The sequence below is a fragment of the Microtus pennsylvanicus genome, chromosome 9 (assembly GCF_037038515.1).
Source record: "Microtus pennsylvanicus isolate mMicPen1 chromosome 9, mMicPen1.hap1, whole genome shotgun sequence".
NCBI classification, from domain to species: Eukaryota; Metazoa; Chordata; class Mammalia; order Rodentia; family Cricetidae; genus Microtus; species Microtus pennsylvanicus.
The window spans coordinates 60298650-60413188 of NC_134587.1; the positions used below are offsets into that span (position 1 = coordinate 60298650).

At 52.2% G+C, this 114539-nt stretch overlaps 1 protein-coding gene across 20 annotated transcripts; it reads left to right on the plus strand.

The window, feature by feature from the left end:
• Positions 1 to 12125: 12125 nt before the first annotated feature.
• Mcf2l (MCF.2 cell line derived transforming sequence like) lies at positions 12126 to 114163 on the plus strand. Of its 20 annotated transcripts, none has more exons than XM_075986183.1 (32): positions 12126 to 12378; positions 60964 to 61047; positions 64618 to 64732; positions 76453 to 76543; positions 86037 to 86156; positions 88923 to 89039; positions 89571 to 89720; positions 90634 to 90758; positions 92163 to 92277; positions 92465 to 92584; positions 92969 to 93160; positions 93594 to 93785; positions 94436 to 94595; positions 95503 to 95576; positions 95740 to 95816; positions 97342 to 97408; positions 98667 to 98782; positions 99633 to 99702; positions 102382 to 102474; positions 102570 to 102662; positions 103336 to 103461; positions 104295 to 104516; positions 104754 to 104846; positions 105887 to 105965; positions 106095 to 106161; positions 106633 to 106748; positions 106986 to 107078; positions 107907 to 107981; positions 110561 to 110682; positions 111269 to 111381; positions 112458 to 112561; positions 112700 to 114163. In XM_075986183.1, exons 1-32 carry the CDS (start codon positions 12312 to 12314, stop codon positions 112783 to 112785), a joined length of 3534 nt encoding a protein of 1177 aa, XP_075842298.1. In that variant the 5' UTR covers positions 12126 to 12311; the 3' UTR covers positions 112786 to 114163. The 20 variants fall into 20 exon arrangements, with proteins under 20 accessions (XP_075842298.1, XP_075842303.1, XP_075842299.1 ...); XM_075986184.1 differs by lacking the exon at positions 12126 to 12378 and adding an exon at positions 12433 to 12961; XM_075986182.1 differs by lacking the exon at positions 12126 to 12378 and adding an exon at positions 12593 to 12961 and having other exon boundaries at positions 106986 to 107069.
• The last annotated feature ends 376 nt before the right edge of the window (positions 114164 to 114539 follow it).

Genomic DNA, 114539 nt, shown 5'->3' on the forward strand with positions numbered 1-114539 from the left:
GCAGGTGGTTCCGGGTAACTGGGTGCAGTGCCCAGCTGCACTCCTGCTGGGCAGGTGCCGGGTGACTGGGTGCAGTGCCCAGCTGTACTCCTGCTGGGCAGGTGCTGGGTGGCTGGGTGCAGTGCCCAGCTGCACTCCTGCTGGCAGGTGCCCAGTGGCTATCCTGTGTAACTGTATCTGTGGCTGTGCTGCCCTGTGCCACTATTTCTGGAGACTCTATGTGATCCTGATTATGTGATTCCGTCTCCTCTGCTGCTGACCCTTCCACGTAGGGGGAAAGAGAAGTTTCAGGCTAGATGAAATGCACAGGTCACGCACACCAGGCCTCCACTGCCTTTTAGGCTCTGAGTAACTTCTCCTGGCCTTTTGTGGTTTTGTGTGTGTGTGTTGTTTTAGGGACACATATTTTGGTGGAATCAAAAACAAGCTGTGAGAAAAAATGTGTTCTACTGTTGCACTTCCGAACAGAGCTTGCTGCTAGCTGTGTGTTTTCCAGACTTACTGCAGGTAGAGTGATGCGATGTCTCTCTGTGTCACTGTAACCAGAATGGAGCTAAGCCCTCAGGCTGTGCTGCTGGAATGCGACCCGTGTCTCTCCTCTGTTGCCTGTGCTTGTCCTCATCTTCCCTCCTCCAAACACCACCAATGAATCCTATCAATTTGCTTTCGTGAGGAAGCACAGCCTTAGCAGGTCATTGGTGCAGGCTCACAGAACCCTCTAGAAGGGCTTTGCTCTGTCCTCTCCTAGGGGAGTGTATTCGCTTTAGGAGGTAAACCATCTTGACTCTTTTAACCCCAGTCTTATTTTGGACTCAGCATTACTTTTGTGAATTTGAAAGGATGTTTCCTGGTGACTTTCTATCAGAATCTGGGGGAGGATCAATAGTCTGACCGCTGAAGTCCAGAAAGGTCATGCCCTGGGCGTCCACAGCCTGCAGGCTCTATGACAGAGGTAGATGGGTCACCACTCACTCAGGGAGCTCACCACAGGGGAGAGCAGTTCCTTGTTGGCCTTGTCATCAAGTGTCCTGACTGGACACTGGTATAGGCTCTCCCCTCAGTAAAACTGAGGACCTGCCCCGAACCAAGAGCCCATGAAAGGTGGGGAAAGTCACAGAAATAGGTGCCCAAGTGACCTCAGAAACAAAAGTTAGTGGCTGGAAAGAGAGGAAAGACTCACTCCTTTAGAATGGCCATCCAGTTAGAAGACTGGCCATCCAGTTAGATTGACTGACCAGTAGACTAGCCACCCAGTAGAATGGCCATCTAGTAGACTAACGATCCAGTTAGACTAACCATCCAGTAGACTAGACACCCATTAGACTGGCCATCCAATAGACTGGCCATCCAGTTCTACTGGCAATTCTGGAACCTGGGCCTTGCTGGTTTCCAGCTTCCCTGGGGCAACAGCTGCCCCCACTTCTGAACCACAGATGTGCAGCTCGGGGCCTTCCCCCCACTTCTGTATCACAGACGCATCACTCAGGGCCTTCCTGTCAGAAAAACCAGATCTGGAGCCTTCCAGACTGTCAGACCCACACTTGGCCTCCTGCCTGCAGCTTCCCCTGGGGGGCTGGGACAACAGGCAGAATGGCGAGAGGAACAGGTACTGCGACCTGAATCATCTTCCACTCCAGGTCCTGAGTGTGAGTGTGTAAGTTCCCAGGCTTCTGTGCATCAGGCTTTCCCGTAAGTACTAGGTCTGCCATGAGACCAGCCCTGCTTGGAATGAGATCACCTGCCAGTTTTGCCTTATCTGAGCTGTGAGTTGGTACCACAGGCTCAACATGTTGGATTTTTGATACATCTGTCCCATCACCAGGGAGACTGGACACGCAGTGCTGGGCTCCTGTCTACCTGGAAACGCCTTCCTCACAGGACAGCAGGATGCACGGAGCCTCCCTTTGGGAGGGACGATGTTCTCCTCGGGCTCCTTCTGTCCCCTTCGGGTCCTACAGCTTGTCACCTGGAGCTGCAAACAGCAGGCAGTCCTGCTTGCTGTTTTACACACGGAGGAGAGCTAGCCTGAATGTCCAGAGCTGGCTGTATTGCAGCATCCACAGGAGTCCGTCTGCAGAGCCGTCAGGTCACTGTGAGAACTGCTTCCCTAGGCTGTTCCAGAGCCATGGAGACTCAGCGCCATCAGGGTAAGTCAGCTATGGTGACATGCAGGATCTTTCGCTGTGTACTGCCGGGCCTCTGTTCGTCTGGCCTGTGACAGATACCGTACAGGACTTGATGACCCCTCCCACCCCCAAGGTGGCCCAGGAGACTCAGGTGGGATGGAAAGAGGAAAAGTATGTGTCTGGGGTAGGGGGTGCAGAGTGTGGCCTTCCTCACGGGTAGACTTTGTCCATTCACTCAGCGCTGTCTCCATATGTCATCTCTGACAGTCAGAGCTCATGCGCATCGGAGAACCCAATCGGCAAGAGCAGAGCCATGACTCCTAAACCTCAGCCGTGTCCTGCTAGGCAGGAGCCGAGGGTCCCACATAGCCCTGTAGAATGTGGCTGGGAGGTCAGAACCAGAAAAGCAGTCCACAGATGGTATTTCTGTGGCCATGTACTGGTGACACTGGCTGGCAGTGACTGGATACTCATACTGTTTGGTTTGTTATGGTGTGGAACTGAGTTCCCCGAGACTTGTGTGCTGGAGGCTTGGCCCCAGTGCAGTGCTGTCCAGGTGTGTCTGTAGGAAGTGACTGGATCACGAAGGCTCTGGCCTCGTCCCTGCCTTACTCTTTGGATGGTGTCAGGTTCTGACAGGCTGCAGGAAGTGACAGAAACTTAAGTGTGGGATCTGGTTGAGGGGGGTGGGTTCTTGGGGGCTGTATCTTGCTTCCTGGCTATTGCAAGGTGATGTTTGGCCAGCTAAGTAACAGATCTAAGTGACTATGGCTTGAACCCTCCCAAATTGTGAATCCAGACAAACCTTTCCTCCCTTAAACTGCTTTGCACAGGGGTTTCGTCACAGAAACAAATGACTTGATTCAGATTTCTTTAGTCCTCAAAAGAGCCCAATAAGGCAGGTATTTCGTGACCCCCTTTACACAGGGTAGGCGCTGAGGCAGAGAGAGGCTCCATAAGGTTTCTCTTCCCCCAAAGAGGCTGAACTGGGATTCAAACTCAGACTCAGCCACCGCTGAGTAAGGAAGTCTCTAGAGCAGTGGTTCTCAACCTAGGGGGCCACTATGCCTCTAGGGGTCATATGGTCCTTTCCCGGGGTCCCAGATCAGATATTTACATTCCAATTCCTAGCAGTAGTAACACTTTAGCAATGAAAATAATTTTATGTTTGGAGACCACCACAACATGAGGAACGGCATTAAAATGTCACAGCATTAGGAAGGCTGGGAAACACTGGTCTTCCAGTGTTCCAGAGAACAGCTCAGAGCTGTCGGCATCACGTGTGGAGGTCAGGAGACAACTCTGTGAGTCAGTTCTCTCCGTCCACCACGTGGATCCCATCCCGGGGATCGAACTTGGATTGTCAGGCTTAGCAGAAGAACCCCTAACTGCTGAGCCATCTTGCTGGTGCGCATAACTCATTTTAAAGATGTCAGTCAGCCGGGTGATGGTGGCGCACGCCTTTAATCCCAGCACTCAGGAGGCAGAGGCAGGCGGATCTCTGTGAGTTCGAGACCAGCCTGGTCTACAAGAGCTAGTTCCAGGACAGGCTCCAAAACCAGAGAAACCCTGTCTCGAAAAAACCAAAAAAAAAAAAATATATATATATATATATAAATAAAGATGTCAGTCGTTGGTCTGCTATTGCACCACTGTACAAACTTAGAACGTTCATGGCCAACACCACACAGCATCGTGGGGCCTTGGGGCCCTGTGGCCATAAGCAGGTGGTATCTGGAGAGGTGATTCTGAGGGGGAGTGAGTAGCTCCCTGCAGGGGTGCTGGCTCTGGCCTGCTGGGAGGTGTGGCCTGAGAAACACCTGCCTGCATTTTATCTGGGTGTTGTCTCCTCTTCTACTGGACTCCGGCTGTGGCTTCTTGAGACAGGTGGATATACAAGGGTCGCTGTACCCAGCTGGGTCTGGCTTCTGTAGCTCCAGTGGCATGCACATCCTATCAAGTCTAGGAAGCTGCAGCTGCATCTAAAACCTCACCGTCTTTTTTTCAGACCAAGGGTATAGATCAGTTAAAATAGGTCACACTGGGCATGCTCCCTATAATGTCAACTTTGTCTGCTGCACTGTGGAACATGGCACCACCCCACTCAACACCTCAGGAGTGAGTGGGAGATCTTTGTGCTTACAGCCCGAGTGATTCTTGCTGTGTGGGCCTGCTTGCACTCTGCCCCATGGGAAGTAACTGACAGATACATCTCCCCACACCCCTGCTGGACAGTGCCTCAGATGCCTGTGCCCGAGGCCCCTCTGCAGGTCACCCTCCCAGCATTTCATCCAGACATGCTCTGGAGAGTTCTTTCTAATCATAGAGATGGAAGTGCCCTGGCCCTTGCTTGCAGCTCAGACAGGAAGCTAAAGAACAATGAGTATTTCACGATCTGGCTTGGTATTTGTGCTATGAGGGAGTAGAAGCCAGACGCCTGCACTGTGGGATCCCAGGGGAGCAGAGCAATTTGGTGCTAGCTTCATCTGCTTGTTTTCAGACTGGACAGATGTGGCAGGGTCGCTTCAAGTCATTTCTGTCCACGGAGTGGAATACACCACATGAGTTATGTACCACACGTCTTTTAATCAGGAGTGTTGCCCTGCCTGCAGGTGTGTGGTTTTCTTACCGATGTAGCAACCACCGAGAATTCTGTGACTTCTGTGATGTCAGTCACACACGTCCACATAGGCGAATGTTAGGAGAAACTCAGAGTGGTTTAGTCTCTTCTGATTACTTATTTTTTATCTTACACTCAGCAAGCCTTATTTGACATTATCATCACATGTTCATAAAGGATAAACATAAACGAGATGACTGTTAGTCTTTCCTCAAATTCCTTCCCACTCACCGTCCATGGCTTCTAAATCCCTCCACTATGATGTCCACCATCTTCCTGAAATCTCACCTCCTCAGCATTTCTCTCTTGCTGTGATATCGCTTGCCAGCCAATTAAGACCTGTATCTGCGTGGCCTCTGCCCAGGCCTGTACCAGCCAGCATTTTTTCCAGAGACTGGGAGGCGATGCCTGCGCGGGACCCCTGCATCCATCTGCTTGTTTTCTTGCACTGACTTGTGCACTTTGACACCCAGAAAATCGGGAAACTGAGGTAGGGATTCTGTGTGGCACTTGGAGGCAGAACTCTCTCTCTCTCTCTCTCTCTCTCTCTCTCGGGGACTCCAGTCTTTTTCTCTGACCTCCAAGGGGCTTGGTGAGGACCACCACACCCTGGGAAGGTCATCTGCTTTCCCCCAAGCTCTGAGCCAGGAAGTGCTCTCAGCCACACTACAGGCTATCTGTGCAGCACCCTAGCCAGCACCTCCATGGCCCCTCCACAGCCTACTCAGGCTCACACACAGCTTACACCATGACCCCCCCGCTTTTCTCTCCTGTACTCCTGTTCTGAGCTGCACTGATCTTCTGCACCCTACATCTCACCACCCCTGGGAAGAAGCTCATGCGATAACACTCCCATTTTGTGGACACTGCGCCTGCTCTATAGCCCATTCATGAGACAGCTCCAATGGCACAGGTTCATTGTGCCCATGCACACACCTCCCTGCCAGGGCTTACGGTTCAGGTTAGTGCAAAGATCTTTATGAAGATTTTATGAAGTCAGTCTAGTTGAATAGGCAGAAGCTCCGTTTCATGGGTTCTGTGTTGGGTTGTTACTCGTGTATTTTCTCTCCTGCACGAACAGAGCTTGAACCGTCCAGCTCACATTCCCTCCTTCTATGTGGCTTCCCCCGTCCTCTGTGCCTGGGAAGTCAGTGCATCAGTTAAATATATACACTACCATCTGGATCCCTCATCAGAGTTTCTTGGGTACGGTGTGACATCAGCACGTTCTTTGTTAAGACAGCACATTCTCCCCACTCTCCTGGCACCACCTCAAGTGCTGGGGGGCTTCCTCTCCCCTGGGCTGTCCCTTCTTGAGAACAGAGTGTCCTTTGTTCTGCAGTGAGGTGAGCAAGTCATCCTGGCTGGGCAGGAGGGATGGTTGTTTTCCAAGGCGCGCATCCAGGACAACAGAATACGCGGAAGCTGGCCATTGTTCCCCGGCTCCTCGCTGTTACAAGGCCTCTTCAGCCTTGGGCCGGTTTATCTCCTTGGTTCTGTTTTCCCACCATTTAAGTGGATATTCCATCTCCTTCTTGGACAAAGGCAAAATATCTGTTGGTAGGTCCTGCCAACTGTTCCTCATAGCCAGTAGCCACTCACTCATACAATGTTCCACAATTAGTCAAGGCCCGTGTTACTTGTCAGAGCACGGAGCTATGGCCCAGCCCTCTTACTCCCTGGTGAGTACTGGAAGCCAGCTCCAGGATATTAGATGCGACACACAGGCTCCTGTCCTTTGTCTGGCATGAGTGCACTCTGGATGACCGTGTGGTTTTATTTGGGGAGTCCTTCAAATGCCTTGGCTCTCTTGTGGGTATAGGGAGAACCACTTCCTGATCTAGGACTAGCGCTAAAAGCCCAAGCCTTCCTTAAAGGTGTCTTTTGTAACCCTGCCAAGGGCCCTCTTAATCCTGTGTCCTACCTCCCCTCCTCCATTACGCCATTCTGTTAGATTTGTTGGGCTTTGGGTGGTCCCGTTCTCCTGGGGAGAGGGGGACAGGTGATTGCTTCTACAGGACAGTCTTCAGTGTCTGCCTCCATGGTGGTGACATCTACTCCCACTGTTCCAACAAAGCATGGTGATACAGTAGCCACAAAAACACAAGCTTGCCACCTGGCCACTGGCGGCTCCAGAAGTCCCAAGCCCAGAGGTGGGCAGGGTTAGTCCCTTATGGGGGACTCAGGAAACCCAGACCTACTTTGTCCAGCTTTTCTTTTGACTTGGAAGCCCACTGTTGACCTCCACCATGTCCTCCTATCCCCGCAATGATAGAGACGTTGGTCTCTAGATAATCCACAGCAGTCTCCCACTGAGAGACCCCTGACTGAATCCCATCTGTGGCAGCTCACCAGGTCTAAGTGGACACCTCCAGGCCTTCATTAATGGTCCTACTGGTCCTCCATCAACCGCAGGTCTTACCACAGCTGCTACTGGCCAGCCTGTTGAGCCCTAGTACAGGGGACCCCATGGACTGCAAGGCTTGGGCTGCAGAGATGGGGATGGTGTGTGGACTTCAGACTTTCAAGGACACAAAAGTCCTCTTCACCCCCTATCCTTCCCTACCCTGGAGCATCTGGACCCAGTGTCCCTGCTGGTCCTTGGCTGTGACTTCACAAAGACACCTGCATGGAACTCCCAAGGAACTTTCTAAAGGCACACAAGACCTGTTAGTCAGTGCACAAAAAGCAGAGCCTTAAATAACAGATGCAGAATAAAGTAGGAAGTCCATCGGGACTCCTGCTGGATGGAGCTAGATGCACAGCACCGGTTCTAAAGCACATGGCAGCCTGGCATCCACTGCTCTGTGCTGGAGCAAGCGCCTGGTCTCCCCAGGACAAACTCCCTGACTGGCATCAGGCTGGCAGGAAGAGCCACTTGAGGATGGGATAGGTACCCTGCCTGCTTGAACACGAGGGACCCCCCCTTCTCAGAGCACACAGTACCCAGGGCACTATTGAGTGTGACTCCAAGACTGGACCTAGCTTTTCCAGCTGTCCTGGTTCACACAAGGAGACCAACATTGTTCTCACCTGCTCCCCTCTTTGGCGATCCCACAGGCTGGGGCTAAGCTAGAGGCCCCCCTTTCTGTGGCAGCACCCCTTCTCATTCCTGCATACTGTGCTGCTTGTCTCTAGTTCTGGGTGCTAAATCTTGTGATGCAATCTTATCCAAGCCAGTTGAGGTCACAGATGACCTGGTAGGTGACCTTGTGACAGTCCTTAAGAACAATAACCATTGCACTCTAGCCTGGCTTCATGGAATTCATGCCAGGACTGGAGCAAGGACACTCGCCTTCCTCTCAGGATTCAAAAGAACTTGGCCCACCCCACAGCACTGCTCAGGGAATTGGGCTGTTTCCAGAATTCCATAACGGATTCTTTTGTTGTTGCTGTGGTAGTTCTTTTTGGAGACAGGGTTTCTCTCTCTAGACCAGGTTGGCCTCAACTCACAGAGATCCACTTGCCTCTGCCTCCTAAGTGCTAGGATTAAAGGCGTGCAGCACCACAGACCGGCATCCCTAATGGATTCTTTAAAAACAGGTGTTTCTAGTCTAGCCAGTCGGGTGAGGAGCGCATCCGTACCTCCTTGCTGTCAGGTAAGCCAGTGTCTCTACCCCACATTCCTGTGATGCTGAGGCACTGAGCTTCTAGTCTTCATTGCTAGCTGCCGTGGGGTCTGGGATAGAATGTGTTACGGTTCCATAGTTTACATGCTATTTGAGATCATGAATTGCCTTTAATTTAGTTCATAAAGCTCCAGCCTGTTCATTTCAAAACCTCAGACCCTAGCATAGGCTCAGAAGGCAGAGGGACAGGGTGGAAACAGAAGTCCATGTTCCTTTTCTCCTCCCAGCTTTTCTGTGGTGCAGCACGAACTCACCAGGAAAGCAGGTACACACATCCACCCATGATGCATTCATAGGCACACAAAACACACATATGCACAAGCATGTGCATTTTTCATCTAGTAAGGTGGTGGTGTCTCTCTGAAGGTCTGCATAGTCTGCCCAGGGCAGACATCTGTAGGGTCCCTAAATCAGTCACCTCTGTGAGGGGCTTGGATGGGTGACTGCATTGCAGTTCCCAGACCTGACGTCCAGCCAGCCCAGCAGTTAAGCTTGACACATGAACAGATACCCTGCCCAGAGCTGGTCACGCCTTCCTGCTGGCTTGTGGGCTGGTGCGTGTCCACCTGGGCAGAGAGCAGACTACTTCCCTGGAGGCTTGCGTTCTGTCACACTTAGGAGCGCTCTGGAGTGGGTGAACAGCGAAGGACTCTGAGTCCCCATCCTGCTTGCCACCCTCAACACAGAGCCGTTTTCTGAACTTGGAATTTGGACCTGTCTCCAGCTTGGCTGTGAAATTAAATCCTAGAGGGTAGGAAGAATCCAGCCGTGCCCTCGCCCCTGGACCTGGCCATCACGGTGCACAGGCTACTTTCGTCCTCCCTCCTAAGGTGCCCACGGATGCTTGAGGGATATTTGGTGGGCGATGTTTGCCCTGGAGTACCTGAGGGCAGGGCGGGAACAGAGCACCGTGACTGCTTCTGGGGGGGCCTTGGTCTCTTCAGAAGGCTAACACTGACATGAGTATAGGCTGAGGCCCCCCAGGCTGATTGCCTGTCCACAAGTCACTGACCTCAGCAAACCAGATGTGGCCATCTATCCTCAGTAAGCTAATTAAAGAACCAGATTATTCTATGTGGTCATGCTGGGAAGAGGAACCAAGAGACTCAGTAGCCACCCCATCCCAATTCCATCTTCCCAGTGTGGTCGCAATGAATCCGTCCCCTTTGAGAAGACGACTCCTGTGCACTGCTCCCTGGCACCAACGAAATGTGTTCCAATCTGGGTTCTACTTGCATTCTGTATATTATTGGTAGTTTTCAGATACCGCGTATATCTGTGTATTTCAGATATTGAATATCCACCTCAGCACCGAGGTGCTAAAACAGAAATTAAAAACACTGTAACTGGCCTGACAGATATTCTAAAGACATGTGCGTCCCTCAATCTATCAGACTACTGAAGCAATGGGCCCCAAAGAAATGGACTTTTCCCCAGGAATCTCATGCTGGGAAAAGGAAAGACACCAGCCAGAGGGAGTAATTGTCTCCAAAAGAAATTCACAGCTTGTCAGACCTTTACAGGATGTGCCTGAAGCCCAGACAACAGTGGGTCAGTGGTGGTCAGGAGAACATACCTGCGCCGGACTACTTAATCATGCATATCCATTGCTTTCTATTTAAACCTTACACTCATTTCAGGACCCAAAGATGCACATAAGTAATATTCCAGAAACTTTAATAATAGCCATAACCTTGATCTGTAACTAGTGGGTGTGGGGGTGCTTGTATATGTATTTGTGCGTGCGTGCGTGAGTGTGTGTGTGTGTGTGTGTGTGTGTGTAGTCTAGCTGGCCAATGGGAGCTCCAGGGATCTGCCTGTCTCTGCCCCAGCTGTGATGTTCCTGGGTTCATTTGGGGAGTCCGTGCAGGGCAGGAATACTTGTTGCCTCTCTGCCCCAGCCCTGCCCCTCCCACAGCCCCACCTCAGAAGGGGTGGCTCCTTCAGGCCTGCCCTACTCCATCCAGATCTGCTCTCCTCCCTCCCCTGTGGCTGAGCTTCCGGATCCGTTGTTAGGGAAAGGCTGGTATCCAGGTGTAGCCTTACAGCATCAGCCTCCCTCCTGGGGCCTGGCCCCGGGGTTGAGCTGCTCCTGTGGGCCCCTTTGTCCTACAAGCCAGGCAGTGAGAAGGAAAGAGACTGGACCCTGGGTCACCTATACTTCTTGGAGCTGTTGGGGATGGGGCTTACCCTGTGACCTGGGCAACTGCTAGAGCTGCCTGAGACTATTCCAACCCGGATTCCTTGGCGAGGTCCTAGAAACAAATACTTGATCAGAATCTGGATCCTGCTCCAGTGGGGGACACAGATGTGTGTTATTCCAGGGAGGTTTTAGAGCAAAAGCCAGGACTTAAGGCTCTGGGGTTAAGAGCACTGGCTGCTCTCACAGACAACCTGGGTTTGATTCCCAGAACCCACATGACAGCATACAACTTCTTTATTTCTAGTCCTAGGGGACCTGACACCCTCTCCTGGCCTCTGTGGGCATCAGGCACAGACATGGTGAACAGACATACAGACCAAACACCCATACCCATAAAATAAATAGACTGTTAAAAGGAGGGGGGGGAGGCTCTTGTATCCCAACAAGCTAGGCTCAGCCACACATCGCAAAATGCCAGTTAATGAGCTGGATAATAGTGGCCATATTGGGAAGAGAGCAGATGAGGGGCTAGTGACGCTCCATCTGTCTTTGGGGTACTGGGCGTGAGCTGTAGGTTTAAACAGTAAGGGCTGGGAGGGGACAAGAGGTATGCATGACTAAGTAGTCCTGATCTTGCAGTCTGGTGAGTGCTTGGGTTCAAAAGGTGGTCTTCAGGAGTCCATGTTTGAGGGGACAGAGGTTCTCTCGACTGCCACTGCCTCTGTTGTGTCCTGATCACATCCCACATTGCACGCTGGGTCTGACCTGTGAGCTGATGTTATTCTGAATTCAAGTTACAGAATTACTTTTTCATAGATGTAACAAATGACCAAGTGGACCCTACAAAATCAACTTAAGGAGGGAAGGGTTTATCTGAGCTCACAGTTGGGGAAGTCACTGGCAGGGACTGGAGGGGGAGATGGGTACTGTTACTGAAGGCCTTTCTCCTTTTCATTTAGGGAGTAGTGCTGCCTACAGTTAAGGTGGAACTTTCTACCTTAATTAGTGCAATCTAGAAACTCCCTCAGAGGTTTATCACCCAGAACCTGCCAAGTTTGTAATCAACATTAACCATCATACAAGATGATGCAAGAGGAAAGGTTAAGGGCTTTAAGGTTGACGACTTACTTCTGTGCCTTCAGTCAAGGGAGGCAGAAGAGACAACATGGAGGTAGTGACATTAGACTTTCATCCTGCCTCCACACGTGGTGCTGATGTACGTATTTTTGGATACTGGTCTTGGTGCACATGTGTTACTGCACACGGGTTGCTGGTCACCATGGTGCTGGTGCATGTACATGTTGTTGCACACCATGGTGCTGATACACACGTGTCACTGGATTCCACGGTCCCGGTGTACACATGTGTTACTGAGAACCACAGTGCTGGGGCACTCATCCTGTGGACATGAACTACGGTGGGAACCCCAGCTCTCATTATTGAGCTTCCCTGGCCCTGAATGAGGTGCCCATTTGTTCTAAAATACTCTTTTTCTTAAGGAAGCATGTTACCTGTCCTGCCAAACAACAAAATGACGGCCAGCAGCTATAGAGGTTGGCCAGCCACTACCCTGTGCATCGCAACAGTACCCTGTATACCAGCAGCCCAGAATCTGTGTGGAGCTGGTGGTGTCAGATGCCCAGTGTGGCCCTCTGCCAAACATGGCGAGGTTAGAGAGCCCTGCGCCTGCAGCTGAGCTCCCTTCCTGCAGACCTATGTCTTAGGACTGCCAACACCCTTGCGGGGAGAGTCAAGCCCTCCCCCGCCACCCACCGACTCTCTCTTACCTGGGCATGAGGCCTCGTGGAGAGAGCGCTCTGGGCTGCTGTGGCCTCTGCACCTGCCCTACAGCGGCAGGAGGTAAAGGGGGCCTGGGGCAGGAAATAAAGGGAGCACTGGGCTCAGGCTCTCAGCGTTCTCTGGGTGGTATGGGATTGGATCCCTGCAGCAGCTATTTCCAGTCCCGAGGGTTCAAGCCCTAGGACGCGCGGGGTGGGGGGGGGGGTGAGGGCGGGTGAGGGCGGACCTGTGCGCCTGCAGAGCGGGGCTGCCAGATGCCCCCTTGATGCGTATTAGCTTCCCAGGTGCTCAGGTGGTGCACACGCATGACTCCCAGGTGCGGGGTGGTGACACGCCCGGCGGGCTCAGTGCTTCCGCTTCCGCCTAGCGCCCCCCGCCCCCCCATCAACGCAAAGCGCGCCCCCCTCCCTGTGGCACGGAGACCAATCCTGGGAAGCCAAGGAGAGAGCCACAGCCCCCTCCTCGCTCCAGCCGCGCCCCCTCCCCACCGTTCAGCCCCACCCGACAGCACCTCTGGTGCAGCCGAGGACGATCTTCTGGGGATCGGTTTTGTTGAATCGGAGGATGAGGTTTTGGCTGAGAAACGAAGAGATGGCCCTAGAAGAAATGGTGCAGAGATTAAACGCGGTTTCCAAGAACACTGGTAGGAGGAGCCGCTGGCCTTGATTATATATTCTTAAGCTTGACATCATTTGTCGAATAGTAGAGAATTGCATCTAATGGCTGTAGAATCCCCCTCCTTCGCTTTCTCTGAGCACTGGTAACAGGAAAGGCAGATGTGGTGGGCATTTTCTGGTAACTGATAGGTTTGTGTGGATTGACAATGTGATTTTATTCTGCTTGATGACGTTCAGAGAATTACAGATCCGTGACACTGGCTTTCTAGGAGATGAGGGTTTGTATGCAGAGCCATTTGCCTGTGGGGGAGCCTGCAGTCTGCTTGGGAACCTCACCTCATCTGCGGCACTGGTCATGGACCTATGATCCCGGAATAGCCTGTGGGCCAAGCCCAGGCCCTTCAGACACTGGGATGGGAATGGAGGCAACAGGAACTCATTTATGGGAAAATCCCCACCTGCACTGTCCATCCTTAAGGCCAATGTTTGCAAATATAGTTTGTAAGAGGGGAGACTAGTGTAATTAGACATTCAGTTTCAGGATTAATTAATTGATAAAGTGAGCCGTGAGGCACGGCTTTGGGATCCTGTAGATTTGGGCCCCTTGGAGCTGGCAGCATGCATCTTGCTGCTGACTTCCATGCGTTGTGCTGAGGGTTCCTGCCACGCTGCAGAGCCAGGTACCACTGACCAGCTTTCCCTGACATGGAGAGGAAATAGTGGTGTGCGATTAAAAGTAAGTCTCTGGCTTTGCCATGTGTTGTGTGGTATGTGTCCTTATCTTGTTTTCCAAACAATACTTTCCTGAGGGATTAGGATTGCATTTGTTGTCTGGCTGGGTGTGGCACCCCCTCGGTGTATTGAATGACTAGATCAGCGTAAACATTAAGCAGGATAGTCCCCCCTACACTGGTGTAGACCTTCACCTTACAATGCTGGTTTTGCAATAGAAACTGCTGTTTGTTATAAATGGGTGAAAAGAAAAAAAACCGTTTATGTCATCTGTCCCCTTCCTCTTGGAGACACAGCTCGTTTTTTCTGGGTGTTGCTTGAACAAGGTCTGGATGAGTACAGAGCCCTGTGGAACTGCCTGCATTCCTGGGGGGCTGAGAAAGGAGTGGAACTTGCTCTTCTTCCCACCTGTGTTTGGCTGGTGTGGGGGTCACAGTGGGAACTGCTCTACCAGTGACGTCATCCCTGGGTTTTAGATACTGAGGCTTCCTCTTGGTCTCTGGAGGACACAACATGAGTATTTTAAGTTGTGATAAGGATCCCAGAGGAGAAGAACCTGGGCTGGATACTCTTTCTGTCACTGAATGTGCTTGTCCAGGCATCCTAGGATGGGCCCTAATGGCCACTATTGTCTCATCAGAAGCAGCAGCTTGCAGACCGTGCCCTCCAACGCTTCTGCAGTACTGAAGCTGCAGACTTCACCCAGACCCGAAGACATGGTTGGCAAGAGCTGTTATGAGCATTGCTCGATGTTGTAGAGAACGGTGTCCCCACATCTGCACCCTCTGGCCTCTCGTGTACACTGAGCATGCTTACCCGATCTTTATTCCTGCTATTGCGCTGGGGAGCTGGGCTACTAGGGTTAGAGGCTGTATGCCAGGCCCTGGGGCCAAGAATTGTGCATGCCCAATGCAGGTGCTTGCTTCCACCCCTGCGGGGAAGTGATAAAGGTCTACTGGTCATTATCGCCCAGGGTTCACATCCTGAGCACGTCCTCCAGAGCCCCTTCTAACAGAAGGTAGCTCAAGGTCATAGGGTTGTTCATGCTCCAGGGGCATGTTAAGGTCTTGGCCAGAGTAGCTAGACAGTTTTAGGAGCTTGATCTGGAGACTGGTGAAGCTGCTCGAGTGAAGGCTTACAACTGAGGACTTGGGCATAGTGACTGTCCTTAGAGCTGTGCGTCACCTGGCTTTAGAGCTGCGAGTCACCTGACCTTCTGTGCCTCTACCCTGAGCTTGCACACAAGCAGGAAGCCTGTGCTGTTCAGGACATGCTGCTGTGTTCTCACTTCAGATTCCAATGTTATATCCCATGACCCAGAACTTTCTTACCTGGGCTGTTCTGCACACAGGGCATGATGCATGCTCTCTGGGATCTGTAGCCTTTGACCTTGAGCATTTAGCTTTTGTGTGGACTCCTGAACCTGACCTTTGTACCAATGCTGGACACTTCCCAGCAGCAAAAGCCTTCTGGGTACTTGGGTTCCTCTCCAGTGTTTTCCTGTCTTTTTTCTCTTTAGATTTGCAGTATTTGGTGAAAAACAAGAACATTTAAGGGAGAAATGGTAAGGGCTTAGTTGATGTGCCTAGATGTTTGAGCTAGAGGTGTTCCCACGTCACTTGAAGGACTGGTTAAAACACAAATGCAAGACAGCCTAGGGAAGTCATCACAGCAATGCCTGAGAATTGCCACCTTAAAATTCCCTGATGATGAAGATGGTGCGGGACCAGGAATCAAAGCTGGCAAACCACTGTAGCAGGGGAGCCTTAAATCCAGCCCACCTTCTTTATCAGTAGGAAGTGAAAGTGTCTTCATGAGCAAATGACTAAGGGGGTGGGTGGACAGACAGAAGGAATGAAGATAAATAGATGTATGAATGAGTGGGCTGGCAAACAAGAGAATGAGCGTCTAGGTGGATGTGTAGATACCTGTGTGGATAGATTGTGAACGGACAGTGGATCGGTGGATTGCAGAAGGAGACAGATGATAGATAGATAGACAGACAGACAGACAGACAGACAGACAGACAGACAGGTGATATGTTAGTGAATAGATGTGTGAGTGCCATGATAAGACAATGGGTAGGTAGCTGGGTATGTAGATGCACGTGTGGATGACAGTGAGGGAAGGAATGCATAGATCTGTGAACGGATGATTGTGTAGAAGGATAGGTGGATGGATGGATGATGAACATATGGAAGGGTGGATCAGAGGACAGATTGCTGCATAAGTGGATAGTTGGGTAGGTAAGTGGATGGATGGATATCAAGGCTAACTGGGTAGATGAAATTACAAGCAAAACAGCACAATGGAAGCCATGTAACGTTTTAATACAATCCAAGTTTCAATGCCAGAAACAGAACATCCAGCTACTTATGTGTTGAAGAGACAATTTGTTGGCTTACCTCAGAACATGGACGATGAGGGGATGTTGATGAGCCTTTCTGACTCCACTGCTCAGAGGTTGCCTGTGGTGTCCACTGTAAAAGAAGTTTCTGTCCTATCTGGTCCCACAGTCGTTCAGTTCCAAAGAAACACACAAAGACTTATATTAATTATAAACTGTTTGGCTTATTAGTTCAGGTTTCTTACTAACTAGCTCTTACAACTTAAATTAACCCATAATTCTTGTCTGTATTTAGCCACGTGGCTTGGTACCTTTTCTCAGTTAGGCATTCTCATCTTGCTTCTTCTATCTCTGCCTTTTCGCAGAGTTCTCTTAGTCTGGTTGCCCGCCTATACTTCCTTCCTGGCTGCTGGCCAATCAGTGTTTTATTAAACTAATACGAGTGACAAATCTTTACAGTGTACAAGAGCACTATCCCATAGCAGTCCTCTGGACCCAGACATTTGATTTCCCTCCTCCTCTGTACTGTTATCTATATCAAACTCATCACAGTCTAAGACCTGATGCTCAGCTTCCAGCTGCCAATTCAACTATTTTGAAGTGTTTGTTTGACCCAGTGCCATCAACATAATGGTTTCCAAGGTGTGTATATCTGTCTGTCTGTGTGTGTGTGTCTGGTCTGCTTGTTTGCCTGCCTGCCTGCCTGCCTGCGTGTTTTGCTCCTCTGGAGAACCCCACATCCATGACGGTGTTTTCTGACTAGATGCTGGGGAAGTGAGACTTAACGGCCATTTCTGTTGCTCCTCTTTGGTGAAGGCTGAAGTGGGAGGCGTTGTGTGACTGACCTAATAGTAGATATTTCTTGGCAGATGTTGGATCAGGCTGCGCACCCAGATATGAGCAGAGTGGCGTGTGAAGAAGATGGCAGGCCACATGTTCCTCTGTAGTATGTGGTACCTACTCTTGCGGCAGTCTCTGTAGCGGGTATTTACCTCCCTCTGTTCTTACTAGAGAAACTTCTCAGTTATACAGCTGTCAATTGTGATCAGCTTGATGGGGCTCCTTAGCCTGATTCTGCCTCTATGGACAGTTGGGCCCTAGCTGTGTTAATGTCTTGGTCTGCCCTTGTCTCTCTGCCTCTGTTCTAGTCTGCTTGCCCAGTGTCTTTTCTCCCCTGGCACTTGTCTTCTTCCTTAAGAACTCCCTTTCTTATTCTGGCAGTCCAGGCCCGAGCCCTCTCCCCCTGTGGCAAGTCTTTCCCTGGCTGTTCTGTGTGTAACCATGTGTTGTCACTTATCGCTCTTCCGGGTCACGTGACCAATGCCTGCAATTTTCCCTTGGCATTGTCAGAGCTGAAGCCAGCATGGCTGGCCATTGCCTGAGTCCCACCGTCCTCAGAGGAGGCCTAGCCAACTCTCAGGAAGGGCTTCTTTCTTTCCAGTTATCGGGGATGCCTGTTGCTCCGTGCTCTACCTCAAGAAGAGCTGTATTCCCCAGAGCTGTAGCATGTGCAGGGATGCCTGGAGGAGGGTGCTCACATGCTCACGTTCCTGCCAAGACGCTGCCTGCCCACTTGCTGAAGGGGCAACGTTACAGGGCTGTAGTACAGAGAGACACAGCTCTGCTGGTGACATCAGCACCTCTGCAGAGTCACCCCAGCTACAGCAGCTGTGTCATGTTAGCGCAGTGTGACAGACTTCTGCTGAGCTCCATTCTGCTCCCAAGGGGTCCCAGATGTCTGCAGTCTAGGGAGGGAGACAGCAGCACCCACACAGGCGCACGTGTGGAGTGCGAGTTACTTACTGGGCTTTTCAGGGAGTTGGTGTGTTGGGCTCTGCAGATGGAACACACGGGGAAGCAAAATGCACCATCTCCTTGGGTTGTCTTAGATCCCAAGGGTGAGCATTGTATTCCCAAGAGATCAATGTCTTCCCAGATCTATGAATTAGAAAGCCAAGACCAGAGTCCAGATCTGGTTTCCTGATAGTTCAGAGGTTTAGGCTGTGCCGCTGTGTGAGGTGGGTGAGCAAGCCTTCAGCTAGGGTACCAGGAAACTCTTACATGAACTTTTCTTGGGAGATGCAAATAAATACGTACTACACTCAGATAAAACACCAACAACAGACCAAAGTACCATTCCATCCAAGTCCAACCCGTGATTATGTTAAAGAGCATGAGAGGGAATTACAGGAGCGTGTGTGACCCCACAGCAGCCACATCACTGGAAAGTTCCATTCCAGAATGGCCAGCTTCCCTCATAGTTGTGTCGATGGAGTACTCCCTTGTGTTTACCTCCATCCTCTGACGGCACGGCCACATTCAGTTAGGGCAGAATCACAGGTGGCTGAGAGCCGCAAGGGAGAGTTGCATTCTCAGATGAGGACTCATAGACCTTCTCCATACCCTGCTTCTGTGAGGGAAGCTATCACCAGGCCTGGTCTGGGGGGTGTCTCGTGCACAGCACAGCTGTGGATGACCATCACCAGGCCTAGTGTGGAGGGTGTCTCGTGCACAGCACAGCTGTGGATGACCATCACCAGGCCTAGTGTGGAGGGTGTCTCGTGCACAGCACAGCTGTTAATGATCATCACCAGGCCTAGTGTGGAGGGTGTCTCGTGCACAGCACAGCTGTTAATGATCATCACATGGCCTAGTGTGGAGGGTGTCTCGTGCACAGCACAGCTGTTAATGATCATCACCAGGCCTAGTGTGGAGGGTGTCTCGTGCACAGCACAGCTGTGGATGACCATCACCAGGCCTAGTGTGGAGAGTGTCTCGTGCACAGCACAGCTGGGATGAAGATGATTATTTTGCTAAGAGGATAGTACTCTGTAACATGCGGCTGTTTCTAACCCTGACCATCCTGGAATTCCTGGCAGTCGTAGGGCCTGAGTAGAATTTCTGGAAAACCAAGGGTATTTTATTAGCATTGCCTGTGCGCTCTCTCTCTCTCTCTCTCTCTCTCTCTCTCTCTCTCTCTCTCTCTCTCTCTCTCTCTCTCTCTCTCTCTTTCTCTGGGCACCACTTACCTTGTTTTTTATTGTCCTAGGGGACTTGACTAGGCTGGCTGGACAGTGAGCCCCAGGGACCCACCTACTTCTGCTACGTTTGCTCTACTGCATCAGCTTTGTCCTGTGGGTTTGGGGTATGAATTCAAGTCTTCATGCTTGCACAGCAAGCTCTTTACCAACTGAGCCGTGGTCCCATCCTCGGTGTTGGCTGTTTGTCCTTAGGGTTCGGGATAGTTTCAGGTAGAATGGTCTTTCCAACTGTCTGAATGATTACTCTACGACCCAGAAGAGCCATCATGCTTGGCTTGAGGTGACTCTGAATGCCACAGGCCCAGCAATGTAAAAGGATTCCTTGTCTAGCTCTCTTCTTGAGGGTTGTGGTTTTCCTGGCCCACTTTAGAGAACAGACCCAAACCTGAAAGGGAAACACAGGTCACAGGGAGGTGTTCTGGTTGGCCAAGGCAGCTCCGTCTCTGCTCCATGGAACAATGTTTTCTACAACATCTGTCCATCTGTCTGTCCACCCATCCCTAGAAACCACTTGCTTGTTATGCACTGATGTAAGTCAGGCCACTCTACCTGCAGGTCATGTAAAAAATACATGGCCTGTGGGGCTGGGGAGATGCTTCAGTGGGAAACAGCACTTACTGTGGAGCAAGGGGGCCTGGGTTCAAATCCTCAGCACCTACATAAAAGCCAGATGTGTCCGTGAGTTCTTTTAACTGCTGCACCACAAGGTGGAGACTCGACCATCCCAGGAGCTCACTGGTCATCCAGTCTAGCTGAAGCGGTGACCTGCAGGTTCAGGAGACCCTTGCAGAGCAGTAAGGTAGAGGATGACAGAGGACATCCTCCTCTCGCCTCACATGGCGACAAGAAAACACACCAAGTGTAATAGATAAAGACAACCCACACTAACTGCTGCTATTGTTGCGTCACAGACCAGAAGTGTGAGGACGTAGGTAGCAACATTTCAGGGCAGAAGACAAAGACTGAAATATCTTTTAAAATTCTTATTTTACAATGGGTGTTTTTGCCCGTGTGTGTGTGTGTGTGTGTGTGTGTGTGTGTGTGTGTGTATGCATATGCGCGCGTGTGCCTGAGGAGGACAGGAAAAGGTGTGCATGATCTCCTGGCACTGGAGTCACTTACAGTTGTGTGCTGTCACATGTGAGCTGTGATTCGAACCCAGAGCTTGACCACTGAGCCATCTCTCCAGCCCTAGCCTGAAATATCTTAAATGTAATATCTTGTAATGGAGAATGTGAAAAGTAAATACGAAAGTAATGAAATCCTTAAGCTGCCCTCTTAATTCACAAAGAATAAGGGTATGTGTAAAGACCCCCAGTGACTAGTGTTGCCACAGCCACACCAATTCCTGTATGTACTGTCCTTCTAACCTATGGCGGTGACATGAGGCCGACCTCCTAACTGGGAGCATGAGATCACGTGGCTGCAGCTGTTTGTTAGGTGGATCGTCGGGCTCTTGGTGGCTGACGCCGTGCTGAGGCCTCAAGGGCCAAATGGACACTGGGTATCCATATAGGAAGCCTTCCTTCATGTTAAAAATGGATTCTAAATGTTCCCTGACTGTTGTTGTAGAAGGGCTACCTCCCTGAAGCAGGACTATGCACCTTGAGCTCTGGGGTCTTCTGGAGATAAAGGAACGCATCTTCCTGTCCCACATATAGAAGCAGTGAAGGTGGGAATTGGGGAGCGGATGTTGATGTGGGAGAGGTGAGGCTAATATGTAACCTAGAGGTGAATCCAGCTACAAGGGACGACACAGGATTCTATGCAAACATGATGTCACCGTAAGGTACATAAGTAAGCATCATAGGCTTTGGCATCTTTGGGGTCCTTAAGTCCCGTTTCTTGGGATACCCAGGGATGGTTGTGTACTATGTCACAGATACTTCAAAGGGGAGACTAACAGATGCTCTAGGCATTGCAGACAGGATGATCCATGTTTGGGTTTGAAGAAATCCTGCACACCTTGCCTGGGATGGCTAATTGCTCTTTCCTTTCTACGAGCAGAGCAGCCAAATGCTGGCCCTACTGCACCCCACGGCTGTGGACCATCTGGGCTGCCGTGGCCCCCAGAGGATGATAGCTTTATGGTGATCTCACCAGGGGCACCCTATGGTAGGAGTTTCCAGGGCCTCTGGCACAGAGGACTTGGCCTGGAGTTCTACACACAACTCTCTAAAGAGAGCGTAAAGTAAGGGCTTCTGTTCTCCTCAAAGGGGCCTCTGTCCTCACCCAAACCCTGAGAGATTCACAAATGTTAGAAGGAAATCAAATATCTGGGAGGAGTCGTTCAAGGTTTGAAGCAGTCAGTTGGGAGCACAAACCCGCCAATTGTTTTTTGTAAGTCACAGAGATTTGATGGCTCTTGTGTATCTAAATTGGCTTTTCAGCAAATGCCCTGGGTTTTCCTTCACCCCCTGTTAAAGAAATAAGGTCGCTTCCCAAAGCATAAAATCCAGTTTCTCAACTTCAGAGGCAAGCCACAGAGTGTACTGTTTAACACGCTGAGGGAGAGAAGCAGTGTTAAATTTCATTAATATTATTGTTGACAGGATATTATTCTAGGTGGGAACCAGTGCCCCAGATAGGACTTCATCCTGTAAGGATGCTTGATCTTCCAAGATCCGTCTGTTTTGCTGTGCTGGTCATTGGACCTGACTTCACACACCGTAGGCAAGCACTGAACCCATAGCTGCACCCAGCCCCTCTGTGTGTGTGTGTGTGTGTGTGTGTGTGTGTGTGTGTGTGTGTGTGTGTGTAGAGGTTAGAGGGCAACCTCAAGGGGTCCACTGTTTCTGTTGTTTTTTTGTGACAGGGTCTCTCACTGGGACCTAATTGGCTGATGCTGGCTGGCAATGGGCCCAGGCCCCACTTGTCGCCACCTCCTAGCCCTGTCTTTCTTAGTGCTGTGGTTACAAGCTGTACTCCAGTGTCCCAGTGTCACTGGCCATGTCATGCAAGAGAAGAAGAAATGAGGGAATGAGCAGGTTGTGGACAAAGACCATAGCCCAGCCCAGGTTCTTCTTTTGAGATCTAGTTTCTCTGTGTAGGCCTGGCTGTCCTGGAACTCGGAACTCCCTCTGTAGACCAGGCTAGTCTGTAGACCAGGCTAATCTGTAGACCAGCCTAGTTTCACACTCTAGAACTCTGCCAAGTGCTGGTATTAAAGGTGCACACCACCACACTCAGCTCAAGACAAGCTCTTGAAAACGGGATTAGTGGCATTTTAAAAACATGTGTGAAGACAGACTTGAGCCAGCCACACTTGACGGGAAACTGCAGGCTGTAGCCTACTCAGCCGTCAGAGCCTCAGGTACAAAGTGTGCTCCGTATGGCTCTCAACACTTGCCTCAGCGAAGGAGGCAGAGAAGTATCAGGGCTGGTCCCAGGCCTGCAATCACATCAAACCACTGTTGGTGGTTTCTTTGGGATCAGAAATGCCTTCCTCACTGTGGGGATTCTGGGTGAGGACCAGTGTCTGCCTGGACGAGGGCAGATGTGAGGCCCAGGCCCAGGGAGGCTGGCTGAGCCTTTCTTCCTGGTTAGGTAGTGCTTTTCTTGGCTTCTGTGTGTCTTAAGTCACGTCTTAAGTTTCGCTGTGGCCTGTGATGCAGCAGGTGGCCTCGTCTGTGGGATACAAAGGCAGCCTTGGGGTTGGGCACACAAGCTCCTTGGCTGCGCTCATCTGTCATACTCAGAAGTGTAGTCCAGCAAGAGACCTCTCCGGATAGAAGCACCACCATACTGACAGTGAGCACTTCAGTGATCTTCTCACAGGTTACTGCCCCTTCTCCCCTGGATCCCATAGGGAGGATGGGTAATGAGCAGGTCATTGTGCATCCAACCCTGAATGTGCTCTCAAAAAACAGAGACCAAATAAGCACCACCCCACCACAGATGTGGCAGTGTCCCTCAAGTGGGCTTTTGGGGGCCAGAGGGGCATGGCGCAGGTCTCTTGGACACTCACCTGACTCAAACCCTTTCCACTTTCTCCTAAGCTTAGATGGATAATGATATCAAAGATGACAATGAACACAATCGTTTGGCATGCTTGTGTTATCATGGTTAAAACAGGGCCCAAATGAAGTGCCTGGCATATCAGACATGAGAATCTGAAGCCCCAGGATGTGTAGGGCACATGGAGCCAGAGGGTGGCCCCCAATTTAAGAGTCCCTGGAAAACCCTGGTATTGTCCCCTCACTTTCCCTCAGAAGCATTTGTGGGCACTAGGGCAGAGGTCAATAGCCGCTGGCTTGGGAGGCTCCGTGTGTCTCATGGAAAGTGTCCCTGCCAAGCTAGGCGCCTCACCGTTTCCTCTGCTGAGGGCTGGACAGCAGACTGGGAAACTTCCCGATTTATTTCAGAACTCCAGTAGCCAGTCCCTCCCTTCCTCCTGGTTTGTAGTTGTTTGTTTGAACTTGAGACTTCCTGCAGCCTGGAAGGTGCTTCTGGCCTGAGTAGCTCCCTGGCATTTGCAGCTCTGTCCAGACAGCCCCTGTGTGAGGAAGGAAGCCACCAGACCTCACGCACAGATGGGCGGGCTCAGCCTTTCCCACTGGGTCTCCAGCAGCAGCGGCAGCGGCATCGTGGCATTCTCCTGCACCGTCTGAAAGAAGAGCGGCAGGTGCGCAGCCTCTGGCCACTGCAAGAGGACATTCTGGGGCTTGGGGCTGAGGGGGAGCCCGGGAGCCCAGGAGACCATTTGACCCCATTCTTTCTCATGACTTGGTGAAGCCCAAGGTCACCTGGGACGTCAGCACCTAGGTGTGCACTGCAGGTCGCTGGTCCCTCCACAGTTTCTGACTGTCCTAGAGAAGACCTGTCGGCGTTGGGAACCTCAGGGCTCTTTAGGGCGGACGCGTGACCTGGTCCTGAAGATCACTGGACCTCTGCTTCACAGAGATTCAACCTCAGGAGGGCAACTCAATGGCAGAAAAGGGTGCATCTCGGGGGGCTTCACGGCGGTTCTGGTCACTGCTAAGGAAGCGTCGGGGAGCACCAGGGCGCTATAAGCCAGGTGAGTCAGGAGAAATGAATGGTACCTCTGTGAGGACTCAGGACAAGGTCCCTCTAGGCAGGTGCTTTCTTGTGGTGGTTCAACATTTCAAAATATTGAGAACCGTGTTAAGGACCCTTAAAAACATCTGATGGCTTAACATGAAGGCAGTCTGGGTGCATTTGTTGCATTTCTGATCTTTTCTCTTCATATCTGAGGACCTGGCTCAGAAGTTGTCGTGGTGGTGTATTCCACCACACCCCACCCCCAGTCAGTTTCTCTTTAGAGCAGAACACTTGTTCAGCCAATTTAAATTCTCAGAGTAATGGTTTACAAATTAGCATCCTGAAAAGTGGGGAAGTTCCAGTCACTGGAGCTAGAGAAGTGCCTTGGGGCTAATTTCTGGTCCTGGCAGAGAACACAGCACTCTCTGCCTCCAGGAGCCTGGGAATTGGGAGTGGCAGTGGCTTCTGACCTCAGGCTAATGTAGCATCTTTAGGGTATGGGGTAGACAGGTAGTCGGACCAGCGCCTCCTTGTGTCCACCTTAGGTTTGCCTCCTCAAGGTGGTTTGAAGGTATTTAAGTCTCACAAGCTTGGAGAAGAAACTGACCCCCTAGTACCTCTGACTGCAACGGGGGCAACCATTTGGGGATTCATGAACTAAAGCTCCCCTCCTCCACTCCAGGATGCAGATGCTGGGGGTGCCTGATGACCAAGCATGAGCACAACAGGGCAGAAGGGGGCCCTCTCCCTGTGTGGCTCTGGAAAGTATCTCTAACATGGTGGGGCAGGTCACGCCCTGTTGGATTAGCACAGATAACCCTAGATGATGTACCAAATCCCTGTGCCCTTTATCAAACCCTCTGACATCCGCCTAGTACAATGCCGGGGAAGAACAGGACTGGGCATGACCGAGGCTGAGCAGATCCTGGCTTCTGCTCAATGCCCATTACCAGCCTTCCAAACTCCTCCTCCTTCCTCTAACACGAATGTGGGGAGAGTCTCCAAGATGGAGACTACAAAGTACTCCCCCACATAATGGGGTACTCTGGACCAGGTTTGAGTAATCTCATGCCGCTGTCTCTGAGCCACGTCTGCTTTGACTGCTGAGGGTATTGAGATCCGTTTTTGTGGTACCCTGCTGACTCTGTCTCCCCATCTCTGTCTCAGTAGAGTTTGTCTGGTGAGCTCCCTCCTGGTGCCAGTGCATCTTAGACAGGTGCAGGCTGGGCAGGTGCCACTCAGTGCAGTAAAATAGCCCCAGCAGGTGCAGCTGGAGCAGGTACAGCTTACTGTATTCAGCTCGGGTCTGGAGCAGTTCAGGCAGCCAGTTGCTTGCCTGTGCAAACTGAGCACCCGGGAAGGCAATAAGCCCTGGAGTCCATTTCTCCGTGTGATTTCTTTTTTAACATGGAACCTTTCTGGGGGCTTGTTGATATCAACTTATGTCTCAACGGAAGTGAAGTCGGGATTAGGGTTGTTGACACATAGTTGGACAGAGGACAGGTGACAGTCATGGATGAACAAAGGGAAGGTGGCATCTGAGGGGTGGGTTGTCCAGCCTGGGCATAGCTGTGTTCTTGTCACACAAGTCTCTGTGGGAGCTGTGTGCTGGAGATAGGGAAAGCATCTCACTTGCTTTGGGAGTCCTGGACCATGGTAGCAGCCCAGATGTGATTCTGACCAGCAGGGAAGCCGTGGAAGAGGGCCAGAGACATGGGTGACCTCGGCAGCATGTGGTCCACCAGCCACCCCCTTAGAAGCACTGGAGGGTCCTCTCTAGTTGATACTTAACCACCATCCACTGGAGATAGTGCAGTGGCAGTGTGTGCCCTGGCCCCTAGCGTCACAATTTTGGTTCAGGGAAGTCTCACTCGCCTTTTGCTGTCTAACAGATGGCTTCCCCTGGGTCTGTCCTGTCTGCACAAGCCAGGGGTTGCTGATCCGAGCTCGGTAAAGCCCGAACCAGGCCCCAGGTACACACTCCATTCCCTGGAGCCTATGCTGGGCTACAGCTGAGCTCGGAAGCCTCTACCCAGGGCACACAACCAGAGAGCATGGCCTCTTGACAGTTGACATCGCCCGTCACCTGAGTGGTGATCAGGGCACAGTGATGCTTGGCTTCTTATGACGCCTCATGGTCCTGGGAGAGTATGGTCCCTATCTGGCCTCTACTCCCCTCCCCTGCACCCCTGCCCACTCAGCTGTGCTGGTGTCTACACTGTCATGGCCTCTACTCCCCTCCCCTGCACCCCTGCCCACTCAGCTGTGCTGGTGTCTACACCATCATGGCCTCTACTCCCCTCCCCTGCACACCTGCCCTCTCAGATGGTGCTGGTCTCTACACCGTCTTGCACAGGCACCGCCCCTGTTTTCACTGGGCTGAGCGGTGACAAAATTCAGTTCCAGGTAAAACCCTGAGTCAGAGTCGCCACACCTCTTCCCTGTGGTAAACGGTAGTGTGGGAGAAAGTGTGGCTGAAGGTTATAATTTTCTGATAAACAGAAGCGGAGTGTCATCAGTTTACGCAAGAGAAGTTTGGGCTGGTCTCCTGCATCTTCTGCTTCTTCTCCTGCACCAAGCCAAGTCTCTCTGTGGAGGGTGTCCCCTCTGCTCTGCTGGGTTCAGGCTATTTCAGTTAAGCCAAGGAAAGCTGTCTTATTAAGAATCCAGACAGTCTCTCCATAAATACATGCGTGAGGTCGGCACAGACAGTTTTAAACTGATTTAGAGCTAATTAAAGGAGCAGGTAAGGGGCTAAGGAGATGGTTCAGCTACACAAGCACGAAGACCAGAACTTGGATTTCCAGAAACAACGTAAAAGTCAGACAGGCTTAGCAGACGCCTGTAATCTTGGCACCTGGGTTCCCCACCTAAAGCCTCCTAGCTAGACTGGATGGCCTTGGTGAGCTTTGGGGGCAGAGCCATCAGATCAGTGGCCCTGCCTCACAAAGACTAAGTGGAGAACGGTTGCAGAAGATGCTCTGTGTCCACTCTGACCTCTGTGTGCATTCGCGAGCACATGACAGCACATGTGCACACCACACGTGCAAAAATGCCAAGCTTTGTGAGGCACTTAGTGATGTTGATCACGCTGATATTTACTTTTGAGCTTCCTGGTAGCTGAAATGAAAGGGTGGGAGGAGGGGAATGGGTATTAGGTCAGGTGCAAAGAAAAACTCTCCTGTAAAGTGTTTTGGGAGAAAATCGTTCTTCCGCAGTCTACACAGATTTGTAAGAACTCTGTGAATACCCTGTTTGCAAGTTTTTCTTTCTTTAGAAAATTAGTGCTCCTATGTGGATGCTTCACAGCAGCCAGCTAGACACATTAAAACCTGTGTGTTGAGCGGGATTCCTTCCAGAGTCACACCGTGGTTCCAGCATTGCTGGCCTGGAGAGCCCCCACTGCAGCTAGGATCACTTATGTCCCAGCTGGTTGTTGTGTGACAGGTGTGATCCCACACCAGACGTACAGGTCGCTGAGCTGAGGTTCCTTGGTTACCTCCTGGCTCAGGCCAGGAGTTGCCATGTTTGTAGAAGACAGACATATTATTCACAGTGGGAACATACAGCGTGAGGCTGGACCACTGGCATTACGGTCCTGCCCGTGCACATGTTTGTATCCACACTCCTGGTTTCCATGCTTCTGAAGTTACTGCCAGCAGAAGGGAGTGGCCATCCTGCCCTGTCTCTAAATCTAAAGCAAGCTTGCAGAGAGCTGGGAGGTGGCTGAGGTGGGAGGGGCTACCATGTGATTTATGGGGCCTTTGTTCACAGGGGAAACACCGGTGAGAGACATTTCCTTCAGGGTGCTCCTGGAGCTTGTTTGTAAGAAGACATTTCCTGGTCTGAGGAAATTGGGGGATTGTTATCATTTTTAAAATTTCAGGCAGATTGGTTGAGGCAGTAATTTTGTGATAACGAGATCTGGATGCTAGCCATTCAGCATGCTGTGGTTCCTACAGGCTCTCTTTGGGTTCTCTGGATCTATGTTATGTTGGGTCCCTATGTATTATCTTTGGGGTGCCTGTGGAGACTCTGCTATTGCAGAAGGTTGAATGGCCCACACCTATCCGGGTCCTGACCTGCCCACAGTGTGATTTGCTGACCGTGGGGAAATGATATCCCTGACATTTGGGTGGTGGGGGCTGCCAGTCACTAGATTTGAAGTTTCTAAACAACGGGACCTCACTGTGAATTGCTGGGTGGGTTCAAGAATCCAGCCTTGCCTGGATTGCTGGGCAGAAAGGTCAGTTTTCCACCTGCCCCTTCCTCCCTCTGAAGCTTCGTCTACCTGTACCTTTCAGGTCCTGACTGTGGGAGTAACTGACGGTGTGAGCCTGTGCCAGTCTAGCCTGTCTGTGCTCTGGATAGGAGTGTTCTTTGTAATCCAGGCCTCTAATAATGAAGGAAATGCTGGTGTCAGGTAGACCACACACACACACACACACACACACACACACACACACACACACACACACACACACCCCACCATCTGTTCCTTTCCTATAAGGAACAAGACTCTACCTGCTGCTGCGGCCTCTCCAGTTGGACCACAAAGGACTCCTCTAACTTCTTGCTGGTGTGCTCTGTTGACCTCTCTTGCTTCCCTGCCCCTCTGAATGGTAACTCTTCCTGTGCATCACTGTAGATGGAAGTTATCCAGATGAGATCCAGTGCTTCAAGTCAGCAAGAATGGCTCACTTGTTCCTTTTACCGAAGCCGCTTGCAGGCTGCCTCAGCCCGGAGTCCCTGTGTAAATACGCAGGGTGGGGCGAGGAGGGGATGTTAGTCCTGGGAGAGCAATTACTGTACAGTGTTCCATCCTGGTTAATGATAAAATGAAAGTGAGAGGCTGGGCATTCTCCCCACGCCTGGCGAGTGCAGTCAGGTGCTAGAGTGTCGGGGAGGACGTGCACGTGCAGGGTGGCCATGGCACACAGACGTCCTGTCTGGATTTCTGTGGCGGAAATGAAACTCTACTACATCTACTCTGAGTGGTGTTCCTGGCTACACTCTCAGGCTGAGGGTGAGTCCTGGGGTCCTCCGAGGGAGTGGGCGCACTGTGCAGCTTGGTGCTCTGTGGCTGGTGTTCTGTTGATGAGGGAAGTGGTCTCCCTAGTCCCTGTGGTCCCCCCTTGGATCTGAGGCCACTAGGCTAGGATCTGGGGTGCATGGGTTTTCACCCCATAGTTGTCATCTGACTAGTTTGTGACATTGTAGGCTGGCAAACGTAGGACTCCCTCCATGTCACCAAGCTGCTTTCCTGACCAGCTCTTGGGGAGCTACAATACCATGCAGCTTCCCGGGATTCAGTCACATTGCCCCTGGCCTGGCATTTGACAAGTTCACCTGCGTGTACATATGAGACAGTGGAAGAGGTAATCACCAGAGATGCTGCTCGGGGCCTGAGCGTGTGGGCAGTGTCTCTGTGGGTAGTAAGAGAGAAGCTTCTGCTCAGCAGAGGTAGCCGCTGCTAATCCAGCTCACACCCAGGTCCCCTGAGTTCTTCTCTCTGCATTTTGTGGCTTCAGCCACCTCTCCTAAGAAGGACACAAGCGGTGTTCAAAATAGTGGCACTTGCAGGAGAGACTTGGGGGTAGCGCATATCCCTCTGCCACAGAACACCTTGCTCATGAGTACAAGTGAGGCCATAGAGAGCCATCGGCGATGTGGGGAAGAGAGTAGGGGACCAGCCAGGACCACTGACTCTGCTGAAGGAGGGTTTGGAGAGGTGGTGGGGGTGAGGTGTTTACACTCTGAAAGGACATCCGTGTCAGGCAAGGCTCTGTGGATGGGGCCCATATGTCAACCAGCTCAGCTGTGAAGTTTCATCTGTTTGTAAAATAGGAGCACTCTTTCCTTACCGAGGCTGAACCTGGGGAACTCTAGGTGGTTGTTGGGTGAACAAGCCCATGTTTAGACACAGAAATCATAGGTACTTAACAGGGACCATCATGGGTCCATGCTGTGAGATTGAGGTTACCCTGGCAAAGGGGACTATAGCTTTTCTGTTGATAAGGCCTGAGGAAAGTCCCTGGGTGTGATGGGACACCAGAGGTCTAGGGTGTCAAAGCAGAGATTGCGCTATGGACACGATGCCTACCCATCATGCCCAGAGCACAGTGTGCAAACTCCTTCATGGAGCTCTCCTGCTGCTGTGGGACACTCACAGAGGGGCGTGGCTCCCCCAGGGTTCCCGAAGCTTGGAATTTCCTACAGAGCCATGCCTAAGCCAGTGGTTCCCAACCTTCCTAATGCTGCAACCCTTTACTGTGGTTCCTCATGCTGTGGTGACCCCCATCCATACAATTATTTTTGTTGCTACTTCATAGCCGTAATTTTGCTACTATTATTAACCATAATGTAAATATCTGTGTTTTCTTTTCATAGGGTTCAGGGTAGTCACCCCTAGGCTGAGAACGATTGGTCTAAGCTGACCAGATGGAGAGAGGGCACAGGTGGTGGCAACAGGGGCTTTGGAACATGGCCGAGTTCCCTTCTATCTGCATCTGTCACCAGAACGACCCCAGGAATGTTAGCGAGCATAGGGCACTTTCTACTTGAGCCTGTCTTCTCTGTTTTCCTGTAAGGTCTCCCCGGGGCTCACGTGGTAGTAAAGTCCATACAGTGCTGCCTCAGAGCAGAGGCAAAGGCTGCTCACCTGCCCCGTTACCAGGCTTCCTGGAGTGAAGCCTAAGTCAAAAGCAGAACGGGAACCGAAGTTGTCTTCTTGCAACCTGGTAGAGCCCTCCCAAACCATAGAAACTTGGCTCTTCCTCCCAGAGATTTCAAGGAAGGACTGAGGAAGGGACCCTACAGCCTGTAGACATTGCCAGCCCACCTGTGGGGCCATCAGCACCTACCCTGCCCCTGCATAGTGCCTGTGGTATTCTCTCTTTGATGTAGCTGAGGAGAGGTAAGGCCTTTAAAGTAGCGTATTCACCATGGCCTAATGAGTGGGTCAGGAGAGGGCTCCTAATCCCACTCCGGGCTAGGAGGGGGTAGTCGGATGTGTGTATAAATGTGTCGGGCCACCCCATTACTACAGAAACAGTCTCTGGACCACCTTAATTGCCCTAATCGAAACAAAGCCAGCGTGCAGCAAGGGTCCCCAACTATTACATGAGCCTTTTGTGCATCTGGTGAAGTTCAGATAGCAAGGCAGAGGAAATCACTTTGAGGGTTCAGTGTCTGCAGAGCAGGTAGGGGATGCGAGGGACAGAGCTTCCTCTACCACCGAGGATATGGCCATGACTCTGTAGCATGGGTGGCTGTCCTTGGCTCTGAGAAGTTCACCGTGACTCAGAGCATATGCAACCGGGTTCGATAACAGACGTTTGCTGTTTGCCATGTGGGCGCAGCAGCTCTGGGCTCTGTTTGCTTTCTTCATCTACTTTGTTTGTTTTTTCTAATATATGGCGAGAGAATATGGGGATCAACCTCTGGGGAGCTAATCCGCCCCCATGGAAACATGTACCTACCACGTGTGAAAGCAGAGGAGGGTTTGGGGTGATCATGCTGAGCTCTGGTGCTCTGGGTGGAGCCAGGCCCTTTCCCAGAGGCTCCTGGGGTCTATGTGATTCTGTGAGTGCCTCTATGTGTGCAAGTGTAACTCTCTTACCCAGAAAGACATATCTATGGCACGAGAGAGACGAGCCGGGACCCCGGTCCTGTCCTCACTCTTACACTATATGCCGCTGAGTTTTAGCAACCGAACCTGTGTCCCAAACAGCAGGGGCTGAGCCCGCAGCCTGGTCTGTGTCTAAAGAGCAGGATGACGTCTGCTGGTGCCAACCGTGCTGGGGACAGTGGAACTGAGCTCCGCAGGGAGAGTTGTACCTGAGGAAGTCTGGCTTTTCAAGGACAGAAAGTGAAGAGCCAGGTCATGAGATGAGCAGGAGAGCTCATCTTGGCCACCGCCCCGCACCCGACAGAGAACTGATGATATCAGACAGGAAGCGATGGCCGTCCCCTGAAATGCTTCCAGCCTGTGCCATTGTCACGGCCACTGGGAAGGGGCTGTGTTCACACAGGAGGAGAATCTCAAAAAAACAAGGTCTCATGATGGGCTCAGACTGAGAACATTGATAGGAGCCTTCTCAGGTCCAAGGACTGATTTTCCTTGCTCATTTGTTCATGTATTCAGTCAATTATCCTCCTGGGGACTCTGACCTTACACTTGTGTGTGCCCAGCAGGACCCACTGTGGTGGCATCCAGCCCATAGGGATAACTTCTTATTGAAATCTCTTTTGTCTCTCCAGTTGTGTTTAAAGCGTTTCTCCAGAGGATGCCACATTCTCCTTAGAAGACATTTGCCCACATTTGCTGGGGACCATGACTACCCAGGTGCATGTCCAGATGTATGTGGCTCCTGACCTATGCAAGGTCAGGGCTGTATCTGAGATGTGCTCATCTGTAAGATGGCCACTGGGGGCTGCTCTCCACTGCGGCTTTCCTGCTGACCTCCTACAAGGACTCATCCCCCCCCACCCCTACCACTGAGGGTCTGGAGTTCTACCCTGGGGCAAATGCTGGAAGCCTGTAGGAGGAGGCCGCTTAGCCCCAAAATAATCGCACAGAAACTATTATTTAAATCACTGCTTGGCCCATTAGCTCTAGCTTCTTATTGGCTAACTCTTACATACTAATTTAACCCATTTCTATTAATTATACATTACATTTTTAAATGAACTGCACAAACACAATAACTTAACCAAGGGCAGAAATATACATATGCAGTATAACAAAATTTACCTTAAATTTGTATCAATAAACCAAGATCCGTAGCAATGCAAATCTCTATAGCATATTCCCTTTTAAATGTAAAGACACATTTATAGATGATATTTGGGAATATGGGCTTAGTTCTGTCTAAACATCTTCCTGCTGTTTTTTGGGTGAAGTAATTTTTTGAGGGGTGTTCAAGGTAACTTTTTAGGGGCTCTTGGTCCATCAAACCACACTAGTCTGGAAGGATTCCACAGCTCATGTACCCTGTGGGAGGCTGAGTAGAGGAAGTGACATGGGGCATGGCTGCCCGGGGACCCCCCCCATAGCCCTTTGTGAAACTGCTGTCGAGTGTTCTAGTGGGAGGGGCACACAGTCCCCCAGGACATTGCTGAGTTTCACATGCTGCCACATGTGTGGCAGGCTCTGTTTCGCTGATAGGGTAACCTCTGAAATTTGAGAGCTTAGTGTCTGCTCTGGGTTTTAAAAGTGCTGACAGCTGAGCTGCATTTGAGCCTAACAAGATAAAAGAAGCTGTTTCTTCTCAACAGTTGGTCTGGACCTCTTAGGCCGTAGGCCGTAGGCCGCGCACAGAGATTAGACCAAGTGCAGGTCTACCTGCCTACGGCAGCAACATCGGCTCTGCTTTCCCCAGGCACCAAGCCAGGTCCCAGGATGCAGATGAGAAGGGGTGTCTCTGTTGTTCTGAGGAGCCCGGGGCCTGCCTCTCTGGTAAGATGGCAGCATCATCACATATTCTGTCTTAGTGGGGGCAGTCCTGATCAGGGGAGACCACACTGGAGGATTGTGCTGGCAGAAGCAAGGGGAGGATCCATGATGGGCTTGTCGGACAGGCATCTGAGTGAGGCAGTCACTTGTTAGTGTAGACACGGAGGCAGCAGGCAGAAGTCACAGTGGGGCTGTGGCTCATGGATGGGCCAAACGAAACATGACTTCCACACAAGGCCACTGTAGGGCTTTACCCACAGATGGGGTAAGAGATCTTTCAGCGACTTTGCAAAGGACAGAGGAGCCATTGCCCAGGACCCACTAGGATTCTCTAGTCACAGGCACGAGATATTCATATCTGATGAGTTACACACTAGCTTCTAGGGAGTTTTTGCTTGTTCATTGGTGGAAAGACAAACTTCCCAAGAGAGAAACTAGCTGACGGTCAAAACCATGGGACTCTGTGCTAGAGAGGGTTGTATCTAGTGCTGAGGAAAGAGGGGATGTGACGAAGGGGCCGAGGAAAGGAAGAGGGGGTAAGAAGAAACTGTCCTGGGAGGGGAACATAAAGCAAGAATGCACCAGCCGAGAACGAGAATTCAGTCAACTCAAGGAGTTAGTGCAAGGCTGATGGACATGGCCGAGACCCAGGAAACCCCGCAGGGGATTCAATTCCTTGTCGCAGCTAGTGAGTCTGGCGGTGGCCTCTGAGACAGAAGCAGGGCTGTAAGTACAGCTGGCATGAGGGGACCGCTCAGGGCCTTGCTCCTGGTTCCAGTGACTGGGGACAGATAGTCTCAGGCTCACTTCTCTCACTGGTTTGTTTTTTCTTGAATAAGAAAAACTTAGGAGAGATGGCTGGGAGGTGCACTAAGAGTGGATCCGGGAGATGAGGCCAGATGTGTGTTCTGTGTTGGGTGAGGCCAGATGTGTGTTCTGTGTTGGGTGAGTCTGTCACATGAGGGTAGACTTGGGCAGGAGCTTCATGACTGCCATGGAGGCCCAAGGGAGCTCTTTCTCACATAAATCTGTCAACTCTGCTTGTAAAAAATGTTTGAGGGAGGGAAAATTCTTTTAACATTTTGAAACACTTAAATTCTCCTTTAGACACAGCTGCTTCGGTTGCCCAGCTCTCTGAAAGATAGAGCCCCAGCTCCAAAGCTGTGGAAGTCTGTGGAGAGGCCACACCATGCCCCTTAACTTGGGGAGCAGGCAGACCTTACCTTCCCACACACACCCCTTGCTCAGGACGTTCCTGTGGACTCCCCAGGCCCCCTGTCACACACATTTTCCTCTGTTTTATCTTCTTTCCCAACAGCAGCACTGTCCCTCTCTCCCAGGGACCAGTGCTGGCCCACTGCGAATGATGAACCGTGGTTCCCACACCCAGAAATGCCACCCTCTTGACCTGGAAGGGCACTGATGCCTTTCCCAGTGAAGACAGGCTCACAGAGGCATGGGGTATTAAACAGCCCAGGAGGGAATATGGCTGGCGCCCAGCAGATGGGGACTTAGGCCGTTGGCGCCAGAGCCTAGACTTGGCTCAAGCACATGTCCACGTGCATGGTGGGAAGCACTGGAAACAACCCAGAGGAGTCACCGCGGTGTCCAGTGTAAGCTTTGTGCCTGCTAGCCACCTTTTCCCTGAGCATCATGGCGGCTGCCTTTCTGTTGGCTTCCGGTCTGTCTGGGACTCGGTCCTCTTCAAGCTCTAGCTTCCCTTCTGCCTTGTCCCTGTTTGGTCACTGCCTGATGCAAGCTGTGTCTCCCCTGGGCAGCTGCGAGGAGTCACGACGAGGTTCTGCCACTGCATTCCTAGTTCTGGCTGTGTTCGGCTACCTATGGCAGCAGCACTCAGTCTGGTGAGCGGTGCAGACAGTTCCAATAGAACATAGAAGTGAACGAGACCCGGCAGGAGAGGGAGACTGTGATGTCCTGTCAGCTGGTCCTGTCCCCTTGCTGGGAGTAAGAAGGCTTCAGCTGCTTCCCTGTCCTCCCACCACACTCTGGCCAGGAATGAGGACCAATGGACAGGCCTAACAGACGCCCTTCCATCCCGGAAGTGCTGAGGACTGGCTTCCCATGACTGTAGCAGCAAGGATGGTTTTGATGCCCTCTTCCAAGTCTGTACAGCACAGGCTGCAGGGTACCTCACCCAGATCTAGAAGAGCATCCTCGCCCCCAGCTCCTACCATGGCCCACCCAGTCAGAGTAGCTCACCTGGTCTAAAAGCATCTTCACTCCCCAGCTCCTACCATGGCCCATCACCTGCTTCATCTTTTCCCCCGAGTCACCAGACTCTCTGGTCCCCAGGGTTTGTTGGGCTTCTCACCTTGTTGGGTGGCGTTAGAAGAAAACATTAGCTCAGAGGGGCGCTAAGAATTAGAATGGGATTTTAAAAAAGTTATTTCTTTTGTGTATGTGAGTGTTTGGCCTGCATGTATGACTGTGCACCACATGTGTACTGAGGCCAGAAGGGGGGCACCGAATCTCCTGGGTCAAGAGTTACAGATGGTTATGAGCCACTACATGGGTCCTGGAAATCGAACCCAAGTTCTCTTGGAAGAGTAGCCAGGGCTCTTAACTGTTGAGGCATCTCTTCAGGCCCAATAAGAATGGACTTTTTAAAAACACTGTTGTTCATCTGACTGTGAGGGTTGCTGATGCCAAGGGAGTGGCCCCAGCACCTACACCACCATCCCCACCTCCTCCTCCCCCTATTAGTCCTATTATCATCAGCTTCATTCTCTACACTCCTGCCCCCTGCCCTTCCACCTCCCTGACCCTTCCGTCTTGTATCCCCTACCCTAGTGCCTTCTCATCTTCCTGCTTCCTTCCCTCTGGCTACCTGGCCCCCTTCCTGTTTGATATTTCTGTCTCTTACATCCATGCCCACCAACCCTTCATCTCTCACTCCAGCTTCCTGCTCTCCTCCCTCTGACCCTCCTGCCCCCATCTCCCATGTGCCAGAGCAGTGGGACCAAGCCAGATAGCACCCCCTCCGTGGTGTCCCTCGCACACATGATGAATATTTTCAGTGTGCACACAGCGTCCCGTCGTCCTCCATCCCCTTCTGTTCCCTGCATCCTCACACCTTCCCCGCCCCCATGGATGCAGATCTGAGTAGCCTCAGGCAGCACTGAGTCCAGGCTTCCAGCCACCTGCCCACAGTGCCTAACACAGGGCTGTTGTGTTTCTGTCTGCACAGCCCAGCTCCGTTGGGCTGGAATCCTGGGCCTCACCCTCTCATCTGCCACCCCCACGAAACTTCGGCACAGACCTCAGACACACCCAGACAGCTGGGTGGAACTGATCAGCTCTCACCATCCCAGGTATATCCAGCCTGCTATAGGAAGCTGGCCTTGCTGGATCATGACCTGCAGCCCGGGCTACTCCCACAGAGCTGTTCAGTAGCTGGCTGTGTCTTCTCCTACTCACTCTGCAACAGCAGCTGTGAGCCCTACAGGGCCCCAGAATCCAGCATGTCCTGAGCTTCTCGTTGGGGACACCCAGGCAGATCAACTCCCCACTTATCATCCTGGAGCCTAGAATTGACTTCAGTATTCTCAGGTGAGCCCCGAAACTGAGACTCCCTGGTCCTTTCGGGTACCTAGAGGACTTCTGTGAACCACCCTGAATCCTGGCACCTTTAATTGCAGGTGAGCTTCAGCTTCCCGACTTGGGATGGAGACAGGTTTACCAGAGCAGAGGTATCACCCTGGCCCACCCCTGTTGTTCTGTGGCCACAGTGCCTGGTGTGCCTGGTGTGCCGGGAGCATCCTGGAAGATAGACATGGCCGCACCCTCTTGGTCCCGGCTCCTGTGGCCTTTTATTTGACTTAGGTCCCACCTGTGTTAGCTCTCCAAGATGCATATCTGCCCACAGCTGCCGGCCTCACTCTGGGCTTGCGAGATGCAGCTGTCCACCAGAGATGGCTGCCCTGCCCACAGCATTGGTACTGGGCCAATGACCTCACCCTTGTCCAACAAAGCTACCACCCTTGAAGCCCAGAGGGCGGACATGGCCCAGCATCCTGATTCCACTGGACCCCGGTGTTAGGCATCTTCTAAGCTTAGGGCAAGCAGGATTTTCAAAGCCCTCGGTTCCCTGGGGCTCGTCTATCGGGTTTCCCTGGTGGCTCTTCCTGTTTAGCTCATCCATATAGGCATAGGTGGGCTTGCTAATACTCGTAAGTCTGCCCTGTGGCCTTCGGGAAGCAGAGTCTGGACTTGGTGGTGCGTTTTCCCAAGGTTCTGGGTGTTTGCAGGCTCAGTCTCTGTCCTGGGGCCTCTCCCTGCTTCCGCCCCTGCTGTATGTAAATACCACCCCTACACTCATTGATACTGCATTAGCTACTTTCCATGTTGCTGTGAGGAGATGACATGCCTGACGCAAACCCCTGAAGGAAGGGAGGGTTTGTCTTGGCTCTGGGCTAGTTTGTCTGGGGTGGGCCTGGCAGCAGGATCTTGAGGCAGCTGGTCACTTAGATCTGCAGTTGGGAAACCGAGTGATGAACACTGGTGTTCTGCTTGCTTTTTCTGTTTTATTCTTCTTGAAACCCCAGCACCTCAGATAGGTGGGTCTTCCATGCCAACTAACTCAATCTAGAAGCTTCCTCACAGACCTGTCCTGTTGATATTAATCAAATAGAAAGTACTGGTTAGTTGCGGTGAGCAGAGTGGGATTTCTTCCTTCTCATGCTGCTAACCCTGTAACTGAAGGCCTGAAGGAAGGCGCACCACTGCTCTAGGAAGGAAAACCTTAAAACTGTGAAAAAACACTGGAGAGGGGTACACAAAAATGCAGTAAAACCTAAACCCAGTGTCATGTTTATATCCCAAGGTTGGGAGGCTCAGAACTGGGGACAGTAGAGGAGCCATGGATAGGAAAGGGAGGCTGTGGAGATCCCTGGGGAAATGGGACTGAAAATGAGGGTTCTCAGGCCCCGGGCCTGATCTGGGAGGTCACACTGGTGTTTATTTATAAGATAGAGTTTGTTTGGAGTTGGACAGGAGGGGTGCTGGGTGTACCCCCAGGTGGGCCTGGCCTTGGTGGTGTTGATGGTCCTCAGGCTGCACGGGGTGACATCGGCTCTCCCTTCAATGCATTTGGTGCCTCTGACTGTGACACAGTTCCCTTGCATTGTACCACTGAGCGAAAGCTGGTCTTCTGGGGTTTCCAGCTCCTCCCAGCAAGGGTCACAAAGCACCTGCCTTCTTTCCTACGAGAGTTCTGACTTCTGTGCATTGGACTGCTTATCCCTGGCATGTCTACAGTGTCTAGAGGACGTGGGGCCCTGGTGACCTTAGGGAAGGACTGCTCTGCTACCAAGACAGGAATCTTTGGCAGGACAGAGCAGTTCAGTCCTGCTGGCCTCACCTGGAGGTCGGGTGCAACTTGGTGGCAGGAGTCCACGTCGTTGGTCACACATGTCCCAGTTCTTGGGGCTGGACCAGTCCATGTCAATCATTTAAAGTATGATACTTCTGGACTGGAAGATGGGTCAGCAGCTAAAATCAGATACTGCTGTCACACAGGACTCCAGTTTGTTTTTCAGCAGTCCCCACTGGGTGGCTAACCGTCAGCTGTAACTCCAGCTGTGAGGAATTTAGCACCTCTGGCCTCCTCAGGTACCTGCACGCACATGCACATATCCACACAAAGACACACATGCATGCAATAATGAAAAGTGAAATAAATATTTTTAAAATAGGGTATTAGTACTATGTGCCGAATATTAAAATTTGGTTGATAATGCTGTTTCCGCGCATATATAAGCCATCCCTTCATGGGGGAGACTGGACCACCCTTGTTCCAGGGCCCAGAGCCAATAATTACTTTCCAAACTTCAACTTGGTGATTCTGAACCTGTGGGTTGTGACCCTTCTGGGGGCTGCATGTCAGACAGCCTGCCTATCAGATAATTACATGGTGATTTGTGACAGTGCAAAATTACAGCTATGAAGTAGCAATGAAAATAATTTTATAGTTGGGGTCACCACAACATGAGGGGCTGTGTTAAAGCGTTGCAGCATGAGGAAGGGTGAGAACCACTGCGCATTAGCAGTGAAGTCAGAGCCTTGGGAAGGCAGAGTCCCCGCCCTCAGGGTCTTCCACAGCTGTCTTCTCCCTGATCCTTCAGTCCCTGCAGGACCTGAGCTTTGATTTGCTACTGTTCCCCTAAGGTAGAGTCAGGCAGAGCTTGACAGACTGTCAGATACATTTGCGTGTGTGCGCCTGTGTGTGTGTGTGCGCACGCGCATGTGTGTATGCATGTGTTTGCATGTGTATGTATGCATGTGTGTGCCTGCTCATGTGTGTATGCATGACTGTGCGTGTGTGTGCATGTGTGTATGTATGCATGTGTGTGAGCTTATGCATGTATGTGCAGGAAATGTGGGATTCCCTTTCCATTCTGAGCTAGTGTGGAATTACTTTATTGAAATTGACTACATGTGTGTGTGCATGTGTGTGTATATATTCATGTGTGTTCGTACATGTGTGTATGCATGTGTGTGCGTGTTTATGCATACGTGTGTGTGTGTGTGTGTATGTGTGCAGCTGAATATGGAACAAGGAGGACTCCTACACTCAGACAGGCGAGGACTCTTCCACTCAGCTACCTCTTAGCCCTCAAATTACCTTCGTTACAGGTAGAAAGGGCCTTGCCTGTCAGCAAAACCACTTCACCCAGCATACTGAATGGTGTGTGTATCTTAAGCAGACAGCTCCCTTGCAGAGTTTTCAGCTCTGATGGCAGGACGGGAAGCGAGGGTCCAGGCTCACAACACTGGCCTGTGAATGTGCGTGTCCTCTTGGAGCATCTGATAGGAAAAGCGATATGAAATGACAGCCGTCATGCTACCCTAGTCTTTGGGAAGTGTGGCAAACTCCTCCGTCTGCTGGGGGCCTGCAGCTCACTGACTCCTGGCCGTAGCTCAGCTGTACACTCCTGAGTTACTCCCTGTAACTATTTCAACTGCTTCCCAGGCTGTGACCCTCCAAGGGTGGGCCTCGTGATTCAGCTGTCTGCCTGAGTCTGACAGCAGTCACAGACTAAGTACGGCACTGTCCCCACAGTCTATTCTGGCTTCCTGCAGGATATCAGTGCCGCTACCCAGTCACCCAGACCTAGGGCCTGGCCCTGGAGGCTGTCCAAGAAATTCTTCTTTTCCCTTTGACCTTTCCCCTTGTCCCCAGTCTTGAATAAGGCTATTTGGAGCGTGTGAACACACGTGATAAGGAGCACACTGTCTCTTCACCATGCTCGTCCTTACTTGGGGACGAAGCCAGGGCACCACACATCACGGTGTGAGGGAGGATGCTGTGGGGCTGTCACAGAGCACTGTGTGGAAGAGTGTAGGAGCAAGTGGCTGGCACATGATTGCTGGTACAAGGCAAGGCCCAGGAACCATGTCATCCCCAGGCCTCTAGGGACCACAGGAAAGCAAGGCGGAGGCTCCCAGAGACATGTCCGCACAGCGGTTCTGAGCTTCCTGCTCCCACTCTCCTCTATGGCCTGGACAGTGTATGTTACCTATCTGTCGTCCAGTGTGCTCTGGGTGCAGTGACCTATCTGTCGTCCAGTGTGCTCTGGGTGCAGTGACCTATCTGTCGTCCAGTGTGCTCTGGATGCAGTGACCTATCTGTCGTCCAGTGCGCTCTGGGTGCAGTGACCTATCTGCCGTCCAGTGTGCTCTGGATGCAGTGACCTATCTGCCATGCAGTGTGCTCTGGGTGTAGTGACCTATCTGCCATGCAGTGTGCTCTGGGTGCAGTGACCTATCTGCCATGCAGTGTGCTCTGGGTGCAGTGACCTATCTGTCACATATTGTGCTCTGGATGCAGTGACCTATCTGCCATGCAGTGTGCTCTGGGTGTAGTGACCTATCTGCCATGCAGTGTGCTCTGGGTGCAGTGACCTATCTGTCACATAGTGTGCTCTGGATGCAGTGACCTATCTGCCATGCAGTGTGCTCTGGGTGTAGTGACCTGTCTGGGCACACTGTGCTCTGGGTACACTGGGTCCAAAGCAGAGACAAGATGTGACCAGATCTTAACCACATGGCTCCCGGTCACTCACACATACACTCCGCACACTCGTGGCATACTAACACAGTGGAACACAGGTAGAAAAGTACAGGGAGTTCTTGGATCCACACAAGGAATAGGCTAGCAGGGCAGGAGGAGAGCTGCCCTCAGGAAAGGTGACCTTGGAGAAAGACACGTGGGTAAGGAGCTGGAGAGGTGCAGGGTCTGAGATGTGCTCTCCAAGTGTTTCCTTTCAGCCTTCAGGAAGTGTGGCTGCCCATGGGAAGATAGCACACGCTCAGAGGAGCTTCGTCCTTGTCTGGGAATCCGCTTTCTGTAAAGATGAAACTTGAGCATCTCAGTCTGTTTTGTCCCTAGGGCCTACATGGCAGTGAGCACAGGAGCACTCTGTAAAGGAACACACAGCCCCTCTTCCCAGTGGCCTCTTTCCCAAACTCCATTGGCTTCTTCGACTGTATTCATTGAAAGCATAGCTACTTTCCATGAACGCTTCTATGGCTGTGGGCTGTGCCTTATTACAGACGGAGAATGGAATTAGGGTCTCTCCTACTGTTCCAGGCTGGTCTCTGTACTTCTGCATTAGGTTCTCCACCAAATGTCTCAACTCACTTCCAATACTTTCCAGACTTTGGGCTTGGCCATGAGTCTGCTACAGGCTGGGCTGCGTATGTATCTCAGGCATTGTCTGCAAAAAAGGCCAAGAAGGTGGCCTTAGCATTGTAGGATGCCACTTCTATGTCATATTGAAAGTGAGCTGTGGTTTTAGGAAGGGCGGGCACTGCTCCAGTCAGATGATAGCTGGTGGCTCTTGGGTCAGACTTCCTGCAATGAGCTGGAATGGGAAGGACCTGCAAGAAAGGCAAGTGTAGTGATGGAGTCATTCTCCCAGAAAGAGAAAGAGAAATCATGAAGTGGTCAGGGCCACAAGAACATCTTGAAACCTGGACACAGGACAGGAGCCAGCCCCTCTCCTTCTGTCTCACAGTTTACACAGTAGGCCTCCGTGGGGTGTTCATCCCTCTCACGCATGGCTCCCTTGATGGACTGATGAGAACCTGCCATGTGCCCTGCAGATTCTGGTCATTGTGCACTCTTAAATTGTGACACGCATGGGGTTGGGGACTCAGAGAGCTTGGAAGAGAAAAGCAGGCAAGAAGAAGGAACTTGCCAACTCCATGGGTCTTGCTTCTGTCCCCAGACACCTCCCTCTGTCACATGGCCCCTTCTCAGCAGAGGACAGTCCTGGACTTCCTCCTGTCTCTGGGCTTACTAATCACTCTCTATGTAGCAGCCTGTTTCTCAGAACTACAGTTTTACTTTCGCTCCAGATGTGTCTACTGCTGTGTGGGTACCTGAAGTCACCCAGTGCCTTCACTGTCCTTGGGCTAAAGCACAGTAGGGGACCATGGACCTTCAGTGCCCTCAATGGGGGTGGACCTTGACAGCCTGACCGTGTCTCCACAAAGTAGGTACTTGGGGTGGGTGTACTCTCGTCTGCCTTGAGTTTGGGGAACGGGAAGCTGGACATGGGAAAGGGTGGTTGCTTACCCACTATGCCAGGAATCATGCCTTCATCTGTGCTGGTGGCCCCAGCAATTGTCCTGTCGCTGTGGGTTGATGAAGAGAGGGTTGTTCCACCAGATTGCAGATGATGTCAGAGGCTGAGAAAAACAAGGAGATTGACGCAAGAGGATTCACCTGGCAGGTGACACCCAGCAAGGACAGCGTCAGAACGCGGGAAGGATGAGGGTGGATCCCAGACTACGAGCCTGGCACACCTATTTACATTGTGGTACCAAGCCTCTGATGGATGGCCGCCTGAGTTCAGACAAGGTTGGCCTAAGATATGTTTCATTCTGTTGGTAGCAGACTGGAGCACCAGGTGCCTGTGGAGCAAGCCATGTAAGGGCAAGCTCCGGGTCATGTGCCCAGCCACCAGAGTCCTAGTGCAAAGGCAAGGGTACTCAGGTAAAGGAGATGATTCGTTAGGTGTAGATAACACTGGGGACCCCAACAGGGGTGAGAGGCGTGAAGAAGCTAGAGCGGCCGAGGGACTTCTGACCCTGGTGGGGACTTGGGACAGAGAGGAGCAGGCTCGGGGGCAAGTGTGAGATCCAAGGTCTCACATCTCTGCTCATCACCACCTGGTGGCTGTAGCCACAGGACAGGAGTGTGATAACTGTCCAGGAAGGCGGAGCCTGACAAAGCACTGCAAGAGCCTTCCCATCACTGGGGAACTGAGGCAGGGGGTGTCAACAATGAGCCCCAGCTCCCGGCAAGCTAGTTGAGCCTAGAGCCTGGGAGAGCCCACTTCTGAGCCCTTCCCTCCACTACCACAATGTCTACCCTCTGGAGAATGAATGAGCCTGAGGGTTGCATCCAGAGAGACTGTCGGCCTGGGTAGGGGGCATACTTCATACCCAGAGGCTGTCTGAATGGACAGGACCTGACTACGCTTGGAACTCTAACGGTTAAGAACCTGCTCCCCAGGCTATGTGGGTAGATAGGACCTGGCTGGGCTGGGGCCTCTATGGCTTAGGTCCCTGTGCCCGGCTGTCCCTGTGGATGGAACCTGACTGAGGTAGGGCCCCTGCAGGGAGGGTCCAGACAAACAACAAGCCGCCTGGCTCTGCAGCCAGCAGGACTCAGCCGCTGCCAGGCTCTCAACAGTTAATCATCTGCAGCAGGATCAGTGAGCTGATTCTAGCTCCTTAATCAGGACATCGAATCCGAATCTGAGATCTTGCGAGGAGCAGGAGCAACAGCCGCAGCCCGTGGCACTAAGAGGCCAGCTCTGCGCAGCAAAGCCAGGGAGGCAGTGTCCCTGCTCGGCAGCCCAAGATGGAGCTCCACTGGCTTCCTTTGTGCACCCCAGGCGGGCTTGCCAGCAAACAGGTCGCCGGCTCCTGACCAGTGGTGAGGGAGACAGCATGACTTTGAGCCTCATCTCCCTGCTGTCCCAGGACGTCACAGCCCTGTGGCTCCTGCTGAAGACAAGTGCAGGTGTGTCTGTGTGCTGCATCCCGGTTTTCCGAGGAACGAGCGAGTTTGCTGTGGATGTGTTGTAAGAGGAGGGGGTGGGGAGAGTGAGTACGTGTGTGGTAATGGAGTGGGGGACAAGATCAGCTGGGGTGGTTCTGGTACCGTGGCCCTATTGTTGGCTGAAGACTCTTACTCTTTTACGCTTGTGGCTCCGTACAGCTGGGTGCAGATGGGGGTGGGGCATGGACCGGCAAGGTTATAAAGAAAACACACCCTTCCTGGAGGGTGGGGGGCGTGATGCCTTGCCCTCAGACCCTGCCTGAATGTCCCTGAAGGACAACAGCATTTCCGTCTGCTTCTAGAGGAAGGCTGGCTGCACACCTTCTCTGAAGGCTGGGAACAAATGATCTCCTTTGTTTAGATTTTTCATGGGCATGCCGGCTGGCAACTGAAAGGCCCCTCCAGAGCCAGTGGCATAGCTTTGGTTTCCTCCTAGCAGGAATACCTGGCAGGTATTAGCCCCATAGCTTCCCATTTGATGCCAGAGGCGAGGGAGAGCAGGATATAGGACTAGATGGCCGTGGCCTTCCGGCAGTGAACTGGCCCTTTCCTGGGGGCTTCTGTAGTCTCATTTAGACCTGGTTCTGCCTCTGCAGGAGGGCAGGTGCTGTGGGCTGGCACCAGCAGCCCGGTGCTGGGCTTTGGCACTAAGGAACAGGGCCCCAGGGAAGGGAGCATAGTCATCCCAGGAAAAAAGAGAACAAGGGGCCTGGCAGAAAGGAAGCGGCTTGGAGTTCCTCCGTTATTTCTGAGAGGAAGGGCACTCCTTTTGAAGTATTTTGTCATAACTACATTTCCTGCTGGCATTTCTGCCAAGCACTGATGAATGACCCATAAAGATTTTTGTGACCGCTAATGAATCAGCCCTCAGCTCTGGGACAACAAATACTATGAATTTCCCAGTGAAGCCACTGGGGACAGCGCAGCCCGTAGAGGATTCCCCAGCACGTCAGAGGCAAGGGTCCACACAGCCACAGCTGATCCTGCCTGTGTCTTAGCCAGGTCGAGTTCGGAATTCTTACAGCTGCCCCTTACATTCTCGGCGCATTCACCCAATGTGCTGTGTAAGCTAACGACCACTCAGAAGTCTTCCCTGTGGGCATTTGGTACAGCTAGGATGTGTGTCTCTGGCTTCCAGGAACCATTTGTCAGATTTCTGGATAAACAGTTTGTGCTTGCGATGAGTGCAGCCGGCCACAGCCTTCGTAGCTGCAGACAGCTTCCCTAAGTGGACACGCCCCTGTGGGCACCCAGAAGCCATTTTCTGGGACATCTTGTGCTCTTGGTGCCTGTGCACTCAATGGGGATAGGTGGACAAGAACCCGGCCCCTGAGCCAGGGTGGGAGGCCTTGAGGTTATCGGGGCTGGTGGAGAATGGGAATTCGTGTTTGAGCCTACATGCTCAGCCCATGCCTGTCTATAATCCCTGAGACCCACAGGTGTGTGTGTGACCCCACCAGCCCCACCCCCACACCTCTCTGCCATGCTCACGGAGTCTGTCTCTCTCGGGGTATCTCTCTGTTGCCACCTCTCTTTCCAGCTTGGTGTCTCTGTCGTGCTCTAGTGTCTTTGATTGACTAGACTGATTTTGTTTGTCATCTCTGAGTCCCCGCTGGCCCTCCCCTGTCACCTCAGCCAGCCATTCCCTGTGTGTGCCCATGGTCTGCTGCAGGGCCAGCCCTTGTCTCTTTGCCTTGGTGAGGTCAACCTCCTCAGTGTGTTGTCTCTGGTGAAGGTTGACATAATTGTGTTTTTAGATTTGTAGAAGCCTTAGCTCTTATATCTTATAGGAGATAAAAGTCCCTCTGTGCATTTAGGGGAGGAGCACGGGACCCATCTCATCCCAGGAGGCTCTTAGCACCAGGCCATGGGGAACCCAGTGTCCGTGGGAACACAACATTGCCCTCTGGGGAACAGGGCTTGTGGCATGGGGCCCTTGGCATTGCCCTCTCAGAGAGGTTCTGAGCCATCCTGTCTACAAGTCGTTATTTTAGAATGGGTGCAAAGGGAGCGAGGTTCCCGCTCACCTGCCCATCACTCAGCCACGGACTTGGACTAGGCTGGACTGATCCCACCTGCATTAGCACCGAAAACCCACTGCATGGCTAACAGGGCGTAGTTAGCCATTGAGACGCCATGTGGGCTCCTGGCCAGGCTCTGACACACTGAAGATTTGCCCCAGCACTCTTCACATACCGACCTCACCGTGCCAGGCCCAGTCCAGTTGCTCCTTCAGAGATATGTTCCAAGACTTCCCTTGCTGTCCTGAGCCCAGAAGTGGGCATGGCTGGACAGCCATGACTCTTGGATTGGGGTGATGGAAACGCGGCATCTGGAACCCAGTTCTTTCTGCTTTGCCCTGCAAGGGTCAACATGAGATCTCCTGGATGGGTAAGGGCAGGACGCAGGGGCTGGAACTTCCCTCTCGCAGTAAGCAGCTCTGCCTTCTTTGGGTAGGAACCATCTTGAAGGCCCCCCTATACCTGGCTTGTGGGCTTGGTTCTGGAGCACAGTAATACAGTGGAAGTCACTCGGAGGATGGTCATACCCCCTGATGCCCACTGACTGTGTCTCATGCCAGCAGACCCAGCACTGGTCCCTCTGGGCTCTCATCAGGGATACACAGCAAGAATTATCCTTCTAATATAGTCACTGCCTGGGCTCTGCTTCGTCTCTGGAATCCTGGAGGGAAAGTCCAAGGAGAGGCTGGTAGAGTACAGGTGTCACTGCCTTGTGGTGACCTTGGCCAAGGGCATAACCTCTCCTCAGCTTCCTCACATCCTACTGTCAAGGAGCCCCTGAGACCACAACTGCAGATACCACCCTGGTGTTTTTAGCTTTGGCTCTTGTCAGTCACAGCGGACCAAGGGCAAGATGGCGGGTACTGTGTACCTGGCAATGTCTTCATAGAGTGAGGGTATCGCTTTCAGCAGCCTGAGCAGTGCCCACAGGCTGTGCTCGCCAGACGGCAGCCTCCTGCCCGCTAGGGGAGAATTCTCATCCCTGTTTTTGTGTCGGGAAGCCAGAAGGGAAAAGCAGCATGCCCAGTGGTGATAGCTCAGGTTCATGTGGTGTGCAAGGCTAGTGCCTAGAGTGTATCCCCCTCCTGCAGGCTGGCTCAGTGTCCCCTGCCCTGTGGCTGGCGCATCTAGGTCAATATAGCAGTGACGGCACCCAAGGTACCACAGTCAAACCCTGAGCAGCATCAGCAGGTGCCTCTTGGACTCCATATTTGTAGAGTCTCTGGGCCAGCAAAGAGGATTTGTGGGGAAAAGGGAAGGCTTCATTGCTGGTGGGAATGCAGAGGGTGAGCCTCAGAGAAAGCACTAGAAACAGAACTACAATATGATCCAGCTGTGTCACCAGTAGGTTTACACCCACATCCTCTGCTCAGTGAGATGTCACAACAGCCAAGGTGGATGATGGTTGCAGAGAATGTGGTTCATAGACACAAGGGATACAACTCGGCCATAAAAATGACACCCTGTTGTTTCAGCAGCCTGGATGAGTTGGAGAGCCCTGAGGAAAGAAAGCCAGGCAGAGAACTGGCTGCCGTTGCAGAATATTCGCTAAACTAGGCAAAGATGTTTGTGCGGCCTTTGTTTAACTACGTATAGATGTGTTGCATTTGTGTTATTTAAATAAAATTAACCTGGGCTCAGAGAGGTGGGGTTAGCAACTAGTTGACAGGAAGTGGCAGGGAGGGGCATAGCATGGGTGTTTTAGTTGGGGTGGCGTAGAAGGAGAGAGGCTTCCAGGATGCCAGCGGAGAGGAAGATAGCCATTGCTACTCTAACTCTCTGAGCTCGGCAGGTTTTCACCCTAGCCTTTGAATCTCATTTTGTTAGAATGACAGAGATAAAGTTAAAGCTGCCTTTAGTGGCAACAACAGAGCCATTGTCTGGGGAACGGAACCCCCCCTCCCCAGGCTATGGCCTGAACAGCTGGCAGCTAGTTGTTTAAAGTACAGACACTGTGACAAGGTGAAACCAAATGTAGCAGACTTTCTCACCAGCACCCAAATCATGACAGAGACTTATTTTTTTAAATTTATTTATTTATTAAAGATTTCTGCGTTCTCCCCGCCACTGCCTCCCATTTCCCTCCCCCTCCCCCGATCAAGTCCCCCTCCCTCATCAGCTCGAAGAGCAATCAGGGTTCCCTGACCTGTGGGAAGTCCAAGGACCACCCACCTCCATCCAGGTCTAGTAAGGTGAGCATCCAAACTGCCTAAGCTCCCCCAAAGCCAGTACGTGCAGTAGGATCAAAAACCCATTGCCATTGTTCTTGAGTTCTCAGTAGACTTATTAGTTATGAATTCTTGGCCTTATTTTATGCCTGTACCACTAGCTTATAACAATTTAACCTGTTTCTCTTCATCTATGTTTTATTCTGTTTGTCCTACTTCCCTGAATCCTCCATGTTTGGCTGAGTGACCCTATACCCCCTTCCGCCCTCATTCTCTCCTCTCTCAAGCCTAGATTCCTCCTCCTACTGATTCTGTCTGCCCACCAGCCCCACCTATCCCTCTCCTGCCTAGCTATTGGCTGTTCAGCTTTTTACTAGATCCATCAGGTGCCTTAGGCAGGCAAGGGGAAACAGCAACACATCTTTACCTAGTGAAACAAATGCAGCATAAACAAAAGCAACACACCTTTACATAGTTAGAGTAATAGCCTGAAAAATGAACACATGCAACACGCCTTTATATAATTAAAGTAATATTCTGAAACAAACAAATGTAACACATCTTTACATAGTTAAACAAATGCAGCGTAAACAAAAGCAACACACCTTTACATAGTTAGAGTAATAGCCTGAAAAATAAACACATGCAACACGTCTTTATATAATTAAAGCAATATTCTGAAACATAAACAAATGTAACACATCTTTACATAGTTAAAGTAATATTCCACAGCACGGAACTGCGTGCCCTGACCTGTTCTGTGTGAGCCGTCCTGTGCAGGAGAGAGAAAGGCAGGGCTGAGGTAAACTCTCCAAGGGTCCATCGTGCACCCTGGTTTCTCTCAGACCCATGCCTCAGTGGGGGTACACCCACCTCAACTTCTCCGTCATCTCAGCCAGACAGTGGCCCCTGGACACTGGGTAGACTTGCTTGTGCTCTCAGAACTTAATGAGAATATTGGGAGGTATGCTGGGGAGCTGAGGCATGCTGGTTACGGTTGGGGTTACACAGAATGGCCTGCCTGGAGCTCTGCATGGTCACTCCAGCTCACACCACCCCGGTGGGGATTTCCTGAGGGGGTCTGGACTCTTCCGATCACACAGCCACACATGCTGCTGAGGTAATGGAGTGACGGCGGAAATTATCTCGTGGTGTGAGCATGCATCATGTTGTACCCTCATCCACACGTGGTATCTGCTTGTCCATGTACCTCAGTGGCAGTATAAGTCACCAGGAGATTCCCACTGAAGGATGGGTTGTGGGGTAAAAGGCTGCTCGGTTCCTTATGCTGGCTCCCAGGTGTCTGTGTTCCTCAGAATCCCTGTGCTTCCCAAGTTCTTCTCCAACCCGCCTCTGTCCCCTGGCTGGAGAGGCTCATATGTCAGCCTAAGGAGTCAGCAATGGTTGGGGCAGGATGCTCCTGCCGTGCATACAGTCAGCTCCCTCTGCAGCCCAAGTTATTCAGCCTCCCGTGGTTCAGGCTTGGTCCTGGAGTGAGACTGAGTTGTAAGCTGGCGCCGCCCCTGCAGTCTCAAGCTCTTGGTGGCCTGTGCCCCGCATTTACTGATCAGTGTCTGCAGTGGAGACGAGGCCCCATTTCATGGTCATGTAACCATGCTTCACGGGTCAGTAACTGTCTGCACAGTGCCTGCCCAGGGGCACCTGACACAGGTAAACAGAAGCAGGTGGCCCTCAGCCCCCACCCTCCAGTGATTCCAGGTCAGGTTGGTGTGGTCATCAGAACTCCAGCAGGCTGCTGACCTCCAGCTGTCCTGAGATATAGCAGCTGAGGCATCCCATCCAGCAGGGTGGGGCCAGCAGAATGAGCCCTCAGCTGCCATCAGGGCCACATGGGCTTTAAGAGGCCATAGAGCAGAACTTAGGGCTGCAAGAAAGAAAGATGGACTGCAAGAGATTGGCCTGTCATGGGCTCCACTCGGGGATGCAGGGAAGACCTTAAACACAAAGACCCCTGTGTCTGTGCCCTCCTCTGTTCAAGGAACACACACAGCTCACTCTCATCTGCTCGCCTGATCAACTGTCCCTTGTTCAGGGAACATCCTAAGGAGCTGACACCAATGCCTTCTCAGAACCCAGGGCCTCAGGTAGACCCAGATCTACCATAGGTGGAGGTGGCAGCTGAAGCTGGGGAGGGCACGGGCCAGGCAGCTGCCTCCTCCCCACAGGCCACAGCTGTGGGCTATGGCCTGTGATGACAGAGCCAGGCAGGTAAGCAGCCCTGTGAAGAAAAGGCAGGGCAAGGCTGGAGTGTCCACCATGTTAGCTGCGTGTCCCCCAGACCTGTGCTTCAGTGGGGCGCATGCACCTCAACCTCTCCACCATCACATCCAGATTCTCAGACATGGAGTTAGACCCCTTTGTGCTCTTAAACTTTAGTGAGAATTGCAAAAAGCTTGATGTCAAAGATTTGCCAGAGATTTAAAAATATTAACTCACTTAAGGAAAAAAGAAGGCAAGCCCATTGTGAAGAGGCCTCAGTTCCATCTTGTTCTGATAACCCTGACTTATGACCTAGTGAACTTGCCTGGTCCTGGGGCTGCTGGGCTCTGGCATATGCAGTGCCCCACTGTATCAGACTTAGAGAACTAGGAAGGCAAGTGACCTCAGCGTCACTATGAAGACAGTTTGGTTTCCCGGCTCCCTGAAGAGTCCTCGACTGTAATGAAATGTGTTTTCTCTTTAAAAACCAAGAGCAAATGTCCACAGTGCCAGTCTTTCTGATTGGACCTGCTCCCTAGAACAGTGCACATGGCCTTGTCCCCTTCTAGCACTGCAGAGGAGGAGGCCTCTTCAAAACCACCTTTGACTCGTGCTCAGATGCTGGGAAGGGCTACCGGCACCCAGGTGGTAGCCCCTGTGACAAAAGCCAAACCCTTGATACTCAGGGACGCTAGTTACATAGCAGAAGCCTTCACAGGCCTGAGACTCTCTTTTCTCCCTGTGAGAACCTTAAACACTTCTGACCTCTGGTCTTTGAGGATGGCTCCATGCATCATTTCCATGTCTGCTCCTCACCGTGTGCCACTGCCAAGAAAGCCTCTGAGTCAGTGGGTTGAAGTGAGGTTGGTCCCACGAAAGCAGATGTGATGTCTTCCAGAGCATGAAAGTGGCCTCCTTCTACTGGAAGGGCATGTGCCAAACCTAGGGTCCTCCATGGTGCCAAACCTCCCCCAAACGGTCCTTCTCCGCCACATTCCATAGTGAGTGGCCCCTGCACATGAGTGCATGGGACACCGGACCTCAGTGACACCATGCCTTCTGGGGTGATTTGAGGCAGTCATGTGCCATCCAGGAAGGTTAACGTTTAACAGAATTCTGTATGGTGTTCGTGCTGTGGAGTGGTTCAGGAAAGTGCACTGTCCTGCTGCTTGGTGGGATGGGAGAAGGTGCCACTGTGGCTTTACAGCCTGAGCACCAAAAGAGTCTGCCCAGCGGCCAGAGACCACAGGCCAGGAACCAAGCATGAGCATGGGCAGGCTGGGAGGAATGGCCATGCTGACTGACTTTCCAGTTCCTTCCCTGGCCCTGGGCCTGACTGTCTTGTGGCTGTTGAAGGTTAGCCCCGTATACACCTCTCCAGCTTGATGCGGGGGTGTTGGTCTCTCCATGAGGTCAGACACACTGGCCCCACCCCCACATGCATACATAGCAAGTATGTTGTAAAGGAAACTCCCGCCGTTCCGCACTCCTCCCCAGCTGTGTGGCTCCCACTCCGTATCATAGCAGGGATAGTATACCTCCGTCTTTGCATGTTTCCGTTCTCTGACAGGATCGTTGGGTCTGGACTGAATGCCTGTGTCTTCTCTCCTTAAACCACTCAGGAATGACCCGCCCGCTGGTAAACGCTTTGATGAGTTTCCATGGGGCACCATTCAGAACTGGGCCAAGGCAGTGTGATAGCTGTCACAACTGTCACAGGGCATTCGACAAGGGCAGTGTTTGAGGCTTGGTGACAGCTTGGGAGAGCGGCAGTTGGTGTGGGCTCGGCCGGATGGGAGTGGCGGCATCCGTTACAGGACCTGATCCCTCCTTCCCTGACTCTCAGCATCAGACTTCCTCTAGGGGTTCCAAACCCAGGGCCCATCTGAGGACCTCCAGAGACTGAAGGTGGCCAAGCCACCCCGGGGAGGCAGAGGCCATGGCCTTGCTCATCACCTGATTGTTTTGCCAGCACTAGGGTGATAGCAACCCCACAACACATGTGGAGAGGAAGGTGTAGGGTGAGAGCAACCCCACAACACATGTGGAGAGGAAGGTGTAGGGTGAGAGCAACCCCACAACACATGTGGAGAGGAAGGTGTAGGGTGAGAGCAACCCCACAACACATGTGGAGAGGAAGGTGTAGGGTGAGAGCAACCCCACAACACATGTGGAGAGGAAGGTGTAGGGTGAGAGCAACCCCACAACACATGTGGAAAGGAAGGTGTGGGGTGAGAGCAACCCCACAACACATGTGGAGAGGAAGGTGTGGGGTGAGAGCAACCCCACAACACATGTGGAGAGGAAGGTGTAGGGTGAGAGCAACCCCACAACACATGTGGAAAGGAAGGTGTGGGGTGAGAGCAACCCCACAACACATGTGGAGAGGAAGGTGTAGGGTGAGAGCAACCCCACAACACATGTGGAGAGGAAGGTGTGGGGTGAGAGCAACCCCACAACACATGTGGAGAGGAAGGTGTAGGGTGAGAGAAAACCCCACAACACATGTGGAGAGGAAGGTGTAGGGTGAGAGAAAACCCCACAACACATGTGGAGAGGAAGGTGTGGGGTGAGAGCAACCCCACAACACATGTGGAGAGGAAGGTGTAGGGTGAGAGCAACCCCACAACACATGTGGAGAGGAAGGTGTAGGGTGAGAGCAACCCCACAACACATGTGGAGAGGAAGGTGTAGGGTGAGAGCAACCCCACAACACATGTGGAGAGGAAGGTGTGGGGTGAGAGCAACCCCACAACACATGTGGAGAGGAAGGTGTAGGGTGAGAGAAAACCCCACAACACATGTGGAGAGGAAGGTGTAGGGTGAGAGCAACCCCACAACACATGTGGAGAGGAAGGTGTGGGGTGATAGCAACCCCACAACACATGTGGAGAGGAAGGTGTAGGGTGATAGCAACCCCACAACACATGTGGAGAGGAAGGTGTGGGGTGAGAGCAACCCCACAACACATGTGGAGAGGAAGGTGTAGGGTGAGAGCAACCCCACAACACATGTGGAGAGGAAGGTGTAGGGTGAGAGCAACCCCACAACACATGTGGAGAGGAAGGTGTGGGGTGAGAGCAACCCCACAACACATGTGGAGAGGAAGGTGTAGGGTGAGAGAAAACCCCACAACACATGTGGAGAGGAAGGTGTAGGGTGAGAGCAACCCCACAACACATGTGGAGAGGAAGGTGTGGGGTGATAGCAACCCCACAACACATGTGGAGAGGAAGGTGTGGGGTGAGAGCAACCCCACAACACATGTGGAGAGGAAGGTGTGGGGTGATAGCAACCCCACAACACATGTGGAGAGGAAGGTGTGGGGTGAGAGCAACCCCACAACACATGTGGAGAGGAAGGTGGTCCCGGGCAATACTACCGTAGACGTGGAGCAGGGTGGAGGCAGGTGGTCATCCAGCATGTCGGTAATGAGTAAATGTCTGCTACCACCAGATGTGCAGGTCACCACCGCTGGCCCCCTGAAGGGAGAGGCCACGCTGGTCCAAGCTTTTGTTTTTGTTTTTGTGACTGCCTCTGAGAAGTTGTCTTAGCTAGGGTTTCTATTGCTGTGATGAAACACTGAGACCAATGGCCAAAGTCACTTAGCTCCTGTCAGTCAAGCAAGAACTCCTGCCCAGGACACTTGGCTCCTCTTGGTCAGGACAGAGTCTGCCCTGGGCTGAAGGACTTCTGCAGTCTCACCTGTCTGCTATCCTGACTCCCTCAGCCATGACCTGAAGTGGAGGCCCATGCTCCAGCCCCCAGTCCCCATCCTCCACCCTCCACATCCTGTCCCCTGGGCTCCATTGCCACGCCCTGCTCCCATACCCTGACCCTACACCATTCCCATGCATCTTCACAGCTGTAGATCACAGCTTGGAGACAGCTGCCCTGGACACTAGCCATTCCTGCTTGTGGAAAGAGCTGATCAAAGATACAGCATCCCAGATTAGACGGACTTCCTTTACAGATGGTAAAACTTTTCCTCCATCCATTGACTCAAAGACAAAGGGTTCAGGAGAGAAGCAGCTGCCCAGGGAGCTAAGCTGCGCATATTACCCTTGAACAGGCCATGGGGAGACACCGGGGGGGGGGGGGGCTGCTTCCCTCCAAGTTCCCCTTGTCCAACCCTCTCAGTTTCAGAAATGCCATCCTTAGCTTCTACTTCTGAACCCTGCAGCTGGGTCCTCACTGTGGAGTCTCAAGCCAGCCAGCTTCTCCCTACCCTTCCTTGACACTGACCCTGCAATCACATAAGCATCACTGTGTGTCTTTGGACAAGTTGTCTTACTCAAGCAAGGAGCAGCCTTACCTCCTAAGTGCCTGTAATGGTTAAGTTCATTAACAAGAAAGAGCTCGCTGCTATTGCTGCTATGATTAACAGTTTCCTGTAGGAACCAACTGAGGTGTAATTTAATTGCTTGGGACACTGAAGCTCAAGGGCCCCACCATTCTCTTGTGTGTGTGTGTGTGTGTGTTTTTGTTTTTTTGTTTTTTTTTTTTTACTGTGGGAACAGACTTCTGCAGACCTCAGTAAACAATGGCTTTCCTGGTAGATGTAAGAAAGGGCGGGCTTTATACTTCAGCTTTCCCCTAAGCTGCCCCGGTGAAAGCTCAGTGGGTGTGTCAGTGTTTCCTAGAAGAGCTGACTACTCCCTGATAGTGAGGGCTAACTTGAGCAGCACTGCCCCCAACACTGTGTTACTTTAGGGGTCTCTCCCAATTCTGAAGCCGAAGAGTTGGGGATGGGAAATATGAGCACCCAGGGACTTCTCAGACTGCTCCAGTGGTGCTTGGTGTGGGATAGTTCTGCTTGTGATGTTTATCTTTCCTGAGCATGGCAGAGAGTTCGTGGGACAGGCAGAGGTGATACTCTATGAAGCTGACCCTAGAGATGCCACAGTGGGAGCTGGACCCTGGCAGGGTGGCCACAGAGGTCAAGTGCTGCCAACTTCCATGTAGCAAAGGAGGCTGCCAGTCATGCCTGCCGTCTACGTCCAGTTGTGGGAGCCTCGATGAGAATGAGCAGTGTCTCTTGTGAGAGCAAAGCAAGCTTCCCGAGTGCAGTGTTCCTTTAAGGAGTGGTTGCCGGCTTGGAAACCACCGTGCATAGTGACACCCACACACCAGGGCGTGAATGCTTGGGCAGGTGTTTGCCTGGGCAACAGTACAGCCCTTGGAAAGGTGAGAGTTTAACCCCTGACCTTCTGCCACAGGGTCATGCCTAGCGTGGGGTGAGCAACACAGCACACGCCACATGCGTTCATGCGAAGTTGGTGGATTCCCCGCCTTACACTAATGAGCTTCCAGGTTGGTTCCCACACACTGAACCAAAAACTGTGGGCTAGTATTGAAGATACCTGGGGGAGGCGGAGCCGGGGATGACACCCTGGGTGCTGTAATCTGTGCCAGTCTGTAACTGTGTTACCCACATCAATGGCTTCTAGCCTGTGCTGGCCTGGTTCTCTGCTGAGTGAATCTGAGGGGCAAACCTCCTGCCTTCAAGGTGCTACCAACGCTCACGGTCCATCTTTATTGTGAGCCTCAGTTTTAAAGCTTTCAAGAACTTGCTTTCTAATATCAAGGGGACAAGGATGGTTAGTGGCACTGGATTCAGCTGCTCTCTGTGTGTGTGTGTGTGTGTGTGTGTGTGTGTGTGTGTGTGTGTGTGTGTGTGTTGTGATGTAAATACTTAAAAATCAACAAAATGACTAATTAAAAAAACAATTGGGACTTAAGAATGTAAGAATTCTGCCAATCCTGGCCAGTAGCTCTCAGCACGTGTCACAGGTCCGCCCTCTGTCCCAGCAAGTGACTGCAATACTGACCTGCTGGCATTGTGGCTCCGCCCAGACCTGCCGTCCTGAAGATGCAGTGCGGTCTGAAGTCTGTCACTTCAAGCGCCACTTTACAGGATTTAAGTTTTATTCTGCCCAGCTGCCTTCCTCGTGTCCCCTTTCTGTGAATACGGCCACGTCTGTGGTCAGAGGCTCTCCAAGGGGCTTGGTGGGCCCCTCTCCCACCGGATGACTGGTGGTGTAATCCCATTCGACCTTCAACCCTGGACTTTGAAAAGAAGCATTATGTTTGATTGACAGTGAGCAAAAGCCCTTGGGGATGGGCTTTTTGTTGGCTATAAATAAAAGGGGATAATTAGCAAATAACAGACTTTACTGTGTGACCTTAAGGCATCTCTCCCTGCAGCAGCCAGGCAGGGAGTCCTTTCTTCTGCTTTGTCCTCTTGACTGAGTCATCAGCAAAGCAAAGACAAGCTTTCTCATCCAAACCCACAGCTCCGACTTCACAGCAGTGCCTTCCCTACACAGGGTGCCCTCCAGTGCCAGGCCTTACCCACCTTGCCCTAAGGTGCTCATTGTCACTGTCCCTTTCTCTGGCCTTGGGTGGCAGAGGCAGGGGTTAGAATGCCCCTCCGGTGGTCAGAACTGCCTGAGGCTGTGTAGGAATCTCAGCTGGTGCCTTTAGGGAAGCCTGCTAGAGTGAGAACAGCTTGAGATGGTTTGTAAGGATTTTTGCTTCAGCCATCTAATTTTGTAGAACAGGAAAAATATCTAGAGACCAAAGAATGGCCCTTCCTATGTGGACTCGGGTATCCAGAGTCCAGGATCTGCCAGCAGTTTTGTGTGCGTTAAACTGAGCAGTTGAAGGCCCTTTGGACCTCGGTCTAAACTGAGCGGGACTGAGATGGCAGTCTTCACGTGTCTCTATAAGGTGATGGCCCCTTCACCCCTAGAAAGGCCATACCAGCGCACCCCACCCAGGCTGCACTTCAAGAGCTGGGACACCTACCTTCTTTCCTTACTTCCTGTGTCCTGACACAGGAATCTGGGGTGTGGGAAGCGGTGCCATGGAGCCGAGGAGGGTTTAGACTCAGGCTGTCTATTGTCCCTGTGTCCTGAAGCCCCTCCTAACTGCCTCTCTAACTCTGGCAGGGTCATGGCCAGGGTCTCTCGATGTGGGGTGTTGTCTGTACCTCCTTGTACTCACACAGAGGAGCTCTGTGAAAACTGGCCTGTCTGGCCTCTGACTAAGGGAGAGGGTGACCTGCTTCCTGCCCAGGTCACCTTCCGGGACTCTGCCTCCTGTTAACCAGTCTCAGCAGGACAATTTGCTATACTTTTCCCACCTCTGGTCTATAAATTAGACTGGCTGAGGAGATTGAAAAAGCTTGCATCTCAAGGCACAGACTCACCCGTCCTTCTTCAGTTACAGAAACATCAAAAAGAATAAAAGATTATAATGCAGGGGGAAATGTCACCAGCCCACTGAGCTCTAGGGCATGGGATGGTAACGACCAAACTCCCGTGTTGGCTGTGCAGTGCTTGCGGTCACTGTAGGGTCCTTATGGACTTCCTGGTGACCATGAACCACACACACAATATATAAATTATGTAATATTATGTCTGTGTACATGTCACGTGTGTGTGCATGTATGTGCGAGGACATGTGCCGATTGGTTCACATACCTGTGGGAACCAGGGAACCTCAGTTGAAGTGCCTCAGGCTCCCGCACCCTTTTGTTGTTGTTTATTTCGAGACGGTCTCTCATTAGCCCGGGATTTGCCAGCTAGACTAGACTGGCTCATCAATAGGCCCCAGGACCTGCCTGTCTCTGCCTCCCCAGCGCCAGGATCACAAGGTCACATCAACAGGCCTGGCTTTTTTCCTGGGTTCTGGAGATTAGACTCAAATCCTTATATTTTCTAGGCAAGCACTAAGCAACCAGTCCCAGCTGTGGCATGAGCTTGAGTAAGGATGAAGCCCAGGTATCATGGCCTCTTCAGCTATGGGCATGGTGGGGGCGTGTAGTGGGTGAGGACTAAGGCCGTGCTCAGGTAGGCGCTGTGGCCGTCAGACCGCCCGCAGGATGGGTACCTCTTGGGGAGCTGTGCCAAGACTCAGGCTGGATGTGCATCAACAATACATTTAGGCCAGTCCTTGGAGAGAGGTCAGCCAGGAGGCCCCTGGGTGACCCCAAGTGGAACTCAGCCATATGTAAGCTCCGGCCCTGTCCATGGAAGCATCTCTATCAGGTGGTCAAAGCGTGGAACAGAGCCTGTGAGGTGGGCTGAGTTCACGCTGGAACCTCCCCATCTGGGAAGGTGTCTTCCAGGAAACAATATCATTTATAAACTCACAGAATCTAGGTGGGGGATTCTGCTGGACTAGCCATCAAGGGCCACAGTGTTGTTTTTTTGGGGGGAGGGGTTTCCCCCTTTGGACTAGGTGCAGCCTAGAATTTCAAAGGTCCAGGTCTGTGGTCCTTTGGTAGAGGACCCTAGGGTCATGGCAAGAGGTCCCTAGGATCATGGCAAGAGGTCCCTAGGGTCATGGCAAGGTCCCAGGTAGCTTTGACCGGCTCAGGGATCAACTCATCACTGGTTTGGGAGACCATTGTATGGACCATTCTTGGCTATGGAGAAATTGCCAGCTTAAGGCGATACCTACAAACTTCCCAGCAGCCCCCAAATTTCTCAGGAGTTCAGGAAGACTCTTGGTCACCTTTATTGTTTCTCCTTAAGTCAGAAGTGGGTTTGAGGGCGGCTCTGCTAGGCCTCCTTCCTGCTGCTGTAGTTAATACCGCTAAGAGAAAGAATCCCCTGTAAAACTCACACATTGCCACCTGAGGAAGACAGCAGGATGAGCCACCCCCAAGAGTCTCACACAAGGCGCTATGTATACAAACCCTAAATCATTTCCTCAGAACTTAAAAATATATGTCTCGGTGGGTGGCTCTTTCTGGCCTGCACTCCCCACAAATTAATTCTCACTGCTGAGAAGTCTGAGTGATGTTGTCTCTGTGTGTTGAGCTCACATGTGAGGCCAGCTGGTGTCTGCAGTGTGATGAACGAAAGCAATTGTCCCTTGCTCTCTCCTCACATGGCCCTTCTGTGTTCCCCAAGGCTCTGCCAAACATGACATCCCTGGCAACTCTTTTCCCATGACAGTGTGGAGCCCCTGTGGGCTGGTGTCACGAGTTTTACCAGCAGGCATTTGAAGCACCAAAGAGCAGTACAGTTAATACCCGCTGACTCCTTGTGAGCTTCCAGGTTATGGCATCTCCACAGCCCACTCTCTTGGTCCTCTTGTGACCTGGGTCTTCATGGGTAGAAATTACCTTTGAAGTCACCTGCCAGTGATCAATGTGAGTCTAACAGACACTGAACGTCTGTCAGGATGGTCAGCACCGTCCTGCCTTGTGCTAAGGACTGTCACCTTTGGCCTGGTGGGTTGGCTTCCCCCAGAGAGTCCCGGTAGTCCTCCCAGTAGTCCTCCCTGTCCCTGCCATCTGGGGACAGCTGCAGTGCTGTCTGTCTGTGCCCATGCTGGTCACCAAGATGCAGTTGGGTCTCGGTCCCCATGAGCTTCAGGTGCATGGTAGGACCAAGGGCAGGCAGGCACAGGACCCTGCACATCTGACAATTTGTAGTGGCCATAGTCTGTGATGATGGCAGGAATCCCTATTAGCCAGCAACAGGTGAGAGCCCTGGAGTGCCTGCACCTCTGCCAAAGAAGGGAGGAGACATTTTGTTTACCTGTGAATCAGGTTCTGCCCTCCTCCCTTGGTGCCTCTCTCCCTCTCTCTCTCTCCCTTTCTCTCCCTCTCTCCCTCCCACCTCTCTCTTTCCTCCATCACTCCCTCCCTCCATATTTCCCCTCTTCCCTTCTTTCTTCTTTTCTTCTCTGACTCTCAGACACATTTTTAAAAACTAACGGTGAACCACTCAGCACATAGTGTTTGTGCGAGAAACAAAGGCTTGCTCTGCTCACTGGGAACCGAAATGCCTTTTTCCAGCCACGTGACCATAGCTCCCTAGGTGTTTGTAGCTTGTGCCAGAGGCTCCTGCGGGAAGGCTGTCCCAGGGCCCCAGTGAGTGAGAGGCCAGGTCTCCTCGCAGTGACAGTGCTTGTGCTCTTCCTGCAGATGAAATCATGCACCAGGACATCGTCCCGCTCTGTGCCGCTGACATCCAGGAGCAGCTGAAGAAGCGCTTTGCCTACCTGTCTGGTGAGTTCCGGAAGCCTGGGCCTGGCCAGGGTTGCAAAAGGGACAGTTTCCAGGGCTGCTGCCCACCCTGGATCCGTTGGTGCTTCGTTGCTGTCTGTGAAGTGTCTGGGGTGGAGAGGAGGTGGCAGGGTCATTTGTGTTCTGCTGTTCACACCACAGCTTCCCAGGTTAGGTGAGTCATCAAGAAAAGAGGTGTATTTAGCTCACAGATTTGAGGGTCCAGGGCTGAGGGATGCATCTGGGGTGATCTTGCTGGCAGAATCCCGGGGCCGTGCAAGTTATCACATGGTGAGAGGTGGGGTACATGAATGTATGCAAACATGTTCATGTGTGTCTGTGTCCTCAAGTCTTTATATAGCCACTAGGACTCAATCAAGGGTCCCCAGCTTGATAGCAAAGCCTAGTCACTTCCCAAAGTCCCAAAGTCACTTCCCAAAGGCCCCTGTATGTCCTGCAGTTGGATTATTTCTGCCTCACGGGACATCCCAGACTGAACACAGACCGAGCACAGGAAGGTTAAAGACACTCCTAAGTGTACCCTGGCTATCAGGCTGCTCAACAGCTGTCAGATCTAGAGCTGGGTGAGCTGGGTGCTCCTGACCTGGGATTCCTAGAGCTTGGTCCTTCCACGAGTGAGTGGATGCGAGTCCCATGGCCTTGGTGCCTTCTATGATCAGGGCTGGGGGATCTCTCCCTAGGCACCTTCCTTGGCTCTGCCATTGCCTCGTCCTAGGCTCTACTTCAGAAGCAATGGCCCTGAACCTGACCAAGCTGAAAACGGAGGGACATGGTCTGTCCCCCCTTGTGCAGCAGCTGGTGTATGCCCACCCCGTGACAACTCTCGCGTCGAAGTTCCAGACACTGATGGAAAGAGTGCCCTCAGCATGTGGACACTGCCCTCCAGCCTAGATGTGTCTGTTGACAAGACCAATTAAGAGCCTTCCTCCAGATCCCAGGTCAGCTCAAGGTGGCTGCTCTAATAAGTCTGGAACCCCACACCCCTTAGCCACATAAGGAGAAACTGTCCCTATCTGTGGCCTCAGGAGCATCCCACCCCACAGAGCTTCCTCTGATTTTCCTGGTCTGTGGTCAACATGCTCCAGTCACATAGATTCCGGGAGCTCTGAGATGTGGGACAGGAGTGGACTTGAAATACAGTTTGTGGGGTATACATCACTGACTAGGAGGAGTCTAGCCATCTGAGGTGAGCAGGAAAGCGGAACCTCCTGAGATGGTCTACTGATGAGGAAGGCCACAGCTTCCGTTGGGAAGGGCCTCCTCAAGGGGAAGGGAAAAGGGGAGTTCCCTGAGAGGACAGGAGTGAGAACCACCCTGGAAGTGAAAGCTCCAGAAAAAGCTTGTGAGCAGCCAGTATCTGCCATCCCCCAGCCCGAGTTCTCGCCTCCTCAGCTTCCTCTCCCTTGTCACCACCCTGACACGCCTCCAGACTTAGCTATATGCCCCACCAACCTCCGGTCATAGGCCTTAACCTTAACTGTGAACTGCCCATATGTCCCCATGTGGGGGTCTAAGGTACTTGAGGGTAAGATCCTGGGTGCCCCATTGCACGCTCACGTCTCCACAGCCTGGGAGCTCCAGGTTACTTAGTCAATGAAGTTAAGGCCAGGTCTCACCATAAGGTCTCTTGCTGAACCTGACCTCCTCTGCCGCCACGTGGCCTCAGAGACTGGCTCCTGCTCAGAGAGGCTAAGAAGCTGCAATTATCTGCCCAACTGCAAAGGTGCAGGGCCACTGATGGGGACGAGTGTGTGGGCCTAGGAGTTGACAGCAGCCCTGCTAGGGTCCAGGAGGACCAGGGGGAGCAACATTGCTGCAACCCGAGGAGGCCTGGAAGAGCTCACAGCTCTCGTGAGTCGGCCCACGGACATGTTTTTGACCTGAGTCTCGGAGGACCCGCCGAGCCAAGCTGGCATCTTTGAGCTGATAAATGGTGGTGTCCTTTGTGTCCAAGTGTGGGCAAATCTGCTCTAAATGTTCAAATATGACACTTGACTGTCTACAACTGTTCTCCAAGCCAGGCCACCTGTATTTCGTCACACCCAAGACATTTTGCAGACACCTCTATCATCTTCCTGTTCCCATGCCCCGTTCACCAGAAGACCCAGGTGCCCTACCTGAGGATCTGCATTCTTACTGCACCTGAGCTGCATCCATGCTTTAGAAAACCCCCTGTCCTACTGCCTGTTCATTTCCATCCTCTGGAAGGCACAGCTTCATACTTAAAACCACCCTGGATTGTTCTCCGATCTACTACGCTGTTTTATGAATATGATGAAAGATAAAATCGTCAACTAAGAACTTCAGTGCCTGCTGGTGTAGGATTCTATACTTTATCCTCTCCTCTGCTATAGAGCAAAATTAGGCTGGCGAAGAACTCGTTCTTAACTGCATGAGTTCATGTTCTTTGTTACCAAGCAGGACTTTCACTTGACCCCTTGGTGTGGCCATCCCTCAAAACGGTTGGCACTCAGCAAGCACATTGAGATGAAGATACATCAACAGATTCCCCTAGTGCTGGGGACCATCCACTCTGGGGAAAGATGCCTCTCTAACCCTCCAGCTGAATGTGCAGAGATAGCTCTGCCTGGCAGAGCGGCTACCTCCTGGCTGGTCCTGTGGGCTTCACGGCTTCTGCCCGCCTCTGCTGGTGCCTCACTTTCCCAGTATTCACAGCCATGTCTTCCCCGTGGTAGCTGTAATGGCAGAATTGCAGCTGGCCTGAAGTTCTCTCTATGAGGCTGCCCTAGATCCTGTGCAGTGTTCCAGGGACCTAAAACACTCTCTCCACTCAAAGGCTGAGTTTGTGGCAGGCTCTCTCAGGGCATCTCCTCCTTCTGATTTCTACAGTCAGCCTGAGGCAGTCTCTGCTCTTGAGAATCACCGTGAAGAGATACACAAGTGGACAGCTGCCCGGGAGTCCTGCGTGCTCAGAGAACATCAAGATGAAGGGTTGGTGGGCATGGTTGAGGCCCCATGAGCTTCCCCTCTTCCATGTTAGAGTGTCCATTGGTCTTTGTTGTGGTTATAGGCGTCATACGTGGGTAGGACTGTTGGTCTCTACCCTCCTTTGAAGCTGGCATTCTGTCTTCCCGTACCATGAGAGCTGGCCCTCAAGGAAGAAGCTTCAGGTCATATCCTGCTCAGGTCCTCTGGGTCCTGTGTCTGAGGTGCGTGGTATCTCCAAGAAAAAAGGGCTGACCTTCCACCTCTAGGGGCAACCAAGGACAACAGCAACAGCTTATAATGTTTTGAGAATCCCTTGAACAACCCTGACCAACAACTCAAAAGGGAGTTTCATGCCTGATGTTGGTGTTTTGTTAGATATCTGTAGCTCTTGGGCATGTGATGTACATGTATCCATTGGAGGCCAGGCTCCCTGCGATCCATTGCTCTCTGCATTGTGTCCAGCTGGGGTGTTCTGTGATGGTCTCCATTTGCCATAAAGACAAGCTTTTTTGATGAGGGTTAATTAGGACACCCAGTGTCCCCGAAGAGTCTCCGTTGCTCTGTGGGAGGCTCTGCTGAATTATCTGCCCTTTTCCTCCCCAGGTGGGCGGGGACAGGACGGAAGCCCGGTCATCACCTTCCCTGACTACCCGGCCTTCAGTGAGATCCCGGACAAGGAGTTCCAGAATGTCATGACCTATCTCACCAGCATCCCTAGGTAGGGGCTGCTGAAGCCGGAGCCGGTTCTGTGCTATTGACTGCTTGATTGAGACTCCGGGGGGGGGGGGGGGCTGGGACAGGGTGGGGCTTTGCTGAGGAAAGGAGCCACAGGGCAGAGTCCACTGTTACAGACTCTGGGCCTGTCCTCTTCCCATGGACTACTTGGCACTGTAGAAATCCCAACATTTGATCCCAAGTTCAAGTCCAGCCTGAGCTACTAGTGAGACTTGTTCCAAGAAAGCAAGATATAATCACTAATCACTTTTCTCTTTTAAAAATGTTGCTAGTCGTTGTCTTTTCTGGGCTCAGAGATCCACAGGGAGTCTTTCTCTCCATCCCTGGGGAACTCCGTGTGGTCATGTCTGGGGAGGAAGACCCTCTGCATCTGAGGCTCAGTGTGTCCCAGAGCCTGGCCACCGTGCCAGTCTGGTCATCAGTCCCAAGGAGGTCATCAGCCTACGAGAGAGACGTGGTTCCTGCGGCAACTGCTGGAAACCGAAAATCAGAAGTAGCTGCAGCCACTTCTGTGTGGTTGGTGGTCATAGTAGCCAAGATATCCTCGAGGAACAGAACCCATAGAATGAATGTCTATTAAAGGGGGATTTCTTAGATTGGTTCACACACTGTGGTCTAGGTAGTCTAATAATGGTGGTCTGGCATCAGAGAGGCCTAGAACTCATGAGGCTGGATGTGTCCGCAGTTTCCAGTCTGGGGCTGAGGGACTGGAGGTGTCACAGAGCTGAGGGAGAGGCTAGGGAAGTGGCTGTGTTTCATCTGAGACTCGCTCAGACATCCAAGTGGAGGTGGCAGGTCCAGACTGACCCGTTTTATGTTTGGAGCCCGGAGCAAGGGTCAGCTAGGAGTGGTGTGAGCTGGTGGGTAGGGCTGAGAGTGGGTAACACAGGGGAGGAGCTAAAACGGAGCCCTGTGTGTCCCCAGAGGGGGAAGAAGATCTCTGTGCCAAGGGATATAGGACTGAGCCAGGAAGTAGAGGTGAGCCCGAGCTGGACCTGAGGAGCAGGGACCAGCAGACACTGTGGCCGCGGATGGCTCATGGGTGTCTAGGTCAGCACTGTGCCGTGCCTGTCATTAGGGCTTCCTCCACTGTGCCTTCTGGTCATCAGCAGTAACTCCACTCCTGTCCCCTCTGTGCTTATCAGCTCATCCCAGCATGTTAGGATTCTGCCAAGGACAGTTTGGGAGGGTGAGTAAAGTTGACAGGATATAGAAGAACGGAGGGTAACTGAAAACAGCCCCTGCTTAGCTTGCCCGCGAGGCCACAGAGGCAGCCTGGGTGACAGGAATGGGAAGCACGTAGGCTCTACCCCAAGATGAGAGGGACCCGGATGTGCTGCTGAAAGTGGCTCAATGGAGAGGAAGAGGGAGCAGACAGTGGAGCATCCTCCTCATCCTAGCCTGGCGTGCGTTTCTTCCTCGAGGCTGAGCTAGTGCTAGCTGAGTCCACTGCTAGATGCTCTTGCAGAGTTCACAGGGCTTGAGTGTCCGTCATTCTACTCCGCCACAGACTCACGATCCTGGAGTTGGCCTCACTCACCCCACACTAGCCAAGGTACTCCTCTAGCTTCCCTGACCACCTCCAGGTCCAAGTAAGGCCACCAAGGATTTGTGTAGACATGCATCCTCACCCATGTGCACATGCACACACACACGCACATGCACACACACACAATCGTGCATTCTCACAGTCACACATGTACACATATACAGGCTAGCATGCATGCTTACCCATGTGCTTGTACACTTATACGTGATCATACTCACAAATGAATGCCTACATGCTCATATATATGCAGGGGTTCATACCTGTGCTCCCACATACACACCCTCACATGCACACACACTCATGTGTTTCCAACACATGTTCACATATGCATGCTCATACACACTTATGCATGTTCATGCATACATGCTCACCCTTATTATACACATTATATACATATTTACATGCATGTTTACATATGTGCATTTCCATGTTTGCACATGTACACATTCTACCATGTGGGGAAGCAAAGCAAATCAGGTCGAGTTGTAAGTTTTAAGAATACTCAAGGGGTCCCAGCAGAGTTCCTACTGTAAACTCAGCACTCAGAAGGCTGAGGCAGGAAGACCACGAGTTTGAGACCTGCCTGGTTTACATATGAGACTCCAGAGAGATGGGGAAGAAGGCAAAGAGGGAGTAAAAACAAAAGAAAAACTGAATATTGAAGGAAGGGAAGAAATCATACCAGGGTTGCTGCCCCCAGGAATAATATTGATCAGAGAAAAATCCCATCTCTGGTTGCCACAGTGTGGGTTCTCTTTGCTGCAGCTGCCACTGGCTCCTTGGGAATTCTCTGCCATGGTTTGTGGGTACTTCTGTGGGGCCAGTGTCCTCCGGCAAGGATATCTAGTGACCTGTGTGGAAAGGGGGCTGGCGGAGTTCCCGGTGCCTTTGCTCTCAGGAGCAGGCTGCTCACGGACCACAGATGGGCAACCTTACCTCACCAGCAGGCAGGAAGCTGGTGGCTGTGAACCTCCACTCGAGCTGTTGCTAAGGCACACAGCGACAGTGCAAATTCAAAGCAGCATGCTAGGGTGTTTGCTCTTAAGCAGGTCATAAGTCACCTGGAGGCAATTTTCACTCAGGGCTGGGAGCAGCCAGAGGGTATTGGACCCCCTTCCCCTGTAGCACACTGACCCTTCATTTGCAAAGCTCCTCCGGTCACACAGGCTGACAGACAGGCAGTTCTCTCCCAGCTGCCCTTGGGGATGAGGTGTGGGCGTATGCTTCAGTGCGTGCAGACGTGTACACACCATACGTGCGCTGAAACACGCAGGTAGAAATGAACAAGGCAGATATGCACAGACGTGAACACACACACGTGCTCACAAGTGTGCAGAGACACACGTGCTCACTGAAATGATACGCAGCTTGTGAGGACCATGTGAGGTGGAATGCAAGGCTCAGAAGCACACCTGAGAGCCTCAAGCTCCAACAGGCTGTGTGGGTGCTGTCTCTAGAACGCCTGTTTCACCCTCCCTTGCTGCCCACTCATGCAGGCCCCAGAGCAGCCAGATGCGCGGCCCTAAGACAGCCTTATTCCTGCCATGAATTCAGATGGGAGTTTCGATGGCTGTGTGAGTGTGCAGGTAGAGCGTGTGTGCATCCATGCATGTGCCCGCCCACAGCCTTGCCTGTGTTACATGTGCAACTTCTACTTCTGCTTCTCCCTCCCCCTGCCCACTGGAGCCACAGATAAGGGTTGGTTAACCTCAGGACTGCTCCCTTCCTTGTGTGGTGGGCAGCATGGCATCCTTTTTATTGGTGCCCATAGTGTAAACAGGCCAAGTGCACCTGCTTGTCAGCAGGGGGCTTTGGAGCCTGTGCGTTCCTGGCTGAGGCCCTGCTGCCGTGAAGGACCATTGCTAGATGAGAAGGTTCTCGTATTCTGTCTCTTGTTGATGACGGCACCTACATTTCTACCCAGGTGATGCTCCCTTGAGCCTTATGTACCCAGGTCTGCAACTCTGTCTTAGTTAGGGTCTGCTGCTGTGACGAAACACCATCATCAAAAGCAGCTTGGGCTAGCCTGGTCTACAGAGCAAGTTCCAGGATAGGCTCCAAAGCTACACATGTCTTGAAAAAACAAAACAAAATAGGTTGGGGAGGAAAGGGTTTATTTTGCAATTAAAGGAAATCAGGACAAGAACTCAAACAGGACAGGAACCTGGAGGAAGGAGCTGCTGCAGAGGGCATGGAGGGGTGCTGCTTACCTGGCTTGCTCAGCCTGCTTTCTTATAGAACCTAGGATCACCAGCCCAGGGATGGCACCACCTAAAATGGACTGGACCCTCCCTCCCTCCCCATCAATCACTAAGAAAATGTCACGCAGCCCCGACTGTAGCCCGATCTTATGGTGGACTTTCTCAAGTGAGAGTCTCTCTTCCCAAAGACTGTAGCTTGTGACACATAGACAAAAATCTAGCCAGGACATCCTCCTTGCTGTGGTGTCAGTGTAATGCTTACCTCGGTGGTCACAGTGTGTGGCTTCCAGGCCAAGAGGACTGCGGAGAGTCAGGGCCACTTCACTCTCATGTGGATGAGCCTACCCTCCCTTCTCGGAGTTCTCACAGAGGGCTCTAGACTCAGTTTCTTACACCAGCTAGATTTAGAAAGAAGTCTGGCACTTTGAGCACTGGGGGGCCTCTGAGGCTTCCCAGAGTCCCTGCAACTTCTGCCCTTGAATGCTCATACTGCAGTGACATTCTTGTGAGGTCCTGTCCCTATGTCTTCCTGGGTCACATTCTCCTGACCCCACTAGAGGCCACTTTCTTTTAAGCATTTGTTAGTTATATCTTTCTCTGTAACTGTCATACAGTATGATAGCCGCTGAGCACATGCGGCCACTTGAATCTGTAACTGTCATACAGTATGATAGCCACTGACCACATGTGGCCACTTAAATTTAAAATGAAAACAAAATAGTTGTTTCTGCTCACACATGGCTAGGGGCTACCATGTTGGTCAGCTGCAGTCTGTGATGCATTACGTTGGTCAGCTGCAGTCTGTGATGCATTACCACGTTGGTCAGCTGCAGTCTGTGATGCAGTACCACGTTGGTCAGCTGCAGTCTGTGATGCAGTACCACGTTGGTCAGCTGCAGTCTGTGATGCAGTACCACGTTGGTCAGCTGCAGTCTGTGATGCATTACCATGTTGGTCAGCTGCAGTCTGATGCATTACCACGTTGGTCAGCTGCAGTCTGTGATGCAGTACCATGTTGGGCAGCTGCAGTCTACAATGCATGTCATGTTAACAGCCTGTGCCTCAAATTCAAGGCCAAGGCCAGTGGTTCTCCTGCTCACTTGTCTTGGAAGAGGAACAGCGGCCATCACCCTGCTAGCGGCTGTGTCGCTGTCCTGCAAGGAGGCTCTGGGTGGCAAGAATAGTGGCTCTGGGTAGCCCTCCCCCAGGGCCTTCCTCATCCCTGTCACACACAACCCTTAGCTGGCTGTCCAGGGAGCTGGCAATGGCTGAGAGGAAGCCCATGCACCGGAATGCTACTTGTTAGAACTCTTGGTCCAGGGTAGAAAAGAGTTGCCTAAAGGGCTGTCTTGGCAGCCTTGGTCAGCCCTCAGGGAGGAGACTAAAAATACCTACAGCCACAATGGAGACAATGAGTGGTGGCTCCCCCACTACTACACACACACACACACACACACACACACACACACGCATGTGCACACATGCACGCACGCACACACACCAGCGATTTCTCTGTGAGGTGTGATGAGCTCTGGTTCTGAGCACAGACCGCTCAGGTCTCCAAAGTTCGGCAGAGATCATAGAGGCCTTCTGTGGAGAGACCATGGGTTCTGGGAGGCTGAGGGAAAGGGGAGGGCAGAGGCTGCTTAGCCAAGGTGGCGAGAGTTGGGTGGATTCAGGCCATTTCAGACAGCAGAGAAAGGAGGACTGAGCCCAATAGCTGCTGTGGAATCGTGGGTTCCATTAGTCTTGTCCCCCAGCGCCAGGGGTGCTTTGATCATGTGACCCCTGCCCTCCACCAGGCACCCATTCCTGTGCCTTCAGGGAGACTTTGAGGTGGGGGACGCCTGCCCAGAGCCAAGCATAAGTAATAACATCCATAGATGGGAGGGGGACCACCCAGTTCTATAACCCCATCCCTGCTCCTGCCCACAAGCACCGTTTCCATGATGTAGCTGCTTTGAGGTCACCAGGTCCTGTGTGTTCCAGGAGAGCCAGTAAAGCTGTCAGTCTGCTGACTGACTCAAGCCTTCTGAACCCATGGAAGCCAGGCAGGCAGCCCAGAGGAGGCGGATCCCCTCAGGAAGACGGACTTATTGTCCTGAAGCTGCCCCAGTGCCCTGGCTGAATCCTTACAAACTCTGTGCCCTTCTGCTCTCAGGATGCCCTTGGCAGCCAACTGTGGCTTCAACCAGTGAGGCCTGGACATCTGGTAGGAGGCCAGAGGTCAGGGAATGCTCCAGCGCCAGACTCTCCTGAATGTGCAGCTTCATGCTGACCACATGAGGGCGCCATTAGTCAAACTATCGACCTGCCTGGTTTCACATACTTCCCCGCCTCCTTTGGTTCCTGTAACTCCAGGACCTGCTCTTAAACTCCAGTGTCACCCCGACATAGTGACACATTTCACACACTATCAAGGGAACGTGTCCCCTCTGGCCAGCGATGTCCCATCTACGATGAGCATATCCTGTGACCCTCGGTCCTCTGCTCGGCTCACCACTAGCTGCCTCTCTCCAGGCCCCCACACCCTCTCCTGACCTCATGAGCTGGTTCCTTTCATCCAGGTACCACAGGGCCACGCTTCACACTTGCCCTGCACTCCACCAGTCCCTGGAGTGCTAGCATCCACTGGGTCCTGAGTGCTGGCTCCTGTAGCCCAGCCTTAACACTCACTCTTGCTGCTCGGTCCTTGAATGTTAACACCCCCCACACCATGCTTCCTACTTAGGTGAGCTATAGGGTTAATTTTCCCTGGGGAGATGACGCCAGGGACACCACAGGGACCGATGACAAGCCGAAGAAAAGATTCCTATCTAAGTCCATGTTATCAATCATTGCAGCGAATTGACGGCCTTTCTCATAGACACATGGGTGACCCCAGAGTAGCTGCGTCGTGGAAATGGTGCCATCTCCCAAAACCAGGCGGAACTGGGGCAGGATTGTGTACAGTGAGGGTGTGGGGTGCATCTAGGAGGGAGGGAGTGCCCAGAATCTCAGGTGAGAGTGCAGTGATCCCCCCACTCCCTCCATCTGTTGTGAGGGTCTCCTGTGGGTTCTCACAGGCGCTCTGAGCTAAAGAGAGGGGCAGTCATGTCGTGCCCAGAGGACAGTGTTCTACGCAGCCTAGAGTCTTATGTAGCTCGGATGGGGCCTCTCTCATTGAGGCCAGAGGACCAGGGGTGTTTAACCTCTGCTGCCCCCAGCCAATATGAGGTGATGGAAGCATTTCTACTCCTGTGGGGTCCGACCAGAAGACCCCTGCTGAGCTAGGTCTTGGGGGAAATGTGAAGCTGGGCATTTACATCAGCTGCAGGGCAGAGCCTGGCCCTGCGCCTGTCATTTTATGATCACATTGCTGCCCGGTGGTCAGACGTCAGACCTTCAAAACTAGATCAACAGTGGCCTTACAGAAGATTCCAGCAAAGTCAAAACTCCTGAAACAACAGTTGTGAGACCTTTCTTGCATAAAGTGAGCTCCTGGTCCTCAAATTTAGCTCAGGTGCCTGCCTGGGAAGCCCCCCTTACAGGTTTCAGAGCTGGAGATCACAGCAGGTGTCTCTAGCAAAGCTGATGCCTGAAGGCAGAACACCTGAGGCTCCCCGTGCCTCTTCCCATTCTTCAGTTGTAGGAAAACCAGCCCCAGCAGTCTCTCAAGGCCCAGGGAACTGCCCTGCAGCATCCCAGGGGAACTGCCACCCTCCTGGGGCCAATCCCAGGGTCTGGCTTGCTGGGGGTGCAGGCAAGCAGATGCTGTGATGTTGGAACCACCTTCATGTGCCCCTTCTCTTCCTATAGATCCATGTTCTCTGGCATGGGAGGGACGGAGGGAGGAAAGAAGGGACGGAGGGAGGGAGGGGGGAGATATTGGCAGCAGGAGGAGAGCCTCAGTGGGCCCACATGTGTCTGAGAACCAGCTGGGCATGCCCTGGGACTGGCTGCCAGTGATGGTAAGGAGAAAGGAATTACTTCATTCCAAGATTTCCTTCAGAGAGTGTGACCCTGGGAGGCAGCCACAGTGTCCTGGTGATCTAGTATGGCAGGTCCAAGTGTCTGGGCTCTGTGACAATGGGCAGCAAATGTAATCTTTCTGTGCCCCACCCTCACAGAGTGACCATGAAACCTCAGTAAAGAACTGTGGTGGTGTTTGTCCCATGCTTGGCCCATAGCCACATAGCAAGTCAAGAGGTCCTCACCCAGAAAGAGGGACTGGCCCTGGCTGGCAGGGATCATGATAAAACAGTCCTGGGAGTTCTCTGTGCCCCAGACTGAGCTGCTGGGCAGTGGAGTGAGGACACAGCTGCCTTCCCACCCTCGGCTGTCAAGCCTTAAGATAGCTACAGTGGACAGGGCATCCAGAAACACAGCTTGCAATCTGGTCCATCCTCCTAGTGTCTTTAATTCTTTGTATTTGTGATAGTTTCAATAAGAATGGCCCTCATAGGCTCATAGATTTGAACGCTTGGTCGTCAGGGAGTGGCACTATTTGAAAGGATTAGGAGTCGTGGCCTTGTTGGAGGGAGTGTGTCACAGGGGTGGGCTTTGAGGTTTTCAAAAGCCCAAGACAGGCCCAGTGTCTCACTCCTTTCCTGATGGCCTGGCCATGCTTGTTGGCAAAATGTAGACTTTGGGACTTTGGATTAAGAAAGCAATTGAATGCTTTTGAGGTTTAATGCACCATCCTGTTAGGAGCGCGGAGGACAGTGGTGCTGAGAGCAATGTAGATTTTGATGGCCTGGCTCAGTAGGTCTCAGATGAGGAAAATATTAATAAATGGCCAGGAGACTATTCTTGAGATAGTTTGATGAAGAATATGACTGATCTCTACCCTTGTCCAAAAAATTGGCCCGGGGCTAAATTGAAGAGCTTTCCATTGATTCCCTTGGTAGGGGAGAGTTCAAGACAGCCTTTTATTGAGGGTGCCGTGCAGTTGTTAATGGCCACTCTTACACATAGCTATGAAGAGAAGGAGCAAGTCAGTAGGCAGCACCCCCCATGGCTTCTGCATCAGCTCCTGTCTCCAGGTTCGGCCCTGCTTGAGTTCCTGTCCTGGCTTCCTTTGATGATAGATGGTGATATGGAAGTGTCAGCTGAGCAAGCTTTTCCTCCCCAACTTGCTTTTGGTCACAGTGTTTCACCACCAGCAGAAACCCTAGCTAAGACAGGGTTTCATATATAATAATTTTTTTTCATTCTCATGGTCTTGAGTGTTCATAGTACAGGGTTTTAGAAAAATCTAGATGTTTAGTATGAGTGAGCAAAGGCCATGCCCATGGCACTGGGTGTAGGGGCAGAGCTTCATGAATGGAGGGGTGGGGACCGTGTTGTGCCTGTGTGGCCGGCAGCAAGTGTTTGTGTTTCCTTGGGCATTTGTGCAGATGCACATAGGAGCTGACAAGCTGAATGTAGGCTCCCAAGCTTCTGTGTTAGGCTGGGGTGGGGCCGGCACCCCTGGGCTGCTTGGTGGAAGTTTGTTCCTGAAGAGAATATTCTGGCTTCAGGAGCTTGCTGGCATCTCGGTTCTAGGTCCTGTTGTGCAAGGAGTATTTTTTGTGTGTGTGTGTATGCACATATATGTGAGTGTATTGGATGCATTTGTACATGTTTGTGTATGTACGTGTGCAAATGCACGTGTATGTGCATGCAGAGGCCAGAGGTCAACATCCAATGTCTTCCTCAGTCACTCTCCACCTTATTTTTGTGTCAGGGTCTCTCCCCAAATCTGGAGATCACTGATTTGGCCTGACTTACTGACCAGTGAGCCCCAGAGATCCCATCTCATCCCCTCCCCCAGTTCTAAACTTACAAGTGTGCACTGCCATGCCAGTTTTTTTTTTTCTTATGTGGGTGTTTGGAACCCAAGCACAGGGCACAGGCCTTCATACCTCACGGCAAGCAAATTCACCCACTAGTCGCCTTCCCAGCTCCTTCACGAAGGGGTTCCATGAGAGGCGCTGAGAGACCAGAGAAAAGGGCTGTAATTCCTCCACAATAGAAATTGCTTCCGAAGAAAAGGAGGAGACTGAGCCAGGCTGTGGTTCTCTAGGAGATGGTGGCCCCCGCCATAGATCTCCACTTTTACTAGATTGTATGTAACTCACACGGGGCCCCAGCAGGTGGCTGCTGCTATTGTCCCCCCATTTGTAGAAGAGGAATCGGAGGTGGTCACAGTGAATTCTGGAACAGTATCTCACCTCATGCACACCCCTTGGTGTGAGCTGCTAGTAGGAAGGCCTCTGTGGATTCCCTCAGGTCATTGATTTGGGACTGGAAGCATGCAGCCAGACTGGGCTGAGGCTTGTGTGTGGTGACAACCTACTGTTCCGAGCCCTTTTCTGTCACTCTAGGAAGGGTCAGGCTTAGATGACTGACTCAGAGTTACAGTGCCAGTCCCCAGACATGTCCTGGTATTGGAGAAGGGAGGCTGGAGTGGGCTCCCATCAGCCCATCTGCTGTGGCCTCAGGGCTTCCATGATTGCGTGTAAATCTCATGCATCATAGGGAAACAGCCTATAACCTTGAGGGGGGCTGGTCGGGAACCCATCACCCCGGCATTGCCAATGGTCTGTACTCCAGGTGGCTACTACAGTGCTGCTACCTCCCTGCCTGGTTTTGGGGTGCGCCGTGGAGCACATGGTACAGGCCAGGGCAGGCTAGCTGGATTCACCCACTAACTGTTAACTAGTACTGAAAATTCAGCAAAGGCCTGTGTAGAGCTGCTCAGAAACCCCATATGCTACCACCTCAGGGGTGTAGGTGCCTATATCACCCAGGCCAGAGCAGGACTGGAAGGCTACTCTGTCTCCACCTCCTCAGGCACTAGCCCAGCAAAACCAGCTGGGCAGGTGAGTGGGTCCCCAGTTCTGTTGAGCTACCAGCAGCAGAGAGGAGAAAGCCACTTGTACATGGGCGTTTTATCAGGAGTATTTTGCATGTCATCGAACACGTGGAGTCCTTTATCCCCACCCCCCACCCCCACCCCCCACCCCCGTGTACTGGATGCTTGACCGCACACTGGTGTGTGCTCTGCAGACACAGATTACTTCCTGGGACTCAGAACGGTCTATTAATGGAGTTGCAGCATGCAGGGTTTTGCCGACTGCATAATTTATAGCGCACTGTAGAATTTTGACTCTCCCTTAAGTGCAGAAATGGCTTGCTGAGATACGTCTGTGGATTCGGAAATCAGGCCTTCCGAGCCAGTGCCTCCAGCAGCCTGTCTCGTTCCTTTCTGCTGAGGATTGGCTGGCAGCAGTGGCTGCTGGCACTGCACAATTGGCTTGGATGTGAAATTAGCCAACAGAAACAGGCCTCCTACTTCCCCCGCTTCCACCCCATGACTCAGGCTTCTGCCACCAGACTGAGCTGAGCGACTCGGGGCATGCTACACAACTGCATGATGCTGCCCTGCCTTTATCACAGATGTCGCTGCTGCGGAGGGCGAAAGCTTGTGCCTCACACCCTGCAGACATCAGGGAGCCCTCACAAGCCTTGGAGATTTTCACCCAAAATTGTGATGTCATCAGGAGCCATTTTTTAATGTGGCTGAACACGGGACCTCAGATGCTGGGACTAACGTGATGTATGCGTCCTGAAGCTTGTTTGGGATGGCTTGACCGGCTGCCTGTGCACAGAGAGACGTGGCTTGGCCCTTGCTGTGCAGTGAGATGTCACTCTGTTCCAGAAGGAGGGGCTTCTGCTGACCCGTGAATCGACGCTGAGAAATAAACAACATACTGAAAATATCTGTTCTTCTTTACATAGAACAGTCCTGGGGAGTGCAGGGTGGGGCTGCTCGGGCCTTTGGAAGCCTGCTCCTCTGCTGAGACCTCTCTCTGGCATGCACATTGGCTTACAGTGCAGAGATGGCATGGGACGGTGGGGTCACCAAGGTGTGTGGCAGCCAGGTTGGCCACCAGCACGTGCTGACTGAAAGTGTTTCTCCCGTTTCAGTTTGCAGGATGCTGGCATTGGATTCATCTTGGTCATAGACCGAAGGCAGGACAAATGGACCTCCGTGAAGGCATCGGTCCTGCGAATAGCCGTGAGTACCTCACGGGGCGGGATCTCCGCGATCCTTGGGGGTGGCAGTTCACTGCTCTTCTTTCTAGTCTGTGTGGAAGATGGGGGATTCAGGTGGCTAGCAGTGGACCTAGCCTGGGGTAGGTTGAGCCATGCCAGCCCCAGAGGGCCTCTGAACTCTGGGCATGTTCGTTTGTTGTGATTTTCTTAATAATGGATCATAGAAGTTTTGAGCAGAAAGGATTCTGAGCATGTTAGTCTTCAGGCTAGAAGTTAGACACTGAATCCACTCGTTGTTTCTAAGCAACTAAGGCATTCCACATGCGGCTGTTGTCTTTAATGTTAGTCCTGAGATGTGTTGGTCCTTGCTACCAAGCCCCCATAGCAGGCACAGACCCTCACTGTCAGGGCCTGTCTGCAGCCCCCGCTGTAAAGTCACAGGCAGGACTTGCTGGCATTTTCAGGCTACAATTACCATTTCAGAGTAGTAAGACGGAGGCCGCGGAAATCTTATTTCCACAGCTGCTCCCCACCCACAGACTTAACACAGACCCCTTCTTCCAAGACAAGCTCACCCACACTTGCCGTCTCCACCTGTCACCCATAGCGTCGTGAAGGACTGACAGTTTGGCTGTCTGCTAGCACCGTGGCTCTAGGCTGGGGCTGTTTAACTGCTCCTCACGTCTCCGGGCAACCTATCCCATGGTTTCAACTTTTGGCCTCCTGCTCTGGGTCAGAAATTCATTGTTGACTTTGGGTTCCCCCCACCTGGGGGCTGCTGTGATGAGGATTGGTGGCTGCAAGCAACCCATTAAGATAAATTAGAGGCTCTGTGTCTACGGTGACTCCTGCAGCCTACAGTCCGGGTGCAAACCTGTCCCTCACTGAATACCATCCTGTAACCACCTCGTACACTTCTGCAGGGTGCCTACGAGTGAGCAACTCCCATCTCCCTGTTTCCACCTAGTCTTCCTGTCACCATTGATGAAATAATAAGATCACCTGGTGGGGGTCTCACAAGACACAGGGCCATCACACAGATAAGTCCTGGCCCCAGGGTCTGGAAGGTGCTGCTGGTGTTCCCTCAACTGTGACTGTGTCCACACCAGGTTTCCAGCCTGTGGCACAGGATGCTGTGACAGCTGCTCCACATCCGGTAGCAGGGTCCAGGTCGACCTGTTGCCAGGACAGGGCCTTTGGAGTGGATCAGTAGTCCTGGGTTGACGCCACTAGGCTCCTATCCATCCTGGCATTGCAGCACCATCCCCCCCCACTCCCACCCCCCCCCCGCCCCTACCATCACCCCCCACCCCCCACCCCCCACCCGCCGCCAGCTCTTCCATCAGTGTAAGAGAAGCCATTGAAACAAGTTTTGTCAATGTGGGTGGCAGGAGTCAGGATGGCTCTGATTTCTGGTCTGATGAGACCAGGTCCTCAGAACCTTCCTTCACATGCTTCTACCTGCCCTGCCGCTACCCAGCAGCCACCTGGGCAGCCTCGTTTACTCACTCTTGCTCACACCTACTCAGAGCCGAGGCGCCTTTCTCCACAGCTCCTGGTTCACTTCTTCCACAGAGGTACAGCTGTGCACCTGCGTGGGGCCAGCGTGAGCATGGGTTTGCACACATGGGGCCAGCGTGAGCGTGGATTTGCACACGTGGGGCCAGCGTGAGCGTGGGTTTGCACACGGGGGGCCAGCGTGAGCGTGGGTTTGCACACGTCACCAGTACTCTGTACTCACCTGGTCCGGTGAGACTGTCTCTCACACACACACACAGGGGTATGTGTTGTTTTTTTTTTAATTACATTTATTAACTTATTGGGCACACGTGCTGTGGCGTGTGTGTGGAGGTCAGAAGCCAGCGGGGATCAGCTTTCTCTTCTAACCCGTGGGCCCTGGGAACCTTAACCACTGAGCTGTCCATGTTTTATCTAGTGGGTTACTCCCAGGTTTGACAGTGCGTTTCCAAATACAAAGTATTTTCCAGGAAACACAGAAATTATGTTTTAAGACTGAAGCAGTCCTCTGAACCTGTCCCACACGCAGCATGGCTGCTGCTCACACCCCAGCATGGGCTGGGCTCCTGTTGTCTGAATCCCTGAGCATGAATCTAGCTGAGCTTAGAACAAGGTGGGTTTCTGAGCTGACTCATCTCTCAAGCTTTGCTTTGGAAAGAGTTTGACTTTTATGTCCACACGGTCCTTTGTTTTCTCTGTTGGTATTGCCTGTTTTTGAGTCAGGGCCTGGATCTGTAGCAGAGTGGGGTCAAGGCTCTTGACCTCAGCCTCCCCCACACTGGAGTCATAGGCGCACACTGCCATAGCATGCACTGGCTCTTACACTAAAAAAGAGGAAGTGTTTTGCCTGTGTCTCTTAGCGCTTGCTGGTGTTAGTCTGCAAGTAGCAGAAGTCGCCATTTATCCCAGCAAAGCTGCTGTGAATCCTCTTTGATCACTAGCGCTTTCTCATTAGGAGATGTGACTGAGGGTGTAACGCATGCCCCGCAGGTGTTCTGAGCAGCTGCTGTAGGGCCAGACCTGCGCCAGGCCTGTGCGAATAACAAAGGAAGTGATCCAGGAGTGTGCAGCCAGGCTGGACAGTGGAATTCAGGAGGAGAGGTTGCCCCAAGGGTACTGGGGATGGCAGGCAGTGTAGGAAGGAAGGAACTGAGATCCCGCAGTGTGGGCAGGACCTACAAGCCAGTTTGTTGCTGTCCTAGGACTGGGCCCACCTTGTCTGACTAGGACCCCTGGAGAGGCTCTCTGAAGGGGCTGCTGCTTGTGTGTGAATATAGCCCAGGGCAGGGGCAGGAAGAAGGAAGTGAGGGTCAAGTGTGTCTCTGGGAGGAGATAAAGTCTGGTTATTCTTATGATGAGGGGTGCAGTCTCAGCCTCACTGGCCAAAGCCTAGGGAAGGGTAACAAACTAGGAAACGAGGCTCCGTTCAAGGGGCTCAGCTGTCCTCTTTTCAGTCTCTGGCATCTGTTACCTGGCAAGGGTCACCTGGCCAGGGTCACCTGGCAAGGAGGCACAGTATGAGTACGGTAGGGTCTGTTCCTGGGAACGGAGCTGGGTGTGGGGAGGCCGTCCAGGCCCTGTCCACACACTATACATCCTTGTGGGGGCAGACCAAGACAGCCTCCATGGTCCTAGCTTTAGAGTGTGGCCAGAAGCAGCTGCTGTGGTCACAACACCCAGACTAGGGCTCTGCTAATCACTAGGTTTTCTTGTCCAGGTAACATCAGGGAAACTGCTGCTTAGCATCAGATACAACCAGCCAGGCCCCCAGGAGGCCATCCAAATAGGCCCACTCGGGGGTGCCACCTCAGGGTGCCACAGAAGCAAGGAGGCCAAAGGGGCTTCTCCCTCCTGCCGCCTGGGCTCCTGCTGAGCCATACTTATGTAAGCCTCGGGATGGCTGCTATTCTTAGCCACCATCTGTGCTACCTCGTGAGTTGGCGTTTCCTCCTTCGGGGTGATCTTTTTCTTTTCTGATGCCTTCACTTTGGCTTAGAAATGAAAAAAGGGAAAAGAAAAGAAAGAAACCGGAGGAGCCCAAAACCCAGTCTCCTTAAAGTCAGAGTCCCAGTGCTTCTGTCCAGAGTAAAATGTGTGTCCATCTATCTGCCCATGTGTGTTAACGCTCCGAGTTCCTGGGCTCCATCCTTGAGCAAAGACAGAGATGGCAGGCCCAAGCTGAGACATCTCCTCACTGATGAGTAATTGGCTCCAAGTTTTGAGGAGCCATCCTCACAGGGATACAAACCCCTGAGTAGATGCTTTTAGGAGCTCTGCCAACACCTCACTGTCCCCTACCATACACTGTGTGTTTCTGCCTGTGTGTCTCGTGGGTGTGTTACAATTGAGGGCACTGTCGTGGAGTGTACACATTTGTGCTCATAGGTAGCCTAGTTCAAACTAGATATATGCTCTAGCATGTTTTACTCAAGGAAGTTGATTCTGTGTCTGTGTATGTATGAACCTGTCTGTGAGAGAGAATGTATTTATTATGTATGAGTGAGTGAGGAGACCAAAGTTCAAGGTCACGTATCTTCTTCAAGTGCTTTTCCACCTTACTCTTTGAGACACAGTCTCACCTTCCTAGATCTGGATGGAGGGGGGAGGACCTTGGACTTCCCACAGGGCAGGGAACCCTGACTGCTCTTTGGACTGGAGAGGGAGGGTGAGGGGGAAGGGAGGAGAGGAAGGGGGAAGGGAGGAGGTGAGAACTTTTAATAATAATATTAAAAAAGATGTTTGTATAAAGAGATTTGCACACAGGTGCACACATACATGGGCACATGCAAAGGTGTGTGTGCACACATATCAGTTCATGGACACTTACGCACACACATGTAATAGACCCACCTGCACCCATGTATGGGCACATTTGCACACACAAATGTGTGCCTGGATATACAGCCCCCCCCACACATACATATGTGCACACAGATGCACATAAACACACATGCAAAGGTACATGCATGTCTGTGACACACACACATGGGCTGGCTCACCTGATCATACATACCACACTGCTTGCTGAGACCATTTGAGAACGTTTGCACCAGTGTGATAAGTTGTCCACACATTCTCTGCTGTGTATCCACTGAACACAGCACTGTACGTGTGTGTGACCGTCATGTGTGTCCACTGAACACAGCACTGTGCAGGTGTGTGACCGTCATGTGTGTCCACTGAACACAGCACTGTACGTGTGTGTGACCGTCATGTGTGTCCACTGAACACAGCACTGTGCAGGTGTGTGACCGTCATGTGTGTCCACTGAACACAGCACTGTACGTGTGTGTGACCGTCATGTGTGTCCACTGAACACAGCACTGTGCAGGTGTGTGACCGTCATGTGTGTCCACTGAACACAGCACTGTGCAGGTGTGTGACCGTCATGTGTGTCCACTGAACACAGCACTGTACGTGTGTGTGACCGTCATGTGTGTCCACTGAACACAGCACTGTGCAGGTGTGTGACCGTCATGTGTGTCCACTGAACACAGCACTGTGCAGGTGTGTGACCGTCATGTGTGTCCACTGAACACAGCACTGTGCAGGTGTGTGACCATCATGTGTGTCCACTGAACACAGCACTGTGCAGGTGTGTGACCGTCATGTGTGTCCACTGAACACAGCACTGTGCAGGTGTGTGTGACTGTCATGTGTGTCCACTGAACACAGCACTGTGCAGGTGTGTGACCATCATGTGTGTCCACTGAACACAGCACTGTGCAGGTGTGTGACCGTCATGTGTGTCCACTGAACACAGCACTGTGCAGGTGTGTGTGACCGTCATGTGTGTCCACTGAACACAGCACTGTGCTTGTGTGTGACCGTCATGTGTGTCCACTGAACACAGCACTGTGCAGGTGTGTGTGACTGTCATGTGTGTCCACTGAACACAGCACTGTGCTTGTGTGTGACCGTCATGCACGCTGACAAAGTAATGCCAACATTATTGCAACCACTGAGACAGTAAAAGTTGTCTGTAAACTCGGGGTATATTATTGAAACTTTATTTCCTAGTGAACTGTGGTTTCAGATTCCCCATCTCTCAGAAATGCTTTTTATGTCTTCTACTAAAATCCAAGGTCGGTGACAGGAAGGGCACATCCAGTTTTGCCACTTCAGCGGTTAGTTTGCGTTTCATGTTAGGTCCTGTGGTGTTGATACTTGTGACAGCTGGAAGCCAGGGCTTTGTAGAAACCCTTAGCTTGGTGTGTGTGTGTCCAGCTTCAGCTAGTCACCGCAGCAGGAGCCTCTAGCGTTGGCTACAGGACACTCATGTATCCATCAGGTCAAGTCCCTGACTTCTCCGCTGGCAGGTGCCTCCTCTGTTTGTGACAAGCATGTCATGTTATCTATGGTGATCCTCTGGGGCTCACCAGCAGCCTCTTCCCCAATACTCTTCCTGCCCGTGTCTGCAGCCATGGGATTTCTTCAACTCTTACCTATGTTGAGGGTGTACTGGGGTGTTGTTTCGTGAATGTCTTCCCTGGGTAGCCTTGTGCCAGGTGGTGTTGGGTTGTCCCCCCCCCCCTTCTGGTTCCCACTCGGCTGTGCCTGCCCAGCGGCGATTAGATGACTCAATACTCTGCCTGCAGGGCAGGTGTGGGCTCCATCACTGCTGAAAGAAATCGGGGTTACAAACTGAGAAGAATAGGGTGGACAATGCCTTTCCACTCCCAGTGTGAGCATTGTAGTCCCATTGCCCCCTCTAGGGGAGCTATGACAAGAGCCAGCTGGAGCTTCTGGACTGCAGAGCAGAAAGAACAGGTGCAGGCACCCGCTTGAGGTGGGGTGGGGATAGGAGAGCCAGCTGCTCTCCTGACAGTATCATATTATCCCATTTTCTTCATAGCTCCCGACATAATGTCTCCTGAGTTTGCGCAATAGGGTCCATGTGTGTTGATGAATGGCAGGCTGGGTTCCGCCATTTAGCTCCCAGTTGTTTCTATGGATAGTTTTATATTTGAAATAATTATATGGAAATTGTATTTTTTTAAATATTGTTTGGCCTATTAGTTTTAGTTTTTATTGGTTAGTTTTTATATATTTATCTAATTTATTTTTAATAATCTGTGTAGCCCATGAGGTGGCTTATCAGGGAAGATCTTAATCTGTGTCCGTGTAGGGTGGGAGAATCATGGAGATTTATTGACTCAGCTTCTTTCTTTCGGCATTCTGTTCTGTTTATTCCATCCATCTAAGGGTTGGCCTATCAAATGGGCCTAGGCAATTTCTTTATTAATTAACCAATGAAAGCAACAGATTAGAAAGAAATCACTCCCACATCACATGTGTTTGTTTTCCCAGGTCTTACTGATCTCAAGTCCCTGAGGATGTGCTGCATGTCACCTGTGGGAAGCACAGCTGGGTGGCATGGTGATGCCGACCCACCCTGAGATCTCAGGCCCAGAAGGCCTTGGGATTCATTAACATTGGTTTCATGCATGCTCCTTTGGCTGGTGTCTGTGAACCCTCATCATAGGTGCTGCAGCCAGTGCTTAGCTTCTGGAGAGGATCCTCAGACTCAGGCTCAGGGTTTTCTGGCTGGTTAACACTAAGATACAAACTTTTTTATGTTCACATTAACTTTTTTTTTGTTGGGTGCTGTCAGACAAGAGTGCATCAGGCTGGGCACACCTCACGTGCACACAGAGCATCAGGCTGGGCACACCTCACGTGCACACAGAGCATCAGGCTGGGCACACCTCACGTGCACACAGAGCATCAGGCTGGGCACACCTCACGTGCACACAGAGCATCAGGCTGGGCACACCTCACGTGCACACAGAGCATCAGGCTGGGCACACCTCACGTGCACACAGAGCATCAGGCTGGGCACACCTCACGTGCACAGAGCATCAGGCTGGGCACACCTCACGTGCACACAGAGCATCAGGCTGGGCACACCTCACGTGCACACAGAGCATCAGGCTGGGCACACATCACGTGCACACAGAGCATCAGGCTGGGCACACCTCACGTGCACACAGAGCATCAGGCTGGGCACACCTCACGTGCACACAGAGCATCAGGCTGGGCACACCTCACGTGCACACAGAGCATCAGGCTGGGCACACCTCACGTGCACACAGAGCATCAGGCTGGGCACACCTCACGTGCACACAGAGCATCAGGCTGGGCACACCTCACGTGCACACAGAGCATCAGGCTGGGCACACCTCACGTGCACACAGAGCATCAGGCTGGGCACACCTCACGTGCACAGAGCATCAGGCTGGGCACACCTCACGTGCACACAGAGCATCAGGCTGGGCACACCTCACGTGCACAGAGCATCAGGCTGGGCACACCTCACAATGGAAAATGAATGATATTTCTGTTAGATAAAAACTTACTGTCGTTTCACAGTTCACAATAATTGAGTATTTTACAAAACACCAATATCAAATTCTCATCTGTCTAACCTGTTTTAGAAGTGAAGGTTTTATTTTAGCCTTTCCGCAGTTTTAAACGCAAGTGGTTGGTTCTATAGCAGAGAATATTTACTTTACTGCTGATGTGTTTGCGCGCATCCTTAAAAACCTCTCCCACATGGCTTGCATTTCTTTTAATTTTTATACAACTATTTAATATGAAAATTCAGTAGCTTAACAGAAACTAAAACAGCTTAAGGAAAAGAAAATGGCTTCCTGTGAGACTGAAGGTCACCTCTGGCCAGTGGCAGGGCACCTCACCGGAGGAGCCTTGTATCTATTACAAGGTGCAGGTGTTGTTGATCTTTTAAGGGTCCAAGCATTAGCCTGCCCTACAGAACCAGTCTTCTGGGAGGTGTGAGTCTGGGTGACAAAGCTAATTGAAGTTTACAGAAGCATGACTCATTGTCACCCCAATAAAGCTGCCTGCCCTGACAGTGCTTCCTTAAATAGTGGTGTCCAATTTCACAAAGGGGACAAGTCTGGAAGTCCTTGTGTTAAGTAGCCCAGAATCTGCCCTCAGCTTTTGCCTTTGCAGGGCTATGTTCTGTCCTTGGTCTGAGCACTCACCCTCTCCCAGGGCACCAGTGACAAAGCCCGATTACTGGCTTGGCTATGGCATATCCTCTGATGCGCACTGGGCACACCTTACGCACACAGAGCATCAGGCTGTGGACAGCGGCATGTCTCAGCATCCTTGCCATGGCAGGGCCGAGGGCAGCCTGGTCACCAGGACAAGAGCATGAGTGGGAGGGTGTGGCCCACAGCAGGGCCCTCAACGGTTCCCAGCACCCTGTTCCCTTATCCACTCAGGAAGAGCCCTGACCAGGCCCCTGTCTCTCAGCATGCCTCTGACCAAAAGTGACATAGCAGGTGATGTGAACATCACCATGTTGAAGGTCCTGTGAGGACCAAGGGCACGGGGTTCAACAGATTTTCTTCCAGGGCAAGGCCAGTGGGAGGCCGGCTGCGAGTGATGGATGCTGATGCGCGCTGTCCCGGGTGGGAGCTCAGCTGTGGGTACCACATGACTGGACTCACTCCCTCATCCTGTGGAATGAGGCAGGCATCGGCTTCACTTCCCACTTCACAAATAGGAAAAATGGAGGCAGTAACTTACCCAAGATCAAACACCTCGCAAGAAGCAAAGGAATAACCAAACACAAAAATCCTAACTATCCAAGGGTATGCATTTGCATGCGCGTGCTGGGCAAGTTTATATGGATCTTGGTTTCAGCCGCTCCACAAACGTATTTTCTTGCTTTTTTCTTTAATAAGTCCATAGTGCCCTGTGGCTGAAGTGACAAGGTGCTGTAGACAGGGTGGCTTGAACAACAGAAACTTAAGTCTGTGATGCAGGTGCCTTACGTGTGGGAAGACCCTGATACTGGAATGAGCAGAAGACCCTCACTTAACCCTTGACAACTAGAATATGCTTCCGGCTGTTCAGTTTTAAGCAGCAGCATCCCCCAGATGCCCACCATTAGCTGCAGCAGCTGGTCCGTTCCATGGCCTGGGCCGCTCATAGCAAATGCTCCAAGCCCTCCTTCTGTTTCGCAGGCGTCTTTCCCAGCAAACCTGCAGCTCGTCCTTGTTCTCCGGCCCACGGGGTTTTTCCAGAGGACTCTCTCAGACATCGCCTTCAAGTTCAACAGAGATGACTTTAAGATGAAAGTGCCGGTGAGTGCTGAGCCTGTGCCTTTGGTTCTGCGTCAGCAGAACCAAGTGGAAGAGCATTCTTGGAGCATGGCAAACTCTTAGGGAGTTACTGCCATTCTGTGGTCATAAGTATAGTCCCACTCGATCTTCACAGAAGTTACACTTCCCTGTGTTCTGGTGGCAGAAGCTCTATGCGTTTGCCTTCCCTAAGTCCTGCCTTGCCCCAACTAGTGGTCTATACATGCAAGGCCACTGCCTTGGATGGGTCCCCTGGGATAGCTCTGTCAGAATGCTGTAAGTCATGGGACAGTCCTACACTAGTTCACAGCACACCCCAAATGTTTCAAGGAAAAATGAAGAAAACATGAGTATCTTCTGAGTCCTTAGGTGGAGCTTCAGCTGCCAGCCACACAGGTGCTGGACCTCAGCCAGGAACAACCCAGCAGGTAGTCCCTACCTTATAGCCATGTCTCCAGCCAGCACGGGTCAGTCCCTTCCTATCATCTCCAGAGAAAGGACCCTAATCTTGATTCTACTTCCCCTCAAAAACCAAGACTGCTGGGTAGCCGTGGTGCACGTCTTTAATCCCAGCACTTGGGAGGCAGAAACAAATGGATCTCTGTGAGTTTGAGGCTAGCTTGGTCTACAAGAGCTAGTTCCAGGACAGCTAGGGCTGTTACACAGAGAAACCCTGTCTCGAAAAACCAAAAAAGAAAAAGAAGACAAAACCAAGACTCTATAGAGTTCCTGAATGCTCACACTCCACAGTCAGTGGAGCTCGGCCATGACCTGTGCACCCAGGAGTTGCCAGAGAACAGCCCTGTGAGTTCATTTCTTTTTCACAAAGAGAACAGGAACACCAGGGCCATCGCCAGGCTGTGGGATTCCTCTGCAGTGACACCCTTGCTTTTGGAAATGGAAGAATCTGGGCTGGTTAGCTGTCCATAGTACTGTCTGCTGTGTCTCAGTATTTAGGTGGCACATACCCTCATTCCATACTGTCTAAAGCCACTGCCCATCCCCCATGATCAATACCTGTCCTCTGCCCCAAACAGGCTAGAACCCTTCTCTGAGCAAAACAGAAACAGTGTAGCCTGGGTTCCTACACTCAATCCTGTCTCCACAGCAGTCTTCCTTGAGAATCAGAGACGTGGCCCAAGGCCTCAGAGGCTACTGTGACTCTGAGAGTCACATCTTGGTAGATCTAAGCATATGGCCCCTAGGTCTGTGGGAAGATACTGCACCTCATGTCTTGAGGCATCTCTTTCTGGACAGCCCATTTCTTAGACCTAGTTAAGGGCAGAACCACCCAGGGCAATCACTCACCCAGCTAGAGGTTCGAGTCCCGATCCAAAACTAGACATGGGAGTTGTGTCCCTGACTCTTGCCCCAAGTCCTGCGGATGCTTGTAGTAACAATGCATCCCTCCCTCTTATGATCGGTTGACCTCAAGGCGCCAGGCCCTTCTCCACCTCCAGCAAGTGAACCGCACTAATAACAGCTTTCCTTGCCTCTAAGCATCATGGGAGATAAGGTTGAGGTCATCTATGATGGTGTATGGTCTCTTTTATAAACTCTTCTGTAGTATTATGTTAATAGGTGTCAAAAACAGGTCTCCAGAAACTGTTATGGCACCTGCGAGCTCACAGACCAATCTTAGATAAATTCAAGAATTAGCGAAGGACTTTTAGAAAGTCTCTGATGCTTCTCCACTGTACTGACCTCAGGCAAGGGAGCTCTCTAGGAGCATGCTTGGGCTCCTAGGCTTCTCTGCTGCAGTAGGAAATGCATAGCACATGCACACGTGTGCGCGCACACACACACACACACACAAATACGCATGCGTGTGTGCACACACATGCCCCAGTACTAAGGTTAAGGAAGGAGGTGGCATGCTTCCTTGGATCACCTAATCCTTCTTTGGCTTACTGGCCATGAGCCAAGGTTGTTTGACAGCATGTGGAAAAATTTATTAGAAGAACCAAGAGAAAATGGGACAGTTCTGTGAGAACTGTTTCCTAGCTCAGACTGAGAGCCTGACACTTCTTTACCTTCGGTCAGGACTTAGCATCATACTGCTTCTCGGCAGTGTGAATAGTTAGTTCCTTGCTGGTGGCCAACCCATGGGTGGGAGGGTTCCCAGCAACCCTGACTTCTGCCCAGCAGCCACCAGGAGCATTTCCTCCATTGTAACAAGCCAAGTCGTCTCCAGATGAGCCCCCACCTCATCTCAGTGTTGAATAATATATGTCATGGCATCAGATGACATCTGCACCCAGCCTCTGGAAGACCGCTCTGAGTATCTCTCTGGCAGCTTACAAAGAAAAGTCTATATTTTTATCTAAAACACATGGGCAGAATAGCCTTCAAAATGACAAGAGAAAGATGAAATCGAGCCATGCAGGAAGAGGCTGGCTCGCCGCTGCTACCACACCAAGTAGAACCTCTTCAGAGTTGTCAGTCAGTCTGAGGAGATGGGAAGTGCTAAATTGATCGTCACCAGTACCTAAAAGGATGTTTGTCGTGTTCTCATCAGGAGCAAGCACAAACTGGCTTCTTAGGAAGCAGAGCTCTATTTCCTCCTCATACCCAGCTCCCCTCGTCAGAGAAGGTGCTGACAGCCATTGTACCACCTATGCAGGGTTTGCTCATGCCCAGTGACCTCACTGGGTCCTCACCATCACCCAGTGAGAGTCGTCATAACATGCCTGTCGTGTAGACAAGGAAGCCAGAGCTATGTTGGAGTCCAGGGCAAGCTGCCTGGTGATGATCCCCTCTCTCTCACAGGTCATGATGCTAGGCTCAGTGCCAGAATTACACGGCTACATTGACAAGTCACAGCTGACCGAGGACCTCGGGGGGACCCTGGACTACTGCCACTCCAAGTGGCTGTGCCACCGCACAGTGAGTGGACCCGGTGCTGTGTCACCATATTCTCACTAGTTCATAGTTAACCCAGCGGAATTCTTTTCACATGACAACACTGCCTTTTAAAATACATGCTCACTGAAGTTTCTTCCCCAAGAATGAGGAGATGGTCCCAGTAGACCTTAGTCATTGTAAAGAAATAGCATGAGTAATAACCCCAGGCGTGGCTTTCTGGGCTTGGAGAAGAAGAAGAAAAAAAAAAACCTACCAAGCCCTATGTCGTTGTGGTTTCCAACACTCACAAGTCTCCTAACTAGGAGGTGGAGACAGAGACCCAGAGCCGAGAATGACCCTGGGTGGCAGGGACATTTCCAAAGCCTTCCTGGTACGTTTCTGAGAGAAGCCCAAGGTTGAGGCACTCCTGGGAAGGTATTTGCTGGCACACTGTGTCCACAGGACTTGGGGGCCACTCTCTCGTTTCCAACGACAGTCATGGTATCAGCTTTCAGGGCTGCAGGCCGCGGGCTGTGTGCAGGATTCTGTGACTGTCTTCTCTCTTCTCCCAAGGCAATCGAAAGCTTTGCCCTGATGGTGAAGCAGACAGCCCAGATGCTGCAGACCTTTGGGACTGAGCTGGCGGAGACAGAACTGCCGAACGACGTCCAGTCAACCAGCTTGGTGCTCAGCGTTCACACAGAGAAGAAGGCGAAGGCGAAGGTGGGTACCATTCAGGGGCCCGGGTTCTGAGCAGGGAAATGCGATACTAGAGGCAAGATGTCAGGTGAGTTACCACACGGGAAGGCCAGGGGCAAGCAAGTCTCTGAGACGCTGGAGATACTGAGAACTGACCGTAACTGCTTTTCAAAGCTCCAGAAGTGAGCCCTGTTAAAATGTGTTGTGTCCATGGGCGGCACCCCTCAGCCCAGAAACCCCAAAGGGTTCCAGTGTCTCTAAAACCAAGACCAGAGCAGTTGCCGATGGCTGTGCACTGTGGGAGGTGGGGGGACGGGGAACAGCTCCAGTGTAACCAGACAGGGTCTCCACCCTGGTTCCTCTCACCAGTGACTGGTGAGGTTATGGTTGAATTTGCTGCTCCCAGCACCATTGTGCCACCAACTCACATGGCTCTCTAGGGCAGAGACACTCTCCATCACGTGCCGCAGATATCTGCATTACCGGTGGCATTGACAGCGGGGTTTGGGTGGCTACTGTGTGTCCTAAGGGTGGTGCTTCATCTCTGCCATGTGTGTCACCCACTCCTTAGAAACGGATTTTTGCCTGTCCAGCAGGGCCAACTCCAGGAGAGGGGTGGTTAGAAAGCCTAGTTTCCAGTTTCCTTTTGACCTTATTCCCGTGTCCTGAGTGTCCTGTAATCCTAGCTTTGCGGCAGCAAGCAGGAGTGTGGCAGTTTATATATGTATATGATTTAATTCTTTGAGAATCTCATATATGTGTGCAGTACACATATACAGCTGGCAGTTTTCAATGCACTCTATGGTCAGACAGAAGGGTCAGTTTGCACCCACAGGGCATCGTACCCCCATCCCAGGCTGTCCCCACTTACTCAGCATCGAGACCTGAGCCCAGCTAGCTGGCTGCACTACAGGCCCTGTGTGCACTCTCTCTGCAGGATGATCTTCAGTTGGCGCTGAAGGAGGGGAACAGCATCCTTGAGAGCCTTAGGGAGCCACTGGCGGAGAGCACGTCCCACAGCGTGAACCAGGACCAGCTGGACAATCAGGCCACTGTGCAGAGGTAAGGCCTGCACCCTCCTGCCCTACCTTGCCCTGGCCTGACTTCTGCAGATACACAGCCATTGTGAAGGCATTAGACTAATACCCAAGGTTGTTGCAACAGATCCCAGCAGCTAGCCTTCTGGCTCATTTCCCTCTTGGGCTTGGAGTGGACCCCAGCACCCATGATAAAGGGGACGGGAATGGAGAACAGACAGTCTCACAGACAGGAAAACGCTGGGCAAGCAGCAGCAGCCCCTTATACATATACTTATATGGCTCCTATATCCCCAGTGAGTCATTGTAGGCTGGAGAGCGGCTCAGGTACCTGTGTTCCAGCCTTGTGCATGCATCTTATGCTCGCAATAAAGGATCCTGTCTGTATTTCTCACTAGTTCCCCGTGTTTATAGCAGAGCACAGGACAGTGCCATCAGTCAGTGTCTGTTGGTGCTCCCCAGTGCTTTGGCATATCTAGAGCCCCACATGCCTCATGGCTTTATATCCTCCCCATGCTGCAGGCTAGATGGCTGCCGTTCCCACCTACAGGACAGACTCGGAGCACCTGTGTGGACAGAACTTGCCCAGAAACCCAACAATAGGCAGCCAGGCTCTTGGCTCTTGGCTTCCACATGGTTGTCTCCCACATGGGCCATGGCTGTATGCACAGCTGGCATGTTGTATTGGGAGCGTGGGCACCAAGGCACATGGTAGGGCACCAAGGCTCACTAGCAGGAGATCTAGGCAGGTCTACCCTGGGGAATTTATCAACTCCACCAACACTAGAAGAAGGGATGGGTAAGGCGGTGCTGCTTGCTTCTATTTAGAGTCCCTTAGCAAGCAGTAATCCTGGGGTAAGAGTGAGGGTGGCAGACACCAGCTCTAGAGCTGGACAGCAGATTGCACCCTGGCCTAGGTGGTCAGCAGTAAACCCAGTGGCCTTTCAAAAATTGATCACGCTTGCCATGCAAATATGAAAACCTGAGTTAGGGTTCTCAGTAAAATAGCCTGCTCATATTTGCCAGTACTGTGGAGGTGGAGACAGGCAGATTCCTGGAGCCCACTGGCCAGCTGTTCTAGCAGAATTGGCCAGCTCCAGCTTCAGCGAGAGACCCTGTCGCAAATAACAAGATGAAAAACAACTGAAGAAGATACCTGGTGTCAACCCCTGGTACACACACACACACACACACATGCACGCACGCACACACACACACGTGTGAGCACATGCATTAGCAAACAGAGTTCTGTGTAACACAGCTTGGGGAGCTTGCGATCTTGTCTGAAGTGCATCTCCCTTGTGTCTCTGAACTGAGGACCCTAGGAGTCAGCGACAAAGCCAAGACATCACAGGAAAGCTTGTCAGGGAGAAAGCACCCTGGGAGTCACAGTCTCCCTTACTCTGTCCCCTCTTCCTTTCTCGCTCAGGCTCCTGGCCCAGCTGAACGAAACTGAGGCTGCCTTCGATGAGTTCTGGGCAAAGCATCAACAGAAGCTGGAACAGTGCCTGCAGCTGCGGCATTTTGAGCAAGGTTTCCGGGAGGTGAGTGGCTGGGCCGCGAGGTGTGGGATGCCGTCTTTCAGGAAGTGAGGATGGTGGGTCTGTCTGTAGGCCTGAGAACTTTGACTGAGCCCTGATGGCCCCCCTCAGCTCGCTGCTGTCGGGGATCCCAACGCTTCCTCTCCTGAATGAGACACAGGTGCTCCAAGTCAGTCTTCCTCTGCCTCAGGTCAAAACTACCTTGGATTCCATGTCCCAGAAGATAGCCGCCTTCACTGACGTTGGCAACAGCCTGGCACACGTGCAGCACCTCCTGAAGGACTTGACCAGCTTTGAGGAGAAGTCCAGTGTGAGAGTCCGGCATGGGTGGAAGGGGGGTAGTCACAGCAGAGGGAATAGGACATAAGCTCCTGTGGCACCTGAGGGGTACCACGGGCAGTGTGCGAGACCCCAAAGTGCCCTCCTCCACTCAGACACGCATCCTGTCTGACACAGCCCCTTTGTCTAGATCTCTCCTTATTATCTGTGCTTACTCTAGATCAGGCCAACCCAATACCATCCTGACCTTCGGAAATTTGGCCTCAGACTGGCTCAAGGATTTGGTGACCTCAGTCAGCCATAACAGTCCACGAACTCCATGTCCATCGCCCACTTCCAGTCCGACACCCATAGGACTATTACCCCATTTGTCTCTCCACGTAGGACTAAACTGCTATCTTGACACATTGTGCAGGTGGCTGTGGACAGGGCCCGAGCTCTGTCGCTGGAAGGCCAGCAGCTGATTGAGAACAAACACTACGCCGTGGACTCCATCCACCCCAAGTGTGAGGAGCTCCAGCACCTCTGTGACCACTTCGCCTCCGAGATCACCAGGAGGAGGGCCCTTCTCAGCAAGTCCTTGGAGCTGCACAGCCTCCTGGAGATGGTAGGAAACCCAGCTGCACTTCTCTGAGCTAATGGGCCAAACCAGCTGTTGTCACTTACCAGCAAGGGGGTGGCTGAGCTGATCAGAGTCACCAAGAGGACAGCCAGAGCGCCCTCCCCTTCTGCATCCTCTGTCTTGTCCGCTTAGAGCACTGGTCCTCACACACTCGCTTGTTCTAGCAATAATTTCTTAGGAGCAACCTCAGCTTAGGCTTCCTGTTAGTCCTATGGAAAGTTCGGCCCAGAAGCCCACTCAGTTTTGCAGACTCATGTTCCCTCTGGGTACTGTTTGTCTTGGTGGCAGAGAGCCTCCTATCCTGAGAGCACCATCAGTCAGGAGGCAGGAACGGGAAGCACACAGCTCCAGCAGGCAGCCACACTGGCGAAGGACGGTGCCGCAGGTCCTGATGCTGACAGCCTTTCTTTGTTTCCAGTCCATGAAGTGGTGTGACGAGGGCATCTTCCTGCTGGCCTCACAGCCTGTGGACAAATGCCAGTCCCAGGATGGCGCCGAGGCCGCCCTCCAGGAAATCGAGAAGTTTTTGGAGACTGGCGCAGAGAACAAGATTCAGGAGCTCAATAAGATTTACAAAGAATATGAATGCATCCTCAACCAGGACCTTCTGGTAATGCCAGCATGGGTACCCATCTGGGGTCTGGGGCCTGGGAACTAGGGACCCACTCCATGGGATATGTCAAAGGGCATGTTCTTGAGACGCAGGGCCTCACACATGCTAGGCAAAGCCCCCTTGCAGTGAGCTATAGCCCCAACACTTGAAGAACCTTTCGAATAGGAAATGGCGGTTGCTGGATAGAAATACAGGGGTGGGGATTATGAAGTCCAGCCCTTCCTCCATTGCAGAAGTTATTCTAACCATGCCACCATCTCCCCCAGCATCGCCTGGGATAGGTGTGATTTGTGATGTGGCACTCACTGGAACCCTGATGGTGCCATAGTACTTCTGATATCACACCAAAGATGGGCTGGCTCCTCCTCGCCCCTCAGCCAGCTTCCCTAACTCTGCTTCTGAGTCAATAGGAAGAAACTGGTCCCTTTCCATAGCCATCCTCTCGGAGCAGATAGCTCCCCGTCCTGCCATGGGTTGTCACACAGCTCTCGCTGTCTTACCAGAGCTGGTGAGCGCGCTGCACACAGACACGTCCCACTCACCCGAAGCCGAGGACGCTGCACACACTGACACTCTGTGGATGGCAGGGTGGATTTTAGGGCCAGCACTGACCTTTGCAAGATCTCTCAGTAGCCTTGTCGTTTCAGGAACATGTGCAAAAAGTCTTCCAGAAGCAAGAGAGCACTGAGGAGATGTTCCACCGCAGGCAGGCCAGCCTGAAGAAACTGGCAGCCAAGCAGACACGGCCTGTGCAGCCTGTGGCCCCCCGACCAGAGGCGCTCACCAAGTCCCCCTCCCCCTCACCAGGTATGCGTGGCCCCTTCCTCCCAGGCAGCCATCTGAGGAGGCCAAACATGCCAAGTCTTGTCACTCTCCCTCCCTGTTCTCTGTGTCCCAGTCCACGGTCTGCAGCCTGCAGTCCAGGGCTTATTCTCCTCTGCCACCCTTTTTGGTTAATAAAGCTTCCCCGGGACCCAGCCCCACTGTGCCACATGTCGTCAGCTCTGGCTGCCTCTTTGCTTTGGCCGCAGCAGAGCTGGGTCCTTTCCGCTGAATCCTGGTGACCTTCAGAACTGGAGACACCGGCTGACACTTTAGGAAAGGTCCTCAGTCATTCCTTCTGACTCAGTTTCTCCCCCCTCTCTCCATTATCTGTGCTGCCGCCAGAACTGTGCCCCTGGATCAGCCCTCAAGGCTGTCACTAACTGTGGAACCTTGTCCCAGACCCATGAGCTGCAAGGAAGTTGTGGCCCGCTAACTTCACCTTTGCGTAGAGACGTCCTTCTCCCTACATAAGGAGAGCGTTCTCCCTTCCACTCCAGGGCAGCAGCCCAGAGATGAGTAGGCTTGGGTGCCTCTGTGTGGTCCTCGGCAGCCACACATGCCCTGGGGAAGCACCCCATTAGCATCTGTGCTGGAGGAGAACTGCCTGCTGGCCTGTGGAGAGATTCCCCCTAGCCAGGAACTCAAAGGTTTTCAGGTGCCAGCATGTTTTCTCCCTCTTGCCCACTGTCTCCCTGCCAGCTAGAACTGTTCTCATTCTTGAGACTGTGGAGGCCCCAGACAGTGGCCCCTTCAGGTAGATCTCCATCTCTCACCCATTGACCACTCCTTTCTTCTGTCTTTATTGCTATTGTCTTTTCTCCCCCCCCCCCCTCCGCTCTGTACAGTTTTCGACAGAGTTAACCCCCTTCTCTGCCTCTTCCTAAACTAGGCTCCTGGCGAAGCTCTGAGAATTCCAGTTCTGAAGGCAGCGTACCCCGCAGAGGGCCCTACAGGAGAGCCAAGGTGAGGGTCACCCCACAATGACCCCGCAGGTATCAGTTGTCCGTAGCTGTAGCACTTTATCTCAGCATCCTCTAGTTGTTGTCAAGTGGGCCATGAGGCTGGGCAGTCGGCATCTGAGACAGGGCTTTCCATTCCCAAACCCACCATGCTGTTCTCTCCTCAGAGTGAAATGAGTGAGACCCGGCAGGGCCGCAGCAGCTCCACCGGGGATGAGGAAGAGAACCTGGCCATCCTGCGCAGGTGAGTGAGTGATCACGCGTGTCTGGGTGTTGGCGGCACAAAGATGGCCAGCAACCCTTCTACCCAGGCATGCAGAGCAGGAAGGAGTCTGGCACTGTGTGCATGTCAACTGAAAACAAACACGTGGGCGTGGGACATACACACACACTCATTTGTCTGGGCTGGGCTGGCGACCACCTGAGCCCTTCCTGGGCCTCCTGCCACGTTTTTGCTCTATGGAAACACATACCTACTCACAAAGGCACCTGCAGAGGAGTGGGCGGAACACTACAACATACTCAAGATAGGCACTCAGAAAGTCCCCACTGAAGCCTGCCTGTGCATCCACCTCCGGGTGTGACCCTTCCCTCATGAAGTCTCCGAGCAGCATCCAGGCTAGGCAATGTGAACACAAGAGGTTAAAATCAATCGCACAGAAGGCAAAACACCCTGGGGTGGGGCAGTGTCAGCCAGGAACTGGGGTCATGACAGCGGGAATGGAAAGAAGCAATCAACCCTGCTCTGGGCTCGTTCTTTGCGTTCGCTCCAAATACAGTAGCGATAGAGCAGCCTCAAATACAGTTGGGATAGAGCAGCTCCAAATACAGTAGCGATAGAGCAGCCTCAAATACAGTAGGGATAGAGCAGGGGCCCTTGGAAGCTCGTGCACAGACAACTGGTTTCCAGATGTCCCCAGCAAGTTCAGCAGTGTCCCCCTTAGGAGACACAGACAGAGTGAATTATGGAACTAGAATACCAGCTGAAAGGGACATGAATTCTGTCATTTCTGGCTTCTGATGGAAGATGACAAGCAAGAGGCAGAGAAGGGTAGAGAGAGAAGCTCCCAGGCAGGGTGGCCCTTGCGCCCAGGCAGTTTGTGGCTGAGATGCTGGCCCAGGCTTCTTTGCTCTGCTAACCCAGGCTCACATGCAAGGCCTAGTTACTTGATTGTTGGCTTCTTTATAAATCCATGCCCAGGTCTCAGTCCAGTAGCCCATGGGCTACGGCCTTTGTGGATGAAATGGACAGGTTGGCTATAGGTATTGGCAGGCGGTCCTTGTCTCTGAAAGGCACTAATGGCCGGATGCTTTGTAAGCCAGTCCTCATCTGCTCTGGGGCTCCATGAATGCTGAGTACATTGCACAGCTGCAGAGTCACCACATAGCATCACAGGCAGGATAGGAGCTGGCCCTGCTCCTGAAGAGCCATGCCTATTCAGAGGCTCTGGGGTGGGGTGGGAGGGAGGTCTTCTTGGTAAGGATATCCTGACGAGACTCCAGTGGCTTGTGACAGAAGCAGGAGGTGTCTTACTCCCCAGTGTGTGTGAAGGTGGCATCAATTTTGTACAGATGGCCCCAGAAGGCCAGAAGGTGGCTAGAGGAATTGATCCCAGAAGGCAGGGGAAGCAGGAGGTCATTGTCAGCAGGGAGCCAGGGAGCCAGCTTCCTCGATGCCATTTTTTCCTTCACAGACAAGTCTAGGAACTCAGTGAGTCCTGATGGCCATTCCCGCGCTAACATGCTTGCTCTTCCGTGTCCACCCACAGACATGTGATGAATGAACTCCTGGACACGGAGCGGGCCTATGTGGAAGAACTGCTCTGTGTCTTAGAGGTAAGGCTGGGCATGGGCCAGGCGGTAGGGTCGCTATCATACTATAATAGCTTCGTTTTTAAATTGTTGCTACGGTTAGGCCTGTTGACAAAGGCAGATATTTCTAGTAACTCAGGAGACCAAGGTAGGAGGATCATAGGTACAAGGTCTACCTGAGCTATAGAGCAAGTTCAAGGTCAGCTTGAAGACTCCACCTCAAAAAGTGAAAAGAGCATTTGCCTGGCATGTGTGTGGTCTTGGTTTCATTTCCAGCACCACCACCACAACACACACACACACACACACATATACACACATGCACACACATGCACATGTGCATATACACAAACACACATATACACACACATTATATACACACATGTCTATCACATATACAAAAGGTTTTTTTTTAATGCTGCTTAGAAATCAGAACTTGCTGGGCAGTGGTGGTGCACGCCTTTAATCCCAGCACTTCAGAGGCAGAGGCAGGTGGATCTCTGTGAGTTCGAGACCAGACTGGCCTACAAAGCTAGTTCTAGGACTGCAGGACTGCCAGGGCTGTTACAAAGAGAAAGCCTGTTTCAAAAAAAAATAAGAAGAAGAGGAGGAGGAGGAAGAGGAAGAGGAGGAAGAGGAGAAGGAGGAAGAGGAGAAGGAGGAAGAAAGAAATAGAAATGAGGACTTACACCCACAGCAAAGAACATGAAAATGTTCACAGCTAGTCTGCTTGTATCCAGCCCAAACCAGAAACAGCCCGAATTCCATCAGCAGGAATAGTGGCTGGGCCTGCACAGGAGCAGATATATTGGCCACAGGAGCGCTGCCAATGCACATAGCAAACACAGGACCCACACGACCGCAGTGACAATGATTGGCATCACAGGAAATGGTGCGCACAGTTCTGTGGATGGTATGGTGTGCAGCCCATCATCCTAGCTCTCAGAAGCTAAGGCAGGAGGCTCACTGTGAGTTCCAAGCCAGCCTGGGCTACATAATAAAGTCTAGGCCAGCCAGGGCTATAGAATGAGACCCTGCCTTATCTCCACTCCCACCCTCCAAAACAAGAGGCAAGGCAGGAAGGCAGGTCTGGAGTAAGAGGATTTTGAGGAGGGGACACTGGGTTCTGAGTCTTCCTAGTAGTGACCAGGAAGTTAATAGACACATTGGATACACACATGAGCCGCATGGCCTCTTGCCTTGTGTCTTTTACACCTGGATAAAAGGGTCAGGGAGGAGGATGGGAGCATCTCCTGGCTGACCGCCTACTGCTCCCTTGCAGGGCTACGCTGCAGAGATGGACAACCCCTTGATGGCACACCTCATCTCAACGGGCCTGCAAAACAAGAAGAGCATTCTGTTCGGAAACATGGAGGAAATCTATCACTTCCATAACAGGTAGGCCTTCCATCGGGACATAGATACACGTGGTGTCTGTGGTCTCTTGCTTCTGATATGGTTACTTCAGGGAGCAGGGACCCACTGCCCCTGGGAAGCACTTGACCAGGAACAAATCTCTCCAGGGAGAGCACACAGAGAGTCATGGGCGCGTGTCGTAGGTGTCCATGATGCATTCTCCAACCTCCTTTGTGACCTCCTGTCCTGCTGGCTCGTGCCCACAGTGGCCTGGTGACCGGCCAGCTGTCTACTGGGAGGACAGTGGTACTTCTGAGAGGACAGCAGTTTAGCCCTGATGTTTTCTTTTTAATACTTGGGAGCTCCAAAGGCCATGTCCTTTAGCAGGATTTCCAGATGTGCAAGGGAAGCAGCTGTCCACCCCATCCTCCTGCAGCTGCTCCTTTCCAAGAACATCTAGAGCCTTACCTTTAGCATCACTGAGGCTAGTCCTTGACTCAGCCCCACTGGTCCCCATGCAGCCTGTGTCCTGGGATCTCCCCAGAGGACAGATGCGAGTCAGTGTTTAGACAGGAAACACAATGAGGATCTGCTGAGTCCTGGAAAACCCACATGCTCATGGCCGGCGTGTAGGGCCTCTAGAGTCTTTGCATGTTCAATCCCTTTCTTCTCACCTCTGCCCCCAGAAGGGTAGCTCAGTATGAACTACAAGGCCAGAAATAAAGGGAGACAGCCTGGGCCGTGGGCACTGAGGAGCCAGGGATGGTAGTCTGCAGGCTCCCCAGCCAGATGGGGAGTCGCTGCCACCCTGTAATGAGATCGTTCAGGGTCTCTGGAAGACAGCGTAATCTGATTCCACTGTGTCCACCTCACTGGGAATCTCTCTCTGCAGAATATTCCTGCGGGAGCTGGAGAGCTGCATAGACTGCCCAGAGCTGGTAGGGAGGTGTTTCCTGGAGAGGGTATGTATCTCTGAGTGCATGCCTCATGGGCAGTGTATATCTCTTACCTCCAAGGAGCCCTGAGTGGACATTATGAAGTGGGGGGAGAGGCCTTGGTACCTCCATATCAAGGGCCATGGTAGCACCTTGCCTGCTTCATCAGAGCTGCTTACCAGATGGCTTCAGCTCCCCTGAAGCCCACCACAGCTGAAACCAGAGAGCACAGTGTCTCCAGTGTCATGGGAAGAGGAGAAAAAAGGGAATAGGATTATGCTTTGAAGTCTAGTAACTACTTCAGAAGAAAAAAGACCATAAAGCTCAACATTTGGGGATGAGGAAATCGCAGTTTCCAAGGCCTGATGCAGAACTTTCCTTGTGGACTAGTTTAGTTTTGTCTAAGCCTTGCTAGCTGGGTGACACTGGAGTGGACACCGGGGCTCTCTGTCCATTTCCTCCCCCTTGGAATCATAGGGGTTTCCCTCAGAGGACAGTGGAGATGAGTTTAAAGAGAGCCGCGTGTGGAATGTTTGGAGCAGAAAGAGTGGACCATACACATAGCTTCTCAGCCCCATGGAGGATTGTCATGCTGAGCACTGTGACTGTGAGATTCACAGGTGCAGGAGGGAGGCCACTGGCAGGAGAAAACAAAGCAATGTCACAAAATACAGAACAAGAGGAACCTGGAGTACAGCTCAGTGGTAGAGCCCTTACCCGGCACACACCAGGTCCCAGGTTCCATCCCCACACTAAAGTGGAGAGTGGGCAGGAACTGGGTGCTGAAGTTCTAGTAAGTTGCTACCAAGGACGTGGTGGTGCACACCTTTACACTTTCAACACTAGAAACTTAGGTATAGTAAGTCTCTGAGTTCAGACCAGCAAAGGATACATAGTGAGACCGTCTCAAAGTAGAAAGAAAAGAAGGATCTATGTTTGGCCATTAGTGTGTCTCCAGAGTCCCAAACCTGAGGTGGTCATCATTCTGTAGGTCACAGGTCCCCATCCAGCAGCATCAGAATCCCCCATGCAATGTTTACAACCCTCTCTACCCCAGAACATTCTATTCTGCCCTCATTCATACTCGAGAGCTATAGGAGTCCCCTGGAGATACCCGGGCTAATTTTGTTTTACTCTGAGCTCATGGATGCTCTTGCAAAATAACTTAGAATGCTTCTCAAGAAGTAGCACAGTGCTTGGGCCAAGCTCTGAAATTCCTCCTAGACAGTAGGGGTCTGTGTGGGTCCATGCTCCTGAACAGCTCCTCGCTCTGGTGAGAAGTCAGCTGTGTGGAACTTATTCTGAGATAATGAAAAGGGAATTAGGACTAACAGAGCCCTAGGAAGTGACCTTCTGATGGGAGGTGTTGCCCAGCTGTCCAACAGTGAGGGTGGAGTCAGAGAGGCCAACACTAGCAGAGGTGGGGAGCAGGCTGCCCTCTGTCTTTGGAACTGTCAGTGTTCCGCACTCTGCAAGCGCCACAGTCTGCCAACTTTGGCAGCTGTATCATGAGGGAGACTGAGACACACATGAGGCAGCTGAGGCTGCCCTGCCCCTGTCCCTCCTCCATGCATGCTTGACCTCAGCTCAGAGCTGATAGGGGTCAGATAGGTTGGGGATGGCATTAGGAATCAGAGGCCAGGAGGACGCCAGGTCAAAGGGAGAGCAGGGCATCCAGGGGTAAAGAATGCAGGAGTTCGGGCCCTGCAGTCCTGCTGAAGCAAGCCAGGCTAGGTGGGCTCACAGCACCACGAAGCTTACCCTTGCCCTAGAGTCCTGGAATCCATAAATCATTGAGGTTATTCTCCCAAACCCGTTCCATACCTCAGGAACATCTGTGCCCCAAACCATTTCCAAAATCTGTGTCTTAAATTGTGTCCCCAAACTGTCTTTATCCCAGAGCCCCCTGCATTCAGATCCAAGTATCCTCGGAATGTCTGTGATATCAAGCCATATGTGTACCCTATAGCCACTAAAGACCCAGAGTCCTCTGTACCACAAAATCATCTGTAACCCCCAGAACAATCGATTCTAGGCCTAGCTGCACCCTAGAACCTTCTACATCCCATAATATATTTTGTGAATATTTCACATAATATTCACGTTTATTTTTTGATGTGTATATATGCATGCCTACATGTATGTATTTACAGTGTGTGTGTGGTGTCTGCAGGAGACAGAAGAGAGTACTGGCTTCCCTTTAACTGGAGTTACAGGCAGTTGTGAGCTGTCATGTGGATGCTGGGGACTGAACCTATGTCCTCTGTAAGAGCAACCAGTGCTCTTAAGCACCAAGCAATCTCTTGAGTCCTGCTCAGGTGTATTTCTACAGAATAACTTGTATAATTTGTAAGACTGCCTAAGAATGCCCTGGAGTCTTATGTACATGAACAGATGGTTTCAATAAACCACGTCTTGGCGGAGCTCGCTCTCCACCTCTCTGGGCTGCGAATGAGCAGTGGCAAGGGGGTTAGAGTGTGGGGCTCCGGTGTTGGTGAACAGCCTAGCTTGGGGGGTTAGAGTGTGGGGCTCTGATGTTTGTGAACAGCCTAGCTTGGGGGGTTAGAGTGTTGGGCTCTGGTGTTGGTGAACAGCCTAGCCTGGGGAGGTGCCCTGGGAGCAGCAGCTGCTTTGGCTCTGAGACGAGAAAGGTGCCCAGTGAGGCTGGGAAGCATCCTGTGCTGTCTCTGCCCCTCCCGGCTCTAGATGGAGGAGTTCCAGATCTACGAGAAGTACTGTCAGAACAAGCCACGGTCCGAGAGCCTGTGGAGACAGTGCTCCGACTGTCCCTTCTTCCAGGTTTGTCTTGAGTCCGTTCCCTACCCTAGTAGCTCCTTCCTCGGGGCCTCAGACAGAGCTGTGGCCTTGCGTGACCGAGTGTTTGGTATTTGCAGGAGTGTCAGAAGAAGCTGGACCACAAGCTGAGCCTCGACTCCTACCTGCTGAAACCTGTGCAGAGGATAACCAAGTACCAGCTGCTGCTCAAGGTGAGCCTGCAGGGCTTCCCTGGGGCAGCCACACCTGCCTGCTGGCCAGGTGTCTGCAGAGGCCCAGGGTCTTGAGACTTTTCATCGAGCCCTGGCCCCAAGGCCAAAGGCACTCTAATGAGCCACTTGTCCTCCACCTCACCGTGGCCCTGATTCATTCAACCATTCATTCATTCATTCATTCATTCATTCATTCATTCACGGCCTATTGTGGGCTAAGCATTGTAGAGTGCCAGGGACATGGCAGTGGCCAGCTATACCAGGAGCCTGTGCTGATAGCCTGTGGCCTCTCGGGGAGGAAGGAGAAGGGGAGAGTTGAGCCCTGTCTGTCCATTGGTCCCTAGCATGGTAGGGAGTAAGGAGTCTGTCCTGGAGTTTGCTCGGTGTGGCAGGGCAGAAAAGGGTCTGTAGCACTGTGCCTTTAGCAGGGCCATGACAGCAGTGGGAGGCAAGTGTGATCAAGTGTGCACAGAAGTGCCGTAAGTGTGAGAAGCTGCCATCCTGGCTTCAGGGAGGGAAGGGTTAAAGGGTTGGTGTGCCATTGCCTGTCCAGGGGCCACACCAGGATTCCACAACCCCGTCTGAGTCTGAATCTGTGGACCAGTCCGCTGCTCCTGGGGGTGCAGAGGGAAGATCTCGGTGTCTAACTGCACCCTCTTGTATTCCCCCTCAGGAAATGTTGAAGTACAGCAAGAACTGCGAGGGGGCAGAGGACCTGCAGGAGGCGCTGAGCTCCATCCTTGGCATCCTCAAGGCGGTGAACGACTCCATGCACCTCATTGCCATCACTGGCTATGACGTAAGGCTCCGCAGTGGTACCACGGTGCCTTTGTCCTGCCAGGAACAGTTTGGTAGGAGCAGTCCTATCAATCCTTCCGAGCTCTCCGAGTCTTGAAGTGGACACACGTGGCCCACACACATAGCCCAGGGCCTAGGGCAGCCCCAGGTTCTGAGTCAGGAACTTGTCCACATGTGGAGCAGGCCAAGGCTGTTACTCCAGGAGGGTACCTCTCCAACAGGGATGCGGTCCAAGACTCCTCCTCCTGTCTACTTCCTGGACCGCAGGTGGAACCCTGTGTTTTCTGTGAAACAGTCTGTAGTCCAGTGGCTATGGCAGGTGGCCGGCAGGAGTTAATTTCTCTGCATGGACCCACCTCAAGTTGGCATAGAGGGGTTTTGTTTCTCTGAATGTCCATTTAGCATTCATTTTCTGTTTGTTTAAATGACTAGGTTTTACTGATTTTTGAACAGTTTTAGATTTATTAAAATTGAGTGTGAAGCTCATATTCCCTAAACACCCATCTCTGCCCCCAGCCTCCTCCATTGTAAACTGTCGTGTTGATGTGACACCTGACAGGCCTGTGGGGATATGTCATGTAACTGAAACTGTACATTAGGGTTCTGGGCACTGTCCCGTCTCCACCGTAGTGGTATCCCATGGTTCCTCCATGTTGTGCCTCTTCTTTCCCAACCCCTGCAGCCGACTGATTCTTTGCCACCTCCTGAGACTTGCCCATTCTAGAATGCTGCAAGGTGAACTCTACAGCATGTAGTCTTTCCAGAGTGAATTGGAACACCAGCCCACCCAAGTTCACCTCCCTTGCATGCCCTGACATGCATCCTGTGTTCCAGGGAAACCTCAGTGACCTGGGGAAGCTGCTGATGCAAGGCTCCTTCAGCGTCTGGACAGACCACAAGAAGGGCCATACCAAAGTGAAGGAGCTAGCCAGGTTCAAGCCCATGCAGCGGCACCTGTTTCTGCATGAGAAGGCTGTCCTCTTCTGCAAGAAGAGGGAGGAGAACGGGGAGGGGTACGAGAAGGCTCCTTCCTACAGCTACAAGCAGTCCTTAAATGTGAGTGGCTCAACCAGAAATTTGAGGGACGGAACTCGGTTCCCCAAACAAGCCTCAGTCTAACACAAAGGGTTATGGGACACCCAGCTCCTACCCATGGAAGTGGGCATTGGGGCTCCCGCCATCCTTAGCCCTTGCCCCACCCCAAATGTCCCATCAGTTTCCACCATTGCCAAATAGGATGCACGGCTCCACCATGCACACTGATGCCTGTCTTGTCTGTTTCTGTGCCATCAGATGACAGCAGTTGGCATCACAGAGAATGTGAAGGGTGACGCCAAGAAGTTCGAGATCTGGTACAATGCAAGAGAGGAGGTTTACATCATTCAGGTAGAGCCCCTCACTTGCCCTGAAAACCAGGAACCCAGGGAGCCCTTGAGCCTCTTCAGGGTGACCAGTGAGAACCAGGTCAACCATCTCCATGAGGTTCATCCCCCAGGAGCAGGAGCTGTCACATTAGGGCGCTTCCCTGGGCCACAGGATGGAATTTGGGAACACACGCATTCGGGTGCTAGACAGGCAATACCAGCAGTGGCTCTGGCTTCCACATCTCTTGATAGCCCTAGAGAGCTTTGCCTGTGCAACCTGGCTCTCTGGTGGGATATACAGCCTACCTGTCCTTACCGGGCAGTGGGAAAGAGGGCAGAATTACAAAGTAGACTCAGAATAGAATAGCATCCTCTCCATGAGACCTTGACAAGAACCTAAGTACTCCATGAAGGTCCTAGCCCAATCTGGCTGAGCCCTTCCCTTGCCCTCAGAATCACAGGTGAGTTGGCAACTGGTCAACATGCCGTAGCCATGATAGTGTCACAGCCTTGGTGCCTTCTAGTTTTATACCCAGCCCAGAAGCCCTCACAGAGCTGCATCAAAGCTGGGGCCCAGCAGCTGCCCCTGCAGCAGAGCTCAGGTTGGGGTTCAGACCTCTGTGTTTGTTAGTGCAGGATAGCAGTCCTGGCCTCTCGTGATGTTCCTGACCTGGTCACATCCATCTGGTGTGAGTGTGAGACTCGTGGTTGTGCCTGTCACCTAAAGCAAGGTCGAATAGAGGGCACACCCAGGAGACCTGTTCTGCAGGCCAAGCCACCTGTACAATTAGCCCAGTGCACCAGCACCGGCAGAAGAGTTGGCCTTCCTGCCAGTAACTGGCTCTCTTTGCCTTGCCCCTGGGCACCTTCATAAACCCACAGCCTTTTGCAGCCAATCCTGGGCTGCAGGGCTAAGAGACCCACAAAGGGGCATTCCCACCTCCTGCTCCTTCTGTCCCTCCTGCACAGGGGTCTGCTGATCCCTAGGATTGTCCTTGAGGGTGTCTTGGAACCCACAGCATGTTTTTCTAATTACCGATTCCCATCTCTCTTTTGGAACAGGCCCCAACTCCTGAGATTAAAGCAGCGTGGGTGAATGAGATCCGGAAGGTTCTGACCAGCCAGCTTCAGGCCTGCCGGGGTGAGGCTCCCTTTGGCTTTGTATGTTTTTCATGTGCATTGTCAGCTACCCAACTACCCTTTAACCTGAGAGTGCACGGGAGCTCAGTTCCTGCTGCTAAGTGATGCGTGGTCCTGTGTCCTTCCGCAGAAGCCAGCCAACACAGAGCCCTGGAACAGTCCCACAGCCTACCTTTGCCCGCGCAGTCCAGTACCAGGTGAGCATGGCAGCATATCCGTCAGAAGCCTAGAAAGCAGAAGGGCATGCTACAGTCCTAGCACAGGACACGGAGGACCTCCTGAAGCATAGTGAAACTGTCCCCAAGACCCAAGGAAAAATATCAGGGCTTCGACACATGCCACAGGGCCCCTTGTGCCACTGAGATGCATCCGCGCAAGGCCCTCCAGTGTCATCTGGGGACTATGTGTCAGTGACTTATGCCTGGACATCAGGCCCAAAGGTGCTGTCTCTAGCCCTACCTTCCTCAGCAAGCCCCCTGCTTCACAACACCATGTCTGGATCAGTTCTCATGGTAGTCAGCATGCCAAGGCTACAGCCTGATGACAGTTGGCCACCAGCTTCGAATGAGGATGGTGCCTGCAGGACGGTCTAGGGGCCAAGAAGTCCTCAGACAGCCCTGAGACATTGGCCAACATGCTGTTTCTTTATTGGTCACTGGTGCCCGCAGTCCCACGAAAGGGAGCACAAGAAATGTCAAGAAGCTCGAAGACAGGAAGACAGACCCCCTGAGCCTGGAAGGATATGTGAGCTCGTCATTGCCAAAGCCCCCCGAGAAGGGCAAAGGTGAGTGTCACCCGCTGTGTGACCCACTCAGGCACTGCTCACGGAATGGCCGCCAGCTAGCATGGGAGAGCTCAGGATCGCTCCAGGACACTGGCCTCTCATTCAGGGGCACCCTAAAATGGACGACTTCCCTCCACCCACCCACCCCTGAGCACAGGGCCATGGCTGGTGCCCTCTGCACCTTGTTGTCCTCCCTCCCCGAAGCTGTCTCTGCATTCTGTCTCTCCTCCCTCCTAGACGATGCGGTCCCTAGCTCTACCTCTGAAAGCTCTGCGCTTTCCAGAAAGCGCTTCACGCTGCAGGGCTTGGCTAACCTCAAAGGTCAGAAAGGTAAAGAGGCAGTACCCCTGCTGCCTTCCACACCATCTTTGTGTGGCGGCCTCTGGCGCCACACGCAGCCACACAACCACATTTCTTACCCTGTCATTCTTGCCAACCGATGCCGTGTAGATGCGGATGCCCGATGTTATCTTTTAGGGGTGCCTTTTGGATGCTGAGAGAGCCAGCCAGCTTTGCAAGTGTGGCCTGCTAAAATCTGGAGCTGCTAGCCACTTTTCCAGCTTGACCCCTTCTCCCCGCCCCCACCCCCACCCCCCTGCCTCACCTCACATTTTCCCATTGGCTCTGCAGGCCTCTGCCTTTCTTGCTGCGGTGACTCTTGAGTGCTCAGTGCCATGCCCAGGTGTCTTCTAGGGTGTTTGCTAGTGAACAGTGGGGGAAAAAGCCTTTGAACTGAGAGCTGAAATAGCTTTGTCACCTGGGAATGCTCCCTGGTGACCGAAGCTCAGGACAGCCCTGGCATGCCTCTGTTCTGCACAGTGCTCCCTTCAGATGCTCCAGCTTTCCCAAGTCACACGCCTGGGTCCTAAGAATTAGAGGGTGTCTCAATTGATAATTTTCCGTTGGCTTCAAATTTGATGGAAAGCAACACTTGTTCTGTCGCTGCGGTCTTTCTGAAGCGGAGCTGAGGGCAGCCCCTAAGAGGATGACTGACGGCAAAGGTCACCGTCTACCGCCTCCGCTCTCTGGGCCTCCCCGCTTCCCTGTGGGGTCCCTCAGTCATTTCATCTCAGACATTTCATCTGCCTCCTCCACTCACTCGACACTTCCTCTGCTTTCTCTCTACTGTTGTGTTTTTGCCTCTTCCTCTTCCTGCAGCCTCTCCGACCAGTCCTGACAAAAAAGCTAAGCGGCATGAAGTAAAGAGCGACCCGACTCCCTTTGGTTTGCGAGGTAGTGCAGCAGCCCCCGCCCCCTGACCCCCAGCCAGGCGTGCTGTCTGTGGCTGTGCAGGGCGCCTGGGATGGAAGTGCATAGATCAGACAAGCCAGGAGCAAGTGGTGGTTCATAGTTTGATGCCCAGTGACAGGTGCTAGAAGATGCCACGTCCCTGCTGTCTCCGTGGCCCATCCGTGGCAATCAGAGAGGCTCAGGCACAGCTTGGATGACCAGCGTTTACACTGGGATCTATCTCTGGGTGCTGGTATAGGCTGCAGGTGCCCTGTTCAAAGGGCCCCGGTACCTGCACCTTCCCCCAGGTCACCAGCTGGCCCAACCATGCTGGGTGGGAACAAGCAGAAGGACCAGGTCTTTGCACCAGACAGATGGCCATTCATGTGGGTCCCTGGAATTTAGCTCCGTTCTCGGCTTCAGGTCCCTGCTTCCTTCTCCCTGGAAAACCCAAGGCCTTCCTTGTCCCCCGAGGATTCCCAGGGCCATCCTCATGGTACTGCCAGGCTCATTCTAACCCTCCATGCTTCAAGCCCTAATTACCCAATTGCAACCCCAGAGGTCAGCAGCTGCCAAGAGTTCCCAAGGGGGTAGATGCCCGGCTTTCTAACGCTAAGCTTCCCGTTGCTCAGGAGTCCCTTACCGTCTTGAGATGTCCTGCGAAGGTCTGTTTTTATTCATTCATAGTACTTTCCACTTGTTACCCAGAACCCCGAGAAATCCCTCCATGGGGCATGGTGTTTGGAGATGACAGACACAGCTGTGGCTGTGCTGAATGCTATTCCCACCTTGTCCCAGCTTAGTGGTTTTGTTTCTGCCAGTGTCCTTTCTCCTGAGTCTGAGTGGCAACATTGCAGCCCTCTGGGTTGCAGAGAAGAAGGCCAGGTAGCATAAGAGGGCCAGTCATTCCCTTCCTTTCTACCTTCTGAAGTGCAGATGCAGCCCACACCTGAGAGAGAGAGAGAGAGAGAGAGAGAGAGAGAGAGAGAGAGAGAGAGAGAGAGCGAGCGAGCTGTACCAGGAGATTGGCCAACATTCTCATGCACTCTCCCAGAATCCCCAAAGAGTGTAATGCCACTTAATTTGAGGTCATCATGCTTCTAAATCCTTCTGTGTCCTTGACTCACATCTGGTCCCTGGACACTGCTAGACGAGCATGTTGGGCTTCCTGTTAATAGTGTCCAACAGCTACAGGCAGCAGCATGATCTGGTGCTGCCATCTGAGTCAGCTGACCCTTGCCAGCGATGGTAGTTACCAGAGTGAGCTGCTGGGAGTCTCTCATAGAAACACCCAGGAAGGCAGAGATTTCTATATAGTATGGTCTCCAATGATGGGAGGTGTACTTGGGAGTGTTCATCTGTTCCAGCTGCCCTTGGTCCTCACTTCTGATTATCTAGAGGCCCCCGTGGGAGCTTTGTAGCAGCATGATGAGAGATAACGAGTCAAGCTGCCTGCACATGTGCTTGGAGCAAGACCCCCTAGAACCCAGTTCTTACATGTATGCAAACCTAGTGTGGCACTTTCCAGGACCAAGTGCACAGCTGCCCCCAGGCCCTGGAGTCTGGCCTCAGGAAGGTAGATCATAAGGGCTCTAACTAGTCCTGCCATAGTGGGGTGGGCCTTGAGCCTGCACAGTTGGTGTCTGGGGAGTATGTGGGCCCGCCTGTTTCCTAGGAAGACAGAAGGGCCTTCCCAGTGTTCCTTGGCAGAGGGTTTTCATCACTGGCTCTGAGCGTCCTCAGCCATGGGAGTGGCTGCGGGACTAGCAGTCCTCTCTGTTGCCCTGATTTCATGGGGGCTCTTCTGTAATTCCGTCACCCCCCACACTGCACCAGCACCTAGAACAGTATGACACCAAGGCACTAGATGCAGCTCCAACGAGCAGGCTGGCTTTCCTTGCTCAGCTTTGTTGTGTGCTGACGTGTCCTCCAGTGTCACACAGTGTCTGTATTTAGTACCAGGAAGGACAGGGTAGTCCTCCACTGTCTGAGGAGTGTGCTCAATAAGAACTTGACATCTCCATCTTTCCGAAAAGGGAAATACTGATGCTGCCCTGTGGAGCAAGAGAAACAAGAATGAAGCAGTAGGAAGTGTGGGGACCCTTTGGCCAACCCAGGGGATTTGCCCAGTGGCAGGACTGGGGTTGCTAGGTTAGCCACACACAGCTTGACGTCCACCTGGTTGTTAACCTGTCCAGTGGGAAGCACAACTGTGTGCATCTCCCATCACAGGTCAGGGATTTAGATGATCATTCTTGCTGCAAGTTGTTTTCCCAGCCAGCAAAGTGATGTTAGCCATCACGGTTTCAACTGAAGACCCCGTCCCTTTTCGGGGTCCCAGTACCCAGCTTTTTATAACCGTGTAGAAGGACCCAGTGGGGAGTCAGAGCTGTCACGTACAGCAAAGTTGATGAACTTGGAAGGTAATAGGCTCATGGTCAGATGAACTAGGAAGGTAATAGGCTCATGGTCAGAGCCTCAGGCTGTATATTCAAGGAGCTTTGTGGGCCCTGTACGGAACACACTTGGGTAGTGTTGACTGCATCGTGGGCATGGACCTCACAGAAAGCTGTTTCTCCTAGGCTGGAGCAAAACATCCCACTCTCTGGAAGCCCCTGAGGAAGATGGAGGCTGGTCCAGTGCTGAGGAGCTCATCAATTCATCGGATGCAGAGGAAGATGGTGGAGTGGGCTCCAAGAAGCTGGTAACATTGGCCTCCTCAGGGTGGCTTTTGTGTCCCCTAAACAAATCCACCTTGGCCTGGGTCCTCCTCTCCGCCACTGTTCCTCGTCCAGAGAGGTGCCATGCTCACTTGGATCATGATCCTCTACCCATAGTGCCCTGGAGCTGTGTGCCCACCTACCTAGAGCTCCTTCTTAAGGGGGCAGCTCGTACCTCACACTGGTCAAATGTTCTAACCAAGCTTTCCTGGAAATACTGCCTGGAAATTAGCAAGGCGCTCAGGAGCCCATAGAGACATGCAGCGCCATGGACACATTGGTGCATCCATTTTTGTCTTTAAAATGGTCACAGCATGAATTGTACATCCCCCGAGCACTGGGATCTTTCTAGTTTAAGCCAAATCTCACCAAAACCTCACCAATGGCAGGACCCAGTACAGCACTGGCCCTCCCCTTGCTGGCCCGTGGAAACCTGCTCTCATGCAGGAGCGCCTGCTGGTGCGTAGCGAGCACTGCACAGAAGATGGAGGGTGGGTGTGTTGTTGGACTGCTGGCACTGAGAGGCACCTGCAGGCTGAAGTTTTAGCTTTGCTCCTTTGCCATCCTCAGGCTCCGGGTAAATACACGGTGGTGATGGGTGACGAGAAGGAGGGCCCTGACACGCTTGCCATGAGGAGTGGAGATATGGTGGAAGTAGTGGAGGAGGGCGCTGAGGGGCTCTGGTAAGATGGCAGTGAGCTCTCCTACCTCAAACTTGGCCCCCCGTGTGATCCCACCTCAGATATACTTGATCTGTGCGATCCTACCTCAGGCATGCCCCCGTGTGTTCCTGAACCTCAGACATACATGATCTGTACAATCCTGCCTCAGAGATGCCCCTGTGTGATCCCACCTCAGATATACATGATCTGTGTGATCCTACCTCAGACATGCCCCTGTGTGATCTCACCTCAGAGATGCATGATCTGTGTGATCCTACTTCAGACATGCCTCTGTGTGATCTCACCTCAGAAATGCATGATCTGTGCAATCCCACCTCAGACATACATGATCTGTGTGATCCCACCTCAGACATGACCGTCTATGATCCCACCTCAGACATGACCTTGTGTGATCCCACCTCAGAGATGCCCCTGTGTGATCCCACCTCACACATGGCCAGTAATCCCACCTCAGAGATGTCCCTGTGTGATCCCACCTCAGACATGACCTTGTGTGATCCCACCTTATACATGCACCTGTGTGATCCCACCTCAGACACACATGATCTATGTGATCACACCTCAGACATACATGATCTGTGTGATCCCACCTCAGACACACATGATCTATGTGATCCCACCTCAGACATACATGATCTGTGTGATCCCACCTCAGACACACATGATCTATGTGATCCCACCTCAGACATACATGATCTGTGTGATCCCACCTCAGACACACATGATCTGTGTGATCCCACCTCAGACATACATGATCTGTGTGATCCCACCTCAGACACACATGATCTATGTGATCCCACCTCAGACATACATGATCTGTATGATCCCACCTCAGACACACATGATCTATGTGATCCCACCTCAGACATACATGATCTGTGTGATCCCACCTCAGACACACATGATCTATGTGATCCCACCTCAGACATACATGATCTGTGTGATCCCACCTCAGACACACATGATCTATGTGATCCCACCTCAGACATACATGATCTGTATGATCCCACCTCAGAGGTACCCAGCCACAGGCTGTAGGCATGGGGTACATTATAGCTACTGACTTCCCCTTTCAGGTATGTCCGGGACCTGACCAGCAGCAAGGAGGGATGGGTGCCAGCCAGCAGTCTGTCCACCCTCCTGGGCAAATCCAGTTCAGCTCAGTGTCTGAGCAGCTCAGGTAAGACCCACTGTGCACGCCAGCTGTGCCCTGAGCCTGCCAAGATCCTCAGCCCTGAGCCTGTTTAGGAGCAGAGGGTTTCTAGGCGCGCAGAGGAATGGGCCAGAGCCGAAGGCTGTCTCCACTGGTTTCCCGCAGACTCCAGTCCAGGGTCAGCCGTGCTGAGCAACTCCTCCAGCTGCAGCGAGGGCTGCCCCACCCCCTTCTCCGAGCTCCAGGGATAGTGGCCAGGCCTCTGTGGCAGGCACTCGAGGCCACCGTGCAGTAGACCAGCATGCAAATCTCTAAGTTTTCTTTTGCTTGGGCTTGCTTGGCGTGGGAGGGGATGGTGCTCAGAGACAGCCTGCGACAGGAGGACCCTATCAACCGCGGGCTTCAGCGGACACTGGGGCCTTGGCACCAGGACCCCACTGCATGCACAGAAGCCGGGAGACAGCAGTCCACCACCAAAGCTACTTTTAAAACTCCAGAGTGGACAGAGGAGGAGGGGCTCGGGTCAGGAGACCCCTGTGCAGAAAGGTGGGAGATGCCCTTTCTCATACTTGGGCAGCCAACAGACCCTACTGTGCAGCCTCTCCAAGGTGTCCTGACCTCTCTGGTGCTTGCTATGGGAACAGCATCCCAAGGAAGGCACTTGTAACAGGAGTGGACAGTTTGCTACCAACAGCCCAGAGGGGACCAAGGGGCTCTTGTCTTTTCTAAGTCTTTGATTTGTTTTTAAACAGGGATTAATCCCATGGCCATTTTTTTGTGGCACTCTGGCCTCAAATCTTTACCAAGAATCACTGTGTTTACATGAAATGACGATTTGATACTGTATTTGATAGAAAACTATTTTTTTGTTACGGGGTTTGCATCGAAGCACGTTGTTTATACAACTAAGTGATTTCTGGGCGCTCTCTCCCTGAGACCTGGTGAGTCGGAGCCGTCTCCACCACCAGAAGCAGCTGGAAATCACGGAGAGTCCTGCATCCGCATAGGTTCTGTTTCCACAAGAAATGTAAAGTATAATTTAAAATATTAACCTTCTTTTCTACGATAAAAAGGAGACTCTCCATTTTTTAAAAGGATGTCATTAAATTAGGATATTTTTATTATTTTTAAAGAAAATGTAAAAACCCATGCTGTCAGCCATCCTCAGCAGCACAGGCACCGGCTGCCTCTCCACATCAGGGCAGGCCCCGCCTCCCCGCCCCTCGCTCATGGGGGACCTGCAGCCTTCATTCAAGTCACGGCAGAACTGCCACAAAACTGTTGTTTTACCCCTTTTTGTGTGTGTCTGAGAAACAAATTCTGTTCTTTGGAAACTTTCTGTGCCCAGTAGGGCAGATATTTTTATATGTATGTATATATATGTTCACGTGTGTACATATGGTCTGGGTATAAAGGATGTATTTATGGTCTCATGCTGCTGAACCTCTGTCACTTTACGGTCCCTCCCTGTCTCCTCACCCTGCTGCCATGGGAGGCCACCGAGGCTCGTTCACCATTGTATGTCCAGGTAAAATGCCCCCTCCCTTACCCCCCTGTGGCTTGCAAAGCCATTGCTAGCCACACCTTCAGAGAATGGTAATAAAATAAAAACTGTGCAAAGATCCTGTAGCATTTCTGGTGTATATGTTATGTGGGAAGAATCATGGAATATAATCTGCCCAACTGTTCAAAAAAGTCACCCTTTTATGATCTCATTCTCACAGAGACACTTTAAAATGTCACCATTTGCCATGTATGAACACGCCTTTAGTCACAGTACTGCAGAGGCAGAGACCAAGTCAGGTGGGTCTCTGTGAGTCTGAGGTCAGCCCAGTCTACTTAGAGAGTTCCAGGCTAGTCAGAGCTACATACACAGTAAAACCCTATCTCATAACACAAACATGTAACCAGAGACATCTCAACTCATTCGTTTCCCGGCTGCCCAGACCCGAATAATCTCACAGAAACTATATTAATTACAGCACTGTTTAGGCAAAGACTCAGA

Coding starts and splice junctions, on each gene's coding strand:
- Mcf2l (XM_075986177.1), top strand. CDS start 28,986: ATGGCACACAGACGTCCTGTCTGGATTTCTGTGGCGGAAATGAAACTC. Junction 107,079..107,906: donor TAACCTCAAAGGTCAGAAAG/GTAAAGAGGCAG, acceptor CTCTTCCTGCAG/CCTCTCCGACCAGTCCTGAC. Junction 111,382..112,457: donor GAGGGCGCTGAGGGGCTCTG/GTAAGATGGCAG, acceptor TTCCCCTTTCAG/GTATGTCCGGGACCTGACCA.